This window comes from Emydura macquarii, unplaced genomic scaffold, assembly GCF_026122565.2.
Source record: "Emydura macquarii macquarii isolate MOO-44397 ecotype Brisbane River unplaced genomic scaffold, CSIRO-AGI_Emac_v2 contig_2768, whole genome shotgun sequence".
NCBI classification, from domain to species: Eukaryota; Metazoa; Chordata; order Testudines; family Chelidae; genus Emydura; species Emydura macquarii.
The window spans coordinates 37,915,142-38,059,320 of NW_027132905.1; the positions used below are offsets into that span (position 1 = coordinate 37,915,142).

At 43.3% G+C, this 144,179-nt stretch overlaps 1 protein-coding gene across 1 annotated transcript; it reads right to left on the reverse strand.

Moving 5' to 3' along the window:
- Positions 1–32,797: 32,797 nt before the first annotated feature.
- On the reverse strand, positions 32,798–96,323 carry AJAP1 (adherens junctions associated protein 1). The gene is made up of 4 exons (XM_067567096.1): positions 95,549–96,323; positions 41,075–41,162; positions 34,945–35,187; positions 32,798–32,906 (listed from the first exon to the last, which is right to left on the reverse strand). The coding sequence occupies exons 1-4, from the start codon at positions 96,321–96,323 to the stop codon at positions 32,834–32,836; spliced, it is 1,179 nt and encodes a 392-aa protein (XP_067423197.1). The 3' UTR covers positions 32,798–32,833.
- Positions 96,324–144,179: the final 47,856 nt, after the last annotated feature.

Below are 144,179 nucleotides of genomic sequence, written 5' to 3' on the forward strand. Positions count from 1 at the left end.
CTCGGCCTGCAGTTCACAGAACTGTGTGTGCGCCTTCCCATTCTCTCGGGATTTCACACATAAATCATCAGCTCCACACACCTCGAAATGCAAGATAAGCTCTAATGTCTTTTGACAAAGGTTTGGTTGTGGATAACACAGCAAATTTAAGGCCAAATTACCCTCCTCGTTTGGTTCAGCAGCTCTGTTTGCTGCCACATAGTTGTCATATTCTATACCCAGATATAGCTGGGTCTGTATCGCCTCGATATGTGGAATTAGGAGAAGACATTGCAACACAGACCTGAAGATCAGAGACGGCCATTGCCTAGATACAGTGATACAGTGATTGGCACCCTGCAAATACTTCCCATAAATTGTTTGCTATAAATACATTGGGGTAAACACCAGGAAGGGAGAAGAGCTATTTAAGATAAAGGACAATGTTGCCACAAGAACAAATGGGTATAAATGGGCCATGAAGAAATGCAGGCTGGAAATTAGAAGGTTTCTAACCATCTGAGAGGGGTGAGGTTTCAGAACAGCTTCCCAGTATAAATAATGGGGACAAAAAACCTAACTAATTTTACACAGGAGCTTGATAAGCTTTTGAAGGGGATTATCTGATGGGGCTCCTGTGATAGCAGGGAACTGGAGTTGATGACCCAGGAGGTCTCTTCCAGTCCTATGTTCCTAAATATCCTGGACAGACAGACAGACACCAGTCCAGATGGATTTTGCGTGTAGCCACCGAGAATGATAATGAACTCAACTGAAGAGGCTGCAGGTGGCTTTTTATTATAATTATTATTATTTACCTCCAAAAATTGTCTTTAGCTGATGCTCTTTAAGAATTCTTTCTCCTAAATTAATTTCTTCCATAATTCCACTCTTTGCTGAAAGACTTTGCCGCTTGAAACTGCTTATTACCAGCAGTTGCCTTGAAGTAGTAAAACACTTTCACAATGTTTGCGATTTACTGAGAGTGCATCTTCCCTAATATGAACAATGCACATTGAAAACGGAGCCTTGCCTCTTGAACAAAGTGCTCATGAGAATATTGGGTGCCACAGACGGGAAATATGACATGCATTTATTTCAGATAAACATTCTAAACCTGTGTACGTATTCTCTCACAGCAGGTGTAACTGTGCATTGTTCCATTAGCTCCACTGGACCTAGGCCCAAGTACACCAGCTGAGGATCCATCCCGTAGTCTTCATCAGTTTAAAGTCAATTTTTCAAAGTGGAAGCAGGGAAGGCAGCACAAAAATCTCATTGACATTAGCAGAGGAAATTAAATTGCACATGCAACTCCCTCTCCGGTGCTTCTGAGGTTTATTTCAGTCAATTGTGCTAAGCCTATTAATGGTAGAGTGTCTGGTTTTACTCTTCTCAGCGGGGGTTGTCATAGCCTCTGATATAGGGTACATTCAGTAACAGTCCAATGCAAATGGAGAAGCACTTTCCTTTCCTAGATCAGAGCTTTCACCAGGAGGCTTAGCACTTAGAAGGGTTCCCATGCACCAGCGGCCATGTCTGGTGTGCCTGGTGCCCTTAGGCTATGATAAAACTGCCTTCTAGAGATACACGCAAAATATCATTTTTTTCCTATCACCTTTTTTGGAAGCCTCAGAGTTTGCAGAGTTAGCAATCAAATGTAGCCATATTCAACCCATGCACAGAGTAACATCCAGCAGAGACAACTGCAGCATAGACCCTAAGAGCTCGGCTAGGAGGAACTCACCCAATGCAGCTTCTGCCTGGGGACTCTGTGGGTTGCAACTGAAGTCTCACCTGCCGTAATCTGCAGAACATACAGAGAAGGTGTGGTCAAGGGATGGGGCATCTCCTCTTGGTTGCACTGACTCCAACATCTGGCCACCAGCTGGCTGACATAGCACTACACATAGCTTCCCCAAAAATGTTATTTAGATGGAAGCAAGGCAACAGAGAGTCTATTACATGTAAGATTAGCTGATGTCTTCATGGGACTATATGTTTTCCTACACAACTAATGGCATTTGAAAAAGAATGGGATACATGGAGATCTTGGATCTAAGGCCCATCAGCTCAGATGATGTACTAAAACTTTTAATAAGAAATAACACTCAATTTAGCACATTTCCAGCTTCCATTGAACAGAAGTGCCTTCTGTTGCTTCAGTTCTGACCCCTGACGCCTTTCCTGGATGGTTTAGGAAAGATCCATCTAAAAAATGATGCAGACAATTTGTAACATCCAGCCAGAGAGTCACAGAAACCTCAATAACCAACTTAAATGATTTTAACATTATTAAATCAGCCTGTACCCAGTCAAGCTTCCTCAAATATATTACGAAAGGTACAGAGCAAAAGGGCAGCCAGGTGGACACAGAGTTGCTCTCTCACACAAATTTATCTCCATTCTCCAGCTGTTTGGTGTTTTTTTCTTAAAGCCTCATCATTACAGAGAAAAGCTTGAAACCATGTTATAAATGTACCCTGACATCTCAGTAACCAGTAGGTCCACTAGAAACAGCCCCAATTTTTATTTATTTATCTATTTATTTATTTATTTAAATTCATGATTTTTAAGCCAATCTCATGATTTGGGGAGCTTGACTCTGTATTTTTGAACCCTTGATATAGGCAATACTGGGGAGTTGGAAGGCTCGGAGCATTGTTAAATGGAAAACAATCTTCCAATTCTAGGTTGCTGGTTTGCTGGCCTGATTCGAGCCCAGGTTAGTCACTGTATTTGCCAGACCATCTGATTATTTCCATGCCTAGTTTTTGAACAAACAACTTTATTAACCACAGTTAAAACCTTATTTTAAACATGTAATGTCATTTATTCACCACTAGGTGGCACCCGTACATTAATTGTATCGCTCTCTAACTTGCATAACTTTTGCATTTCGTATCAAGGAAACACAATATTTGAGTTTAAATACAGGTAAGCAAGATTGGAGAGACTTGACGTAGAGACATACAGGCCATTATCTCAGAAACTGTACAAGAAAATAAATTAACTTTTCAGGAAAAAAAAAAGAAATAAGCCAAATTTCAATCAATTTTCCACCGCTTCATATTGATCTCTCGCATTTCTTTAACTGCTGTTTGTTTGTCCAGAATGAAGTGCTTTACTGTCTTTCATTGCGCCAAACAAAACCTGACACCCAGGAGTGAGGAAGACGGCTGCACAAATCAGCTAGCTTAATGGCCTTGGCCCAGAGTGAATGTTGGGTGCTGTCTATTAATGCTGAAGCTCTGTGCTAGTTAACAGCTTGCACTGCTGCCAGTCTCCGTCACTGCTGGGTCTGAACTCAGTGCAGACGGGAACTGGATGACAGCTTACATATGGCACTGAGGGGGTTGTGTGGCGTTTGCAGCTGCAAAAATTCCATTGCTGACATACTTCTTGCTTGACATGGGAGGATAATGGGCCACATAATTGCACATAAATCCGAGCACCCCCTCCACCCCCTGAAATAAAATACTTTTCATGTTTGCTAGAGGCAAAGTGGCCAAATGAGGTGTTTTTTGAAGCGTGTTGTTATGTGTGGGTGGTTAGTACGTGCGCCTGGAAAAATCAGAAACTCCTTTTTTCAAAATAATATGTTGACTGAGGCTTAAAATACCTCTGGTGATTACTTCTCCCTAGTATAATTGCAACAATTAAGCGTGGATAATGGTTAGTGCTGATGTTTAGAAGAATAACGCACCAATACGGTAGTTCGCTCACTCTTTACAGAACTTTACTTCCCACTGTATTCCTATAGTTGTGTGAGCTAGGTCTTGCTTTAATGCCTTTTATGGGAGATGGTGTAGTCTAGTACTTAAAATGGGGGCTACAGGTCAGGACTCCTGCATTCCATGCTTGGCTTTGCCACTAACTCACTGCGTGACCTTGGGTGAGTCACTTAATGACTCTGCCTTGGTTTTCACCCGAACAATGGGGATAATACTGGCCTCAGGAGATTGTTTTGAGATGTAATTAATTAATGCTTGCTAAACGCTTTGAGCTATTTGGATGAAAGACCTGATCTAGGATGGGTTTGAAAAGCACAGCCAGAGAGGCCTGGTCTAAACAAAGAACGTCACAATGGCCTATTAACACTGACCATGCAAAGCAGTCCCACTGTGCGAGACGGAGAATGGAAGTACGTGTTTGCTTTGACTGGAGACGTTTGGCTGGTTGTGCTGTGAGCTGTGTGAACTGAAAACGGGATACCAAAGGAGGGTGTATCCCAAAATGGGCACATGCTCCGGGACTGAAGCCAGCCGAGCTCATTCCTTTGCTCCTCACATTAACTAGAGCTGCATGGCAAAATTTCTGCTGTCACCAGAACAGGAGCAGGTGTTAGGGAAATGTGCTGTGGCAAATGCACTGGGGTAAAGCCAAGGGCCGGTGTGGGAGGAGGCGGTTTCTGGCAAGAGAACTGCCTCTCATTTCTGGGCCTGGACCACTTCTGGGTGAGCAAAGAAGCTGTTGTTCCAGAATAAGTCTCAGGCACACAGGGAAGGGAGGCTGGGAAGGGCTTTGCACAAATTTGGGACATAAAAGCTCTCTGCCCCTTTCCCTCTGAGCAGAGTCAATTCTTGGTGCAGAGTTGCTCTCAGGGAACCAGGCTATAGCACTTGGCTGAGCTGCCTGAACGAAGGGAATGTCTGGGTGTGACGTCTGAGCACCTCTGTCCCGGGGCTCGTCTGCATAATGCACAATAAACACATGACACTAAAAATGTACCCAGCCTCTGCATCCCTCAGTTCTCTGACAACTTTCAAGGCCTGACATCTGCTACCACTCGGCAGATAGGTGCCTGCACGTGTGCATGCTCCTCCTCAGACCTCTAGGCCCGGTACCTGTCGTGTGGAAAGTAAATCCCGGTCCATACCCAGGAAAAGAGGTCCAGCAGCCGGCTTGCCTGTTGCCTCAGCTTCTGTACTAGGGGCTGCTCCAACATCAGTACTGAGGGGGTCACAGTGCAGTCACATGATGGCTTTCAAGGCATATACTCTCCCTTCCCCCTCTCCATGGCAGCTACCACTGCTCTGGCCTTTCTGTCCAAACAGCTTTAAGTTCACACTGGACAATTTCAATAATTTCTCAACATTTTCATGGATTCATATGAAAGGAAAGAGACGTTTGCAGAAAAGCCTGTTCTGTTCCATGTACAGTTCATATTGCAATGGCCTGTAACTAGCTTGCAGGTGGGTGAGCAGGGAAATGAGAGAGATGGGGGACGGCATAAAATCATGAGAGGTTTAAAAAAAAATTGTGTTTTCTTTATTTGCACTTTGGCTCTGGAGCTGGGAGTTGTCATGTTTTCAAAATTTTCTCCACATCCATGAAGGCTAGAAGCATATTGCAGTGAAAGCTGAGAGTCGTATAGCACCCCTTGACTCCAAGAGCCGGTCTTTCAGAAAACCGCCACGACTGGAAAGACTCATGATAAGATTGTGAGAATAAGCAACACTGGAGCCACCCAGAGCTCCAGCTGCATTGCTTGCTGGCAGGGCTACGGTGGAAATGGACCCCCTGGGTGAAGGATGCTGTAGCCTGGGAGGAAGACCTGGTCAGTGTACCTTTAGCCCTCACCTACCTCTCCTGGGGCAGATGGGCACAACGACAGAGCCTGCTGAGCTTTCTCAAGGCAAGCACTTTATTTCCTGATTCTATTCCAGCAGCAGTTATAAGAGGCCTGAAAATCCTCTGCCCTGCACTGAACCAGGGCAGGACCCTGAGCGCTGGGCTGTGCTCGGCCATTCCCCGCCACCCCCAGGGATGTGGCTGTGGACTGGCTTGCAGTTTGCAGGGATAGATGGATGCTTCCTTCCTGCCTGCAGTGCCAGGAGACTCACACCTGTTTGTGCTTTAGGGGCTGGATAGCAGAAAGGGACAGACCTTTCCCAACCCTGTGCTTGCCTGCGTCCTGGCCCGGCGGGGTGTGCCCAGGGGCTGTTTCTACCCCAGATGCAAGAAATTCATCCAGCACAGAACTCTCTCTCCGGGCCAGCAGCACAGATGTTATACGAACAGGTCTGAAGATCCCCCCCAGGCCAGTCACATGGGGATGTGGAGGCTGTGATGCAGTCACTCCTCCTGGACTTCCTTTTCCCCTCAGCTTACAGCTGAGGCCAAGTATCTCAGATTCCGTGACAGTCTTGCAATGGGGCCCTGTCCTGTACGGCAAGCGCAGCTCTCCCCAGCGCGTCCTGCTCTGCGTGCAAACGAAGGGCGGCCGCCTCATTAATCGATGTCTGTTTCTCACGGCTCCCCCTTCCCTTCCTTCTGAACTGCAAAACACCAACTTGTCAAGACAGAAGATGCTTCTTCGATGTGCTACCCACACGCACAACCACGTACGCCGAGTGCTCTGCCAAGCAATGAGCCAGAGCATATGGCCCATAGATATTAAAAACTGCAAGAAGAGGCGGACTGGGTGGTCCAGGCGGACTGGGAATGGGAGAAAGAGCCTCTTCCCTCTTTGGTTCCTCTGCGTCACACCTGGCCAAGGTAGATAACATTTAAATGTCACTGCCCTCTGACGGCAAGTGAGATGGGTCCAGGTCCCCTCTGGCCAGCTGCAGTGGAGAGAGGTGACTCATCGCAACCTAGGCACCATTTCTCTCTTCCATTGGCGGCTTGAGCGTATCAAGGGCTGTGTGATTCTCTGCCCCTCAGAGGCAGGATGCTTCTGAGGCACAGAGATGTCATGCTCCCAGCAGTTTGGCAATAGCCTGGCCCAGGGGAGACCTGGGTTCAAATCCCTCTTCCTCCACAGAAGTCCTGTGTGACGTGGGCACCTCACTTAGGGCTTGTCTATGCAAACAGTTAGCTTGTGGCAAGCTGGGGTCTGACTGTCCCCCACACAAGCCTGCTGCAGCTCACTGTCTGCGGGCCTCGCCTTCATGAACTGTCAATAGGTGTCAGCAGGGTGCACGCCGACTGTTATGCCACGGCAGGCTAGTTTGGGTCAATGAGCCCCCCCCCACTTGCTGTGGTCTAATTGTTTGTGTGGCCAAGCCCTGAGTCTCTCTGTTTCTCAGTTCCCCATTGTACAAGGGGGATAACAGCATTGCTCTGCCTCACAGGGGTGCTGTGACGATACAGACATTAAGGACTGGAAAGTGCTCAGATACTACAGTAATGGGATCTTAGATAAACAGTACTTGAGCTACTCAGGAACGTAGCCGAGAGGCACCAGTTCTCCAAGGGATTCTTAGGGCAGTAACTTAGGCATAGTTCTTTTACGAACTGTGGTGCCTTGAGGGCTGTGATCTTTATTGGGACATAAATATGAGGCAAAAATAAAACTGCTGATGATAAAATTGTGACATGTCTGCTTCTTTTCTCTTGCAGCATTATGGATTGTCTAAGCCCATTAGAGAAGCTGTATTCTGTATGAAACACATTCAAATACAGAAGAGCACAGAACACAATATTGCTCCAGCCATCCATCTCCTACATCAAATTCCATAATATCTGATCTCCTGTATCACAGAGCTTAGAATAATATTTTTCCTTTGCTCTTACAGAAATGACACTCATAACAACTTGAGCTGCTAAATATGTCTCCTGACGTGAATGTGATAAATAGCAAGAAATGGAATAAAATTCCAGCACACTATTTCTTTCCCTGAATCCCACTTGCATATCAATATAGAGTGCTCCCCTGACTGAGAGATATAACTTCATGCTTATTCCCATTCTCTTAGCCTATATACATCTTCACAGTGATTTAAGCTGGCAATTTGGTCCAAAATTGAGCATCTCATTTTGCCCCTCACTTTTTCCCTGTATAATAGGGTATTCTCAGAGGCATTCGGACAAATAGTGCGATGTGTAATATCCAGTTCCACTTTCCACATGCCATTGGGTGTCTTGTTTGGCACAGAAGAGCATAAATATTCATGTTGTTCCAGAAATTATTTTGTTCCAACTAACTTTTTCTTTTTCTTTCTTTTTCTTTCACTGCATATCCCAATCATTCCAACATTTCCTTGCTGACTTGTAGATGGTAAAGAAAGACCCAGTTTTCAAGGGAGAAGCTTTCATGTCTATGAAAATTAAAAACATCTTTTATATCATTGTGAGGGGTAGAAGGTATTCTCTCCTCCACAGCCCTGCTGAATATTGGCTGAAAGTATCAGCAAGGGGTGTCAGCCTCTCTCACTCTTGGAATGAGTGAGATCACCATCCTGTTTCATTGAGGCCAGTTGTGTTCTCCAAACCACGGTCTCCGGGGGGTGTAAAGATATCTTTTCTAAAGTGCACATCAAATGGTCAGTAAAGGGTTCTTCAAACAAACAGAGTCAGATCTTCAGCTAATGTCAATCATTCTAGTTCCAGTGAAATCAGCCTAGCTCTGCTGACTGATTTCCACCAGCTGAGATCTGGCTCATAATTCATTAGACATGTAAAATTAAAGGAAAAAAGGCTTTCAACATGCAGAGTATCTGATATCATGGCATAGAGCATAGGAAGGCTTGCTTTGCCAAGAGTTTGTGATGCTATGGGCATAATGGGAACAGTCATACTGCAGAGCTGCAGTAAAACAAGGTAGTCTGCCTCCAACACATCTTTGCATCATTAATGAAGCAGGAATGCAGCCTAATTAACATGACTGGAGCTTCTCAGAGTCACAGCGTGGATTCCTCCTCTGCTCTGTTAGGGCAGCTTGGCCAGAGCCACAGGCCAAGAGAGTGCAATTATTGTAATATCATCTCCTCACTGCATCCATGCTGCTAAATCATGCTGCTATTCTACTACAGCATTTATCACAGTGCTTCGTGGTGGGCAAGTTTATAGATTGCAACTCAGCAGGCAAATAGGTCACTTCTCAGAGGGAGAACCCCCCAGAGCAGGAAAAAAACCAGATGGAAGGAATTAGTGGGATTGCAGCATTAAGTCAACAAATGCCTCTGTATCATTGGCTGACATTAGCACAGCTCTTCTTGCAGTGAAGCATATAGGAGCTTTCTAGTTTGGTTACTCTGACTGTGTTGCCACAGGCAGCAATGTGTAGAAGGTAGCTATGAAGCAAGGAAAGTTGAGAGGGAAATACAGACACAAAAAAGAGAACCAATCAGAATATAATTTGCAGGTGGTCTTTTTTTTTTTTTTTTTTAAGTGGAAGCTTTTTTCTGAGATGTTACCAGACTGTTCGCTTCACATCCCTGGCGCAAACTGACACCAAGCTCCTGGTGCTGTAGGGAGCCTCTTTATCAGGGCAGACCAAGCCATTCTGTGCTTTGACAGCTGCCATTATCATGGCACAGCTTGGGGAATGAGTGAACCTGGGCAAATAATGAGGAAAATTTTCATTGAAAACATGCTGGTGAAATCCAGTTTGCAACATGATCTGCTGTGCTCCTTTTCCCGTGCTAACAAACATCAGTGGCTGGGAGGATATTTTATTGGTATAAGTATGGGTAGAAATGCATGAACACCTGTGTGGATTAGTGGTTTAGCACCAGAAGTGGTCTAGGCTCAGCTCCCTGCTATGTACTGGCTTTAACCCTGTTCTCCCAAAGCATTAAAGCATGGTTTTAAGTCCCTTTGATTTTAAAATTGAATTTCTGGGGAGACCTGAGTGTTTCTTCAATTCCACTGTGTGTGTTCATTGGCCTGAGGCGGCCGTAGAAATGTAAACTAGTGGGCTGACATACAAACTCTTAGAGGCTCTAATTCTTCGATTAGGTTGTCCTCAGACTCCAAAACTGGATGCAGCAGTTCACCTTTATCTTTATGCCTTGCTAGGGAAAAAAATTAAACAAATGATGAAAAGGAGGGCCTAGGATAACGTCCAGTAAAAATCTTCAGAGCAACTGATCTTGTGATTTGAACCACAGAACTTGCCTTACCACCGTGCATCCTTAGAACAATAAAGCCAAGACTCACACGACGCATTTGTTTGTTTTTACAATACATTAGGGATGCTGTTTGACTGTCTTTAGAATTGCCTTCCAGGATGATGAGTCTCTGAACAGGAGATCCAGATCCAACACACCTTCTGCACATATATGTGCTTAGCAAACCCGTTCTCTGCACATACACATACTGCTCTCTGGCTGGGCTCCACCCTCCAAACATGCTGGGTGTATATATATGACTAGTTTGTCCTCTGAAAGCATGCTGGCTTTGAACAGCTCGTTGCTAATCCCACAGAGATAGCTGTGTTTACAGACATTCAAACTCAAAAGGGAACTTTGTTCCTCACCTAGACATAGCAGGGACCCGAGAAAACATGGGGCTCAGAGAAATTGCTTTCATGTTGCCCCCTCAGCATCTTGCAGTGGGACAGGATCAGGAGAAACCTAGAGTGGTGTACTGAACTGTCCCGGCACCTGCTATCACCTCGGATGCTCCTATTTTGGAAGAATATTTTTTCATGATTGGGCATCTGGATACTCAAATGACCACAGTCTGCCCAGGTGTCTCCCAGATGTGATCCGCAATGATATCCCAGGAGGCAGAAACATGATGGGGAAGGGGCATCTTGCTTGGTCTGCTATGGTTTTAATGATCTGGGAAACACAGATTGCATGAGAGAGTAGAGCGCAGCTGCAAAAACAATCAAAATAGGTTCAGTGTAAAGGCAAGCCATGAAAACCACAAATCTAAATTATTATTGTCCATTTTATCCTCAATTTGCATACAATAAATACAACTTTAACAGTAAAATATGCATCAACTTGCAGCAAATATCCACTTTTATGTATAATATGTATCTAGGTTAAGCAGTTATAGAATAGACGCTTATCTTAATGCATAGCTGTTTATTTAAAACATCCATAATGATGTTTAATTAACTTGATAACTCTCCTATTAAATGTAAATTACTTCCCTGTTTCAGGCACTTTTAACCCTTCCCAAAAGGATTCTCTGAAATGGTGGAGCCCCATGTTACACAAGGGGAAGGAGACCTCGTGGATTGCATAGGCTCATCCATAACAGTAGGAGCTTTGTCTGAACAGCACACGTGCTGAAGAACAACCCCATGAGAATGCTGTGAATGCGCGATGCTTTTAGTGCTGTCCCGTCAGTGGCAGGATGGCTATGTTAATTCAGTGTCCTGCCGACCAGGGACATCTGAAGCACTACAAGTGCATTGCTCAAGCGTTGAGATCTCGTGACACCACAAGAGCTTGCGTGTAACTAAGTAGCACGTTAGGATGTGCTTTAATCTCAAATTCAGAGGGCAGAAAACCACAGGCCAAGAGCAGAGACCTACCCTTGATTCAAGCAGCAGAGCTCAACTATTGGCTGCAAAGTAAAAGCTATCTCCTACCATTAAAAGAGCTAATTTAATTCTGCAGCATGCCTCGTTAATGTGCGGCCAAGGGACGGGAGCAGTAGAGCTCCTCCATGGCACTGCTAAGAGACTTACAAGGAGTAGCCCTTGGATCTGGACTAGCATGGAACAGCTTTGGATTTCCTGGTTATGCTGTCCTCCTGTAGCTTCCTTGAGATCATAGGGACCAGGCCTTGGAATTTACTGGGAAAGGCTGCGCATGGGTCAAAACACTGATCTGGTTAGTGAACCATCTGTGCTCAACTTGAAGGGTGGGTGTGTTTTCCTGGCAAACATTATTGACCCCTGAAGTAATTTGAACCCAAAGTTCTTAGGAGAAGGGTCAGCCTGCCCTCCGCCTCCATGCATTTTATAGGACTGCTCCTTTCATCTTCCTCCTCAATATCTCCTTTAACCTGTCCGGGAACCTCTGTACTGGGGTGCTGTGAGCACTTCCCCATGCTGCTGCCCAGTTGTTTGGACCCTTGAGTTCCCACAGCTGGACTTGTCTCATTGAATTATTTACATGTCCATGAGAAGTGGTTCTCTTCCTTGGTCTTTCATAGAGCCATAATTGGCCCCACTGGATGTCAGGGAGGGGCATGGTGCAAGAAAGCATTTCTAGAGACAATCCTGGATTAGCCCAGTGGGGAAAGGCTAAACGCCTTGGCAGATCTTTTCTGCCTCTAATTGTAACCATTTGAGAACTCTCCCTTTCTGGAAATGTCAGCACCTCACAGACTTCGTTAGGCCTGACATGACTATAAGAACTGGACCGTTTCCCTAAGGTGCATTGCAAAAAGACCAACTTCAGCTCATGCTTGTTAGTGAATGAGTTTATTTTAATTGTGTCCTGGCTTTTTTGTTGCCTTTTTAAAAAAAATGCATTAAAATGCCCAAAATGGCCATACTGTTTCTGCTTGTTGAAGGCAGTGATGAGCCTCATTCATCAATCTGTCTGAGGTCATTATGCCTTTTTGGGATTAATGAGACTCTTTTTTTCCCTTTTGAATGGGAGGTTAATTCTCGGTCATTCATCTGAGGAATGCACAACTCTGAAAGAAAGTAAAAACTGCTGGGAAAACAGGAAAAGACAATTTGTACGGCATTGTGTAAACTGCAGATATTCAGCATGAGCAGAAAGAAACCATTCACGAGGGGAGATGCATAATTTACTGCAGCGCTTAGGCTGCGGCAGGGTGCAGGGCGAGGCAGTAATTGATGAGGCTATTAATAATTCTGCTACAGAATGAAAATGCAGCCTTACCTTTGCCAAGCCTGGCGTTGCCTATTCCACACTTCGGGCTGCTTCCGAGAACAAGACAGTCACAAAGAAAAATAACGCATCATGCGGGCTTATGCCTTTTATGTGTTGTGAGACAGCTTTTCCAGGCAAGCACAAACTGTGTATGCAGCTTGCTATGTTCACCAGTCCCATCTCTTTCTTGCTGATGGTAGTCATGTGTGCAAACAGGCTTTGACATACAGAGCTGTGCTACTGTGCTGGGGAGCAGCTGTCCAATCAGCATGCAGAAGAGCTCCTTTGTCCATGCAAAGAGATGGGGTGTGCACTCACTATGGATGCAAGAGGACGCGGTTTAGTCAATGGAGCTGGTCAAAACACTTGTTTTTTCCCGCTGTGTAAAATTTTGAAAGAAATGTTTTTATTCAAAATTTTACATTTGAAATTTTTTTCAGGAAAATTTTTACATGAAACGAAATGGAATGTTTGGTTCATTTTGTTTCAAATTGAAATTCTCGCTCTCTCTTTTTGTTTTTTTAAAATAAAAAAATATTTTAAATTTCAATTCATTTTCCCCTCCCCCTTTTTTTCGCCATTGACTGCAATAGAAAAAATTGTTTCCAGGGTTTTTATTTTTTTCTCCATTTTCCCTTAACTTCCTTCAACTCCTTTTGAAATTGCCAAATTTTTTCAGTTTGTGAAAACCAAAATGAAACAAAACGTTCAGCTGGACATGAAACAGAATGAAAACAAATCCTTTTATTTCATTTTGAAACTTCCCATTGCAATATAGGAAAAATATTAAAAAAATGACCGTTTCCGATGGGAAAAAACTTATTTGTTGGATGAAACCACATTATTTTTGGTGGGAAAACTTTTTGACTGACAACTCTCAGCCAGTCTGTTGGTCTGCCTCCTGTGACAATCCTGGCCCACAGAACTGCCCCGTATTTGAGACGGGATGATCCTGGACAGGATGAACTGCACTTTTCTTTATTCTTTTTGCTTCTGTTCTGGTGAGAATGATTTAAACCGTAAATACAGAATGAAATCAATGTGGCGCTTCAGGTCTGAGCTCCTTTCCCTCCCTCTCGGCTCTGCCTCTCGCTCCCTCTCGGCTCTTGTCTCTTTCTACATTGCCCGACCCCTTCTTTCTGTCAGCGGTGCCAGCTTCCTCCACCCCTCCGCCTCTCATACCACGCACTAGTAGGACTGGCAGCAGTGGGCCCGGCGTTTTGTGTGGGAAGGTTGCTGACGCCTCAGACCGTGGAGGTTGCAGACCGTCAGAGCCGAGCCAGGTGTACACTGCCGCCCACACAGACGCTTGTGTACATCTGTGTGACAGTGTGTTGCAGAGAGGCGGATCGTGCCATCAATCAGCCTCTTGTTGCCAGCCAACCATGCATCTTACAGAGACGGGTCTTAGCTATCCTGGCTGCAGGGGTGAGTTTCACCTGAAAAGTACCAGATTCACAGCTTGGGAAGCTCAAGTCCTGTTCTGATCCATATGAAGGAGGCATCCTGAGGAAAAGCAGGTCAAACTCCACCCACATCCCCGTCCATATGCTTCACGTCCACGAAGGGTGGCCAGAGAGAAGCTCAGTGTCCTTTCCTATTCAGCCCTGGCAAAAGGGTCTCTGCTGATACTACCAAGGGCGATGCCACGACTGGTGAGATGATAACATGCCTAGCGGGAACGGGGCTGAACATAGTTAGGAACCTTAGCCTTGTATTAGGTAATACCATACAAGATGTCAAAGGAGGTGGATCGATGGTAAACACTAACCCAACGTAGAACTAGATCCTGGAACACATCTGCCGAAGCTCAGAGATATTAGGATGCAGGGTTTGGTGTCAGACCCATCTAGTTTAGAGTTTAAAAAAAAAAAACCAAGTTAATAGGAAGTTTCTGCCTCGGTTGGCAGCTCTCCTGATGGGCTGGGGCATGGTGCTGAAAAAGGTGAATTGTATAGCGTAAGCTCCCAGAAACATACTGTAACTGAGATACAGCCTATAGAGAGAAGTCTAGGAAGACGTTCCAACCCTTAATATTTAGCCAGAGTGAACTCCCAGCTGCTCTCAGCCATTGGTAGAACATCATAGACTGGGATAGTTTTTTTTCTGCCATTCAAATTAAAAATATTGCATCTGTGGGCAGATCGACAAAGGTTCAGGGTCCCTTTCCTTGGCAATCTGGAATCAGATAAGAATCCAAGGATTTAACAGTGGGCTCTGTGCCTGCCTTCTGCCTGTGTAACGTTGGTGATTTCAGTGGCTGTATTGAATGCCCTCTGTCCTTCTCCCCTTGATCTTTGTTAATCCACACGGGAAAAAAGACTATTGAAACATACAGGAGAATATTAAGGGCCTGATGCAAAGCCAACTAAAAGCAATGGGAGTTGTTTCCAGTGGCTGAGGATCAGGCCTTGAGAAATTCTATCTTGCTGCTATTTTTTTTCTGATTTTTGCTTCCTTGAATAAATGTGATTTCCTTTCCTTAAAAATGGTTTGCTATTTTTCTTATACATTAACTTTTGATTACAGGAATAAAATTACCAACACAAGTACAATAAGGCAAACAGTAGCAGCTGCTTCACCATTCATTTCTGTAGGCTCTCAAATTATCTGCAACACCTTTGAAGAGATTTTTTGTTTCTTTAGTGAATATTTAAGGGTTGTGGTCATAGGAACCTAAAGTCAAAACTGCTTGTTTTTCTCATCTTGTTTTTTTAATAGCAACATCAGAGTACTAAATATACACAGGGAAATTAGTATAGGGTCGCATATACAGTGCTTTCCAAGTACATAGCTTTGAAATACAGAAACAAATTAAAAAACACTCTTGGATAAAATAGTTCACCTGTATGGAAACACAGCCTTTCGACTCCTTCTGAAAACCCATTGTCATTTATTATTAGTAATATGGCCATGATATGCCTAGAAAAGGAAAGTACAACATTAAACTGACACAATGGTTTAAACCCGTTAAAGACTGATAAACTCACATACATGTATGTAGTTTATGTGTGTGTGTATGTAGATAGTGTGTGTGTGTGTGTGCATGTGTGTGTCCGCATACAGAATATAATTTTCACAGAAAAATAACAAGAGGTACTCCATTATGTAAAACTGTGGTTACAAAGTAAAAGATTCCTTACATTAGAAAATATTTTGGCAAAAGTGAAAATAAACTGTAAACTTCATTGTACATGTTCTCACAAGCAATAACAATAATAAATAAAAATAAAAAACAAAATCCTCAGAACCTAAAATAATCTTGATCAGAAAACTGTGCCCTAACTGTATGTTTTGTGCAAGATTTATTCTTTCTCAGAGTAACAATTATCTCTACTCATGGCACTCTTAAAAATGTGTCTACAAACGTTGTGAATACAAAAAAGAGTGTGTGGGAAGCATCATGTGACTTCTGCAATAAAAACTGAACCCCAGTTGGGCTTTTAAAATGGGGGAGGGATTTCTTACTAGTCTGCAAATCTCTTACATATTTCATACCTGATTGAATGAAATCTCCAGCTGCATTATTTTTGAAGGGTATGGGTGAATTATATATATAGCATGTAGAATTTTTATTGATTGACAAATCTTTTAACTCCCTTGAACAAGCTGCCAGAGGAAAAGAAGTAAATAGAAATGAATCTTTAAAATAATATTTTGAACTGGTTGAGCCATTTTGCCAGCTGGGCAGAGGTGGCCATTTCTCCCACTACATTTTAAGGTACAAGGAGATGTCTGGATATTGCAAAGATGTTGCTCAATGAAGACAATGCTTTTTCACTTTGGCTGGAGGCCAATAAAACCGCAACAGCATTTATCTACAATCCTGCCATTCCTGAAAGATGCACATCTTTCCGAGGTGTTAACACCACTTGTGCCTTTTGAAAATATTAATCTTGTAATAACAGTAAACTAGGGAATTAAGCGATTTCCTACTAGTAATTGGTGAAGCTCTGCATAAGAAGTCAAAAGACTGGATGCTTGTCTGACTGTCTGCAATGGAAGTAAGGCTGGAAGCACAAGCTTGGATTGCCTTCTATTTTCAGATAACACCAGAAGGTTCAGAAACATGAGTAGATAAGAGGGCCAAGGACCTGACCAAAAATCCTAATCTAAAAATTCCCATTGACTTCAGAGAATTTTAGGACAGGTCTCAAGCCCTGAAGTTCTTCCTCAGTTTTTGCTCAGTTCTTACTTGGGGAAAATCCCTACTGAAGTCAATGGGAGCTTTTTCTGTGCAAGAACTAAGTAAAATGGAAGGCTCTGGTCCTTTAAACTTCTCCTGATGCAATCAGGCCCTGCTCATGTGTTACAGTTGGCAGGATAAGGCCTGGATAGGGGTTTGGCACAAAAAACGAACCAAACTGTTCTGAACCTCAAATAAGTTCATGTTGCAGATTTAGCTTCAAGGCAATAGGATTTCCTGGTGTAAGTAACCCTTTGACTCCTACCCATTACCTTTACTGAGAGAGAGTAGATCTCTACAAGTTTGGGAAGCATATAGCAACTTAATTGTTGTAGTGTATTTGTGTATTCTTCATCAAATAAAATGAACTGAATGGAAACTGAAAGAGGTGAACTGAAATTGTCTGGCATGATAAACAACCTAGTTCTTTGTTTGAATTGCTCTATCTGCAATGCACTGAGATGAAAATAAAATTTATATTTAAGTGTATCATATACACACTCGGGGTATATGATGTAATGAGATACACACATTTCTGGCTTACAACATAGATCTTGTGTCGTACACATATCTGAATATCACTGCAGGCCATGGGTGTCTTATCTCTAACGTTGCTGTGGTCTCTGAGAATTCCTGCAGACCATGTGGCGTTCCCTAGAGCAGTGCTACTGATCGGACATAAGAATACTTAGCACTTATATTGTGCTGAACATGTTCAAAACAGGATACAGACATCAGCTAATTAATCCTCACAATACCCCGGCCAGATAGATTTGGAAAGTATTATTATCCCCAGGAAAAGAGGCAGAGACAGTTTAAGTGAACTGTCCCCCTACAAAGGGGATGCATTGAAAGATGAAGGCATACTGCTGCTATAAGATTCCCATGGAGAAATCTGCCTGTAGGCATAATGTAAATCTAAACAGAAGACGGCACCTGCTGACTCCTATCATCAGATACAGAGTGTGGGGTGAACGTGTTCTCTGCAATATAACAGGAAAAGAATTGATAAGCATCTATCTCACACAATCATATAGTTCTACATTTTTTTTTGGGCTTCCATTAGCTACAAGGAATGAATGAAACACAATTTGTTGTTTTTTAGTTGACCATATAAAAGGCCAGGACATTACAGTTCTGCATGATGAATCATTGTATTTGCAGTTTTGAATTTTCTCTCTCTCCTGCTGGCAGTTTTACAGGTCAGTCCCTTTATTGGTTTGTTTAGCATACAAAGGGGAGCGAATATTCCTTTGATAAAGTGCAAGTGCTGTTGGTCCTTACAAATAAGGGAAGTTTGTGCATGTAGTTTTGCTTTGTTTTGCCACCGTCTGGTCTCATAGTGATCAAAACTGTCCCTGTGCAGAGTGCATGGAAGGTTCGTGAAGTTGTTATCTGAAATTGTACTTGAGTCACCTGAGGTCCGAGGTATTCTCTCTTGTGGATTTCCTATTGGTGCTTATCCCATGGGAGTTTTGGCCACTCCACTCCCTACTATGGCATATTCCTACAGTCTAGTTCAGACTCATAGATGCAAAAATACATAACAATGCTTCAAACATTTTGGAATAAGGGATTTGAAATATATTTTATGATGTCAAATTGCCATTAGGATTACACTGGAATACCGACAAATACTACTCAGGGCAGCCAACAGACAAATAAATAGAAGATCAATGGGTAAAGATACAATACACAATCTTCACAGCTGGAAGAGGGTCAACGTTATATAAGTAAAACAAAGAAGGAAAATTCAAATACTCTGTGATGAAGAGTTTTGATAGTTTTCGAGGGCTGCACTGTTTACACTGGCAAAACACAAAAGCCCCCATATACTGAATCAACAGATTGCACCAAAGTAATCACCCAAAAATCACATTAATCATGCAAGTTTTGGTTTAAATGCTTGCTTTTAAAAAATGGTGTTTCTTATTAGGTATATCGCTAATTGTGACCAATACCTCTTCTAGATGGTGCTAAGTACTGCTTACACTCTGAGGAATACATGCTGGCGTTGGGGGGGGGGGGAGGAGTGAGGATCTCAGTCTCATCTCACTGAAAAGTGCTTTACTGCTGTGTCTCTACTGATGTCAATGGAGTCACTCCTGATTTATGCCAGTGTGAGTAAGAGGAGAATGAGGCCTATATAGCGAGAGAAATAATAATGCTGATTAGTGGAATTATTAATCAAAACAGGCTAGTTGGTTATGCTTGTTAATTAAGCTCTCTGCACTCCTAAAGCAATCTAGTGTATGTTCAAAGCCTCTCTTCTGTGAATGCAGTGCTTTCATCATTACATCTGGGATGTCACACTGGATGAGCACAGCACCTCAGTGAATTTGAATTTAGGAAGTAGAAGTCATGCTGTTATGTGGCCATGGGTTAATACTCCACTGGTGATTGCAGGAAGTCCTGACAGTATCTGCCCCTGACAGCAGTAATGTTTTGGAGAGATGGAGGAAGAGCAGGGAATACACGCACATTGTATTTCCAAGAGAAGTCTGTCGAAGGAGTTTCTGTTCTTAGGTGTGACATTTTCCTCTGTATAGAGACCAGGTAACAAGGACTGTGCACTACTTACATCCTGTTTAGTAGGCCATAGATGGGATTTCAGTGGTGCACTGGCCTCTGCACAGAGTGGATTTCATTCCCTACATACATTGTCTCCTCCCCTTCCTCCACAATAGCACGTTTCAGTCTTTAAACAGTAGCCCTGGGAGAGCCTGGAATTGCAGATCAGTAAACTTCACCCTGCTACAATAAAAGACCACAACAGCAGAATGCTTGGGGAAGAAGTATACGTAATCCAGCATGTCCGTGTACCCTTGGAGCTGTTTGAAATAGTTAGCACGGGAGCACAATTTCTTTGTATTTTCTGAAAGGTTTTGCTAACAGCACCTGCAAAATATTATTAAGGGAAAAATTCTGATCCCCTAACTCATCCTGAACAGCGCCTGACTCTGTGAGCAGTCTTACTGAAGTCAAGTGGTGTTACCCAATTTAAAAGGACCAGAATCTGGCACAAAGGCAATAAATGATCATAGGATTAAGAGAAAAGTTTTGTCGTGGAATAAAAACTGATCTATGAAACGTAATTGTAATGTACAGCTGCAGCACAGTGCAGAGAGGTTAATAATAGGTTACACAGGGGGTTAATATTGGTGGTAAAACGGACGCCAAGCTGATGAAGTTTGCTGATTAGTTGTTTTTATAAAACCTGTGAAGGATAGTGAGAAATTGAAGCAGCATGTAGAGCATTAAATGTTGAGCAGCACAATGGCAGATAAAATTTAACTTGGAAAAATATAACAGCACACATGGGCAAAACTATATTATGCTTCTTATATATGTTACCAGCCTTCAAATTTGCTTGGTCTTATAAGGAAAAGGATTTAGGGCATTAATCAAAGCCCATCAGAGTTACTTTCTAATGTCTTTCTAATGTCTTCTAAGAGCTCTGAATCAGACCCATAAATGTTACGGTGGGGCAGGTCAAGGAAGATTTCTTCTCAGAGCTCAGCAGCAAATTAGCAAAACACAGTTACATTAAAAATGGATAGAAAATAATACAGAAACACAAGAGACTGCATGAGTTATAATTTCTCACAGGTGCAATGTGCACAGTTACCTAGGTATAATGTGGAGTGTTTTCACTTTCTTCTAAAATAATTACATGTTGAATGTCATACAGAAATTGAGTCTAGTACCTAATGTATAAATATAGATGTAGCTCTGCCTAATTCCAACACTCAGAGAACAGTTTGTAAAGAAAACTTAGGGGCTTTGGGTTAAAAAAGCTGCTCTCAGTTACACTGATGTAAAGTAACTCCACTGACTTTTATTTCACTGGTTACACCAGGTTTATGTCAGAATCACTGAGAGCAGAATTTGTTATTTTAGACGTGTCAGGTCACATAAAATATTTGTGGTGGATGCGACAACTGAAATTATTTAGATGCCAGTATCTAAAAAACAATTAGCTATATGACTTGGGAGTTTGATAAGTCATTTGTAAAATGGGGGGTGCCTCTTTCAGGCATGTATGGAGCAGATCTTAGATATATGAAAACTATTGGCTAACGTCTATTTTGAAGACTCACCTACTTATTTGTCAAAATGTGCATGCAACAGGACTCCTTTCAATCTGTAGAAACAGTCGCTGGATAAATATCAGCTGCTGTAAGTGGGTTCTAGTTGTTCCCACACCTCATAATTAAAGACAACAGCCAAACTTAACATTGGGTTTGATCTAGCTATCCAGCACATCAACATCTGCTACACTACCGCCAATCATCAGATCTCCAGTCCCTCAAACAGCAAATTTTAGTGCATAAGTCAACATGTTCCAAATAGTTTACTACTCTTAGCAAAAGAGAACTCCTCAAGATCAGATGCTGAAAGAATCATGTGATATATTATTGGAAAATAAGAGACTGGAGGCTTTTCTGACATAAATAATCACACACAAATCACATGTGAAATTCAGTCTCTATGAGAACTCGCATCTGACTTAGAAATTCACTTTGTGGCAACAAAACTCCATCAGTCAGGAGTTCACAGGAAGCAAACACCAAAGGAGTGTACCCAGAACCACAGTCATGGTGACTGCATTTAAAAATCAGAGTGAATATTTGCAGATATATTTTTGGAAGTACTCAGCAGCTCCATAAAGGAACAAGGAAAGGGATGTAAAATACTATTTCACCCATCATTAATGCAATGGCTTTGTGTAATATGGTGATTCATAATTTGCCATGATAAGATGAGACTGAGGTGTGCGAAATACAACAGTGTCAACAGTGGAACATCTTCCCACAAACTGAGTAATGTTTAAAACTTGTCCCTGGCAGCCCCTAGATATAACACTATAAATATACAAATAGGGGTTAGGGCTCTATAAAACAGAGGGAGCTTACAGCTGTTTCCAGGGTTTCCTTCTATACTCCTTCTCAATATATTAATCCAAAAGACAAAAAAGTTCCCTACTTTTCCCTGGACAACCACTACACCTATACCTGGTTTAAAGTGACAGTAACCCTTGCTGCTGGTTTCAATTGTTCTTTTCCATGACACTTCTTCAGTAGTTATTGTCTAATGAATGGACACGGGTGCTGATACACCATTCAGACTCTGCTTTCGGATTTTCAGCAGTCCAGTCCAGTGTATCCTCTCAGACTCATATATCTTACCATAACCTGGAAAGTGCTATGGAGAGTTGATCACTTTGGTGTCTTTACAGATGCAATTTCTAGTGAATGGGGGTGGGGAATGGAAAGGGGGAGTTTGTATCTGTTGATTTTACCACAAACAAAATATCATGAGATAATTTTGATAACCTTGGCCAGGGCTGAAAGGTTTACACAGAGCAGAAGCCATGCCATTTAAAGAGCATCAACCTGGGTCACTTGGAATGACATGTGGTTTTAAATTTACACCCCAAACACAGAATGCTCTTCTAGCTCATTGCTATTTCATAGCAGTGCTGTTACTTGAGTTCTGGGCTAAGCTCTGAAAGTATCAGAAAAGCCATGTGCATGGACTCTTCTACTGATTCCTTTCCTGTGGCTTAAATTTGGGGATTTTTTTTTTTTTAATTTCACAAAAACTGGAATGCACTTTGTGATTTTAGACCAGATGCATATATACTTTAGTTATATTCAAAACACTTCTCAATTTGGCTTTTTTTTTTCAAAACAGCCTAAAATAATACTAATCATTCTCTTTCTTTTGAGAACTGTCAGAACTTACTGATCATATAAATGAACATTTTCAAGCATTTCTCCGTTAGCTCTAACATGATCCCTTCTGGGTCTTGTTAACACCATGGCAATTCTACAACAGACAAGAGAACTGTCACTTTAACAGCGTTTCAGTACCTTCTCAGGGAATACTCTAAAATCAATGGTTTACTGGGCCTTGTAAATAATTTGTTCATTAGTGGAAATTTATTTCAAATATATATATATGTGTGTGTGTGTGTGTGTGTGTGTATGTTTGAAAAGCAAGCTGCCAAAGTAGAAAACGTCAGTTTATTTCGTTCACACTAAGAATGTTAAAGAAATCAGATTTGTAACCCATGACACAATTTTTTAAAAATGAACATTTAAGATTTTCAAAAATTGCTACAGTACAAAAAGTGTTTGTGTTTGTGTGTGTGTGTGTGTATATATATATATATATTTATATCTATATGTATATATGTATATTAACCAGAAATACTGACTCTATCAGAAGAGATTCCCCACCCCTGTTTTCTGTAATATTTCTACACATAATTCACTTAGCTCCAGCTTCTTGTGAAGTCTTTCAGATCAGTACATGGCACATAATGGTATTATTGGCACAGGTTCAGAATCACAGTCCATATCCCAAACTCCAGATGTTCAGTCCTTTTCCTTTCTTTCTTCTTAACTTTCTCTTTCTTCATAGGGTTCTTTGTTTGCACATTTTTTTCTCTTCTCCAATAAATGCGCTCTTTGAAAATGCAGTTACCTACAGGTGTGTTCATTTTTATAAAAATATATTTGGCCCATAGAGTGCTGCTGTTTGAGTCTCCTACTGGTAAACAGAAATGGTAGGTATAGGTAACCCATTTTTTTTTACAGGTTCACCAATGGAATCCTGTTAAGGATGAAAAGAAAAATAAAGATTAAATTATAACTGGTAAATTCGGCAAGAATATATTGGGGTTTTTTGGTAATGTCTTAGGCACACACATTTTCATGAATACTTGGCTATTCTCTTTTCCCTACATTAAAACCATAATTATTCATATTTATCCTCTTAAGATGCTGGATGTGCCCATCTTTCATGAAACTTAGACCCACATTAAGATTTATGGATGTAAATGAAAATGGTCCCAATGGTAAAAGTTCATGGCCAAAGCACCATGTTAGGGATATATTCAATTGCCCAACCTGGGACATTTAGTCTTACTGCAAAAAGAATCACTGAGCATCACACAGAAATGATATTCTGGGCTCCTGCTTCCATTAATGCTGTTGCATCCAAAATGCATGCCACTCCATTTGTTTGCCTGCTGTAGCTTTCCTGCATTCACGGCAGAGTATTAACTCAGTTTCCAGTTTCCTTCATACTAGACTCCTCCAGTGAAGGACAAAGTAACCTGGCTGCCAGACTCATTACTTCATGAGTAAACGGAATCCATGGCTGGCTGGAAAGCTACAACTGTCCAGAGTTGAAGGACTGCAGGGAAACATGAGGAAGAGGACCTGGTGCTCCTCATTTAGTCAAGCTTGCTGAGCAGAAAAATCCATATTGTAAACACACAGCCACACAGTCAGCCTGATGTCAATGCACAGGCCAAGCCTGCTGGCCAGTGGCAGGCAGATTCTGCTGCTTTCCTGGAGCCTGGGGAGCCAGGGAAGCCCTGATGTTCAACGGAGAGTTACCATGCATCCACAATTATCTGACTATTCAAATACCTTGAGAAAATCTTTTCTGATGATTTTTCTGATCACACCAGAAGCCGTACACATTGAAGGTCTCAGTAGGATGCATATTGCCATGTGCTTTCCAATCCAACTTTACAAAATCAAGAAGTTGGGCTATTTTGGATAATGTTCTTAAAATACCCCCACACTTTGGGGTCAGCTCTCAATTGCAAGTCAGCCCTTTTGTACTTCTCTTGTGGGCCAAGGGATCTGCAAAACAGTGGAATCCCTCTGACAGCCAGCTCCTGCATCACTTAACTCTGCAATTCCTGTCCTGAGGGGCGTGGTGGGAGGGAACAGGGCAAAACGCTACTGCACTGGCTGTTCTCAATTGATGAACAATGCCTTAGGGGCCATAGTCATCTACTTTTGAGGGTACTGTGTACAGGGGCTGGGGAAGAACTGAATCTAGAACCAGGAACCCATATCTAGATTCTCTGTGGCTGAGTATGTACTCAGACTCTCTGTTCTACCCAGTATAATCCTGGATCCTCAAACCTTGTTAATGGTCACACATCACAAGCAGTAGTATTGCATATTTCTGTTATGAGACTGAGATAGCACAACTGTTGTTTTTAAACAAGCATTTCAGATTGGTTTATCCGCTTAAACAGCTCTTGAAAAGGTTTAGATTTGTACAGCTCACCTAAAACTTGAGTGTGTTTTGGGGGAAAAGCCTTTTGCGTTAGGGGGCAGCTTTCTAGAAATTGTGTTGATAGAGATGCTTCTCGTGAACAGTGGAAATGACTAAGAGGCTTAGCTGTTCCTTATTTTACACTTTTATCTCTTCAATATGTTTTCCAAACATAATTTATTTCTGATCATCCTTAAATTCTAGAACTTTTCTTATTCAAGGGAATATGAGAGGAATATGAACACTAACAAGATTTTCTAAAGTTTAAATGCTCTAACAGAATCCATAGAAAACTGGTTAAACATCAACAATAGAGATCCTGTTGAAATTTCTCTTCAGCAGTTTATTTGTCCTCTTCTTAAAGCTCTCTTGCAACATAATAATCTTTAAGTCTTCTATACGGTAATAGTTGCTTCCAATAATGACAGCATGTTTGTGTGGGTGTGTGTGCATGTATGTGCTCCATACATACAGTATGCATGTGTGTTTTTGTGTATATGCGCATACATGTGTTGGCATGAATGTGTGTTGTTATGTATGTCTATGTGTGAATATCTCATTTGAGCACAGTTCTGGGCTTTGTATGTATATGTATATACATATGTATGCATGCATGCGGTGACTGCATGTGGATATGCATGTGTATAGACATGAGTCCCACATACCTCTGCATGTGGGCTGTGATGCATGTACATGTGTAATTTTTGCATATAATTGAGAATGCATATGTATGCAAACATGATCTGTTCTCTTCATTCCCTCTGAACCATCTGGCACTGGCCACTGTCAGAAGACAAGACACTGAGTTAGATGGACCATTCGTCTGACCCAGGATGGCTGGTTTTATGTTCTTATGATGTGTATTGAGTGCATGCGTGTGTGCATGAGTGAAATTTTCATAACACTTTAAATGCTTCAAATATGTATTTAATTTAGATTTAAGAAGACAAGATTGTATGTTAAATAAATACTACATCATAATTAAAATATATTTATAGAGGCTTAACGGCCATGTAAGAGATACATATCTCATTTGGTTATTAAATCTTAATTAAATCTTCACAATTAATTGATATTTATCTAAAAGACAATAACTTTCTTATTAAATCAAAAGGGTCTTTCCTCCGTAATGATTACTTTCACTAAGGTGAATGAATGGAGAGGAAAGAGTCCTCCAACACCTTCCTTCTTACTAATTATTGTAGCATGTCGAGATCTAAGCAGAGATCAAGGCCCCACTGTGCTGGATGTTAAACAAATTCATTGTAAGAGACAGTCCCTACCTTCAAAAAGCTTACCTCCTAAAGAGACAAGACAGACAAAGGCTGCACCATCATGTCCATTTAATACAGGGGAACTGAGGCAAAGAGACTTGGTAAGACCACACTAGGCAGCTGTGAGAGAGCTGGGACTTGAACCCTGGTTTCTAGAGTGCCCGTCCAGTACCTTTACCACAAGACTAGTCTTTCTTTGATTCAACCTTTATGAAACAGACATCTCATGCTAAACACACACTGCAGTACAATTTCTGCCCTCTGTTACACTGGAGCAAATGCATGACAGTTATATCCAAGGGCAAAAATGTGGCTCTTTACAATTACTTTAAGTATTTACTGAGGATTGAGATATTTGTTTGCTTCTCTTCTCTTTGTTTATATCAAAAGAGAGAGAAGGATGATATTCACCTCTCTCCTCTAATGCTAACATCTTACTGATATCATTCAAACTCAATAAAAAAAATGCATGCAACTGTAGTGGAGTTTGGGTCAAAGACAAACAGTTTCTGAAGCTGCTTGTTTGTGAAGCGTCACATCCACAGACCCAAGATGGCTCTAGCAGGTTGTGCCTTTTGCCATCTCATCACTAACATAGATATCTGCATCTCCTCCCATCCTTCATAGCTACATGTATGTCCATCAAGTCCTGGGGATGACTGAACTCTACGGAAATATTCCCACTGATTTCCATAAGCTTTGGATCAGGTTGTCACATCCCAGTTTACAGGGCAAGGCCTTGCCCACACTAGGAAATGTTTAATGTATAGCTATACTATTATAAGTTATATCAGCAAACTCTCCTAGTGTAAATGCAGCTTATACCAACAAAACAGGGCTTTTGCCAGTACTACTTATGCTAGTTCCCTGAGCAAAATAAGCTATACCTGAAAAAGCACTTATATAGTACAGTGGAAAGAGGTAAGTAGCAGAGTCCCCCAGGGATCTGTAATGGGACCAGTGTTTGAACATATTCATAAATGATCTGGAAAAAGGGGTAAACAGTGAGGTGGCAAAGTTTGCAAATGATACAAAATTACTCAAGACAGCGAAGTCCAAAGCTGATTGAGAAAAGTTACAAAGGGATCTCACAAAACTGCATGACTGGGTAACAAAATGGCAGATGAAATTCAATGTTGATAAATGCAAAGTAATGCACACTGGAAAACATAATCCCAAGCATACATACAAAAATGATGGGGACTAAACTAGTTTTTACCACTCATTGAAGAGATCTTGGAATCATCGCTGATAGTTCTCTAAAAACACCTGCTCAATGTGCAGTAGCAGTCAAAAAAGCTAACAGCATGTTGGGAACCCTTAGGAAAGGGATAGGTAAGACAGTAAATATCATAGTGTCACTATATAAATCCCACACCTCGAATACTGCATGCAGTTCTGGTCACCCCCTCTCAAAAAAGATACATTAGAATTGGAAAAAGTACAGAGAAAGGCAACAAAAAATGATTAGCAGTATGGAACAACTTCCATCTGAGGAGAGATTATAATGACTGAAACTGTTCATCTTAGAAAACAGTCAACTACGGTGGGATATGATATAAGTCTATGAAGTCATGAATGGTGTGGAGAAAGTGAATAAGGCAATGTTATTTACCCCTTCACAGAAGAACCAGAGATCACCCAATGAAATTAATAGTCAGTAGTTTTAAGACAAAGATAAGGAAATACTTCTTCACACAATGCACGGTCAACCTGTGGAACTTGATGCCATGGGATGTTGTGAAGGCCAAAAGTATAACTGGGTTCCTATGTGAATTAGATAAGTTCATGGAGGATAGGTCGATCATGTTGAAGGCTTTCTATTAACAGATCAAGGGCAATTAGCCAAGATGGACTCAAGGACTAAACTCCATTCTCTGGGTGTCCCTAAACCTCTGAGTGCCAGAAGCTGGGACTGGATGACGGGATGGATCACTCATTACATTTCTCTGTTCTTTTCATTCCCTCTGAAGTATCTGGGAACAGCCACTGTCGGAAGACAGGATACAGGGCTGGATGGTCCATTGGTCTGACCCAGTATGGCCATTCTTATGTTCTTACACTGATACAACTGTGTCGAACCTAGTGCTTTTCCTGGCATAGCTTATACCGGTTCTGTGAGCAAAATAAGCTATACCAGCAAAAGCACTTTTACTGGTATAACTACGCCTACACTAGCGCTTTTGCTGGTGTCAAACTCTAACCACACATCACTGACAGTGCTGTATTGACAAAAGTGTCTGGTGTAGAACTGACTTAGGTCTCTAATCCCAGTGTTAGGAACAGATTTGTCATGCAGCGGGGATAATGTCCCTGCTGGTGTCTCAATGACCTCTTCTTGGGACTCTAAAGGTGCTATGACTTTGATAGGAAGATGATTCTCTGGGGGTTTTTTTTTTTAAATGCTTCTAATTTAAACTCGCTCACTCTTTAGTTTAAGACCACAAGCTACTGATTGATGTCCTTGGTCAGTATGGGTTTAAACGTGCAAGATGCTGAACATCTTGCCGCAATCCACCAAAGCATTTAAGCATATGTTTAACTTTAAGCACATGAGCCGTGCTGTTGTGTTCAACATAGCCCGAGTGCTCTGCTCCTTGCAGGATTGGAGCATAACGGTACGTTGCTGGCACACTGTATTTGTTTTGGTATGTTTTCTCTGTTCCCTGGTCACCCAAATGAAAAATATTTCCTAAAAGAGAAAGACAAAGACTATCAAGAACTTGTCCCTAGGGAGATGGGAGCCCAATTTAACTTTTGCCCCTTCCCCAATTCTTTATCTGTAACCAGAAAAAACAGGTGGCTTGTAATTGATTTGAGCTTTTTTAATGCAATCTGTTCAATTCTCTTGCTGGAAGATGTCTACAGAAATATTAGCTTTCAACCATGTAAAGCACTGAAGTCTTAATTAACTAGATTCTTTAGAATACTTAGTCTCTTGTAGCAAGTCTGTGTACACAATGCTATTATTTCTCATAAGACAAGCCTGCATATTTTATGATGACTCATTATCTGTTAATATTAATACAAAAAATTGCTGTTGTTAGGCAGAATGAGGGCATCACAGCAGCAGGCTGCAGTTTTCAAAGCAGAGAATTACCGTAAAGTGCTGTGACTTCTACCTACTCTGTTTGAAAGCTGAAGCAATATCAACCCTACTATACTTCTAAACATTTTAGAATCTCAAATAGTCACTTATATAATAATGATGCTTAATACTTACATAACTCTGTACAAATGCTATTTAATTAATGCACTGTAATCTGTGTGTAATATTTATATATTGCATTCTGAAAAGTCCCTGTGTACATATTAAATCAGCAATTGATGAGCCTTATAGAATTTTATATGATCTCATTCCAAGCTCTTTAATCAAACAAAGCAGGAGGCCAGGATTCAGGACAGGAACCATGTGAAACACCAAATTTTGATTCACAAGAGTTTGTGCAAAACCATTCAGTTTCTATCTCTGAGATACTCTCTCTGATTTTCAGCTTTGAACAAAGCTGAAGAGTAACAATAAATTCAATCAAATCAGCCAAGTTTTGTCTGGTTCCAGGTCAAACCCATGTAAAACCTCTGTCGTTCCACTGGAAATCGTAATCTGTTCCAAGTTCCCCAGAAATTCCTCCTAAATTAGCAAACCACAGAGGTTCACAAACTTGGCCTGCTTTCCAAGTTTGTAATTGGAACTAGGTGAACTATTCATCAAATTTCACACTTTTTGGTTTGCAAATATCTTGTGAACAGATCACAATTACTATTCATTGTCCTAACTTATTCACATTCAGCTTATGTTTTATGAGAACATATTTCAACCTCTGAGTTGCTCACAATTTTTTCACTGCTGGTGGTGTTTTGAGTATTCAGTATCTGCTTTTCAACTTTCCATCTGAACTAGCTGTTTCACCTGATTTCAGCTAATTAACAAAAGCTCTGTGCAGACACACATCTCTGTCACCATCTCTCTCTCTAACCACATGTCCTCTCTGTGCCTCAGTTTCCAAATCTGTGTATTGTGATAATAATAGTAACAGCTACCTATCAATCAGGAGTGCTCCAAAGTGTAATTAATTAACACTTGTAAAGTGCTTTGAGCTCCTCAGAGGAAAGGTGCTACAAATGTTCAGTCTGATATAATTTATATTATTCCAGAAATGAAAGTATGATTTAGGGCGACTTTTAGTACTGGATGTCGAACAATGCCCTGCGGATTGCCTGGATCATGCCACATTTGGTCCAGTCCTGCTTTTCTTACACACCCAAAGTCTCAGTGAAAGAGGTTTAAGTGCTCTGGAAAAAAGAATGCAGGATCCAGCCCTTGTAAATGGTTTGGCTCTCTCTAGTAAGTCTTCCCAACTCTACTGAGATGCAGCTGGTTGACGTCAACTCAGTCAACTTCAGGCTGCTTTTCTAGTACTATCAAATTCAGCCAAGAAGATATTCACACCTGCAGCAGATAGCTGCAGACTGAAGTCAGCAAGAATTTTTAAATACATTTTCCACCACATACAGTCCTAGAAATAGGAGGTGGGAAACAGTCTCAAGCTGACTGTTTCTCACTGCACTTTGAAGGGTCTGTCAAGTGACAGCACAGTGGAATAATAATGACAAGTAACAATTCCCAAGTTAAGTATCTCAGTATAGCCAATCAAGCAACTTATTCTAAGAACACGTTGTCCTAGGTAGTGACTTGGGAACCTTAAAGTATTCAGTTTGGTCTATTAAGGTCCCAGTCCTGCAGACCCTTATATCTGTAAGTAGCCCCATAGAGGCTAATGGGGCTATGCATGAGTTAGGATCTCATTTGGGATTAAATCATCATGACACTATTGGAATGTTTAAAAAAAGGATGGAGTCCAGAACTGTAGACTCTACCCCCACTGAATTTGGAGGGCTGGATAATAAGGGGCACGGAACTAAACCACCCCTGCTTTGGGTTTAAACACAGCAAAGTCTGACTTATAGGTCAAACTCATCCTGGTTAATCCAACTGCAGTCCCCAGCGCTCTCTGTGCATCTCCAGAAATATTCTGCAGCATGAGCCAACACCTGCTTTGGAAAATAAAATGTTTGGTGCATCGATGCATCCTGTGCGAAGATTAATGAGTTGGGATTTGGAGTTTTGTAATTTGACTCCCACCCACCTTGTTAGTGAAGCAGGGGCTTGGCCTGTTCAGGTCTACCTTCTGTGCCCCCTGGCAAAGAATTCCTGCTCATGTGGGAAAGAACTTTTTCCCACTACTGACTCAAGGCCCAGACATGTCATGGGGAGGATGTGGGGGGTAGTGATAGCTCACAAGGGATAGCATGTTTATCACATTGTCTTTCTAATGTAATGGAAAAGCCCTGCATCCATCTGGCTCTGATTGGTACAGAGATTTTACCACAACAAAAATGAAACTCCTCCAGCCATAAACCAGGTTCTTGGTCACCCTGTTCATTTCCAACTACAAAAGGAGTGTCATTTGCAGCTTTAATCAGCATGATAATTATAGCATTGCAGACAAAGAGAAAAGACTGAGAGGAGAATCCTCATAAAATATTTGCTGTCTGATATATACTGTCCTAATCAATGTACTTAGACAAGTGCACATTTCACCTTGCCTGTCCAGGCAAAACCACACCAAGCCACAGCAGAGACTATTAACTTTTTATTCTCTTTCCATTCTAATCTAATTACATTTTTGTGTTCAAAAACTGAGCATCGTATTAAAAAGGTTATTTCGAGAAAGTTGCAGTTAGGGAAGGTTGGAAATTTCATTTAGAATGAATATGTGATTCATTACAGCAGGGATTTGGAACTGACCAATTAATTTGCCTGAGCGTATGGCTCAAACTGGAGGCATTGCTGCCCTACAGTAAAATGCCACATAGTTAATCCTAATTGCTTTTCCTCCACTGCTATCTGCAATGCCACCTTCAAAAGAAAGAAAAGGAGGAGGAAATGGCACCAGCTAAAAAAAACCAAAAAAAGAGAGAGGGAGAGAGCTGCAAAAAATGTTTTTATGCTAGTTCGGGTGCATCAACGTCCAAGCGCTATGCTCAGACTCCACAGACAGACTGTGATGGCAGATATGATTTCCTGCAGGGTAGAAAAGGGTTTTGTCACTACCATTGCAGAGGAAGCATGAAAAGGTTGCTCATTCCGAAATCCCAGACAGGTGAGCTCTAGGTTATCAAAGCACCATGCATAGAATATGTGCCGTCTCTGGAGTTCCCAAATGCAACCAAAGGTTAATCACAAAGGGAGGCCATTTAATAGCATGGATGTTCACAACATCTGTTGAAAGCAAACCAGTTCTTGAGGGGTTTCCGCATGGAAACCACACTCTGGACCCAGAGGCGACCTTCATCCAAAGTTTAAGGGTGCTTTCATCAGAGTGTTCTGGTTTGGCCCTCTAAAGAGCGAGAGACCATCCATCATTCCATGAAATCCACGGGTTTCTGGGGTTTCATTTCAGGTCCACCTCTAATTCACCATAATGGAAAAGTAATTTTGGTACCAACTCCCCCTTTTATCTTACAAGACATTTACCATCCCCTGCACAGGGCCCCTAGGTCAAGTCAAATGTTTTGAAAAGAATCAGCTATCTGGTAAGCATCAAACAGGGAAACAATGGAGAAGGACGCCTTGCTATGCACAGAAATGTTCACAGTTATGTGAGGTGGGGTGGTTGGAAAAGAATTTGTAAGAGTGGTACGTACCAGGAAATAGACACATGGCGTCTGCCCTGCCCCCAGGAAGTAAAACAGACTTCGGCCAGTCAGCAGGAGATTTCAAACCATTTCTCAGACACAAAGGCCACAGGAATTAGATGCCGATCAGAAGAAGAGGGTCTGCAGCGAGCAGAAAAATGGGCTTGCGCGTGCTGGTACGTAACACACAACAAGCAAGCCTACTCAGGCCTGCTGCCAAAATTAGCGTTTCTTTTTCTTTTTTTTTCTTTTTTTTTTAAAGAGGAAAAAAATTCTCTAAAATAATGCTTTGAATGGGCTTATTGGCCTTGGCAATTGAGAGTTGTACAAAGAAGAAGATGAATTTTAATGTCATGTGTTTTCACCGGAAATGGAAAATACTGAAATAAAATAACTCTTAAGCCAATTAAGGATGCAAATCTGGGGAGTCTTAGACAGTCCAAAGATGAGTCATAGTATCTCCATGTTTTTAAAAATATTTATTTTCTCTCTCCTTTTCTCCTGAACTACTTTCCTGTTTTTCCCAGCTGCAGTGCATGATTATCGTCCCGATTCTGGAATGACACACAGAGATTGGTCACCTGGAAAAATGCAGTACATAAAGGGGACAGCTGGTTTATTGCTGGGAGAACATATGACTTTCCCATTGTTAGTTACTTATAAAGTGACTGCTCAGACTGAATCAGGCTTCAGAGAAAAGTGTGGAGGCCAATATATTCCAACAAAGCATTACCTTAAGACAAAAAAGCAATGAACCCTTTCCAACCAAAGTTCATATACCAATGGACAGCATTAATAGCAGTGCAAACAATAGACACTGAGAGTGATCAGCACCATGCATAGACAGGACAGGAAAACAGAACAAAAATCTCCCCTTGTGCCCCAGCATTGGTGGCTGGGGTTCATGTGAGAATTAACATATACATACACTCAATGAAATGGTTTGAAAATCCTTGCCAATTCTCTGCCTCCCAAGATTGGAGGAAATCCCAGAATATGAAAGCTAGCAAAATTCCACGCACACACACACAAAGATATTTAAAAAAATGTTTATTATAATTATTTGCTTTTAGACTTCTGCTCTTCATGCACTTAGGATAAAGGACTTTATCGTAACTACCTCTTAGAGTCCATCATGGTTATACATTTGAAGAAGGTTTTTTTTTTCGGGGGGAATTGTTATTATTTTTTTCACTTCCAATAAATAGTTATCTAGGTTTGACAGCAAACATACATTTACTGTGCGGAGCAATTTTGGAAAATCTCTGCACCAATCAACAGTGAAAATCCTCCTCCTAAAAAACACAGACAAAACTAGCAACATACCCAGCGCCCCATGCAATTAACCCTTTGGTTAACTAACATTCTTAGTATTTCTTTGTGGGTAGAGATAACTTACCAAGTTCTCCAATCAGTTTCACTTTCCACACAGACAACAGACATACACAAGGGTGGCTCAAATCCTTAATTCCATATTCTGTCAATTCCTCTTATGCCCCCTTATTAATGTATCATTATTTCATACGAGATAAAATAGATCCATGCAGCCTATTCTTGTGTTAATCACTTCCTCATTTAAATCTGAACATCTTGCCAGGTGCCACTTAAGAAAGCAGCATAGAAATTCTGGAAGACAGATTTGAGGTAAATTTCCTTGCTGGAAGTTGGAGACAGGAGTTGAAAAATGTGTGGTATTACACAACAGCACAGCTTAACAAGATGTGCTCCAGGTGAGCCTAGCTGCTATTGCAAAGGCAATAGCAGTACTTAAAACTGCCATTTTACAGGCATTTGAAAGAATCAATGTCCTATGGCTCTGGATCACATAAGCCATAAGTAATCATTTGTCCTTATTTTGAAGACTGAGAAGTTTGGTATTCCTGGTGCTAACCAAACCAGACTCGTCACTAGGAAACGTAAGTAACTGACTAGTTAAACATGGGAAGGAAAATGCGCATGATGGTTTAAAGAACCATCGGAATCCAACTGTGCCAATTTCCTTCACTACTGGATTTTGTCAATATCTCTTATTAATTGGAATTTCTGCTACGTATCAAAATAATAACTTGAATGTAATAGCTTAAGGAGTTTTTTTTTTAACCACAAATAAATTTGAATCCTCTAAATGTACATATGAATGAGAGACAGTTGGGTAAGAGACTGCTCAATGCCTTCTTACCTGTTTCCATTGAAAGTTGTTTTATAATCAGTGGGTGAGTGTAACATCTCCTCTGTGTACACTGGCATTGGTGTCCTGACACATTCGTGGGAGCACTGTAGTGTTTCGTTGTAGGCTGTGAATATGTCCAGGTTACTGGGCACACGGGCTGGGGTGAAGTCTGTCAAGTTCTGGCAACTCTCTTCCTGCTGATTGATTTTGCGTTGGTGGCTGTTCCGCCGTGTGTTTCCACTTTGCACACAACTAGGTGTTACATTTTTTTAAAAAAAAGAAAGAAAGAAAGAAAAAAAGAGAAGAAAAAAACACAACCCAAAATACAACTGTGACCCTTGAGAGAGGAACTGACATTATCTACCATTAATTATACATCATTTAATATTAGATTATAATTCACAGGCACTTTGGAAAGATCAGCCATAATCAAGCAATCAATTCCCTTTATTTATTTTATTTTTTTATGTTTAAATTTAAATTTTAAATGTGAGTCTTTTATTCTCAGAAGAATTACTGAGATAAGTGATGCATCCGTATTTGCAGGAAGTTAGAGCTTTCTTTGCACAAAGATTTTAAATGAGAACAATCAAGTTAACCCCTTCATTTCCTTGAAGTTATTGTGGCAAATAATGGCAGGAAATTGGTTTGTGAGAGAAGCACTGGGAATCAGAGAACATTTACAGATACATTGAAAATGGCTCAGTCATTGATTCTGAAGCCCAGCGTAATCCTTCCTAACAACTCATTGGTGCATTAGTCTACATGGAAGGTTCTGGATTTCGGCCCCCTCCACTCACTGCAGCTCACAGGATTGAGATGGGATATTATTCCTCTTTCTGGAAACATGCCATATTTCAAGAAATATACAGGCACAAAATAGGCCACCTGCTGCACTGATGTTATATGTCCTAGACAATTTGGAGAACTGTATGTATGGTCACACAATACAAAGATGGCGACCTAGAGAATCGTTATCCAGAACAATAGAGAAAGAAGCCAGATCCATAAGCACGATACTCAGAAGCTTGAACAGGACCAGCAGAAGATCAAAATGAATGGTGGAAACTGGTGGAGGCCCTCTGCACCTGAAGGTGCATGAGGGGAAAGAAAGAAAGAAAACGATGTACAGCCATTTATTATTACAAGTAACAAGGTTGTGAGAAAGGGGAAAAGTGGGGAGAGGGATCCTTAAGACTGATAAAGATTGTGAGATTTACAGTCCTCCTTGGTTTTGGCTGAGTTAGAAATACTGAAAAATTAGCCTCCCTCATGCTAGTTTCAGTATTTTCTATAGGCACAATCATTGGAGGGATCTTCTCTCACCACCACCTTTTTAACTATCCCACCCTATGTGGTTGAAACACTTGTGTATTTTCACTCCTGGAGTGAAATCCTGGTCCCACTGAAGTCGATGGTAAAGCTCAGATTGACTTCATTGGGATCAGGATTTCATCCCTGATTTGTCCCTCCACACTAGTCCAGCCAAGAATAGTTGCACTACTAGTATTTCCAAGTTCCAAAAGAACCCAGGAGTGTTAGAAATATTTCTGAAATTTAAAAAGGACTGGGGGTCATTTGCAGACTTGTGATGAATGATGCCTATGATAGCAACCACTGTGGCTTTCCAAGGTTTAAATATCATTGCCAAAAGATATAACTGAGGCTAAGAACTTAGTAGGATTCAAAAAAAGATTAAGGGCCAAATTCTCTGCTGGCATAACTCCACTTCAATGGATTTACACCAACAGAGAAATTAAGTGTAGGCATTTGTATGGATAATGGGAATACCCATAAATACATTTGATAGAACATTGTTTTTCTTTTGAAAAGGCTATAAACCTTTTTGTTTCAGATCATAAGAAAACAAGCTAGCTGACGGAGGTGAATAAGAAACTTCCGCTCAAGAGCATATTATCTGATAATTGTTCATTATGGGCATTCTTCCAAAGCATCTGCTACTGGGCACTGCTGGAAAAAGGATACTGGACTACATGGACCCCTAGTCTGACGCTGTCTGGCTGTTCTTATGTAGATCTAAAGAAGCCTAAAGTTTCAAACTTGGGTGTTAAAAGTTATTTTCCTCAATCCTGAATAGAAATGACTTATTGTGCAAAATCGCTGAGCGTTGACTACAGTGGCACATAGGATGACGTACGTAGCACTCCTGTAAATAAGGCCACTTTTATTTGGTAAAATGGATTTATTAAGATCCAGACTTTTTCCATGTAGGCTTGAAAATGCTGGCCCTAAGCATCAAGTGGGAATTTCAAAAGTGCCTGAGGAAATTAGGCAATCAACCCCCCACTGAAAGTCAAGGGGAGTTAGAAACCTATGTACATTAGAAGTTTTTGAAAATCACACCCAATAACTTCACAAACTAAATTCACAGCTGGCGTAAGCAGGAGCAATTCCACAAATGCTAATAAAGTTACAACCACTTACACCATTGATGGGTTTGGCCCTGCATGTACATCCAGACGTCCATCACTAATGCCCCTAATGTGTTCTGTACAGTTTGCACTGATTGCCCAAACTGAAACAGACACTGTTCCCCACACAGGGAATTTGCACAGATAATATAAACTTTGCACTGCACAGAGCATCTCAAAGTGTTTACAAAGCGGGTAAGCTGCTAACCTCATTTTATACAACTGAAAGTTGAGTCACAGAGTGGTTATATGACTTGCCCAAAGTCACATAGTCAGTCTCTGGCACCAAGAGGTACGGCAACTACATATCTTATCTCCCTGTCTACCACTCTCATTGCTCCACCACATCGCTTCCCCTTTTTTCTTGGTATATACAAGGACTCAAAATACAATTTGACAAATATTAGAGCTGCATAAATAGATCACAATGCCACAGGGATTTGGGCACTTTTTTCACTTGCACAATATCTCTGAGAGTGAGATTTCTTGATATGTTATTTGAAATTATCCAATTTTTTTTGTTTTGGTAGTTTTTTCCCCCACACTGAACTGATCATAAGCAGTTCTCTCCAAGCCTTGCTATTTGACCTGTGCTAATTAGTTGAGATTGGTCACATAAATCATGTAGTATTGTTTCAGTTTTCTGTTTTGATGAGAGTGTAACACTCTAGTTGGTCAGAAAATAAAGGGAAAAAATCATAAAATGTTTGTTGAACATGTTTTCTTGTTTTTTTTTTTCATTGAAATATTGATGAGTTTTTGAGTTAATTAAAAGAAAATTGGTAAAATAAAAGGGAAAAAATTTCATGGATGCTCCTCCTTGTTCCCAGCTTTGTCTTCAAAATGTGAAATTTTGATAATTTTTTTCATCTGTATTTTGAAATCTATAAAAGTTGGCAAGGTCTAATAAGAACTTCTGTGGTAAATTTCAAATTTGCTTTCTGCAAATGCTTCTACATGAAACTCTGACATGTCCTTTCTGTGAGTATCCATGACAGGAAAACTGAATTCCAGAAAGCAGACAGAAGAAAGACATAAGCATGTCCAAGCAAACTCAGTTATAAATTTGAGTAAATAATCTCTCAAACTATTTTGCAGTATTCATCCAGCTCTAAGAAATACCAATCCCTTCTAGTATGTGAATTATCTCCATAATTCAAATGGCCACTGGAGATGTATAATAATAATGCAAGGTGCACATACACTCGGATTGACCTATAAAAGGCCATCCCACATGAAAGATGCCTTGTAGATATTAAGGATATTTGTTTCCTCGTGTGGCTGTCAACACTATTACAAAGTGGGAGCCATATTTCATGTTGACAACCTTTCACTCTTTCTAACGTTTCTTGAAGAGGCCAGCAGTGGTCCAAACAGAGACGGATGAACTGGTTTGGGTGAAATAAGAGCTATCCAGGACCATCATCAAAACTTCAGCCAAACCCCAAAGATGGGCAGGATTAGTGACCTCATCCAAAGACCACTGAAGTCAATTACTGCATCATAGCATTTCAGTTCTGATACATCTAGGGCCTCATCCAGAGTGCACTGATACCAGTGGATGCCTTTCCTGTCTTTATGGCATATCCAGCCCAACTAGCTAAGTGGAATTCTCCCAGAAAAGCCTGTTCCTGCCCTATTCCATGGCTGTAAGAAGTCTGCAAAACAAGTGGATAATTATTTCAACGAGTCAACTCTACCAAGTTTCTGAAGCTGGTCTCCTGGCCTGAATGTGCTGGAATCATTTTTAATGATTGTGGCTGTTTTACTACCCACTGAATTTAAATTTTCTGTTGTTATACTCCAACCCTAACCCAGCCTCCTCTTTTCCTCCCCCTCTCTCCTCCTCTCTCATCTCCAAGATCTGGAGCTTCCATGACTCATTATAGCTCCCATTCAGCAAAGGCAATAAACATATGCTTGACTTCAAGCACGTGCTTAAGTCCCGTTGACTTCAATTTCATGCTTAAATGTTTTGCTGATTAGGAATGGGTGCATGCATGCACTTAAAGTGATGCCATGTGCTGATTTTCAGAGCATGAGCGCTCAGCCCTTTTGGAAACTTGGTCCCCTTCAAGAGGTCTCAAGTTGGGCACCTAAAAACACAGGCGCCCAAAATCAATAGTGACTTGAGAAATTCTTGCCATATAATATATATTTTTATGGCATGTGAAAGTATATTATCTCCCCTAGTGGGCTGACAAAAATACTTCCTCTAAGAATGCTATAAATATTTTCAACCATTTCATTTTTGTAAGAGATGCACAGCTTTTATGAGAGTCTAACAATATCCAATTGTGATTTGTGTTAAAAAACATCTCAGTGGAGAAGGTGGGTATATTCTTAATACACAGGATATCAGATGAGCCTTCTCAATCCTGTTTAATAAGGGGATTCCTGACAATCCAACTTTTCAATGTATTTCTAGTGTCAATATCTTATTTTATCCAATCACCTGAGGAGAATATTGGGATCACCTGGGGAAAATTACGCTACATGACAGCTAAGCTTTGAAGCTATTAGAGAATATATTTGCTGGGGGGGAAAAGCTGCAGTAGATGAGAGGCCTCAGAACTGTGTAGGAGAGAAACAGAGTTACGCTGCAGTTTTTCAGATTACCCACAGGTGCAATAGCATTATTACATCCAGCAAAACTGACCTCAAAGTAGGACAATTTCTCTGGGAAAATAGGTAAAGGCAGAAATGCCTGAAGCTAAGAGCTAACCTATTTTACTATATGCATAGCTGATGTTAAAGAATAAATGAGAGCAAATTAAGCCAGAGGACCGCATGAGCACACTAGAGGATGTGGTGAATGTAAAACTGGATGCTTTCAAGAGGCTCAGAAGATGCATTCAATCCCTAGAGCTGTAGAAAAGGTCAGAAAATATAATTATTATATGCTGAGCCAGTCTTGTGTTTGAAGGAATAGCTTAGGTTAAGGCAGTAATTCAGTGCACAAGCAATACGTCAGCAATAAAGTCACTCTATTCAGGGCACGACTCATTGCCCTTTTGGGGAAACCCAGAGCAGTAGAGTCAATTACTCTGACCTCACCACAAAATGCCACTGTTGAGACTTTTTGTAGCACCTAAACTAGAAGATGCAATATTATACTGTGACAGAGGAAAGTCCAAGGGATATTACAAAGTGAAGCTGAATCCCTTAGTTCTGGCAATATGCAAAATCCCAGATGTGAGGCCTTAAAATGAGATGCAATTGTGTAATCTGGTATTTTGAGATAAGACTCTAGGGGTGTCAATGTATTGACTAGCAGTAGTCAAACAGTGCCACATCTCTCTCTCTCTCTCACGATGGTACCTAGCTGATATGTAAATGGTGGGGATGTTTTTTCATGTGCCCATATGCTGGCAATGGCTGTTTTGTTTTCCATTCTTGCAAACATGGCCAGATAGTGAATGGTGGGCATGATACCAAATTATAAATTATAAATAATAAGACTGACACTTCAAAGAAAATTGATGACCCTTCTTTGAAAATCTCAATCTAAACAAAGATTATTTTTAATTTCTCTGCAGTTCTCTAGGGCTCATTCCCATGATATCTGAGCATCTATTGATTTTTAATTCTTTGCAATACAAAAAGAATAATTATTCCTGTCCCACCCTCATCCCCAGTCTACCCCGCCACACACTCCAGCTCCAACAACACACACTCAGGCCAAACAGATTTACAGTGGTCCTTACCAATTTTTTAAGACAAGTGTTGTTATCAGAGCAGCTATGACCATGATGAGGGACACTGTGATTGTGATTATCTGATGGACTGCCAGACCTGTGAAGAAAAATCAAAAGAGAGTGGAGATAGGAAACAGAAGGAATCCAGGATAATAACGAGCAAAGACCCAAACTGTATTACTTGGTCAAACTTCAAGCTCTGCTCAAGTCAAGACTTCCATGTTCTGTGAGGCAGATGCACAGCAAGCAACAATTCCACACAGGCTTTATGAAGATGACACAAGAGTGCAAAACCTGAGGCGGGTATTCAGGTTGTGGACCCCAGATGGCCACGTGGCTCTGTAACTCACAGCGTGCCTGTATGCTTGGGCCTGAGTCAGCACTGGCCACCTCCCCCTGGGCAAGCACAGCGGGTTTCCATTGCTCCTTCCACCAGTCATCTTGCTAGGGAAAGTCCCCACAACCCTCCAGCTGCTGCCTCTTCCCTATCTGCCCATTAGACTCCAAGAGCTCCTGGTGCTGTTGCCTCTCCCTCTTTACTAACAGGCTCCCAGGGCAACAAGGCTCCCACTGCCTCTGCTTCACTTTCCTCCACACAAGATTTCAGGATTCTTACTGTTGCGTCTCCAAGACCCTGCCTCTCTCGCCCTGCTCCAGCAGCCAGAGAGATCATGACTCATTCCCTGGTGTATCCTTCTTTGCACCCCAGGCAGCTCAGAACCCTCACTCAGCTGTCCCCTTCTTCCCTCCAGAGTGGCATTGCCTGTCTGCTCCAGCATGGCACAGTGCCACATGCCCTGGGCTTGGCACCATGTTCAGAAATGCACAGGGTGGGATTCTGTAACAAGTGGGGGATGAAAGTTTATTTGAGCCAAGCTGACTGGCTGCGATTCGTACCCTCTAGCACTCCTGAGTCCTGCTCTGGTATGAGCTACATCGCAGGTAAGCTGTAGGGGTGCTCCCTGACACCAGCACAGGGGTATGATGATTTGTAATTCTGTCAGACAGGGAATCTGCATGAAATTTACATGCACCACCAATTGCCGCTGCCTTCCAGAATAAAACCTGCTAACCTGCGGGTGGGTTAACCCTCTGACGGTAAACCCCACTCTGTCCACTGATGTCACCCCATCTCCCAGCTTGCCTGCCTGTATCACCCCTTGGCTGGACAGCGTGCGATATTAATTCTCTCCCTGCTTCTGTCAGTGCCTCTTTCCATTCCTCACAGTCCTTTAGGGCCAGATGAGGATACCTTTATTGCTGTGGAAAGGACATTCCTTAGGAAATGGCGCTACTGAAGTCACGGCATAAGCTGCTACTCAACATCAGAGTATCACAGTCTGGCCCTAAGTATTTTGCATAAATAACAAGTTTTAATAACTTTGTTCAGTGAGGTTGGTTGATCTGAAAAGTGCTGGCCTGACACCCTGGGGTATCAAAGCCCTCCCAAAAGTCTGCTAGCACAAGGACAGTGGCAGCACAAACCTTCCCCACAATATATCTCAGCCTTGGCCAACTCAGGCAGAGCGAGAATGCGGCCCCATTCCCAGGCAGATCGCAGTCTATCTACTGAGGCTGCCCATGAGGCTACCTCTGAGTGCCCACTGCAGGGTTGGCTCCTGGGACCTATCCCCCCAAAATGACAGCCTGGTCACTCACCCTCCCAGATCATTTCACTCAGGGCCAGCGAGCAGCCATCAGATAGTAGCAACTTAATTTTCTGTCTTGCATTATATAAAATAATCTTTAAACCAGGCTTCTCATTTTCTATCCCCTCAACCATGTTCCGTGTCAGCCTGAATTAGGCACGAAGAACTGAAGAAACATAAAGACACATACCCTCTGGAGAAAAGAATGAAACTTCGGTACAGCTTTGTAGCGAGAATGGGATTAACCATAGATAGTAATTACAGAACTAAGTGCTATCACTTAGAAGGTCAGATGGGCTCATTTTCTTCTAATTCACCTTACACGGGGTATAATTTTGGCTCATGCATCATTCCTAATGAGTAGTTTGAAAACAAAAGCATCTCAGTGTACAGTAGGGTTGTGGCTTTGTGCGTCTTACGGTTGGAATTTTGTAATGAAATGATGTTTCTGGCTGCAGCCCAAGAATGCTGTCTTTCGCAAACAGATGTTAGAGATCCATAAATATTACCATGGTACAAGATGCTCGTAATAAATAAATAAATAAATGTCAGTGTGGCATTGCGAGCAGCAATGTGTGTGTGTGTATACATTCCACTGGTTTGACTGTTTTCATGTGTTGAAAGAAATTACTGCATTTCAAGAAAAGACCACCAGGGATTCCTGATCTGCTCCTGAGGGGTAAATGCCACATCCAGAAAGAAGATCTGGCCCAAGGAGCAGATCCTCAGCTGATGTAATTGTCACAGCTTCAGCTGAAGTCAACGGATTGCTACAACCCTTTGCCCCATTTTAGGATCTATGCCAAGGCATCCTCTGTTTGATTGATCAAATACTCTGAAGCAAAATTTCCTGTAGTCTGAGTTTCAAAGAATGTAGTGAAAGAGGCTGGGTGGGGGGGTGACTACTTAATACGGGCTTTTCTACACATGGAAATTGATGGGAATGGTTACTGCAGAATAGGTATGCCAGACTAGCCCTTCATATGAAGCACGTTAATTATACCAGAATAAAGTGACTTTTATTCCAGAACAGTGTGCTATACTTTCTCCCCATACCTATGTTGGCCATGTGTCTGCCTGTTTCTTGTCCCTCTCCAATCATTCTCTACTCCCCTGCTCTAGGAAGGGAATATGCAGGTGCTTAGTTCTGTTTATTCCTGCATGCCTGGACCCAAGGCGTGGGCAGCCCTTGCAGGCATGGAAAAAATACTCTCGTTTCCCCCAGTTCTGTATAGCCCAAGTCACAATGTAGCCTTGTATTTATGGCTTTATTCTTTTATCAAAAACAAAACCTTTGTTCCCTTTGAAATTCACTCCCTCCTGCTTTTCCTTGTTTATCAATGTGTCTCATCAGGATTTATGACTCTCATTACTACCACTGTGACATCGCTAGTATCTTCCCCGGCAAGGGCTGACAGCTCAGCCTGGAAGGGGGGACAGACCCTACACACACAAGCCAGGAGATGTGCCCGTGCTCAAGAAGCTAACTGATAAGCTGAGACCCCCTGAATGATGGCACAGATATACCACCAAGGGAAGTCAGACACAGATACAAGTGTCTGGAGATGTTACCATGTGTTACTGGCTTGCAGCTTCACTCAGAGTTGTTGCCCGCACATGTTCAAAGTACTGCTAATTTTCCAGAAATGTCACTGAAATTTGTTTCCAATCTGAAGAAGAGTGAAAGAAGCTTGGCATGACTGCAGAGATGTAACAACACCTGTCAGCTGAAGTCTATTGTGACATATGTTAACTTCTGAGCAGAGAGGGAAAACGTCCTTCTCACGTCACTCAAGAAGAGAGATGTCATAACAGAGAACAGCCTTTATGTAGCTTCTTTCCTTCCATATTCTGCAACCCTTATTCACACTAATTAATTCTTACCCAGCAGGTCAATGGGATGATTCACTTAGCTCACTACTGTAGATCGACAAATCTTCAAAGGCCCCTCTGATAGATACATTGTTCTCTTTTTCACTGCTTTAGCATGGAGACTCAAGATTACCCATGTTCACTGAAGACTCAGAGACAGAGACACTGAAGTGAATGGAGCAATGCTGATCGACATCTGTTGAGGATCTGGCCCTCCAGGTTCTGTCTATTCATGTGTCTGTCTGCTTCCATATGCATATTTTGCTCATCTGAACAGCTGTGCTCCATGTGCACCATTCACTATTATTACTTATTTTTCATTACTCATGTTTATGCTGCAACAGCCTCATTTTCCATCTGGCAGCCTAATGGAAGAACTGGACCTTTACTCAACATTGCAGTGAAGGGATAAAATATCGAAGCTGCTCACGGCATATAGATAACTTCAGGGAGAGGTGACATCTTTTTTAAGAAGTGGTGCAGTCTTCTCTGCCAAGATGCATTCCACGAATAAATCAAACACTCAGAAATGTGAACTCTGACAGTTTAATATAATAAAGCCAAGGTCACCTTTAACAAGACTGATTCGCCAACACTTTCACTGCCAAGTGCTTGGGGAACAATAGCTTGCAATGAACTGTATACTTGCCTCACCCCAAAAGTTGATTTATTAGTTATGACAGTGAGCAGAAGTACAGCTTAGAGCCATAGGCTGCAGCCAACTCTGGTGAATGCCCTGCTAGGACCAGGCATTAGGAAGGAAGCTGTGACACAGAGGCCCATTGGTGGTTCACTACTGTCAGTAACTCTTGTCAGGCCTGATATACTCACTACCCTTAACACATCTTTGTCATGATATACACCCAAAAGGTGGCCTAATATATCGCTGGAAAACTAGTAACTCACTGGTCATTAATATGATGTACGTATAGGGTGTGCATGAAGAGTTATGGATATGTGCTAGAATTAAGTTCTTAAAATGTGTTTGGCAAGCAATGCATAAGGCCACTCTGCCCTAAACAAAGGAACGGGTATTTGCTTATCTGACCAGCCTGGCTGTCAGGCAGAAATAATAAAGGTCCATTTACCTAACAGTTAAACAAAGCCATCAAGCTAATGAGGGGCAGAGGTAAAAGTTCAACTATTACTGCAGGAGAGGAACCAGCATGAAGTCTTTACCAGACCAAATGGCATCTCTTTCCAGCAGGAGAAAAGGAACTTTATCTAAGAATACATTTCAGAGGTTTAGTGGTCTGTCAAGACAGGGCATCTGAACTCCAAAGAATAAGCAATTGAATCAAATGATTGTATATAACATTACTGAATTATACAAATGTATCAAGTAAAGTCTTTTATGAAAGCTAATGACACATAGGTGCTTACTATCATTGTGAAATGTCTGTACGAACACTATATGAGAATTATGGATATTCACTGATATGCTTTAAAGTCTGTGACCAAACAAAGCGAGAAACAGTTTGTATCCCAGACAGTAGGGAAGGCAGCTATCTACCAGTCTGAAAGCAAGCAAGATGTGACCAAAACCAACAGAAGCCCCATTTACATACAAATCATCGGGAGTGGCTGGGTTGTCCACAGGAAGGGAAGAACAGCCTGAGGTCATCCTGAGTCTGGGGACATGGGATGATATAAGGAGACAGACGAAGCCATCCTGGCATTCATTACTGGACAGTTACTAGTGGTCAGAACTCTTACCAGCTGAAAAAGATGGGTCCTTCAGCCAAGGGTGCTGAAGCCTCTGGAATCTGAATATTTGTGAGAAACCTGCTTAGCCAAAGATATTTCACCTAGGAAGAAAAGGGAAACAAGCATCTTGTACTTCTGAAAGTCAGCCATGGATGGAAAAGAAAAAGATCTTAAGAAATCTACCTTAAACCAAGTCTGTAGCTTGTTGAGTTAAGTCTTAGCTACTACAAACCTTATTTTATTTTTATTTGCTTGAAACCATTTTATATTTATTATTATTATATTTATTATTATTATATTATTATATTATATTACATTATATTATATTTATTCTTTGTACTTGAACTCACTTTCTCTTTTTGATTAAATAAACCAGTTTTATTTTTATGATATAGCAACCCAGTGCTGTGTTTGACTTGAAGTATTAACTCTAGTTAAAGCAACAAGCTATGGTGCTCTTGTCTCTTTAAGGGAGCAACAGACTTGATTATGCCTCAGTGTTCCAGAAGAGGGCTGGCCATTTCAGGGCAGATAGTTTGGAGGACGTTTGGGATTGCTGGGGTCACTGTGAAAATAGTAACCAAAGCACCGGGGTGCGAGTGTTGTGTTGCAGGCAGGCTGCTGGAGTCAGAGCAGTGATCCAGGGCTGCACAGCACACAGACACGTAGGAAGTTGCACACTTGTCTGCTGGCTGTGGGTGTCCAGGTTGTGAGCCACAGCGCAGAGCAATGACAGCATCCAGGGTTACAAGGCAGGTGATGACACAGCTTCTCACCGGTCTGGGCTGAACCCCAAGATATAACAAGAGCATCAGGGAAAAAGAGTGAGTCCAAAAGCCAAGTGAGCAATCATCTGGCAAACAGTGCAGCCTGCTGGGAAGTCTGGAGAGATGATGGAGAGCAGCACCAAGGATTTCTCTGAGACAGATTTCATCCCTCATGCCAATGTGCTGAAGGCAGCTTTGTTCTATCGGGGGGATGGGCCTGAACCCCAGCTTTTAACTCATTTTCCTAGGCTGCCTTTGCCTCCTTGCTCCTCGACCTTTCCACCTTTTCATCCGTTCTACAAACACCTGGACACTGGGGTTCTACTTTTAGATTCCTACCATCTGCTGAACAGACTTGACAGCTGGTAGAAAACGCAAGTTTGACTGGAGCAGCCCCTGGAGTCTTCTGGTTCTCCACAGATCTCCTAAAACAGTACCACTAGCTCTCTCACATTGCTCCCCACCAATATGCCTGCACCGTACCAGATCCGCTCTAGTGCCAGATTTTGTGATGTGGACACTGATCCCACCGAGCTGAAATAAGCCGCAGTATCCATCTTCTCCATTCCATACTCAGCTTTCAACTGCTACCCAGCAAGAATGGCTTTCAAACATTACTGGCAGAGGAGCTTGGGAACCGTTCGTGGGTTTTTTGCATGCCATTTTTTAAATTGTGGGGCTTTTTGGTTTCCCAAATTTTACAAGTTTTTGATGAGAAACCAAAACCCAGGGTGAAAATTTGGGTTTTGATTCCTTTCTCCCATTACATTTGCCCCTGATAAAGGGGATAATAGAGAGAAAGGAGGAGACATGGAAATCCGCCCAAATGTTCAGGGTATTTTTTTTTCACTGAAAAAAACAAAAATAATTCGAACTAAACAAAAATGTTCCATAAATATCTCTGCTTGGGACAATATAACACTCTGTGTCCAAAAATGTTTTTGATAGAAAAAAATTCAATTGACTGATCATACATTCAGTAGAGGAAACTAAAGCTGGTGTGCTGGGGCCCCGCTGCAATTCTTTTATGCCCCACCAGTGGCATGCAGGTGACAAAGCGGCCCCTGGGGGAATTTCCCCAGACAGCAGTCTCCTCCACTGCCCCTGGCACAGGAGATGTGTTATGGAAGGGGTGTAAAGGGAAGGGGCCAGAGCACCCTGCATGCCGGCATTGGTAGGAAGCCTTGTGTACGTCAGGTTGCCCAGAACCATTTAAAACCATCTTTGCCCCCCTGTACACCCCCCCTCCCCAATATTTCTGAGAGCTGCCACACAGAATGTGACCCCTGGATCTGAAAACATATATATCCCTTTCCTGTTCCCTGGAGAAATCAGCAGCTCTATTTACCCCTAGGATTCTTACAGAAGAGTTTCAATTCAACCCTCGCAGTTCTACCTCTTTGTTCTAAAGATACCCAGCCCACTCAGCCTGAAGGACAGCAGACTCATGCTTCCCCTCCTTTGACTCTAAGCTTCAGTCTGGTCACACGGGCATGAATGAAATACGGGGAGTTTCTCAGGAGAAACATCCTGTGGAGTTTGCTGTTAATGTACTGACACTGATCGCAACATCATTGTTTGGGTAAAAGCCAAGCAATGGCGCACAGACAGCTTTAAGCTGGAAGGAGGAACTTAGTGTCCATTAATGCTTCTGGCTGCCATGTCAGAAGAGGAACATATGCTGCAGATGCAGGTTCAGACAACGTCAGTGGGGAGGTTTATTCAGACATAGCACTCTCCCTGGCAAAGAGACTTCCTGCCAGAAGGAACTGTCCACAGTGCTACAGAGCCAGGGAGGGGGGAGACACAGACATCAAGATCTAAACAAGACACCACACCCAGATTCACAATCTTCACCGGGGGGGCTGATGGAGGGCAAGGGCTCACCAGACTTAGTGCACCACCCACCTGTGCCTTACTCTTGGTCTACTCTGATAACCGGAGCTGACGAGATTGCTGTATCGGGGGAAAGTGTCTGTTCACACACTGAGGAGATGCTCTCAAGAAAATCTCAGAAACAGATGGAAAGTCCCTAGGGTATGTCAGAGTAACCCATCCCCTGGTGGGTACGAAGACATTGGACTATCCCTAGGCTATCCTTACTAGATGCAGGGGAAGGTGACTAGGCTGTCCTATTGGTCCAACTGTTCCATTATTACTAGATTAGTGCCTGGGCCCCAATTGAAACATGGGCTTTACTGTGCTAGGTGCTGTACATACACATAGCACGAGTCCATCCTCAGCCTCAAGAACTTACAGTCTACAAAGACAAAGGATGAGAGGGGAACAGACACATAGATGTGAAGTGACTTGTCCACGGGCAGTAATGCAACCAGCAACAGACCCCAGTTGTCCCCGCTGCCTCTCAGCTATTGCTGATCAATATTCCTTATAACAACAACTACACAATTAAACTCCATTTCCAGATTTTAAGATGCCTTGGCTGTCCCAGTGCCTGCACAGCCACTTCTGGTTTCCATCAAACTTTCACTGTCAGGCATTATTATTCCAACATATTTAGTGGTTCTTTGTACTCCTCCGTGATTGCACACTGTGTCTTAATGTGACTGAGAATCAGTTGTCATGCATATAATGAAAAATTATACATGGAATAATGGCTAGGGACAGATGGATCAGCAAGTTATAAATCAATCCATAGGCTTTTTTCCCCCCTTGATGGCTGTATTGTTGTGGTTTGTAATAAAATCACATCCCGCAGACTGATGTGTAACTTGATAATCCCTCTACCTCAAGCCATTGTTTCTTTAATAGTGCAAAATACAATGTAACCGTGTTATGGACAGAAAACACGTTTATATTAAAATTAAAATTACATTAACCTCTATGTATCTGTATCTTGCTTCAGGGAGATATAGTTATCTATATCCACATCTAGATCTCCCTGAAGCAAAAAGAGAAGGGTTAATCTCAGCCCCTGGAATCAGTAATTTTTATTATCTTCCCTCAGGAGGCGGGACGGAGGGGAATGTATTTAAATTATAGAGAAACGGTGCATTAATGGAGACGCATTTTGTTAACTCTAAAAAATATTTCATGGGGATCAAAGACCTGCCACTCCATGGAGCTTGCCACATTCTGGTAATAAAGGTGAACAAAACGAATCACCAGAGGGACTAAGAATCCGCGGCACCCACTCCCTACACGCCATCTCCTCAAATCATGCTCACACCAGGCCCCACTCCTTCCCATTTGAAATCATGCCCAGCTGCCCCAGTGAGACATGCTCAGCTTGCCCTGCTGCTGCTGGCCCTAGCGGGCTCCAGGCTAGCCACACGCCGCACCCAGGCTCTCTGTCCACAAGGATTGAGTCGGTGCAGGGCTGCCTGGACTGCCGGCTCCAGCAACAAGCTCTCTCTGCTTGCGCTTGGCTGAGAGGCACCACCCCAGTCACACATTCAGACACCCCCATCTCGCGCTGCAGGAGCCCTCCAAGAGCATGTTAGCCATGGAGCCAGGCTTGCCTCTGCTCAGGCCTGCTGTCAGTCAAGGACCTGGAGAGCACGGTGGCCCTACTAAGCCTTCTGCTGAGGGTAAGAGAAAATAGGAAGTGTGATATGCTCCTACAGACACCTCCCCATGATCTGCCCCGAGCGTTCAGTGCCTGCTTGTGGTATGATCAACACACACCCCTTTCCTCCTCCCAGCGTTCAGGACAGCATCTCTGCCTACGGGGACCTTTCTCCTCTCCCTTCAGCACATGAGAATCTCCTGGACAATTCTGTCACCTGTGTTTTGGTGCCAGCCCCCCTCTCCCTTTGGTTACAGCTCTCTTCAGGGGCAGGTAGGGGTGATGAGGTCTGCCTCATGGCCCTGTCATCCATAGCAGTCACTGTACACCAACAACCCGCTGCAGTTCCCACCGTGCAGCAGAGGATCTCAGCAGATAGACCACTTATAGAGATGAGCAAACTGGTGGAGTTTGGGCTTTGGTTTCCTCTCCATTACCGACTTCAGGGTGTCTCCTATGCCAGAATGCAGCCAGAGAAGCTTCAATCTACTCAAAGTGCTAATGCTGTGAGACACTCAGCAGGGATTGAGAACTGAAGCTAGGCAGACACCAACCGTGGTGCTGACCTTTTGAAAGTGCTCAGGGATTAGCAGCTTGCTTTCCACATTGCCCCAGTCTTGTCATTTGCACAAATATCAGACATCAGGATTTCAGCCACCAGCTGAGACTTGCCGCGTTAAAAACAATAAAAGCAAAGAGGGAGCTGGTACACAGAAAGAAACACATGCTCGGCATTTACCAGCACGCCTTCAGCATCTTTGGGGCAGGGGAGTGAAAGACTGAAAAGGAGAACTTGAAGCAGGAGTGCAACTTCTGAATGGCTTAGAAAGGGACAGGACACCATTTGGGGGTGGGAAGAGGAGGGGAGGGAAGGTATCACTGGTGATAAAGTCATCACTGGTGAGGTGGGCAGTACATTTTACAGAAGCACAGCAAAGTGAAATTACTTCCTCATGGTCATAAAATGATCGAGTCTCAAAGTCTGGAAGATCCCTAGATTTCCAGTCCTATGCTCTAATCACTAGACCATGCTTCCTCCCTTTATTGCCCCAGTGCTTGGCCACTGGACGATTAAACCCTAAAGGATATATTTTATGTCTAGCTTACGCCTCATGGTTTCTTCCAATGCAAGTCTAGATTGACTAGATATTTTTGGCAGGAAGGTTAGATGCACAGACTCCTTTCAGCAACAAAGACTGTCACAGTCATAAACAAAGCTGAGGGCTAACCACAGTGATTAAAAATGGTCAGTTTTGCTAACAATACCTCCTCACTCTAACCACATGACTGAGAAAGCAGACATCTTCCCCTTCCATCTCGATTGTAAAATGAATCACAGGCTGTTGTGTCCAGCAGCTCAGGGGACTGGCGGTCGGATACAAGGCCTGCCTCTTCGATGTCATTAGTCTAATCAGAAACAGCTGCAAATCGTTGTCTGACTGCAGCTGCTCAATGACCTACATGAATTGTCTCAGTCTAATGTCTTAAAATTTGGGGGAGGGGAATGCTCAAGAATGTACGTATTTCAGATTTCCAATAGCTTTTTCCCCTTCTTAATCATGCTGTGAATTGCCTCCTCTCTCTCCGAACCTCATGGCAGGCACGCCTGCAGGCCAGGGCACCAACAATGTCTTTGTGGTAAGAAATGGAATATATAGAGATGAAACAAGGGTATTTTTCCTCCCCAGGCCCAAACACCAATTTTGCAAATGACCCATTTCCTTCATTTCCTCCCAGTTACATTTCAGTGTTTCAAGCAAGCTATGCCAAGGTTCTGCTTGTGGAGAATGGCTGCCCATCAACTCCAGCAAGAGGGTCAATGGTTCCAAAGGGTGATGCACTCGTGATTTCTATCAAATGATCATGGTTTCTAATGATTGAAAGACGACTTTCACAGTACAAGGGGCATCTCTGCATTGCCAACCAGGCAAAGAGCACTTGGGCATCACAGCACAGCCATTCAGTCTAGAACAATATGAACCATCAGTGGTTTTAATTAATGTGCATATTTATTAACAGAGCATCTTAGTCTTAAGGCCACAGGGCATAAGCTTTATTTCAAATCAGCAGGATCAATCTATACAATATATTATTCTTCACGTACTTGGTTAACTCCTATTGACATTGCTTTCCTTCATGGAGCACTCCTCTGTTCCTACCATCAATTCCCACTGAATTCAATGGGATCTGCAGGTGCTCAAGAGATGTGAAATAAAGCCAAGACAATGCAACCAGTCAGCAGCAGAGCTGTGAATGGGCATTAGGAGCCCTGACTGCTAGATCCCCAGCCTTTGCCACAGGACAAGTCTCCCTCGCTGCATTTTTAACATCAAAAGAGCTGGCTTCTTGTGCTTTGTTATAAAGTGAATGACTCTTTACCCATGCCTTACTTTTACCGATCAGTTAGCCCTGGTGAGTGACAGAGGCAGCAGCTATGTCGAATCATCAGGTCTCATTTACTCATCCAGTGAGACTGGGGGTGGGGAGAAGAAATAGCAAAGCCTCATCTGTGCCTGGTTAAATGCTTTCAAACAAGAGCATCGCTGGGTCCAGCTGACTATTTCCAGTGCCTCCTGAATCGACTGGGGCTTTAATGCAGCCAGGCAGCAGGAGGAAGATGGTTATCTCAGCATTTCATTAAAATCTCCATTGAGCAGGGGAAGTTTGGTGAAATTGCTATGTTACCTTGCAAATGGGGAAAAAATAAGTGCAGAAACTAAATAGCAATCACCTTCCCATGGGGTTGTGGAGGGATTTCTGAAAGGTTTCCTGGTGGGCAATGCCATTAAGTGACATAGCAGCCACTGTGTTTACACTGCCAACTTTCATTTGATTAAAACTGGTTTAAAAAAAAGGGAGGGACACAAAATAAATCCCAAGCAACAGCACATTCGATGTCTTGGCTGCACATTCAGTCAGTTTCTTCAGGTGCTATTCATACAGGGAACCCTTGCTATCTAGCAGGCGTTTTACTAGCAGCAGAAAGCTGCAGAGGGACAGAGAGGGAGCGGATGCTCTTTAGGCAGGAGGTCAAGATGGGCAGTCAGATGTCAGGGTGCTGATTCTGTCCAATTGGCATGGAACTTGATCTTCATCCAGCATCAGAGGAACTCCAGAGGTATTGGCTCAGCCAGGCAAGGGCAGAGGAAGTGAAGGATGGGGACCTAACTGAATATCAACAGAGGTGGTCTCAAGATTGTGAGGTGCCACGATGACCATGGGAACATCCCAAATGGGTTTTGACTCACATACATGCATAGGGTCTATGGTTTTGTGTCTGTAGAGATTAAATAAAATCTCTCTCCTCATTTGTGCTCAGAGAGGTACTGGGGGTGTATGGGGCAGCTCTAAAAGAAAACCTGCCATCTACAGCCATGTCTCTCTTGGCAGGTGGAATCTATGGTCCATTTGGAGGAGGAAATTTGGTCCATTGTGGGTGGTAACTGTCATTGCCTGTACTGGCATTGCTGCCAGCATCCCCTAACCAGAGATTGTCTGCTTCAGGAGAGAAGCTTTTGAGCCAGGCCCTAATGACTGCTCATTTATTGCTCTGTCTCCAACCTTCCTTTTGTGATGGAGGTGCTGGAGCTTTCACTCTTCAACCTCTTCCAATGGGATAAGGTGACTCCGGAAAGTCCAGCGGTAAGTGAATGTTCTTGTGACACCAGGAGCACTGGACACTCCCGTCTGCACCAAAGCCTTTTGCAGTTCCTGAGAGCCTTTCCATTCAATGTATTTGGATCAGGCCCTAGGGGAGGTGGTGGGCTTTTATAGCAATCTGGCCCAATAAATGGCAAGTCACAGTTTTGTGCCAATGGACTGAAGGCAGAGCACAGAATGAAACCCCACCAGCAACGCAATGAGAGGGACTGGCAGGTGCAAAGGGTTCTCCTATACCAATCCTGCCCAGAGTAGGCGCACGACAGGGAATGTGATAGTGCAGATGAGATGACCAAACCGACTGGCTCCCCACACCAAAGAGGCACTGTGTAATATACCTCAGTAAATTTTCATATTGAAGCACCAATGGCACGCACGTCCCAAGGTCAGAAGCAATACAAATCCTAGCAGCCGAAAAGTGCAATCAATCTAACTATCACACAAAAAAACCTGGACCTGCTCCCAGTGGGACACTGCTGCAAAAAGATAAAAAAAAAGAAAGGAATTCTAAAAATATACTAGAACAGGTTAGTGCTGGATCCCTCTGAAAGGCCAGGAGCTCCGGCCACACGGCCAGCTGCAAAGTTGGGAAGTAGGGAAGAAGTGGAGGAAAGACAGGAGAACTTCATGACTCATTTAAACTTTAGATAATCTGAGAAATGCAGGCAGAATAGGTAATAGGTGGCCCAGCACAACGGAGGATCTGCAACTACCTGAGCAGGAGGCACAGAGCCCAGAGATTTGAAGTAGGGCTGGGTAATTTTAGATCGGTAGAATAAGATGAGTTGCCATATGTCCTAGGATTAGAGCTGGGTGAAACTTTTCAGCCAAAATTTGTTCAGTGAACAATGCAGATCTGCTAATACCAAAACATTTTATAAATTTGTGTCTGTTTCATCAAATTGTTTTTGGCTGGAGGGAAAAACAATCAAAACATTTCAATTTTTCAGGTCAAAATGACTTTTTATTTCATAACTTCAGTTAACTTTATAAAAGGCACAAACAAATAATTTAAAAATAGTCAAAATCAAAAGAAAACATTTTGTTTGACACAAAACTAAAGGATTTTTTTTTACTTTTTAGATTCGCTAAAAATTTTGAAAAAAATATTTTGGGTCAACCTGAAATAATTGTTTTTCCTGATTTTTCAGAACTGCCAGTGACCCAGATAATCTGTTATTCTCTCTGCCCAAGATAGGACAAATGGAAATCAAATCTTATGTTTCAGGGTACAAAGTGATCACCACAAGGTTCAGGAAGGATCCTTTTTTCCACTATGTACAGCTCTGCATAGATGGCTGGGTGAATTTCAAGAGGCAGTGTAATCACCTATGCTGGAATCTTGGCCAGGACAACAAGGTCAATACTACAAGACAGTGGAAATGCTGCAGTTTGGTTCTCAGGGGATGGAAGCACCCATCGCTTAGAGTTTTGAATTTGACAAACTTAAACCTACAAGAGGATTTTTCCCTTTCTCCATTTGCCCTCTAAGCTATCCCCATCCTTCCCCATGTCCTGACAACACAAGGTTGTTGTGTTGCTGTAGGTATGTATGGAATTGCTGTAGGCTACCACAGCTCAGTGGTGCAGTGGACCAAACTCACATAACTATCAGTTCATAAATACACAACTAATGCAAAACAGGTGTCAAAAAAACTGCAAAGAAATAAACATATATCAGAGCTGACTGGTATCTGCTTCTCCTTCTGGAAGAAGGCGGGGGCTAATAGGTAAGGTGTACTTGCACTTATTTACTGAATGCAGCATCCTTTCCCCCATACCCTGAAAGTAGGACATGGTACCCAGGAAAAGGAAAAGAAATGTAACATACAAAACCTAATATAAGAGATTGGGGCATTTCTGCACAGCCACAGTGGACATGGTATGTGTGTGAGAGAGAAGACCAAGGAGGGTAAAATAAACATTTTAAATCTAGCTGTAGAATCTGGGTGGAGAAAAGGAATATGGAGTGTAAAATCAATAGCTGATAAAATAAAACCACCCTTATTTCTTTAGTGAAAGACCTAAAATGTTCATTCAATGTTTGCAGCTGCGAGACTGTAACATAAAATAAATAAGAAAACTGCGTGCCCTAAAAATTAAACTCCTGGAACAAAAGAGGGAAAATAATTGAAAAAGGGGATTTACTGTGGGTCAGGTTTATTAGTTAATTTTCTTAGCTTGCTTGTCATTTGGCTTTTCCAACTCTACCGCACATGCCAGTCCAAAGAGTCACATCTCACACTCAGTCCAAAGAGGGAAGCTTGCTAATTTCCTGTGCCCTGCACCATAAGCGGCTCTGGCTGATCAATTAGTTCTAGTGCCAATGGGTCAATCTTATTTTACTCCGCATCGGATGTGTTCACTGGAAAAGAATCTACATGAAGAAATGAGTGTTGAATTAAGGCAAATTATTTCAACTCCCTCTTGACAACCTGAATGCTAACAAGCAAGGCAAAGGAGAGGAGGTAAAATGGGACTTACTGGTTAGAACAGTGTGGGTGAGGGGACAATGACTAGGAATCAGGATTCCTGAATTACATTCTCAGTTCTGGGAGAGCGGTTGTTCTAGTGGCTGGAGCACAGGATTGGGAGTCAGGACTCATGGGTTATAGTCTGGTTTTTAGAGGGAGCATCATCTAGTGTTTAGAGCAAGGATAGAACACCAAAATTCTTGGATTCTATTCCCAGCTCTGCTGCTGACTCCCCAAGTGATTTAATCTCTGTGCCTTATTTTACCCAACTCCAAAATGGGTATAATTATAATTACATTTGTCTGACAAAACTGCTGTGCGGCTTAATTAGATAAAGTTTCTAAAGCACTTTCATATCCTTGAACAAAAAATGCTATGTGCATGCTAAATGTTGTCGGGTCTATCAAAGGAAGCATTTAAATATAATGCATCATTGAAGGTAATCATATACAATTATTGCAAATAGCAATCCAATTCTTCATAGTAACTTTTCAAGAGAAAATGCCCTGATGCATTTTAAGGGGAATATAACAATATGTAAATTCAGTAGGTCTCCATGATGGAGGCTGCCAGGGTAATGTTTCCTTTTCTGCTATTCCAATACATCAGTACTTCTTTATTCAGTAAAAAGTGGTAAGAAATATTATTCTTTTCTAATGCAGAATAATCTTGTTGCAAATTAATCAGCACAAAGACTATCAGACAACTTCCAAAGGTCTATATGCCATGGATAAAGTCAATAGACTTAATAAATGCACATGATGCATCCTTAACTAAGTCACTAGGTGATCTGTGATGTGTGTTGAAGGAGCAGAAGCTGATGTCTATAACAGTTGCATGAGAGTTTCCATTATTTTCCTATCCCTTGTCACTCTGACAGGAGAGTCTGACTGAGCATCAGTCAAAATGATGAAATAAAATAAAGTCCAGAAATTCCTAAATGTAGTACAGCTGCCTTACAACTATTTTCATTAGTAAGGAATCCCAAACAGAGGCCATGAACAAACTGATAAAATGACAGGGGAGAAATCCTGGCCCTACTGAGGTCACTGGGAGTTTTGCCATTGACCTCACTGAGGCCAGGATTTCACCCAAGGTGTTTTCTTCTATATAAAAATCACATTTTCCAAATGCTACTTAAGCTGCTATGAGCTGAGATGAGGCGGAGCTGGCTGGTATATGGCTGGATTGTAACTAAGGACACCATGAAATTCACTTTCCATTTGAATGACAAATGGAAAAAGTCAAATGAAGACACATGAATCCCTAATAGATATCTCAGTACATCAGTGTTTTCCAGGTCCGTGTGTGATTAGCAAGGAGAGTTTTGACTCAAGGTGCACTTAAGAAGAATCTTTCCACTCTTATTATCATTAGTGTTTGTTTCCCAGTGGCACCTACAGCCCAACCAAGACTGGGGTCCCATTGTGCCGGGCACTGTACACATACATAGTGAGAGACAACCCTGCTCTAACTGCTCAATGACTAAACAGACAAGACAGAAACAAGGAGTATGATTACCCAATAACTTGCCTAAGGGAAACTGTGGCAGTCAGAACTTGAACCCAGCTCTCTTGACTCCTAATCCAGGCCCTTAACCATGAGACAATACTTCCCCTCTAGAGCAAGTTAATAATAACAACTCCTGTTATCAGTATATTTCTAATCCTATCAGTAATAATAATAATGGAACATCATTCAATGTGTCATTCTGGCCTTGCATAGCAAGAAGCCATGAATTCCTTTCTCTGGGGGACTCCCGTGCAGGGATAGTATCTTTAAACAAGCTCCCTCATTTACTTCGCCTTTTAGCAAAGACTGACAGTTTGAATCTCTGTGGGCAAAGCCCCACCAGCTGAGCTGGAAATGGCAAGATATTTCTCTGTACATCATCCTGTAGCCTACAGCCAGCTGGGTTCTAAACCTTCATTCATCAAAGAGCATTGTTGCATAAGCAGCTCAGATATTTGCAGTAAGGTACTTCAGACTGGATTAAACTGTTTCACTCTGTGAAACAGTTTTATGTATGTTAGCTTCAGGCACTAAGAAGAGCCATGTGACACAATCAATATTGACTTTGCACATTTTTGCACGTGGAAACTGAAGATTTTTTTGTGAGTTTTACCCAACTTGGTCAAGGTCAAAATTTGGAAATTTCCTCAGCAAGCAAAGCTGTGCACAGCAGAGAATGAATGAATTCCACTCTATAGCAAAAGGCACATTTACACAGGTTGCCTCAAATGCAGATTTGTCATTTTCTAAGCAAAAAGGTTTATTTTGAATGATAGATTTTAGCCTGTCCAAGGCAATTTTCATTTTTTGTTGAAAATGACCAAAAAAAAAAAAATCATTGTGAAACTGTCAAATGGTTTTCTGTTCTGCCAAAATAGCAAAATTAGGATTTTTCCCCACTGCTGCTGCACATTTTTCCAGTAGTTCCAGTATTTAAATCCCACACATTGCCATGTATGTGAACCTCACCAAAACAGAACTTTCCACTAAAAAAATCCTTGCCAGCTGACACCTTCCTAAATTTCAAACTATCAACTGTGATCAACTTGGATTATGCAAACCTCTCCAGAATACTTAGGGTATGGTCCAAAGCCCAGTGAAGTCACGAGGGGTCTTTCCATTGATTTTGATAGGCTTTGGATCAAGCCATTAATTCAATAAGGAAAAAAGTCAGTCGAGAGATGGGAGAGGTATAAAAGAATTAATCATGTGGCCAATTAAGGAATCCCGTGTAAAGAGCACACTTGGGAAACATATGAAAGGCAATATCTTTCTGCATATAATAATAAATAATAATACTTCGCTCTAATATAATGCTTTTCATCCGTAGAGCTCAAAGCGGTTAAAAATTTTCCTCCATTTTACAGATGGGAAAACAGGCACACAGCAGTGAGGTGGTTTGCACAAGGTCACCAGGAGGTCAGTTTCAGAGTTAGGAATATGACTGAAATCTCCTGTGTCCCTGTCCAGTACTCAATCTACTAGACCATATGGTCTCTCAAAGTGAATAACTTATGGAATTCTCTGCCATACTAGATTACTGAGGCAAATAGCTTGGAGAAATTTAAAAAATACATTGGAACTGTATATGAATAAGACTGTCTGCAGTGACCCTAGCTATGAAAATACGACAGGGGATATTTATCCTTATGCTTCACTTTATAAACTGACCAGGAGCTTAACTCTGGACCTTGCTTTTAAAAAAAAAAATTGTCATAAAGCACTAGCACAATTTTGTTTGCCATAAAAATCAAGTCATTATCATCCTCCACAACACCTCCCCCTTCACCCACTTGCAATCCTTCATCTTGGAAGATCAAGCTTTAATGGAAAGGGTTTCACTAATGGATGATTGTAGACAACGGGGATATTGTCATTAATCATGAGAGCTGGTTTAAATTTTTCATTCATAGGGGGCTTTTTTTTCCTGATGAAAAATGGCATTTCATAGAAACAAATTTTTGTGTTGAAAATGTTCATTTTCCTTGGCATTTACTGAGTTTTCATTGTAAACCTTTTTTCTCTCCAGGTGTTTAGGTTTTTCGATGAAACCTCACAAATATTTCAAGGAAAATGAACAGTTTTCCATTTTAATAAAAAAATGTCAAAACCTCCTCCTTTCCCCACAAAACCACAAAGTTTCTGAGCCAGCTCTATTAACCAGGTGTTGTTTATTTCTTTGTAAAGGGTTTGCTGGGAAACAAACCAAGTTTAACTTGACTCCAACTTAATGAGATCAAGTTTTTTTGAATGCAGCTGACTGTTGTGTCTGAGTTGGAGGCCAGTAATTTCTCTAGTTGCTTTCACCACTCTCTCTCTGGAAAGCAGCATAACTGTCTCCGTGTTTAATGGATACTGTTATCGTCTAAAAAGACTGACATGCAAATGGCACTGGAAGGAACTTTGTTTGCATTAGTAATTGGAAGCGTGCAGGTAGCAAGTTTGGAGGAGAGAAAGCCACACGCCTCCTTTCAAGACAATTTGTAGCAAGCATTACATATTATGTGTCTGTATCATTTTAACATATTGTGTTGAAGTCTCTATTACTTAAAAGCTGCTCAGGCATTTGTGTTCCTGTCCCTGTTATACATGAAAGAAAACATCAAATAAGCATTGGCAGGGAAATAAATACCGGTGGAAAGTATCACCATCAAGTCTACGGCAGTTACTGTATGAGGAAATAATAACTCCCACTGTGGAGACATGGGAAGAGATAGTAAATAAGTTTTCCTTCTGTATTTTCTTCTCTATGTATGGAAAAAAATAAAATGAGATTTGAAGAAGCTAAGGGTGGTTAACTGGGTGGTATGCTATACAGGGAGAGAGAGATTGAAGAATTAGTGGTGCTGGTATAATTTTTTGTTTGTTTTGTGTAAATGAATCCTTTATTTGATGCTGGAAGGATAATAGCTAAGGTATTGTGTTCATCCAATGATTTTTAATCATTGTTGTTTATAATAATCCTGCCTAAGCTTGACACTAAAAAGAATTCCTTATTATTGTAGGGTCCTGATACTTTTTGAGATATAGGCACACCCTGCATTATTATGGTTTGGATGCTCGTATATGAGACTAGGTTCTTGTTGTAGGATTACTCCTGAGGACTGGTTTGTTATTATAGGGTTTACTTGAGAATGGTAGGCTGTGCACAAGCTTCTCAGCTACTGTAGCGTTTGCCCAGAAGAGCTGGGTTATGCATGCTCTAAACTGATCATGAGCACTGGGGCTGAACTCACTATGGTTTGGTACTAAAAGTCTGTCCAGCAGCTTATTATGGTAAGGTTGTTCAGGAGCGCTGTGTTAAAACCTATGCAACACTTTGAAAGTCTCTCTCTATCGTTTAAATAAATAAAGCTGGTAATACTTCAACTGCAATGCTACAGCACCACTTAAGTCCTTTTTAACACATTTAATTACGTGTTAACTACTATGTAGTAAATGGGCTCTGATAATGACAGAGCATGAACCATATTATTACTGGATAAATACAGGGATATTTCTTTCTCTAATACAGCAACATAGGTCTCACAGGAAATACCTTGAGCTGTACAAAGTGTAATTACCTAATAATCACAGTGGGACTCCAAATCCTTTACCGCTTCAGGGTATTTACCAGTAAAACTGACTCAGTGACCATGTAACTGAAGGGTAATTACAGGAGAGGTGTGTAATGGAATTGGAAGTGTGGCCAAATAATTGTACTTATGTAGGGGAAGGAGTTTAAAAGTATCAGAAGATTGAAGGGGATGTGAGCTGTTCTTTGAGCCCTATCTCTTAGAGGTTCCTGAGGGTGTGCTGGAGATTTCCACTCTCATATTGCTCTGGTACAGGTCTCACCTGGGACTAATGGTGTTATCCCAATGATGACTTCTTCAGATGGCTGATATAAATGTAGAGTTGACCTTCAGTGGACATGGGGAACAGCTGATCACCATCCCCTTTATAACACCCCTTAACATAACTGTTATCAGGTCCTCCCTCAGTCTTCTTTTCTCAAGACTAAATATGCCCAGCATTTTCCACCTTTCCTTATATGTCAGATTTTCAAAACCAGTGGCTCTCAACCTTTCCAGACTACTGTACCCCTTTCAGAAGTCTGATTTGTCTTGCGTATCCCCAAGTTTCACCTCATTTAAAAGCTGCTTGCTTACAAAATCAGACATGAAAACACAAAGTGTTTCAGCACACTATTACTGAAAAATTGCTTACTTTCTCACTTTTACCATAAAATTATAAAATAAATCAATTGGAATATAAATATTGCACTTAAATTTCAGTATATAGAGCAATATAAACAAATCATTGTCTATATGAAATTTTAGTTTGTACTGACTTTGCTAGTGTTTTTTATGTAGCCTATTGTAAAACTAGACAAATATTAATATGAGTTGATGTATCCCTTGGAAGACCTCTGTGTACTCCCAGTTGAGAACCACTGTTCTAAATCTTTTACCATATTTGTTGCTCTCTTCTGGACTCCCTCCAATTTGTCCACATCTTTCCTAAAGTGTGGCACCCAAAGCTGGACACCGGACCCCAGCTGAAGCCTCTGCAGTGCTGAGTAGAGTGGGATAATTACCTCCTGTGAATTATATTAGCCTTTTTCGCAACTGCCTCACGTTACTGATATGCAATTCGAGATCCACTAGAACCTTCAGATCCTTTTCAGCAGTACTAGTATCTAGCCACTTATTCCCCATTTTGTATTTGTGCATTTGATTTCTCCTTCCATTTGAAATACTTTGCATTTGTCTTTGCTGAATTTCATCCTATTGATTTCAGACCAATTCTCTAATTTGTCACTGTCATTTTGAATTATAATCCTGTCCTGCAAAGTGAGTGCAACTCCTTCCAGCTTGGTATCATCTGCAAATTTTATAGGCATGGTCTCGACTCCATTATCTCCACTCTATTAATGAAAACATTGAATATTATCAGACCCAGGACTGACCCCTGTGTGGCCCCACTACATACGCCCTCCCGGTTTGACAACAAACCAGTGATAACTACTCTCTGAGGATGGTCTTTCCACCATTTGTGCACCCTCCTTATAGTAATTTCATCTAGACCACATTTCCCTAGTTTACTTATGGGAATATCATGTGGGGCTGTGTAAAAAGCCTTACTAAAATTAAGATATACCACATCTACCACTTCCCCTCTACCCACTAAGCTAGTTCACACCTTTCAGTGTGGTGCAGTCTGCAATCCATTATGTATGTCTTTGGGACTGGCCACCAGATAGTGCAGAAACAGTACAATTCATTTCATGAGAAGATTGATTTGGGACTAACGTTCCGCAGAGTTTTGACCATAAAAGCAAGCATGTGCAGTGGCAGTGAGCAGGAAGCAGAAGTCCTTAATTAAAAACAAAGACACCCCCAGGCCTTCTTTCAAAAGCATTGGTTAGGAAAACCATATTTTGCATTTTGCCCAATCAAAACAGCTATGATCTGCAACTCTGTAAATAATTTCATCAATGCCTCTAAGTTTCAAAAACTTCCGAAAAGAAGAGCCTTGTTTTATTTTGGAGGATATGGATTTTGATGTACTGTTGATGGTAGAAAAGTAACAGATGCTATGAATACTTGCTATTTGTCAGCAGTCAGAGCTTTCTTCACATGAAGTACCTAAGTATTCTCCAGAACATATGTTCCAATGACTCCTGTACAGAATGGGCTGTACAGTGAGTGATTCTATTTCCCCCAAAAGCGATTCCAAAAGCAAAGTTAGATTCCAAAAGCGAAGTGTGTTAGTATCCTGCATGCACCAGGGAATAGGGCTGATCGTTCCCTGGGCAGGTGCTATCACAGACTGACTGTTGTTGAGAGTTGTTGCAGGTTCTAAGCAACAGATTTTGGGTTACATCATGAGGTCATAACTATTTAATAAACCCCCCTTGATCTTCACGTCCCAAATCCTCAGTTTACCCTCCCATGCACAACCCACACACCACACATGTTGATTTTCGCATATACACATCATCCCAACCTGCCCTTTGCACAACTCAAGAACCACACACCACCCATCTACCATGCCTGACAACTTTCAACACACTGCATCTACCCTATCCTACCACACACTATCGACCCCCAAATCTACTCCCCATGCCCTTCATCCATCCTTTGTACATACCAGAGCCTTCCTTCTGCCTTCCCAGCTCCCAACCCACCCCACAAATATCCCACACATCAGTACCTCCTCCCACTGACATTGCAACCCTTCTCCCCCTCACAGGCACATACCAGCCCCACACACAGCACTCTTCTCCCATTGGGACCAGCCCAAACCCACCACAGACATCCCTCCATTTCAACCCCAAATCCTGCTCCATATGCACCTGCATACCCTCAGATACTCACACATCTCCTAGCCCCATCCCACTCACAGACATGTGTACACCCCCTGCTATTTCCTCCCATATTTCTCTCCTTCTGGGGCAATAATTTGTAAGAAAACATAAGGAGCTCCGCTTACTGCTCCATATTAAAATTGATGTCTCTAGAACTCCCTTTGTAATACCCCATGCAAAAGCGGCTGTCCTGCCTAATCTTATTATAATTATGTCATCCAATCAGAATCACCATGCAGTTTTATTGAAGCTGAGAAGCCAGTTATTTCTCAATCAATTTTAATAGATGTGTCATGGGTTTTCCTGAGTGGACCCTGCCTGGATGTGGCTGGCCTCACCTGACCCTCGAATAGGAAATCCATCCTGGTGTCACTTGTCTCTCATATCCACTTCATTCCATTTACTGTGGAAAATAAAAACTGGGGAAAGTAATTATGTGTTCATCTGCTGATGAAGCAGACATGGAAGCATAAGGTGAGGGAGATGCACCCAGCATCTAGTACAGATTCATTTGCTTTGTCTGTGGAAAACTACAAGAGTATGGGGTTCTTCCCGTTGACAAAGGTGCTGTCACTTTCATCACAACATGGACAACTGGACGGGCAGGAAGTACTGGAACACAACTGGCATGGGATTTTTAAATGGGCCGGCACATCGTGAAACCTCAGTGTTTCTGATGCATCAACACTACAATATTAATTGGTGCACAGGCTACACAATCCAGCGCAGGAAAAAAGCAGCACTCCAGTCTCTCTTCTCCAGGGCCTTGCGCCTTGTGTTGTCATTTATGCCTTTGCAAAATGAGTGCAAAGAGGCTGTGAAAAGCTACCACCTCTGTGAGGAAACGCGGAATTCTGATCTGGTAGTGTTTGATACCCACTTGGCACAGGGACACTGAGGCCTGGTTCACACTGGGGACTTAGGTCGATTTAAAGTCCCTTAATTCAAATTAATTACTCATGCGTTCACACTGACACCACTGTTAATTCGAATTAAGGTGCCTGTAAAATCTAATTAATAAGACCACCTCTGCAAGTGGCGTAGCGCCTAATTCGAATTTGTTAATTCGAATTAGTGTCAGTGTGAACATAATTGAGCTTAATTCGACTTAATTGCTCTCCAGAATGTATCCCAGTATGCCCCATTTTCACCGCTCTGGCCAATCACGCTGTGGGTGCTCTGTGGTCACACTAGCAAGTAAAGTCCCCTCCCCTCAAGCCCTGGGAAGATTTGAATCTCCATTTCCTGTACTGCCAGCCTGGAGAGAGCTTTGCCACTGTTCTCTGCATGGCTACTGCAAAGCCCAAACGTGCTCCAGCATGAAGTCGACCAGAGGTCTTAGACTTCATTGGACTGTGGGGCGAGGAGTCCATTCTGGCTCAGCTCAGAGCCAGCAAAAGGAATCTGGACATTTATGGGAAGATACCCCAGGGCATGCTGGAGAAGGGACATCTGTTGAGTTTTCTTTCTTCAGTTCCTGTCAGTGTGTGTGTTGAATGCAAACAAAGAAATCCACCTCCCTCTCAACCCTGTTTTTCCTATCTGTTAGGTTTTGGAATGCAAGCTGAGAAATCCAACCCCCCACCCTGATCCTGTCTGTGTGTGTGTTGAATGCAAGCAGACAAATACATCTCCCCCACAACCCCCGTTTTTCCTATCTATGTGGGTTTGGAATGCAAGCTGAGAAATCAACCCCCCCCCCCCCCATCAGTTCCCAATAGCTCTCCATTTTTGTTTGGACTGCAGACAGAGAAATTCCCACCCCCAAATCCCGATCCTGTCTCTGTGGGTTTCTGATGCCAGCCGACTACTTCCCAGCCCTCCATGCGGTCTGCAATAGCTCTCCGTTTTGGTTTGGACTGCAGGCAGAGAAATTCCACCCCTCACCCCCGCACCCACCCCAAAAAACCCTGATCCTGTCTCTGTGGGTTTCTGATGCAAGTTGATTACCCGCCCCCCCCCCCCCGCCCTCCATGTGGTCTGCATTAGAAAGTCACTTGCTACATTGTACAAAAGCATAATTATGGAAACTGAAACATATGTATGTTCTTCCTCTTCAATACACAAACTAGAGGCAACATTGTATCAAACCATCATTGTTGAAATTGATACATAGATATTTTCTTCCTATCTTTAAAAACTGTGGCTATATTGTATCAATGCATGAGTATTTCAAAATGTTACATATGTATACTGTTCTTCACTAATTTGGCTGTGGCTGTCCTGTTATTTTTCTCTCATTCTGTGGACACCTCGCCAGTGGCCTGACCATTAAGCAGTGCTGCACACAGACTGTCTCAGATTAGGAAAAGGAAGAAACTAAACACTCTACCCCTGGAGACAGTGCAGGAACCCTTTCCCCCCTCTCCCCGCCTTCACTCAAGACATGACTGTTCAAAAATAAATTTTTGCATCTTTCCAAAACGTTTCTTTAGTAAAGAAAATCTTGTTCATTTGTTGGGCACAGATCTGGAAGAGCGATGGGGGGAGTGGGTATCATCAAAGGAAAACATACAGGAACCAAAATCAGTCTTGTATCAAAGGCAAGCAACATCCAGGGGGGTGCATGAGAAAAGGCAAGCCACATCCAGGGGGGTGGGTGCTGGATGCATGAGAAAAGACAAGCAACATACAGGAACAGAAATCACTAATGCATCACTCATTGCCTGCAGCAATCGGGAATTGTTCTGCTGGATGTCTTGAAGTAGGGCAGCCTCGGCTGCTTCACCTTGCTCGATTTCTCAAGTACTCCATGTTAAGCCGCGATGTATTTGTCACAATCACAATTATAGTGCAGAGTAGAGCTGGCTCCATGTCTCTAAAGCAATGGCGATCGCAGGGAGCAAAAAAAAAAAAAAAAAAAAGCGCAAAAATCCTTTTCCTGTTTGTTTGGGAGGGGAAAAGGTGGGGGAAGCAGCGATGCATCCTGGGACGATGACACAGCCTCCATGGCTAGTTGCAATGTGGGATAGCTACCCAGATTGCACTGCTTTCTAATTCGAATTAAGGCTGGCCATGTGAACGCAAGAGACCAGCTCAAACAGCATAATGTGGAACAGTCTGCTGCTATTTCTTTAAATTGGCTGCTGAAAGTCGAATTAAGCTCATTCGAATTAGCACTGCAGTGTGAACATAGTCTGAGAGCAGGGTAAGAAGAATCAGGCCCATTGTGTTTGCAGCTTTATCTCTCTTAATCACCTCTTTTCCTTCTCCCAGATAAACTAAATAGATTGAGCTTCTTATGCCTCATGCTGAGAGACTTAAGCTCAAAATCTGTTTAGTTTAACAAAGATATGGTTAAGAGGGGACTTGATCAAAGTCTACAGCTACCTCCATGAGGAAGATATCTCTGATAGCAGACAGCTCTTTAATCTAGCAGAAAGAGGCAGAACAAGATACAACAGCTGAAAGCAGAAGCCAGACAAATTCAGACTAGAAATAAAGTGCAATTTTTTAACAGTGAGGGAAACTGACCACTGGAACAATTTACCAAGGGGAGTGGCGGATTCTCCATCGTTCGGCATCTTTCAATCAAGACTGGATGTCTTTCTAACAGATGGGCTATAGCTCGAACAGAAGTTATGGCTTGATGAGTTTACTGGATGAGGTACTCTGGCCAATGTGATGCAGGAGGTCAGACATAATGGCTCATTCTGGCATTACAATCTATGAATCTTAAAAGACATTATCTGATCCACCCTCTTCTGGTTCAGTCCCCCTCTCTGGACAGACGCTAGTGTGTCATAGAATCATAGAATATTAGAGTTGGAAGGGACCTCAGGAGGTCATCTAGTCCAACACCCTGCTCAAAGCAGGACTAACCTCAGCTATATCATCCCAACCAGGGCTTTGTCGAGCCTCAGCTTAAAAACCTCTAAGGATGGAGATTCCACCACCTCCCTAGGTAACCCATTCCAGTGCTTCACCACCCTCCTAGTAAAAAACTTTTTCCTAATGTCCAACCTAGACCTCCCCCTGCAACTTGAGACCGTTGCTCCTTGTTCTGTCATCTGCCACCACCGAGAACAGCCTAGCCCCATCCTCCCTGGAACCCCCTTTCAGGTAGTTAAAAGCCGCTATCAAATCCCCCCTCACTCTTCTCTTTTGCAGACTAAACAAGCCCAGTTCCCTCAGCCTCTCCTCATAAGTCCTGTGCTCCAGCCCCCTAATCATTTTGGTTGCCCTCCGCTGCACTCTCTCCAAATTGTCCACATCTTTTTTGTAGTGGGGGGCCCAAAACTGGACACAGTATTCTAAATGCGGCCTCACCAATGCCGAATAGAGGGGAATAATCACTTCCCGTGACCTGCTGGCAATGCCCCTCCTAATGCAGCCCAATATTCCATTAGCCTTCTTGACAACCAGGGCACACTGCTGACTCATATCCAGCTTTTTATCCACCGTTACCCCCAGGTCCTTTTCTGCAGAGCTGCTGCCCAGCTCGTCGGTCCCCAGTCTATAGCTGTGCATGGGATTCTTCCTTCCTAAGTGGAGGACTCTGCACTTGTCCTTGTTGAACCTCATTAGATTTCTTTTGGCCCAATCCTCCAGTTTGTTTAGGTCACTCTGTATCCTATCCCTACCCTCCAGGGTATCTACCACTCCCCCCAGCTTAGTGTCGTCCGCAAACTTGCTGAGGGTGCAATCTACCCCATCCTCCAGATCATTAATAAAGATGTTGAACAAAACCGGCCCCAGGACAGACCCCTGGGGAACTCCACTTGTGACCGGTTGCCAGCTAGACATGGAGCCATTGATCACTACACGTTGAGCCCTATGCTCTAGCCAGTTCTCTATCCATTTTATAGTCCATTCATCCAACCCATACTTCTTTAACTTGCTGATAAGAATACTGTGCGAGACAGTATCAAAAGCTTTGCTAAAGTCAAGGTATATCACATCCACCGCCTTCCCTACATCCACAGAGCCAGTCACCTCATCATAGAAAGCAATCAGGTTGGTCAGGCATGACTTTCCCTTGGTGAATCCGTGTTGACTGTTCCTGATCACCTTCCTCTCCTCCAAGTGCCTTAAAATGGATTCCTTAAGGACCTGCTCCATGATTTTTCCAGGGATTGAGGTGAGGCTGACCGGTCTGTAGTTCCCTGGATCCTCTTTCCTCCCTTTTTTGAAGATGGGCACTATATTTGCTTTTTTCCAGTCCTCAGGGACCTCCCCCTGTTGCCACGAGCTTTCAAAGATAATAGCCAATGGCTCTGAAATCACCTCAGCCAACTCCCTCAGCACCCTCGGGTGCATTGCATCCGGCCCCATGGACTTGTGTATGTCCAATCCTTCTAAATAGTCTTGGACCCGTTCCTTCAGCACTGTGGGATGTTTGCCTCCTTCCCATTCTGTGCCACCCAGTACAGCAGTCTGGGAGCTGATCTTGTCTGTGAAGACAGAGGCAAAAAAGGCATTGAGTACCTCAGCTTTCTCCACATCCTCCGTCACTAGGTCGCCCCCTCATTCTTTAAGGGGCCCACTCTTTCCCGAATCTTCCTCTTGTTGGCAACATGCCTGTAGAAACCCTTCTTGTTCCCCTTCACGTCCCTTGCTAGCTGCAACTCCAATTGCGCTTTGGCCTTCCTGATTTCATTCCTGCACGTTCGAGCAGTGTTTATATAATCCTCCCTAGTCATCTGACCAAGCTTCCACTTCTTGTAAGCTTCTTTTTTGCGTTTAAGTTCGCCAAGGACATCTTTGTTAAGCCAAGCTGGACGCCTACCATATTTGCTATTCTTTCCGCACATCGGGATGGTTTGCTCTTGTGCCCTCAATAAGGTCTCTTTAAAAAACAGCCAGCTCTCTTGGGTTCCTTTCCCCCTCATATTAGCCTCCCAGGGAATCCTGCCCATCAGTTCCCTGAGGGAGTCAAAGTCCGCTTTTCTGAAGTCCATGGTCCGTATCCTGCTGCTCTCCTTCCTTCCTTTCGTCAGGATCCTGAACTCGACCATCTCATGGTCACTGCTGCCTAGGTTGCCACCCACTTCTACTTCCCCTACCAAATCTTCCCTGTTTGTGAGCAGTAGGTCAAGAAAAGCACGGCCCCTAGTTGGTTGCTCCAGCACTTGCACCAGGAAATTGTCTGCAACACTCTCCAAAAACTTCCTGGATTGTTTGTGCTCTGCTGTATTGCTCTCCCAGCAGATGTCAGGGTGATTGAAGTCTCCCGTGAGAATCAGGCCCTGTGAACTGGAAACTTTCCCTAGTTGAGCAAAGAAAGCCTCATCCACCTCATCCTCCTGGTCTGGTGGTCTGTAACAGACACCCACCAGGACATCACGCTTATTGTTCTTGCTTCTAAGCTTAACCCAGAGACACTCAACTGACTTATCTCCAGTTTCATACTGGAGCTCAGAGCAGTCATAGTGCTCTCTTACATACAGTGCAACTCCTCCCCCTTTCGCCCCTGCCTGTCCTTCCTGAACAGTTTATACCCATCCATGACAGCGCTCCAATCGTGAGAGTTATTCCACCAAGTCTCAGTTATTCCAATCATGTCGTAGTTTCTTGACTGTGCCAGGACTTCAAGTTCTTCCTGCTTGTTTCCCAGGCTTCTTGCATTTGTGTACAGGCACTTGAGATAAGTAGCCGAGTGGTCTACTTCCACAGTATGAATCGGGAGGCCTCCCCTGCTGCACCGTCCTCCTTCTGCTTTCTTGCGGTGTCCCTCTTCCCCACTAACCTTCGGGCTTAGGTCCCCGTCCCCCGTCGAAACTAGTTTAAAGCCCTCCTCACTAGGTTAGCCAGCCTATCTGCGAAGATACTCTTCCCTGTCTTCGTTAGATGAATCCCGTCCCTTCCTAGTAATCCTTCTTCCTGGAACAGCATTCCATGATCGAAGAATCCAAAGCCCTCCCTTCGACACCACCTGCGTAACCACGCATTTACTTCCCCAATGCGACTGTCCCTACCTGGGCCTTTTCCCTGAACAGGGAGGATGGACGAGAACACCACTTGCGCTTCAAACTCCTTAATCTCTTTTCCCAGAGCCACATAGTCCGCAGTGATCCGCTCAAGATCATTCTTGGCAGTGTCATTGGTGCCCACATGGAGGAGCAGGAAGGGGTAGCGGTCTGAGGACTTGATAAGTTTTGGCAGTCTCTCCGTCACATCCCTAATCCTAGCTCCAGGCAAGCAGCACACTTCTCTAGTTTCCCGGTCCGGACGGCAGATGGATGACTCCGTCCCCCTTAGGAGGGAGTCCCCGACCACCATCACCCTTCTCTTCCTCTTTGGAATGGTGGTCGTGGAACCCCCATCCCTAGGAGAATGCATCTCTTGCCTTCTGATCAAACACATTCCCTCTGAAGGGTCCTCCAAATCATTCTCTGCCGTAGTACTTGTGCAGAGAGGATGAAAACGATTCCTTACTTCTATCTGCATGGTGGGCACATGGGTTCTCTTTCTTCGGGAGGTCACATGCTGCCAATTTCCTTCCCCGTTCTTCATTTTCGCCTGCCCGGCCTTCTCTGAATCTTCCTTACGCTCTGCCTGTGCCTGATGGAGAAAGACATTGTTTTCTGTAATGCACCGCAGGGTTGACATTTGGGTCTCTAGTCCTTTAACCTTCTCTTCCAATAAGGAAACCAGCCTGCACTTGGTACAGATGAAGTCATCTCTATCCTGTGGGAGGAAGACAAACATAGCACACCCAGTGCAGGTGACAACAACAGATCGCTCCATCTCCATATCTCTGCTCTGAGAGCCTCCTCAGCAATGCCTGAAAGGCAAACACCTGCAGTGGGCTCTCTCCGCAGGCGAACTCCCAGGCAAACTCCCTCCTTCTCCTTCTGTTAGCCGCCCCTCTGTTCGCTGCTTCGCAGCTGGCTGCCTTTTATAAGGCTGGGGCAGTTGCCCCCCCCCTGCTCTTACCCCTCAAAGCCCCGCCCCCGCAATTAGCCCCACCTGGATCCAATCAATCACTCAAACAGACAAACCCCCAACTGCCAAAATGGTGCCTGTAACTGCACCAGTCACAAGCACCCACCCACAGTCAGCTGTACTTGCACCAGTCACACACCTGGTCTCCCAGGTACTCCCCACACAGCTGCACTCACTTAGCACTCACCTGAGACATGAGGGAACCCAACTGCTGGATCGCATATACTTCTAAGCCCCCTGGATCTGGGTAGTGACCGGTCACCGTTTCCAGCCCTGGGTCGCTCAGACGCACTCCCAGGTGTAGACCCCATGCTTGACACCCTTCTTGGGCAGTGGGACCTTGCAATCCTGGAACTATGCCCCTGCCCTTCTGAGTCCCCACTGAGTCCTCACACACATTCCTCAGAGTTCCACCTCACTGTGGAATAAGCATTTCAGTAACTGAGTAACCATTTCAGAGACAATTTTGCAGGAAAACAAGAGAGAGATGGTTAGCAAAGGGATTTTTTAGCCACAGGCACTTTACTCTTAACAAAAGTGCAGCTCCATGAAAAACCACAAAATCCTGAACGCATGCTCACCAGTCTGGTCTCCCCCTTCCCGCAAGTCCTGCAGTGGTCAGCTTCGCCTGCCTTAGCCTGGTCTTCTTGCCTTCTGTCACAGTGGCCTGTTTCCCCACCACCACCCCACAGACGGCATTGCCCCTTAAATATAGTCTCTGACCCCACTGGGCCATGTCCCTGAGGAACCTCAGCCATGTCTCTCAGCCAGGTTTCTGTTCTTGTGGATGAGCCAATAGTTGAGAGGCAATCAGAGTTGATGGCCCTAGATTGCTCTGTGCTGGCTTCTCAGACAGTCGTTCACCTAGGCATCAAGCCCCTACTACAAAGTGGATGCTCTAATCCACACTGGAAGTTGCAAGGCCACACTCCAAAATGAAGGTTGCAATACAAAGTGTAGTCCTTGAAACAAAATGGTGTGCACAAAACAAGATGGAATTTGCAGTCTGATACAGACCTTACCACCCTGTCACAGGCAGGTATTACAACGCCCATCTCTCTGATGGGAAAGCAAAGGCACAGAAATAAGGAGCTAGCCCACGAATCCACACTGAGCTAGTGACAGAGCTGGGAGTAGAACTCGGGTTTAGCATTCTGTCATTGGCTTGCTGGGTGACCTTCAGAGAGACAGTTAAAGCTTCCCTCACCTCGTTTTCTCCATCTGCAAAATCAGGAGGATAACACTGCTTGAGGGTGCTATGAAGCTTAATAGGTGCGAAATGCTTTGAGTTCCTCAGATGAAGTCTATATAGGGAAGCAAAGTTTTAATATTACGGTTTGCATCCCAGCCCTTTCTACAGAGCAAACTCTCCTGACAGGACAACTCTCACTCCCTGTTGTATTCCAGTGGCTTCTCTGATGGAAAAAAGTGAAGGCATAAAAAGAAGAGCAAGGCTGGGCTAAGGGACAGATTTTCAAAAGCAGGGCTCAGAGAGTAGAATACCCTGGATGTTGGCCCAGCTAGAGGCTGACTCCAGTCTATTATTAAGGGAAATGTCATGTATGCATAAGAGAATCAGAATGATAATTGGATCTCATTTCTGCACAGAGCCTCTAGCAGTAAAACCCTAATTGCCCTCAGCTTGCAGCCCAGTGAGGTATAATGAGAAAGTGCATTGCTCCTGGGAAGCCAGAGCTGCTGTCTCTGTCACAGTCTTTGGCAGAGTTGGGGCTCTTTTGGTTCCGAGATAAAGGGAAGAATGGCAGCCCTGGCAATCTTTGATTTCCACATGTCTACAAGGGCAGCCCCAGCTCCCAAGCACTCCTTAAGGAGGCGGGGGCAGTCCTCATTCCCAGGAGCATTCAAGAAGAAATACTTTTGACAAGGAGAAAATCTCCAGGGCAGCAGAATAATCTCTCTAATGAGAAGCTCATCAAGAGGTGCTTCCCCCTTTGCTTCCCTTGGAGAGGGGCTCCCAGGAACAAAAAACCTAAGGCGGTCTGAGACTCCGAAGGGAGAGGGTGGCAAGCGGTGAGCCAGTCACTCAGACCCTTGCCAGCAAGTGCTAGTCAATAACAGAGAACACTTGTTTGGCAGCATTAGGTTACCACAGCGAGAGCAGGCCGCACCACCTCATTCTCCTTGGGAAAGAAGCTGTCTAAGCGTCATTTCTGTTCGGTGGGAGGATATGAAAAACACCACCAGCGATCGGTGTCAGACACCAGCTAGTCCAGCCATGCGGGTAAGGGGAGGCAAATGGGATCTCTGCCTCTTCGGAACTGATTTCAGAATCTGTTCCCAACCAAACCGACTTTCTAATTTATTTCCACAGTGAGGCCCCAGGACAGCATTGGACCTGGGGTCAGCACTCCCCACTGAGGGACACAGGGACCTGCTGTTACTGCCCAGCAAGCCCTAACTCTGCCTGACTCTCATCCCACCAATCAGGGATATCAAGCACTTTGTCATGTCCCATTGAAAGCCAGAGAGAGTGCGGTGGCACTGGTGGTTAAATAACCATGCACGTGTCTCTGCTGGCCCGTTTACTGCCACTGGGCATTTAACCTGTTCGTGTCTGCACTGAGGACCTAGCAAACGAATATCCAGCCGGAGGCACGCACCTTAGAGCACAAAGCACTCAAAGATACAATTGCAAATCAGGGGCCAGATGCTCAGCTGGTGCAAATGATAGAGTCAAAGGAGCTATGCTCCCTTACCCTCACTGAAGATATGACTCCAGGTCTCTAGCTGGGAAGGGAAACAGACAACGTGAGACCAATGGGATCAACAGTTAGCAGAGTATATGTTAATTCAGTGGATGCAATTTGCATTTTCCAGCCTGTTCAGTAATAAATGTGTGTAAACACTGCCTAGATTTTGGTGCAGACTGAGCTCAATTAGCAGTCCTCGTCCAGTGACTGGACTCCTTGTTTGTATGTGTCCTACACATTATGCAATGGAATTTGAATCATGCCCCTTCTGGTGGTCAGTAGACAACAGTTCCATTTCCCAGCAACTTTCAACCATGGAGAGAGAGAAAGAGAGAAAATATTCTGACTAGCTCGAGGACCAAATGTGACCAAAGGAACCTCCCTGACTGAGGCACTAGGAGCTATGCTAAGTTTGTCTCAACTCTCTGTCACTCTACATGCCAACCTAAAGATTCATTCTTGGGTTTTCTCTGCCCTCTCCACTTCCTTTAGTGCAGAATGAGGGTCCAATGGTTAGGGCTTTGCGTGTGGGAGACCTAGGTTCAATTCCCTGCTCTGCCATGGACTTCCTGCCTGGCTTTGCAAAAGTCACTTAGCCTCTCTGTACTTCAGTTCCCCATCTGTACAAAGGGGATAATAGCATTGCCCTACCTCACAGGGACATTGTGAGTATAAATGTGTTAAAGGTTATGAAGCGCTTTGAGACGTATTGATGAAAACTGCTATATAAGAAATAGGCATTACAATTATACACTCAGTGTTTTATATCTCCGTTCTCTCCAATGATACAAATGACACGGCGATAATATTAATTTTCTCAAGATGAATGTGAACCCTTTGGGCCTCACCGTATAAATAGAAATGTATTATTGTATTGTTATCTTAGATACTTTCCATCAATTAATGTTTCATGATCCCATAAACTAATGCTTTGATTTAGGGAAAATTATGTAACAGGAGCACAGAAATGAACAAAAATCAGATTAGTTTTGCTACCTAGATAATGAGCCAGCCCAGAAGTTGAAACATTGACAGCTGCTTAAATGAGATTGTGTTCCATGAGCTTTCTTGGAGTAGGTAGCATTCAACACAACATATTGTACCATGTATGGCACATATTCTTTCCCTTCGCTGCATGGCTGCATGTCTCTACAGTATTCATGGGAGATAAACATGCACCTTTCACTTAGCACTAGCAGTAACAGAATACAAGTTTTCACTCTGTAAACAGGCTCTTTCTTACAGATAAATACTGGGAGGAAAACTAAGCACAAGGCAAATAACAGAGCCAAAACTCATATTCTGTTCACATTATTGCTGCCACATCAGATTCAAGTGAACAGCAGTATCTTGGGTTGAGATAACAAATAATATTTTAACATGTATAGAGTGCCTTTCTTCCTGAAGCATCCGTAAGAGTTTACAGACTTTATATACAAGAATCACTTCCCCCAACACTGAAATGCAGCCACTTCTAAGGTGAAGTGCAGCACCTGTTTAACACTGCACAGCAGTAATTTAGGATGGAAACTAAAGAAGAATCCCACAGCCAAATGAAACCACAGGCAGAAAGTTAAGCTGGCAGAATTTGGTTACCCAAGCAGGAGTTTGACCACAACACCAGCACTGTTACCATTCATTTTTAAAAACAGTTTAGGCCTGATTCCCCTCTGTCTTACACTGGTGCAAATCAGGAGTAACTCCACGGACATCAAAAAATTACACCAAGCAGGAAAAACTGTCAAAGATATTTCTGCTGTAAATAGCATATTGTTTCTTGGTTAATTACTTACTGACAATAGACTTGTTTTCCAGGAGAGTAAATGAGCTAAAATATACATCCTCTCATGGCATCCCCAGTTCAAATTCCTTGAGTTCTACACAGTTCATATGCATTATATATTACAACAGGTGTTTGTGTGTGTGTGTATTCAGATACACACACACACACACACACACACACACACAGTATTAATGTTAAATGTCTTTGCAGGGAGCACCTTTTGTAAATCTCATTTTTACAGTGCAAGAGAAAATTCACTACTCAAGAGGCAATTGCCCAATTTGGGTTCCCAAAATTTGTAATTCTGCTCATAGATGGATTATTACATAAGCTGCTGTAAGTGCTTGCTCACTCAGGTCAAGCAGATTTGTGTGTGAATGGTCTGAGGGGGCTGGGCTCAAACCTGAGTCTGAACCCAGGCTTACAATGCAGTGTAGACATATCCTAACTGATTCTGCTACAAAAATGCCAACATCACCTGTGTAATGGCAGCTGAAAAAAAGTGACAGACAGCTCAGGGATCTCCAAGTTTTTCCTTTAACAGATTTACACACTCAGTGACTTTCCATGTCCCACCTCTTCTCCCCTCACGTCGTGCCAATACTCATATCTCAGTCTCCCAACATCCCCTTGCTCTAGACCGAAGAGGCTCTGTGGGCTAGTGCTGAAACATGCTGCCAAAGTGGAGATTTGGGGAGGTAATGGCAGACTGCACAGGACTACCCAGCCCCATAGGCTTGCTGGAAGTGTGAAGTATGGCTCATGTTATCATATGGATCCTTGCAGTGATTTCCCAGAACTGTGTCCCCCTTGCAATTTGTTCCCAGCACTTGGCATCCAGACCCAATCAATGCTGAGTTAATACAAAGCCCAAGAACAAAAACAGGGTCAGGAGCAGAAGAGACTTGTTAGCTGGCAGTTTTTGTTCCTCAGATCACGTCTTTACTGTATTGTTAGCTTGCTGCCCTAGCCCAAACCTCCAGCTTGAGTCAAATGATGCCTTAAATTGGAGCTAGCTGCTGGGGGGGACTGAAGTTCCAGTGCGCTAGTGAATGCAGCGTGGATGCAGCAGCTGATTTTCAACAACTCATCTATGGCTACTTGAATCACTTGGTGTAGCTGGAGTGTTGTTTCGCAGACTTGTTAGCTCTCACTCTACCCAGGGTTGCCAATTTTGGCTGGATGTGTTCCTGGAGGTTTCATCACATGACATAATTTTTAATTAAAGATCAAACTTTAATTCCTGGCAACTCCAGGACCATCCTGGAGGATTGGCAACCCTGACTTGATCTACGCTAGCTAGAGCTAACTGTTGCAGTGATGCCCTTTGCGTCGGGGGAGAGGCAGCAGTGCCTGGGAAACCCTAGAATAGGACAAGGTGAATAACAAGTTTCTGTGCCAGAACTGCCCAGTCCATGATGGCAGCTGGCAGGGACAGCACCAAACATGCTGCAGGGGTGAAGCTGTGAGTGTCTGATTAGGAGTAGGCCTTTTGTATACTTTAGTCTAGGGACTAAAAGTGTGATGTTGGCACGTGCTAGCTAAGTGGTGGAGTTAGATCCTAGGGTGAGCCCAGTCTATGCCAGACCAACAATCTCACCAGTAAATCAGTGTCTCAGGTGGGCACAGAGATTGTGGGCTAGCACGAGGCTGGCAGTTTGATTTGCCTTGACTGAAGGAAAAGCAGACTAAGGAGAATGCAGCAAACTAAAAACAAGGTTCTTGGATGCTTCCTTTTATTGTTGGTTGGAAGGTGAAAGGAGAAAGGATCCGTCTGTTGTTTAGAGAGACTTTTGCCAAGAAAGGAGATGCTGGAGACTTAGCGCAACAATGCTGCGGCTTATTGTCACAGATAGATTATTGTGCTATAGCAAATATCAACAAGGTAGGGATAGGATACAGAGTGACCTAAACAAACTGGAGGATTGGGCTAAAAGAAATCTAATGAGGTTCAACAAAGAAAAGTGCAGAGTCCTCCACTTAGGAAGAAAGAATCCCATGCACAGCTGTAGACTGGGGACCGACGAGCTGGGCAGCAGCTCTGCAGAAAAGGACCTGGGGGTAACGGTGGATAAAAAGCTGGATATGAGTCAGCAGTGTGCCCTGGTTGGCAAGAAGGCCAATGGCATATTGGGCTGCATTAGGAGGGGCATTGCCAGCAGGTCACGGGAAGTGATTATTCCCCTCTATTCGGCATTGGTGAGGCCGCATTTAGAATATTGTGTCCAGTTTTGGGCCCCCCAATACAAAAAGGATGTGGACAAGTTGGAGAGAGTCCAGCGGAGGGCAACAAAAATGATTAGGGGGCTGGAGCACAGGACTTATGAGGAGAGGCTGAGGGAACTGGGCTTGTTTAGTCTGCAAAAGAGAAGAGTGAGGGGGGATTTGATAGCGGCCTTTAACTACCTGAAAGGGGGTTCTAGGGAGGATGGGGCTAGGCTGTTCTCGGTGGTGGCAGATGACAGAACAAGGAGCAACGGTCTCAAGTTGCAGGGAGGGAGGTCTAGGTTGGACATTAGGAAAAAGTTTTTTACTAGGAGGGTGGTGAAGCACTGGAATGGGTTACCTAGGGAGGTGGTGGAATCTCCATCCTTAGAGGTTTTTAAGCTGCGGCTTGACAAAGCCCTGGTTGGGATGATATAGCAGAGGTTAGTCCTGCTTTGAGCAGGGTGTTGGACTAGATGACCTCCTGAGGTCCCTTCCAACTCTAATATTCTATGATTCTATGATTCTATGAGGTGCATCTTCAAATGAAATGGATGAGTTTCCATTTTCTCTTTCTCACATACACACGTGGGTGGGCATGCACACATAACCACTGGCAACCTTGGGAAAAATCTCACTTTTCACATGCCAAAACCAGTTCAGCCCTCAAATTCATTGATTTCACACTGCCCTGAATCCAGATCCAGGTCTTTCCAAATTCCTCAATCTCCGTCCGGGAAAAGCCAGATCAACTGGGGAGGTGACAGACTGCCTCAGAAAGAATTTTTGAGAAACCTCCAGGAGGAATAAAAAAAAAGCCAATTGCATTTCTTATGCCTCACACATACACAAAAGCTCCGTTTCCCCTGGTGTTATAAGGCAGGCCCTCCAGCTGCCTTGCTGTGATAATTAATTGGCATGAGAACCCGAATGTGGCACAGGCTGGTGCGGAAAGATCAGACAGGTCGTCCTAACAAGCCAGCTCTGAGCAAAGTACCATAAATGCACCTCATTTAGGAAGAGCTGGAGCATGTGATAATCTGAGTAGCTCTCATATATATGGGACCTTCCAGCTCTCCTTGTAAATAATGGGGCTTGTTTTACTGCACTGTGAAGTAGCAGCAACTGAAGAAATAGATTCTTTATTTTTCTTTCTTCAGAAAAAATAGGGATAGCTTGTCAATAGCATCTCAAGCTCCTCTCCCACTGGGCAATGGGCATACAGTGCGCATGCTGATGCCAGCTCAAACAGGCAAAGAAATTGAATGTATTAATTATAACAGCCTTCTTTCTCACATACACGCACTTACTCTTTTACTGACACATCTAAGGCCTGTTCAAGTGAACTAATTTCAACTGACTTTTGATCAGGCCCATACCGTTCCCATATACACACCACAGCCCTCCTTTTTCTTGTAAACAGTGCAATGCAAAAAACACCAACCAAACAACACCTCCCCCTACCAGCTACAGGAATGCAAAGCTGCAGCTGAGAGATTATACAGGCAAAATATGTCAAGTTCTGGTTCTGTTGGTGAGTGTAACTATGTCCCCTTGCTGATAATGTCTGTTGTGCTTAGCGCCACAGAATCATAGAACTGCAGATCTTGAGAGGTCATCTAGCCCAGCCCCGTGTTGTGGCAGGATCAAGTAAACCTGGACCATCCCTGACAGGTCCAACCTGTTCTTAAAAACCTACAATGATGGGGATTCTACTACGTCCCATGGAAGCCTGTTCCAGAGCTTAACTACCCTTAGAGTTAGAAAGCTTTTCCTAATGTCTAATCTAAATATCCCATGGTGCACATTAAGCCTGTTATTTCTTGTCCTTTCTTCAGTGGACACAGAGAACAATTGATCACCTTCTTTTTTCATAGCAACCCTTAACATATTTGAAGATTGTAATCTGGTTCCCCCTCAGTCTTCTTTTCTCAAGACCAAACATGCTCAATTTTTGCAACCTTTCTTCATAGGGCCAGGTTTTCTAAACCTTTTTTATCATTTCTGTTGCTCTCCTTTGGGGCTCTCTCCAATTTGTCCACATCCTTCTTAAAACGTGGCACTTGGAACTCAACACAGGACTTCAGCTGAAGCCTCACCACTGCTGAGTGGAGTGGGACAATTACCTCCCGGGTCTTACATATGACATTCCTGTTAATATGCCCCAGAAAATTAGCCTTTTTTGCACCTGCATCACACCACTGACTCACATTTAATTTGTGATACACTATAAACCCACATCCTTTCCAGCATTACCGTTGCCTGTCCAGTTATTGAGTTGATTTTTCTTTCCTAAGTGTGGTGCTTTTCCCTTGTCTTGTCTTTATTGACTTTCATCTAATTAAATTCCATGGAATCCATGGCCATTTGCATGTCATAGTTCAAAAGTGCAGTGGAGTATGCGGAGGGGAGAACAGCTGAGGATGCCCAGAGTGCTGACAATTTTTAGCAGGGAGAGGAAAAGGAGGGAGGATCCCCAGTGGGGCGGAGGGTAACTGGCAGGAATCTGCACTACGGAGGAGAATGGGTGAAGGTCTGTAGCTAAAAGGATGGGACAACATGTCTGCTCAGGCCTGTTTGAACTCTGGGGTCCTGGGGTCAGAGTCAGCCAAGCCAGCATAGCCGTAGGACCACTCCTGTGAGCCTGGGTTTGGAGAGTCAGGCCCCACCTGCCAAACCAGGAAGCATGCAAACACTTCGCACTGGAACAAAAGTGCCCTTAAAAACCTTGCCTGCCTCGAGGTGAATAGGGAAGAAAATGAGCTGACTGACCAGTTAATAAAAGCACAGCTCATTTCCGGTTAACTTGAGCATGTAAGAAGCTATTTTAGGCTTTGGACTGAGGTTTCAATCAGCAGAGAATGCAGCCATTATAAGCCTGCAAAATCAATAGACTTCCCAGTGAGCACTTAAGAGAGTTTGTCTTTCTTTCCTTTTCTTCTGTCTGATGAACTCACCGCTGCAGTATTGATGGACTGTTCAGAGGCAAATGCAAGAAGCTGGAGTAACAAGCTGGTAAGAAGATTAAAAGTGACAAGCACTGCTGCTTGTTGAGCTTGAAGGGCCAGCCCCCAGCGGCAGCCAACTGGCATAGCTCCACTGCAGTGAATGAAGCTGTGCTGATTTACATCAGACAAGGATCTGGGACTTACCACTCATATACCCTGGAGATGCAGTGGGGGACAGGAGTGGCAGAGACTTTCCAGGCTAATCTGACCCAGGTGCGTTTGCGAAGCTGCCTATTCAGTTGCAGCAGTAGGTGGCATTTGTGTGGCAGAGATCACAGATCAGTTTGTCCACATGAGCAGGAACACACACAGTCCCCTTGAGCAGCGTGGGAGGCACGGGACGTGTGTGTTCCTGCATTTAGCCCACAAAACCCCAAATGGAGATAAAACACTTACGTTTAAGGTTTAATGGCCAAAAGGCTGCAAGCTTATAAATGACAGCCACACAGATCTACCCACCTGAGCTGAGACAGCTTCCCCTTTACTGTATATCATTCCATTTATACCCACCTGCTGCAAACTGAGCTCCCTCACCCCCGGGCACAGACACTCCCATCACTACCTGTTTCCAGGGTTCAAACACCACAGCCCAGAAAATATCACCTCTTTACTCTTCTCCTCTGAGGCTAGCTGCTATGACCTAACACCCTAGCTGTCGACCTCCCCCACAAGTATCATCTAGCTGACAGGTTACCAGCACTAGCTGCCTTTACCCCAGCCTGTCAAAGTTGGGATCACACACATGGCGAACAAAACCGGTCACTAAGCAGTTCAGCAGAAACATGGACACCAACCGGCTCTTCTAGCAGCAAGTCCATAGCCAACCGTAAATCCCTTGGTTCTGCCCCCTGCACTCTCAACCCCTGCAGTGTAGTGGGCAGATCAGCCTTCTTCCGTGGCAGCCAGACCAAAAGACCTGGCCCAGCCTGGTTATCTTATATGTTCTGTCCCTCTCTCAGGCCTCCCTACTGTCTGTCCTTGGATCTCTGCCAGTACAAGCCAGAGTTTGGGTTGGCCATATCTCCTAGTTCCATTAGATGGTCCCAGCAAACATGCTACAGCTGACGGAAACTCAAGGCACAGAAACCAGGGCTGAGAAGGATCTATTAGGCCCTCTGGATTTTTGCCCGGTCTAGGGCAGGTTCGAGTACATTCCCCATTTGGTAGACCGTCCCACTTTTCTCCTTCTAGAAGGCATCCTCAAAAGAATGGCCAGCGTCCTCTCCCAGTTCAGCGCCAAACTACTTTGGTAAGGCCATGATAGCAAACTCGCACTGCAGCTTCCCCTCTCCACCTGCACTGCAGCTAAATGCAAAGGGCTGCCAGCCTGTGACTATTCAGCTGCAGCTAATTTACTTTCAAAGGAAGGACTGGCTAAAGGTCAGGGATTTTTGGAACTCTACAGTGAGACTATTGGATCCCCTTAATATGCTTTGTCCCCTTCCCTCCTCGCCATTTGTAACATGTACTCCTACTGAGTCTAAAAGAGGCTGTGTTACATCATCCTACAAGAGATCTGAAAGGCTTAGAAATGATGACTCACCCCTCAAAAGATGAAGCTCACCGTGATGAATAATCAGTCACCCCAAGGTGCCACAGCTTTGTTTACAGTAGAGTGGTAGAACGTGGGTTCCACATCAAAAATTCCCAAAGCATTCGTCTGATGGGGCTTGCTGATATTCACGGCCCACTGCAGCTCTGCCTCAGACCTCACTGACATCTCAGAGGTAGTGGCCCAACCTAGCCTACTTGAGTGAATCACTGCAACCCGGATGGGCTGAATTTCAAACCGATCGGGGATGAGACACGTTGTTGTGGCATAGTGCAGCCACGCCGGCCGTGAATATGGTAAAGGAAATATCACCATTGCCAAAGGAGATTGTCCTCAGGAACCACTGCAGAGATAGTCACGGCATTTCAACAGCTGTAGAGCTATGAGTCTCACTTGCCCCCTGCACAACAGATCGGTGCCCCTTTGCTCTGCATGAGTGTGGCTATGATCCAGCAGTTGCCTCACCGCAGCCTCCAAGGAGCAGAGAATTGCAAGCACTGGTAATTCGCTCTCATTGTAAAATCCATCTGCAATGTTCATACAATTTCAACCAGCCACATCTTGAGGAAAATTTACTGTCTCTCAGTAAATTTTTCCTAACCTCATTTCTTTCACTCCTTTCTGATGCTCCTGGAGCTCCAAGGTCTGCAGCAGATCATGATGTCTTACTAATGCGGATCAAAGAAGCAGTTCCTCTTCCAACTGCTCAGGGTTTCCTTTGAAACATATTTTAACTTTAATTAATTCCTCTGAAGCCTTTTGCATGTGCCATCTGATTGCTCATCCAGCACCTCCCCTCCTGCACCCACTTTTTGAAGATGGGGGTTATTTCTCATTGGGGCAGCAGAATGTTTCTTTGTTCTTACGTATTCATTTTAAATTCCTACTGAATTGAATGTTGGGTGTGTCGGGGTGTGGTTCTGGATTCCATCTGACAGCCCTGGAGACTGGAGCCCTCTGGGCAGCACTAAACAAGGTTCCCTCACGATGTGCCTCCAAAGATGGAGAAAGCCCCTTTGGGGGGGTGATGTATCACGTATCACAGAGACGGGGACAGGCAGACCTGACAGGTGAAGGATGAGGCCAGTCTATCCTTGACCTCTTTCCACACACAGTCAACAAGTGTGCGAATTAGTGCCAGCTGTGATGTGGACACCTGTTTATCACGAGCGGGACTGAGACACTGAACTCATTTCAAATAGCCATTCGGAGCAGCAGACTGCACGTTCTGCCAGGCCGCCTTATGCCTTAGAAAGCACTTACAGGTTTAATTACTTTATTCCAATCATAATAAAAAGAAAGCTTCAGAGAACTCAGAGAGCGCCAGACATGCCCAGACTCAAAAAAAACCCCTCTCTTTTTCTTTTAGCCTCACCATTAATAAAAGAGGATATTCAGCATTTTGCAAAAGACACCAGACTTCGCAGAAACCATCCTTTCTGCCCTAAGTTAAAAGCTCCGTTACAATCTTTGTGTCTGGCAGCGTTATGGAATTTTAATGATTACTTTCTTTATACGCTCCATTGTAAAATGATTATGACAGTCCCCAAAAAAGGGAGGAGTTCGTTTTGAAAAGCATAACGATAAACTATGCCTGGGTGAACACATGCCTGGAATGCCACACAGAAAAAAAGTGGGATTGCACACAGATAAACAGACCTGATTTTATTTGCCTCAATGGGAAAACAAAACTCCAAAAAGCCTGGCACAACTAAATCCACTACGCCCGACTACTTTTCTAGTCATGTATATATTTTTTTATTTTTATACTTTTTTATTTTTATATTTTTCTATCTTTTTCCTACTTACCAGCAGACTATTTTCTATTCCACAAGTTTACTTTAAGAGCTTGCTTTGCAGCTAGCAGCTCACAGATAAATCTTGTTTTCTGGTTTCCCCTATTGAGTCAGGCAGGGAAGGAACAGAATATTTGCCAAAGAGGGTTGGTTTCTAAAGAAAAACAAACCATATATTGAATGCAGTATTTTTACCTGTTCTGTCCCTGGGAATCCAGGCTTCTACACAAATCTTCGAGGTCTCTAAGGTAACGGTATATGGCACAAATGACACTGAGAGGACAAGAGATGCACCTCATTACTACTGATAATGGATGAACATACTGAAGCAGAGGATGGGAGGGGGAGTCTGGTCTGGAAAATGCTGAGAGGCACTGTTCAAAGGGAATGAGCACAGCACTCACCAACCGGTGCACATTCTACATGCACAGTGAGACTCTCCGAGACTTGGACCACATAAAAATTAATACATTAAAATCTCTGGCCCTGATCCTGAAAACACTGATGAATATGAGTAATCCCACAAACGCTCTGAGGCAGGGCCCATCTTTTTGTTCTGTGTCTGTATACTGCCCAACTCAATGGGATGTTGGTCGATGGCTTGGTTGCCTAAGCATTACCACAATATAAACCAGTGGTTCTCAGCCAGGAGTACGTGTACCTCTGGGGGTACACAGAGGTCTTCCAGAGGGTACACCAACTCATCTAGATATTAGCCTAGTTTCACAACAGGCTACATAAAAAGCGCTAGCGAAGTCAGTACAAACTACAATTTCATACAGGCAATGACTTGTTTATACTGCTCTATATACCATACATTGAATGTAAGTACAATATTTATATTCCAATTGATTTATTTTATAATTTTATGGTAACAATTAGAAAGTAAGCTATTTTTCAATAACAGTTTACTGTGACACTTTTGTATTTTTATGTCTGATTTTGTAAGTGAATATTTTTAAAGTGAGGTGAAAACTTGGGTATGCAAGACAAATCAGACTCCTGAAAAGATTACAGTAGTCTGGAAAGTTTGAGAGCACAATAATAATAATAATAGCATTGGATGGCTCAGATGGTTATAGTTGAGTAAGTGTTTGCAGAACTGGTGTCTACGCATATATCAGCCTATCTAACGCAAAGAAAATGAAGTATAACTTCTATAGAATAATTCTTCTTGAAAAGTATGAAAGTCTGCAGATGAACAGGTATGGGTGCAGCCATTTCACTCCTGTCATATATTCTTTCTTCACTTACTATATACCCACTCAAGTAAGTCCCCACCCAATTCTCTGGATTTTGAAACAATGATGTATTGTTAGCGATACACAGACATAATAATATGCTAGGTATTTAATCAGAACTAACCATCTCAAAACTAATTTAGTCCCAGGGTGCATTAATACATGTCACGGCTCCACACAGTTTCCGTTACTGCAGTATGTTCATTGACTAGAAAGACTTTTTTTTTATGAACAAAAGGGGAAACAATTAATATTGGATTACTGGATGTATTCAACATATTGTCCTCAATACCTGGGTCTGGCTGAGTCCTGCTCAGTTCAGGATCAGAAGCGGACAGATGGGCTAAGGTGGCTGGATACCACCTTTTCACTTCCTTGATTCCGAAGGCTGATTTGTCCCTGATGGGTAAATTAGAGCAGCCTCTGGGCTACTGTACCCTATGTCAGCTGGTAACAATCTCTATGGGGTCATTTTGCCAGTCAAGGCTTCTAGGGGTGCAGCAGCACTCTGGCCCCAGACACACCTGGAGGGAAGCAGTGCTACAGAGCTGGCTTTGTCAATGCTAAGGCAGACAGGGCTCCCCGCTCTGCCAGGACAAAGCTTGGCCATTTTTTTAAGGCAATTTACTGCCCTTTATGACACCAAATGTTCCAGAGGGGCTAAAATGGGAGCCAAAATCTGGTCCCCATGATCTTCTATATGCTGATCTTGTGCATTGGCAGGGTTACTGCTAATGTTCAACAAACACCTGCATTGCTTTAAAATAATAATAACACCAAGATGGTTCCCAAGGCCTTTATTGCTAATATACACTGAGCAGGAAAAACATACTATAGGTGTGCAAGTGCTTCTATGGATGATGTAATGTCATCTGGTACATTCAGAGCATTTCTAGAGAATATTAACATTTGATATTCAATAACTTTTTTTAATCAGATCTGTACAGACAAGTCATCTCATAATAAACCTTAAAAGTATGGGAGCCAAATTTTTCTCTCTCTTACACTGGTTAAATCTGGACTGACTCCAATGTATGAGTATGAGTATCTATGTGTGTGTTTGTGTCTGTGTGTATGCTCGGGTGCATGTTTATGTGTGTGACAGAAATAGAGGGAGAAAGAAAGACATTTTCATGGGTAAATAATATTCAAACCATGTGAAACTGGGTAGGATCAGAACACAGATTTTGTTTTAGTGCAGCTGAGTTTGATTATTTGTTTGCAGCTCTGCGATACTATCCACAGCCTTTCACATCCACTCCCTCTATTGCCAAAACTTGGTTATCTTCAGCAGAATCTTTCAGGGAGTGAAAACTATATAAACCTTTACTTTTCGGGTCTGTTGTAGAAAATAAAAGTGTTCCACCCTTAAAAGCAAAATTCTCTTTTCTTATCCATTCCGCTTATTGTAGCACTAATGTAACAGGACTACAAGACAATGATTTGTGTAAATGTTCACTGAACCAGACAAAAAAGTACAGACAAGTCGCATAGTCTTAATTTCTAACCATATGGTACTTCCAGCAAAGTATGAGTATTTCCACTGTCTCAGCCTCATATAGCAGAGAGCAGCAGAATTTGAAAAATCCATGGCCTTACCTTCGTATGTCATTATAAAGATTAAGCCCTGACAAAAGTGCCCTATGACACAGTTGGTTGCTGCCTTTCCAAGCAGAAGTGACGAGGAATGCATGGAGACCCTACTACTACTATAATGTTTCTTCTGATTTAATGCAGCTGCAGCACAGCAATATTTGGTATCTGTCACACACTGTAAGCAGGAAGAGCAGACCACCAAGGCCTGGGCCATAATTTGGTGTCCCAATGGGAAGCTGAACTGGTGAAATTAATAAGTATCTCTGTAGGGTTCTTTTTTCGATTAGATGTTAGAGCAATATTTATTTTGCCTAGGTTTCCTTCCCTGAGGATGCCCCATCACAATTCACATCCCTTAACCATCACTGGAGTTTGGAGGAAGATATGGCCTAGGCTGTGTGTATGTATTTACCTATATCCTCTTATTTATTTCATCCATTTCCCTCAGTATATTAGTTTCCATCAAATATTTACTCTCTACCTCCCTCATTCCCTGCTAAAATTTTAGCCTTTTGTGCGCCACTGTACATCGATCCAACACTCGCTGGCCTGAATCATGAACCATCTTGGGGGAAGTTTTTATTTTATTCTGTGTTTGTACTGGTTTTAAAAAAAACCTAAAATACTGCAAGCCCTTATTAGGATTTAACCTAGGAAGTGAGAAAGAGCTGAGTGGAAAGCTTCCAAAAAAAAAAAGTCTCTGAGGCAGCCAGCATAGTTAAATATGGATAAAGAAAACAAAAGAATATTCCGAGTTTAGACATTATTCAAGTTAGGGTGGACAGGCTAAGATCAGAAAAGTCCTTTAGCCAGTGAAAGTATTTTATTGTATTCACTTATTCAGTGAAAGAGGTCAATTAATTAAAACTCAGACGGTCAGGAAACTCCCTAATGAGAGTTAAAAGCTAAAAAGACTAAAGTCAGCTGGAGAATTTCAACTCCCAGGCGTCTTTGAAACGCTACCTGAATGTAGGCCCTCAGGGGATTGGTATAGGATGGGAGAATTGTGGGAGGCTGGTTTGGGGCTCGATTCTCTCATCACAGGCTATGTGGAGGCAGGTCAGGACGAAGGGCTGTTGACCTTTGCAGATCCCACTAGCGTTCTGTGAATCACTGTCCCCTGCAGAGCCCTCAGGAATAATGTGTCTACAGTAGCCTCAAGCAGCTTTGCAGCTCGATGAAGGGATGCTCAGCTTGGTGAGGGGAACAGGACTCAGCCTGGGTGACTAACCGCAAATGTAAGGCTCAGGATATGCACCTCACCCTTTCATTTTTGATTCTCATTAGAACAACGTTTAGCTCTCACAGCTGAGGTGGATTGTAAAACTGAGATTAGGAAGCTGTTGAAACACCCACAAATGGTAACATCCCAGCAAGAGCCACATCAGTCAGACCACAGCAAAACTTTGTGACTGTCAGTAGGTGAACACGGTAAATGATGTAGAGGCATCATGCTGACAAGGACAAAGCAGCTGGAGGAACATCCTTGAAAACATATAAGCGAATTCCAGTACCAAAATCAAAATTACAAAGCACTTTTCCATCTAGGTCCATGCAGTTTCATCCTTGAGTTTTGATTGATCTGAGCTAGAGAACCAACTATGAATAGCTATGAAGATCAAAGGGTTTTTTTTAATTAGAACATGCTTAGATTTGTCTCCTGATGTGTAGTATGTTGTATGGTCCCACTGTATAACATGCATCATATGCCACTGCCAAACAACTAGAATTCTAGGCCTGCATTTACAGAACTGACTACTGATTTCAGGTGCCTCAAGTTTTGGGAGCCCAGCTTGAGATAACTGAAAAGGGTCTGATATTCAGAAAGTGCTCTGTGTCCACCTGGGATGGGGTGTGCTCCCCGCACAGGCTCTGAGAGAGCTGAATGAGGCCAGGCTGGCCCAATCAACCAGTTAAGCTGCAAAATGGAGGAAGATTTAGGCTGTGAGGAGGGGGTGCTAATTAGAAGGAAGCTCACCTGAGGGTACAGGCAGGGCTCCTTTCAAGCCAGGAGTCTGGCAACCATGCAGAAGTTAGCAGGGAGGAAGCCTGTAGTCTGTCTCCCTGAGATAAGAAGAAAGAAAGGGGTAGGAACCCCTGAAAAAGGGTTTATCTAGAAGGCTTAATAGAGAGAGTCTGACTAGGAAGGCTGGAGAATGAGAAGCATGGTGGGAAGTAGTCCAGGGGCAACAACAGTGATGCTGGAGAAGCTGCAGACCTTAACTTTAGGACCCAAGCCTGGAACTCAGAGTGGATGGCAGGCCTGGGTTCCCCTGCCAGCCATGGGTGGCACTTATAAGAGTCTTGGGGAGTGTCAGGGACTGCTTTGCCCTGGCGTGGGCATCGGGTCACATACACAGGGGAGGAGGGGAAAAGGCCATGGGTTTATGCCTACTCTGTCTGGTCCTCTTTCAGGTCTGCAGCAGGGTGATCCAAGTTGGCAGGGTTGCCCTGTAATCAGGGTCATGTGACCTAATAGCCAGAGTCCGTAAAGAGGCCTCCTCATCGGGCAGCATGGCCTAATGGTTAGCATCTGTAGGGCGACCTCCTTGTCGGGGCAGTGTTCCTAACGGCTAGAGTCAATAACATCCCCCCCGCCCCCTTGTCGGGGCAGTGTGACCTAGAGGCCAGAGTCTATAACGCGGCCCCCTTGTCGGGGTGGCATGGCCAAATGGGCAGGGTCAGTGACGTGGCCTCCTCGCTGGGGCAGCATGGCTGAATGGGTAGTCAGTAACGCAACCCCTTTGTCAGGGCTGTGAATCCTAATGGCCAAAGTCAGTAACGTGACACCCTTGTCGGGGCGGATTGGCCTAATGGCCAGAGTCAATGGAGCAGCCCCGTGTCGGGGCAATGCGGCCTAATGGCCAGAGTCAATGGAGCAGCCCCCTGCGTCGGGACTGTGTGCCTTAACGGCCTGTTGGAGTAGTGGGGCGCCCCGCCACAGCACGGGCCTCTCCTCTTCCCTTCCCAGGGCCGCACAGGAAGAGGCGGAGTAAGGGCAGGGCCTCGGGGGAAGAGATGGGACAGGGCTACAAGAGGTAGATACAACAGGAATGATATCTCTTCCTCTTCCCAAAACGCCAAGCCAATCAAGCTTTTATTGAAATATGGAAAGGTTCTGTTAATTTGGTTATTTATTTTTATGCTTGCACAACTCTGTACTTCCTAATTTGGGCCTGTACTGAGAGTGGGACTCAAGATACCACAAGAAATAAGGATTTCTGACTGGCCAACCCTGGAAGTGCTGAGAATTGCTCAGAACGGCCTGATTTCAATCGATTTCAGGGCAAGGAGATCTGACCAAGTTCTGGATGGTAATATTAGCATTTCTGTAGGGGACTTTGTCCAGTGATCTCACAAGACTGCACTGATGCAGGTATTATTATACCTATTTTGCGGATGGATAAATTGCAGTACATAGAGGTTAAATTATTTCATCAACTTCACAGACCAAGTCAACACCCGAGCCAGGAACAGAATGCAAGAATCCTGCTTCCAGGAGCCTGCTCCAACTACTGTCTAATGGTGGACAACACTTGCAGACTAAACCTCCTGAGGTGAATTACCAATATAAATTTAAGACTTCACTAAAATCACTTTGGGCACTTCTGAGCCAATCCAAGAGTGCAAATTCATTGTCGAGTGGCTCTGCTGAAGTCAGTGTACTGAAGAGAGCAAATCTAAGAAAAGTACAAGGGTGAGAAAAGCAAATAAAAACACCACATCAGTATTCCAGTCCTACATTCTAGGGGATATATTGAGATCATTTCTCTGTCATCTTAGTGAGCAGGAGAGAAATCTGTTGAAGGCCAGTTTCTGCAGTGACAATTATCAGTGGCCATTTGATAGGTCAAGTAGAAACTCATTGCAATGTTTCCCTGGATGGTGACATATATCTGTTAGATATCCTTACCAAACTGCCAATATTATCTTCAAGCTACTCAGTAAACCTTGGGCAAAACAGTAATTCGGAAGCATCATAACATTGGCTACCTGATAGAAAGACCAGAGAAGGCAACAACTCAGATACAAGCTTGTGACTTAGGTAATGTGCCAAGATACCAGAGCTGTGTCCCAGATACAGGACCACTGAGCGGCAACACAGTTCATGAACCCTGACATTGCAGGAATAATAGTACGATGAGTCACATTTTAGACAAAAAGCCTATGTAATCTGTCCAGGATGAGGGAGACTCTCCTCTGACTCATTCCTCTGCTATCCCAGCAGCTGAACAATACCCTGTAATATTTTGACAGCGCTCTACCATTTGTAATTACAATAAGGAGGAATTTACTCAGTACAAATATGTGTGGAAGGCACCCATTTGATTTCAAAAGCATGTGTAGAAATGTAATTAGCTACAGATGTAAGTATTGCTAATAACAATAGGACTTGATGATGCTATCTGCTTTGAAAACAACATGGGTTTGGGGGAATAAATCTTAGCATTTCATCAAATCTCTTCGTGTGAACTGATTAGATTTCTTGACAGAGTGTGTGATTGATATTCTGTCTCTCACTGAGCCAGCTGAGTCTGACATTTCGAATGATGTGTACACAGATACGAATAACTTCTTGAAATTAGGAGTAACTTTTTTTTTCTGAAGAGGGTTTATTAGAGAAATTAATCAGGATTAAGACTGCATTATGAAACCTTGCAACTCTTTCTCAGATAAGCATCTGACTTGTTGGATTACTCATAGTCAATGTAATATGAATTAATTTGCCAAGCTACATATATTGTCCCACAGTTTAACGTTAGTAATAAACAAATATAATTTGAATAGTCGGAAAACTGCTTTCTCATCCATATCCACACAGCAAATGGTGTCGGTGGAAAATATTAAAGTAAATGAGTGCTGCACTAAATATGATTAGGAGGATGGCTTGTGGATTTATAGAGGTAATAGGCAAACTCCTTGGACACGACTAGCAAATGTCTTACATAAAGATGACGGATCAGAGTTCTCATTTGTTTCTCCGGTGTTCGGGTTTTTTTAACCCCAAATTCATCTCAATTTTTGGCAACATTATTACCCGACAGAAGAACCTGCCTGTAACACAACCCCTGAATTATTATTATTAAAATTATTTACTTGTACTGAGAGAGCACCAAGCATCACAGACCAGGACCCCCTTTAGCTAAGTGCTGTGGAAACACAAAAAAAAGTCTCTGCCCCAGTACTGAGTACTATCAATGCTCTATGCACGCAGCCTGCCCCCATTACTAGCTTCCTATGGGGCACTAGATAATCCAAAGTGCTGTGCAGATGGGTTGTTCTATTTTTAATATCATATATTGTACATGATGCTGAGGAGAACAGGAAGCATTTGAGATCTCAGACTAATGTTTACACTGCAGTCTGATCATAAACCAACTTTATCAGTGATATGCTGCAAGCTCACAAGCCTGGCAGAGGCTAGATGGAAGACTTTGTTGGTGAGCCTGAATTACCCTGGACGAACTAGTCACAGTGAACAGTTTAATGAAGGATTTATCCCCTTACTCTAGTAAGAAATTATTCATGGAGTTTTTTGCATATTTGCAGACTTTTTACCCATATGTGAATTAATCAGAATAACTTGAGGAATGTTCTGTGGGTACTCGTTTCAGCCTATGGGTTGCTCAGTGCGACTGTTTCTGCATTCAGAACTCGGTGTGTCTGATCACCTAAGTCAAGGGAAGTTGTTTCTACTCCTGAGGCCAAAAAGAGCTTCTGAGATGGTCATCGCACATTTGTCATCAACACCCATGCAAATATATAACAACATGGATACCTACAGCACGTTCTCTAACTAAGAACATTTTTGCAATCACAAACTCACTCAACAAATATTCTTGGAGAACAAATGAGAGGAATCCTGAATAGAAATGAAAGGAATTGGTCGCTCTCATTGAAACAAAAGTTTTGTGACTTCTTTAGCAGCATTCTCCCAGGTCAAAATGCACCAAATTAACCTTTGTGTCCAGTCTGCATGAGAAATACGTACTACAGTAAGAGAGAAAACAGTTATGAGACTGACTTCAGCAGGCATTGCTGAATACTTCTGTACATCTAAATTAGGGAGGGAATAATGAAAACCAAACTCATTGTTTTCTCGTCAGTCACCAAAGCTGAAATGTTCCAGAGGGGTAGCCGTGTTAGTCTGTATACAGCAAAAACAACGAGAGTTCTGTGGCATTTTAAAGACTAACAAATTTAATATTTTTAGACATAAGCTTTTGAGAGACTTCAGCTCTCTTCTTCCTTTTGAGAGACTTCAGCTCTCTTCTTCAGATGTATTATCATTATCATTATCAGATGTATATATCATGTATAATACATCTGAAGAAGAGAGCTGAAGTCTCTCGAAAGCTTATGTCTAAAAATATTAAATTTGTTAGTCTTTAAAGTGCCACAGAACTCTCGTTGTCAAAGCTGAAATGTAAGTATGTTTGCATACTGGACTGTGTCAATGTGCCACATAAATACATTGTTATATTGTTACTTTTCAGGATTTGTGAAGACTTGCTTGCTGCATATAAAATCTGTGTCTGCAGTTCAGAGCTAGCAACTCTAGTGTGTATATGATTAGTGACATATTGTATGAAGGAGACTAGAAAGAAATATGTGAACAGAAAAATATTTTGTTGGATAAATACCCCAAAGTCTGGATGCTTCATGATTTTGCAAAACCAGGCTGCAAATCTTGTTGGGAGATTTCCCGTTCTTCCTGTTTCTGGTTAGGGCCAAAAATACTGCAATATTTTTTTGGGGGGAACCCAAGAAGGCAGAAGCAGATTGAAATACAATAGAAAGATTATACAAATGTTTTACAAATCACAAAAAAGGTTTGATCTGAATTTCAGATCAAAACTCAGATCAGTATCCATTTTATTCAAAGCTGCTCACCCATACTCCCCTAACTGAAAATTGCTTAACTGTTTTGAAACCTGGACATTATACTATAATGTTCTCTTTAATTATTCCTTAATGATGATTGCAGCCTGGCAGAGCAAACACAATATGAAACCTTCGTCACACACTGCACCTGTTTATATTGTGGCATTGGCCCATACTACAGCCTCCTCATTGGTGCCCATCATATAGGACACATCTCTGCCCTCTGTGATAGGTTCTTTGCTCTTACTTGGCTTGGATCAATAGTTAAAACAAAACCTATAAACAGACAGAAAATACCTGAAGTGTCTCCCGGTATCTTAGGTGCATGGGCTTCTTTTCCATTGTTCTTGTGGCTGGTGTACGGTTCCGTTGTGCTAATCCTGCCAGGGTTGTTCTTGCGTACTTTAATCCCTGGCACGGGTGATGCTGTGAACCCCTTAGATTGTACAGTCGTGGAAGTGGTAGTGGTGGTGGTTGCCACAGTAGTCGTTCTGGTTTGTAAAGTGGAAGTTGTGGTGGTGCCATAATTCCCAGGGAACGTACTGGTTTCTATGGAGTCCTCTTCCCCTGTTGGGCCCCATACAATTACTTCAGGCACCACGGTGGGCCTGCTGTCTCTGTAATCAAAATTTCTTCCTCGGAGGTGCCTTTTTCCCCTTTTCAAATGAGGCTGCTGGTCTGTATTCCTGCTGCTCCCATCTACAACAGAAGGGGCTGATTTTGTAGTAGTGAAGTGCTTGGACTGCACACTTTTATAAAGAAGGCCTGCTAATTGGTCTGTGGCTTTTTGTGGCCTTTTTGAATGATATGTTTGTATTTGCCCACGAGATCGTTCAGGATGAGAAGAAACATGGTTCCAAAACGGGCCAGGAATCCTCAGTCGCTGTCCATTTTTAAAACTCCACAAAGAACTATGGGACAATCTATGCCAGTGAGAAGGCTTTTTCAAGAGCCTAAACTCTTGCCCTTGGGCTACAGATTCACAGATGGTGAAATCCATGGCTAGTTGAAACATGGCTATTAATATCCAAGCATGGCTTCCTACTGGGCAACCTGACCTGCGGACAGACATCGAACTGTATTAGAAAAAGAGAAAGAAAATGATTTATGTAACAGATTAGAATGCAATGTTTGTGTATCTATTAGCGTAGCATGCCAGGCTTACCCATGTTGAGAAGAAAAATCTGATAACCAAACCTGAAGAAACATAATGAAAAGTAACTTTTGTAGCTTCAAAAGAATATACCATCCGCTTTTCTAAGTATTAAGGGCAACATTTTCAGAAGTAACCTCAAGGTGTTTTAGGTTGAAACCCCAAAACCTGGAGCATTCAAAATCAATGTCCATTTTTGAAATGTTCGCCTAAGATTATTTTTAAGTAGGGGTATGAAGCAGAAACCATACATTGTCATGCTCTGAATGATTCAAGAATAGTTTCTACAATGAAAAGTCCTTAATATGTTCAGTGTCTGTGTATTCCTGAACTCAGCATTCTTAGCTAAACTGTATATTATAGATAGAGTATATAACAAATATCTATTCTCCCAACATTCAGTCTCTTTATTCACAAATGTAAAGCTAATTTGAGTGGAGGAGAGGCATTTCCAGTCATGGAAGGCCAGGTTGAGAAGGAGACTCAAATTTAATTAGATTAAATTATAAAATACTAATCCTACCATAAAAGGCTTGACTTCATTAACCCAAATCTACCTCTAAGGCCCAGATTCTGCAACCTATGGTATGCACAGATCTTGGGGCTTGTGTAGAGCCTCAGTGACTTCAAGGATGCTCTACACTGCTTGCATGAAACAAATTTGCAAATTCAGGGCCTGCCTTTGTAGTTCTGATGAATAAACATTTCACTTGATGGTAAGATGTCCCCCTGTGCTATCTGTGTAATTAGTGAGCAAGATACTGATTCACACCAGAAGCCTTCATTAACAGGAGTCATTTTCATTCTCTTGCCCTCCTTTAAATATGTTGTTTATCTTTACATTCATATTTTAAATTTTGTATCTCAAATGCAGGTTTTCTATATAGAATTATTTTTTTCTACTTAAAAAACCATTTCCCTGCATCTCCTTCCTATATATCTATCTGGTCTGGAGTCCATGCCCATTAGGAGTAAGGAGATGAGATAATTAAATTAGAAAGTCAGCAACAAGAGACTTCTGAATTGAGAAACAGAAAATATATCAATGTACCACAAATTAACTTTTTCTGAAACTTTAGGGTTGTACCCAGTAAGATGAAATTCTCTTTCTCTTTCTCTCTTGCTCTCTCTCTCTCACACACACACACACGTGCAAATTGATTGATCCATTTTCCCTGACTATGGTGTTCCCACAATTTCCCACAGTCGACCTGATATTTACACACTAATTAAATCCATTCCAAATCCAGGCCAGTCAAGCCATAAGGAAAGTAGTTCACAGGTAATGAAACCTCATTCTTCTGCTAAGCATCAGTGGTGCTGATCTTCAGGAACTGTGCTCTCAGCAACGATGAAATTGGCATGGGAACAGTCTAGATCTGGGTTTCGTTCTGGTCTGGGTCCATACCAGACTTCATTCAAAATAAAGATACCAATAGCTATGCCAATGCCCATCTAGCTAGAGTACCAAGCTTGAATGCCGAGGCTACAGTGTGCCACTTACACAAGTAAAGTTCCAAGATACAGCTTTAAAGCAACACAACATTATATTAATGATGAGTTTAGCTTCCTTATGGGATTACTATTTATGTCCTTCTATCTCTCTTGTCAACAGCATCTAGGAAACCTGACCTAATGCATCACTTCTCTCCTCTCTGTGATGCCATGATCCTGGAATACGAATCTATTTCATTTTTACACTGCACTTCCACTGGGCTATAAAATATTTTATGAAATGAAACAGAATCAGACAGGACAGAAGAATTGATGAACTACAGCCTGCTGACTGTACGTAACAAATGACCAGATATGGTATGATCGGAGAGATATGCAGAGTGAATACAAAACAGACCAGGGAACTGACAATATGCTAATTGGTTCTATAATTTTCTTAAAGAAGTGCATGGAATGCTGCTCTGTGAATCAGCTACAGGCTAGGAGTGGTGTACTCTTGCTCTGCATGTGCAATCCAATTGTTATTAATCAGATTGCCTGTGCTTCAAACAGAGAAGTTACCTCCGGAGTTCATTTCCCAGCCTGACCTGCTTGGCTAAGCAATGCAATACACTTTCTATTACATCATTAACTAACAGTTTACTTCCCTGAAGCACACTTTGTACTCTAGGATTTTTTTAAGGGGTCTGTTATGTTACAGGCAATAAAGAAAGTGCAGTGGGGTGCATTTTAATTAGTCTTTGTACGTAAAATGAATAGCTGTACATGGCATTGAATTATCATCATAAGTCACTTTTTTATTCTGCTCTGATTTAAAACGCTCAGACCTTTTTTCATACTGAAGCATTGCTTCCTCTCCAATTTTATTCCAGACTGCAAGGTTTTCAGTTTTAACGTTTTCCCCTCTAAAGTTTTCTTAATTAATCTGAAGTACAGTTTGCTAAAATGATAATCAGCACAATGTCTGAGATACACACACACATATCCTTTTCTCTTAAGCATCACTGGGCCAGATCATAAGTTCATAGAGTCCAAGGCCAGAAAGCACCTATGTGATTATCTAGTCTGACCATCTATATAAACACAGGCCATAGAACTTCCCTAGGATAATTCCTAGATCATATCTTTTAGAGAAACATCCAATCTTGATTTATAAATGGCCAGTGATGCAGAATCCACCATGACCCTTGGTAAGCACTCACCATTAAAATCCTTAGTTGGCTTTTAGTCAGCATTTGCCCACGGAAAGCTGGGACTGAAGTCAGTGGGAGTTAATGGGCGTCTTTTTGATGGACTAATTCTTTCCTGCCTGACATCCTGTGCAGTCATTTATGCCAGCGCAAAGCAGAGGCAAATCCCTACCATTCTCTTCTCATAACACTTTTACACCCATTTGGTGCCTGAGTAAATGAAAGTAGAGAAGAAACAGGCCCAGACACTCATAGACCCAGTCCACTGCCAGTTTAAAAAGCTACCTCTAGACCTGGGGCCATATTTTATAAATCACATCCTCCTCTTCTTCTTTAGAAGTCAATGCACCTGCAAACAGAGTGGGTCAAAACTTTTCATTCAAAACTTTTGTCTTCACAAAATGTTCCTATTTTTAACAGAAAAACTGAACTCCCCTAAATGAACAATCTTTGGTTTTTTCAGTTTTCAAGCACACCCCTGCCTTTTTCCCTCCACAGATTTGTTCCATTTTCCCCTTATTTCAGCGAAAGAAAATGCATTTTGGTTTTGTAAAAGGTTTAGCTTTTGATTTTTTCTTCCTTGAAAAATCATGTTAAATTTTTTTGTGTGAATTTTGATCTGCCCCCACGATGGAAACACAAGCAGAAATATGAATACTAGCACTTCCGAGTACCTGATGATGCTCACTATGCTTTTTTATGTCCCCAAAAAGGGAGGCTAGACACTTCCCCCTTCGGACACTTATTATCCATTCTTTCCGTCAACTGAAAATTTGAGAGAGACTCTCCCCTTGAGTTAGAAAATAAAACAGTGTCTGACACAGCACAGCATCATCTGATGGACCAAATCTTTCGGACTCCAACTAAAGGGAAAATTTATGTGAGAACCTTGTAAGAACTTCACTCATGCACTACATATCAAGACATGAGATTCCCTTGGCAATGCAGTCACCATGTAGAAAGACAAGGTCCCTATGCCAGCAAGCTTACAACTCAATTTAAGACTCAGTACATTGAGTGTAACAAACATAAAGAGGGAAATTGTCAAAGGTAACAAACATGAAATCACGAGACTACCATTAGCCATTGCAAAGCCCCAATCATCTGAATATTTATTTGTTTTTAAATAAATAAATAAATCATCTCCCCCTTTCCCCCACCTGAGCCATCACTGGCCAGCTGATTTCTTAAAGGAGTCCTAGCAGAAGCAGGTCTTGAGGAGAGATGTGCTAGAGGAGAAGGTGGTGGCTTTTCAGATTGGCCTAAGAAGGACATTTCATGCATCAGGGCAGCATGGAAGAAAGCCTGGAGCTGCCTATGGGCGTTCAAAGCTGGCACCACCCTAAGTAAAAGCATTGTTAAGCTCTGGAACAGGCTTGGAAGGGAGATTGTAGAATCCCACCCCTGGAGGCTTTTAAGAACAGGTTGGACAAACACCTGTCATGGGTGGTCTAGGTGCAGGGTGCTGGACTAGATGACCTCTCAAGGACCCTTCAGCCCTACGTTTTTCTGATTCTATGAGCACTGGGGAGAGCAGAGGGGAGAGCATGACAACAGCAGACCAGCAAGGACAGACAGAATAATGAAAGGCATTGAGGAGACACAAGAAGCTTGGCTCTGACATGGTTGTGAATGGAAACTCAGAGCAGAGATTCAAAGCAGGAGAAGTGGTGTGGTTATAGCAGCCACTGAAGTATCACTCAGTGCAACAGGAGGAAAGACAAAGGGAGCAGCCAAAGCTTCAAGGCTTCACAGTGGCTCTGCATAACACCAGCCTGCCTCTGAGTGACTGGACCATTCTGCAGACTGGGAATGGCTGATGGAGCCTTTCCCCTTCACGTCCATCTCTAGCCAGCAGCAATCCAAGTGGTTATCCAAGCAGTTATTAACTGAGGGCTGCTTGCAGAGCATGCCAGCTCTGTCCAGCTCCTTGCAGACATGTGTCCAAACCAGATAAAAATCACAGGACAACGGGCACCGGATGCCCCCCTTGCTGGCAATTTCAGTAGAGAAGCCAAGGACGGAATGGGCAGGGGAGACAGAATTCCTGTTTAACGCCTATGCCTGGCTCCTGCTGCTCAGGGGAAGGCCGTCCCATGGAGAAAGGTTCACAGTCTCTAGGGGTGGCACATTTTCCCAAAACATTTTTGTTTGTTTGTTTTTTCTGTTTGTTTTCAATAAAGTAATCTGATTCTTGCAGCTCTGTGAGATTTCAGGACATGACTGAGCACTCACCACCCTTCCTCATGCTCTCTTTACTAGCTGCAAACTGTTTAAGATGGTTGAACTCATGTCCTGATAAGAGTATATATCATGGCACATAATGGGGCTAGTGGCCAGAGTTGTTTTGACTACAAAAGGTCAAAGCTGTTCTTTTATTTGCCATGCATTTTTGTGGGATTTGGCCCAGGGTTTGTTCTCTGGAGTCTCCCCTCCTCGAGTTTCAAAGCCTAGGTTTACTATACCTGTTATGTGAAAGTAATTGTATTCCAGCATAAGGGACATTTCCCATATGCTGCATGTCAGTGGCTCAGTAGGTAACACCCAGTCTCTGCTGATGAGAAGCCATGAGTTCAGTTTTCCAATGAGAACATTAAACACAGATTCACCTTAATAATATTCACAGCCCTGCTGCCATTCTAATGGCATGTCAGACTCAATTTCAGTTTTTGTCTAACTCTTTAATATGATTTGGAATGTCTCCCTGCAAGGAATAAGAGATGCAGTCTGCCCTCCTTGACAATGTATCCATCTTAAGAAGTACATTTGTACAGTGCGTGCACACAAACACACGTACACAGTCACTCACTGTTTGGCTGGTTCTCAAAAAGAAAATAGAATGTGAATGATGCACTTTTATTAGTAGCCTCTAAATGATGAGAGCAAAGCCCAGTCCAGCCGTAATCTGAGTGTGGCCAACCTTCAGCTGTCATGTTTGATCCTCCCAAGGACACATCTAAACCTTCCCTAGTTTTGGATATGCAGCCTACAGAACAATGGCATATGAACACTCTTCATATTTTCCTTGTTCATCTGTGAAACTACCGAGCTAAAATAACAGGCAAAATATTCAGCTAATAGAGATCGACATGGCTCTATTGATGTCCACGGAGTTGTGCCGATTTACAAGAGCTGAGGATCTGGCCCTAATAGCTCCTTGTTGCTCTGTTTCTAGGAACATCATGGAATTGAAAAAATGCTAACTCCAGGCTCATAGTTACTAGTCTGCACACTGCACATGAGCATATTGTTAGCTGACCCTGCTGCATTGCTGAAGTATACACTGCAGAGTGCAATTAGCCAGCTCCCAGCACAGCCAAAATCCCAATAAGAACATTCAGCACACCAGCCACCAGCACGTTGGTGCTAGCGGTAAACCAGCACAGAGCAGTGCCAGCATAGCCAGAGGAGCACACAGGCGGTCCTCGGAAGGATTGCAAATGTGCTTTTGCTGTTTTGAGGATGTCAGCAGAAATTAACATAAGAGCACAGAGGAAACCAACCCTAACCCAGCAAAAATAAGCATTTGGACCACATGCACAGGCTTCCTTGCATCATTCCAAGGCATAATCAAGCCCACGGAATGAAAGCTCATAAGGACAGAGACCAGGTCTTCTTGGGGGTGGTCAGTATCTAGCACACTACATGCACTGCTGGAATACAAAGAACAGGGATGCTAACAATGGCTGGCTAGCTGGCTCACATCTGGCCCTGTTAGCCTCACATTTTACAGGACATTTGAATGGGGTCAGGTCAGGGAGCTTTACTCTAAATGACATTCGGCCATTGCTTATTGGCTCCCCTAGAGGGGGCATTTGGGGCAGGAATCTGAAACCCTGTCATCTTGTAGGAGGGAATCTTATGTGACACCCAGTTGTCATAGGGTTTTGCAACAGCAGATAAGGTAAAATGTCTTTCAGAATAAACAGCATTGTGTAGGAGTTCTGGTTGTCTAGGCAACACACCACTCAACTGTTCAGAACTAGCAGTGGGGACATGGCTGCCTGACAGGAAAGTTTATGGCAGCCACTCCAAGGGAACGAGCGAGGCATGCTTCATTGCCAGTGCCCCTTGGTGCTCTGCAAGAAGGGTCCTCCCTCCAGTCGGCTCTGCGTGTTAAGAGGTTGGAGAAGGAGACCAGGAGTCAGAACTCCTAGGTTCTATGGCAGGTTCTGCTACTGACCCTTTATCTGGCCGTGGGGAAATCATGTCCCCCCCTCTGTGCCTCTGCCGTGCCATCTCTAAGATGGAGATGATAATGTTCACTTGCTGCTCAGGAGGTTTATGAGTTAATTCATGGTTTTAAATTGCTTTGAGATCCTCACTGTTTGGATGCCACAGCGATAGGTGGCTTAGATTTACCTCCATGGTCATCACTGACTATCAGGTGGAAATTATTAATTACCATAAATTAATATTAATTGGTTCTGTTCTGTGGGAATGGTTCTGGGATTGAACGGCATCTCTCTGTCTACTTCAGGTATTTCTAACTACAGACTAGCATTAAACTCTCAGGGGGGACCATAGGAAAAGGTGGAACATGGATCAGAGCTACCTTTGCACCCCATTTGTAAGCCTCCCTTGATCATAAAGCAAGCTAAAGGCAGGGTTAATGCATCCATCAACAACTGCCTCCCTCTTGCTCCTCATCCTCAAAATCACAGGTCAGGATCCATGTTGTGAGTTCTCAAATTGGCCTGGAAGCCCCTTTGTCAGTTGATGGTGCTCAGGATGGTGAAGAATAGACCCACGGGAGTGGCTATTGCCTTTAGAGTTAGGCTATTGGTTAGCAGTTTGTTAGCTACGAGGGCAGCCACAGTGGAAGATCTTGATGCTGCTTTGAGCATTCTCTAGGTGGAATCCTTCAGATAATTCCTCATTCCTTGACCAGCTATACAACTGGCCTGAAGTTTTTGAATTTCTAAGAAAATTTTCATCAAAATTTTGAATTTCAATTTTTTAAAGAAGGGAAACAATGTCAATGACAACTTTTATGATTTTCCCCATCTTTCTAGTGATCTGTGCCTTGGTTTGTTAGTCCTAAATTCACTCACATTATCTAATGCAAGGCCAAGAAAGCCTTATCTTTCCACACTAAGGCCAACATTTACATACATGCTTAACTTTAAGCACAAGAGTAGTAAGCGTTTGCAAGATCAGGGGCTAACACGAAACATTAACTGTAACTGTACTATAGCACTGGCACTGATAAAACTGTAGCTGGAAAATTTTCATACCAAGAAGAGCGTATGTCAGGCTGTCTGTGACAGGCTTCCAGAGTACATTATCTATTGCAATACATCTTTCTGATCAAAAAATAGATTTGCTTTCTTGCTAGTTTATAATTAGTCATGAAATTAAATTATAGTGCGTCAAAGGCACAACGTCTAGGATTAAACACTATGATAATTACAAGTCTGATATTTAGATTTTAATTAGGTTCTTTTTCTTTTAACTTGGTTGTATGAAAGAAGGTAGATTAATGGTGGGAGGGGGAGTGAAGGATTCGTGGAGAAAGTGGAGGTGTGGGGAATGTGGGGTTCATACCCAAGGCCATTTGATGGTGGCGGCTCTGACAGGTTGGCTACATGGCTATGGCAGAATTTGGAGGCAGTGGTAGATAGAAGGGCAGAAGTGGGAGACCGAGGGGAGGGCTCAGCCATTGCTGTTCAGCTCACGGTGCAGAAATGCAACCTAAGGATGAGAACAATGAAGCAAATTGCTGTTCTCTCTGCAGAGGATCACCGCAGAGAACAGCGATTCAATGCCCACATAAGAGGGAGATAAGGGCCAACAACAGTAGACCTGCAGTAACAATGACCTTTCCATGCAAGGCCAGGTGTGCAGTGCCCATCCTCTGGCTACCATCACTGTATCACACACGGCTGCTGCAGAGAAAATCACAGCCAGGGTTCCTCCTGGGTTGCCCAAAGGGAACACAATGCAGCAGCCATTCCATCAGCTGGGACAGGATGGAGCATGTGCTCCCTACCCTATAACCAGCCACTTTACTGCCCCAGGAATAGGGGGAGCAAGACCACACTGTTGTCTCACTCCTGCAATTCCCTGCAGAGGGATGTGTTCCCCTTGCACCTCTGAGCAGGACTCAGAATGGAGCACAAAACAGAACCTCTTTGTCTGAGCAACAAACGTCCAAGTGACTGCGAACAGCCACCCTGTGACTGACTATAAAGGGTGGGGTTATGTCTAAACTAGATTACCTGAAGATACTAAGGGATGGAGTCAGGACGTGGCTATTCTCATTGCGGAGTAATTAATTCTCAGCAGTGAGGAAGTGCTTTAGCTCAGGATAGAGACATTGGAGGAATAGGGTATCCTGAAATATACTCCCTGAGAGAGTAACTTTATCCCAGCATAAAGATCCCAGAGGCCAAACTCTTCCTGGTCCCACAGAAGTGAGTGGAGTTACCCCAGGGATGGATTTGGCTCTGGGGGCAGTAAGTTTGGCAGAGATGTTCTTGCTTGAGAGTGAGACACCCCTGGGAATGTGCCTATCTAGCTACACTGGCTGTAGCCACGGGCCAACCACAGGTGCACTGTTTACTAGAAGCAGCACTGTCACAGCAAGAAAGCCCTACCTTCTGACAGACGTTCATTCCCACTGCTTCATCAGAACAAACATGGAGCCAGAGCCCAACTGACTGAACGCAGATGAAAATGTCACATGGGGGAGAAATGGAGAAAAAGAGATGGGGGGCAGCTTTGCTGGGAAGCTCCCTCTTCTCCTGATGTTCCCAGCTTTTGTCGCACTCTCCTTTACCTGTCCCCAATGTCAGCCAAGGAGGCTCTTCCTCTGCCGTGGCTGTTCCTCTGCCCTGTCTCTCTCCTTCACACTAATCATTTCTGACACACATTTGGCAACCATGAGAATCTGCCTGTAGTGTTCTAGGTCAACCTCACCTGAGAGACAGAGAGGTGAGCATGGTGCCTTTGAATTGGAGATCTGACTCCTGTGAAACAGAACTAACCCCAGGCTCCACTCCTACAGGTGCTAATAACCTGCACCAACAGCTTCTTCAGTGTTTGCCTGGCCTGGCCTCCAGCAGCTAAGGGCCCATTGGCACTACAAGCCCAACAATGGCAGTGCACAGCTGTGGGCCACCGTAGCAGCATCCAGATTCCCACATGGTGTTTGCTGCCAGTGTGGACAGGACATGCCATTTACGGGAGTATGTCAGGTAACGGTTGGAGCTAGGCCACAGTTCCCTGACATGGTTCCGGGTCCCCGCAGTGCTGCGAACAAATCCACAGCAGAGCCACGGGACTTATTTTGGGAATTAAGAATCATGAATACGTTCATCAGAAAACAAAACTCCCGCAGCTCAGTTCCTGGTTCCTGCAAGTGCTGAATGGAGAATCCTGCACTCGGGACTCTAGGGGGGGAAAGAGGGGGTTAAATTTTCAGATTTCAGGGACAGCCAATGATTTGCAGCTCCTCTTTTGAGCCCTGGCAGCCAGCTCGTGACTGGCTCCTAACAGGACACCAGCTTGGGAGCAGAGCGTGAGAGTGTCACCCCAAAGGAGTGGGAAGAGGCAAGGGCACATGCTGCCTCCCTCACACAGTGACAGAGCCGCCGCTACATCTGGCTCTCCCAGAGCCTGATGGCCATGCACCTCATGCAGCCATCTATGCCAGTGCAAAGGGGGGCAGGGGAGTAGCTCAGGACTGGGGAGGGGTCACCCGGTGAAAAGGGAGAGCAAGCGAGAGAGAACAGGGGGAGTGCCCTGCCCATCCAGCTTATTGCCAGAATTGTGACTTGAAGCTGATGCTTGTCTCAGGAGAGAGAGCTGTGCCTGAAGTCCAGCCAGGAACCCAGGGCTGGAAAGGGTTCAGTATGTACTACCCCCCACACACCCTTCAGTCCTGCTGGCTTTGCACCATCTTCAGTGCAGGCCTGAACACCGGAGGGGAAATCTTAAGGCTAGAACATGCCTCTGTTGAGAAAACTTCTTTGGTGCCTAGGCCCCGTAGGAACCCCCTGCACAAGGGAGAACTGCATCCTGGGAGAGTCTGCCTGATCTCTGGACAGCAACACAAAGGGGAATTCTTTTGTGCCTCTCCCCATATTTTACCAGCCTAGACTCAGCCAAGGCTTAGTCCAGCCCAAAGATTTCCCCCTCCGGTATCTCCCTGGCAACTGGCAGTGTCTTGAAATTAGCCTATGTGCATTGGCAGTGTGATGGCAGGATGTCATTCCTGTCATCTTGCTGGCAGACCCAGAATAGATTTCTCTCCATAACCAAGTTTAACAGGACCATTAGCCAGAGTTTAATTTACTGGCAGAAAATAAAAATACATAAATATTTAGTAATTTGTGGGGGGAGGTATAACGCAGGCATCAGCAATAAATATCTGCTAGTGAGAATAAATACCTTGGTCAGAAAGCAATGCGAGCAGGAAGAAGAAAGCAACACATTTGACATTTAAAAGGTACAGCTTACGAAGGCTTGTGCTAATGAATAGCTACGGCTGACACCAGGAGGCTGCATAATGCAATGGAATCTGTGATATACAGGAGTCGGCAGACGCAATATGGAGCCGCAGATCTGACTGTTCGGAGGGGATGGAAGGGTTTCTGGAGCACCATCTATTAGAGCACATTTTAAATATGACTGCAGCTCATCCCACTATATGGATAAAACAGCTTTACCTGCTGAATCTGCTGCCAGCTTAGGAACCGACGGAGGCCCCAATCCTGCCATAGGATCTGCAGGGGCAAACCTTGTTGCCTGCACAGAGCCCTACTACCTCCTCACTGAGGAGGCTTCATCCAGGCATGAAGGTCCATCCATGAGGATTCAAGTGCAGGATCAGGGCCTCGGTTTGCCCAGCGAAGGTGTGGAGGCCTGCTCTCTGTTCCAAGGATCTAGAGAGGGGCTGTCCCGACAGCCAAGGCCAACACGCCCAACGTGGCCGCTTAAAGCTCAGCACCTAAATCTATGTTTAGACACCTGGATCAGAATGGCCTGGTTTCCAGAGAAGCAATCACAGCTTTACTACCTTCAGCAAGAGCTATGGATACTCAGCATCAGTGAAAATCAAGCCATCTAGTTAGATACCCGCATATGAGTTTTGGTGCCTAATTTTAGGCTGGAAAGCTTGAGAGTTATAGCCTCTTTGCTTGGCTGTTTTCTCCCTGCATCACCTTTGCTGTTATCCACTTATCTGTGTGTGGAGGAAAGTTTATTCCTTTGCAGATGGCCCCTTTTTCTGCCAGATTTAACAGTGGAGCCTTGATCTTGCATTTGTGGCATGAGTTTGTTGCTATTTTTGTTGTCCCAACTTCAAATTTATAACCTTGCTGCATGATCCAAGACAGGATGACAGGGAGGGACCCTCTGTTTAAACACAATTGTGTTCCACATTCAGAACATAGAGCAAGTCATTTCTGAAGAACCAAGTGCCAGGCTTTCTGTTTTAAGTCATATGTTTGAAAGTCTTCCCCAGTATGAAAGTCCCTCTTTAAATCCTTCCAAACAGAGAAATTTGCTTTGATGAAGTAGAAAGTTGGCACTTAGGAAACAGTAATTTTGGGCTATGGGCAAACTGCTTTGCTTATCTTGAAAAGTCCAATGCTGTGCTTTCATGTCCAAGCCTCAAGTCTCCTGCTGAGGCAGACAAACTCAGAAATTTGGGGGAGTTTGAAACAAATAACTTCAAATAGCTCCACTCCACACTCGTGCCAGGACAGTATCGTTTCAAAAACTATGCTTTTGTGACAGCAGCTCCAGGCCTACTCTGCTGGCAAAGATTTCACTCCTTGTCCATTCAGTGGCAAGAAGGTATGGTTCCTCCCTCTTCATCCAGGGTCAGGGATGGGAAAAGCATCCCTTAAAACCTGGGCCCATTTTAAGAGCTAAACTCAAACTGATGTGTGCTTGAAGATTCTTAAATGTTCTGATCAATTTTATTCACTTCCAGGCTCTGGCCTAAAGCAGAACCAGAGTTGCCAAATGCTATTTGTGTTGTACGCCCTGCTGGGGTGCTGACGTGCTGGAAAAACTCCTAGGAAAGCCTGGTCAAACTAAGTTCTCAGCCCAGTTTCCAGGCTGAGGTGGTTTAGAAGGTTTGGGTCAGCAGCCAATCCATGTGTAGTGCTGCTCTAAAAAGAAATGACCCATCTAAGGTCTATGCTGTACCTCCCCTGGGCCAGGTTGTGGGAGCCTAGATACCAGATAGGCTTTTTCTCCTGAGCTTACTGCATCTGCAGTGAGAGCATCATTTAGTGATCAATAACCAGGGGAGATTTTGAACAGACCAGTAAAAGGGCCAAGGATCACACAATAGTGTATCATAGTTGTTGCTAACAGCAACCAAAACTGATAGGCCTTTCAGCAGGCCTGTGCAGCCTTGGCATGACTAAGCCAGGAGGGGAGGACAGCCCTTTTATCAACCTTTGCTTGACCTTGCTCTCCCTCCCTGACGCTCTAGTGGACGTGCTGGGATCCGTGTTTCAGGAGAAGACCAATCAGCTTATTTATGCATGCCCTGTGGGAGATGTTTGTCCGGGCCTCAAGATATGCAAATTCTGTCAGAACATACCTTGCTAATTAAGTACTCTGGTAATCTTAGGTCTAGCTTTTGAAGTTTTTTTCTTGTTCCTTGACGTGTTATTGTCTACTAACAAGGATAAATAGGGGAGGATCTCTGTTTGGACCCAGTAGTGAGTGAGTGAGTGTGTTTTTGGGACCCTACAACGACAGCTGGACGATCTGGCCAATCGAAAAACAGCCGCTGTTCCCACTCGAAAGCCGCCCCAGACTTCAATAATTATTGAAGGTTGAGGGTTGGGGTGTTTTACTAACCTGTTGCGGATGTGTGTAAGTGCTTGAGCCTAAGTAAAAGTATACCTTTAAAGTAACAGCATGCTCGTGTTGTGGTTGAGCTTAAGTAAAGCATAGCTTTGTAGTCAAAGCACTGTTGTGTTATACTGTTTCTACCAGTCCATCTATCGGCTGGACGGCTGGGTCTCCATTTGACTTATTTCCTGACACCACCTCGCACAAAGTAAAGTTAACACGAGCTTTGGGTTGACAGAATCCTGGGTAACAAGGGCCTGGGAATTACAAGTTCTGGATTCTAGTCCTGGCTCAGCCTGGCCCTGGACACCCTTAGTCAGGGCACCTCCTTGTAAAAACGGGGATTGTAATGAGTCCTTGTCTCACAGGGGTGCTGTGATGCTCAGCTAGTGTCCTTGAGATCCATGAACATTTCAAGATCTTTGGATGAAAGGTGCTCTTTAAGTGCAAAGCTATTGTTGTTGTTAACTCTATGCTAAGGGCTCCCCTACGCCCTTGACTGTGTGCCATGGGTAAATGTGTGGCATAGTGGACAGCAAATCCAGCCTAAGCCTCTCTCAGCCTGTCTGACAGCATCCCGAGTGAGACGGCGCCTGAATTGCCATTCTGGAAATCTACCTCCTCATGACAGATAGGAGTGCAAAGTTCTTGTATCAGTTTCACAGTCTGGTCCCACACACACACATTCTTTACACATTAGTAGTGGTTATCTATGTTTCCAAGAAGAGAAAGAGGTATGTTTTTTCAAAAGAAGATAATGATGTGATTTATATTTCCTAGTATAATAATATCACCAGGGTTTCTAAGCCTGGAACTGAGGGATACCTCACAAACAGAAAGCTTAAAAAACAATGCCATTCAAAACAATGAAGACGGTTGGAGTAAATTACCTTCTGTCCTGACTTGGAACATTACCTTTCCATTCTGCTTGCACGAGCACACACGATCACAATGACTGCACCCTTGGCTGCTAATTTAGACAATAGGTGCTTTTCATGTAACAAATTAGAAAGTGAACAGGTTGTGATCTGTCTGTGCCTAGGGTAGCTCTCCTGAAAATGCCAAGGTTAGGGCAGGCTGCAAAAGGGAGAGCAGATTCTCCCAGAATTGGCGGCTAACACTGAAGTTAGATTCACCAACAAGTCACAAACAGTGCTTCTCATTTCCCACACTGGTTATCAAGAAGCTACAGCAAGAAATACACAGCCCCCTTATTGCATTTCAGTCTCTGTCTCCCAATCAGTAACCAGGCCCCGTAAAGAGATAAGTTATTTAAACTCTATTCCCTTTACCAAAATGTTTTTCTGATTCCCAAAGGGTCAGCCACATTGCCAGATCAATATAAGTTTGGATCTTACCCAAAATATCACGTTGCCAGACAATCCTTTAGTAACTAAAACTAAATGTTGATTATAAAAGGAAAGAAACAAATAAGAAGAGAGATGTTAAATGGTCAAAGCAATCAGACACATACAAATGATCTCAAAGTCCATATATATCAGATTCTCAGCAGAATTGTGATGTTTGCATGCTTGTACAGTTCCTCTGGTGTACATCCAGTACCTGGGTGGGTCTCGGTCCTTTGTTTCACAGATTCAGTTGTAGATGAGTTGATCCAGAGGAAGGAAGACAAAATGGAGATGGTGCAGCTATATTTTATAGCTTCTGCCTTTGTCCCAAACACATTCACACAACACATGGAATGGAAAAGCCTCAGAGTCCCCCCTGTCCCTTTGCATGTTCTTACATGTCCTAGTGACTCATAAGGTGTAGCCTCTGTGTTCTTTCACTGGATTCATTGTACATTTGAGGTCCCTTGATGGGCCATTAAGCAGGCTTAATGTCACCCAGAAATTCAGCACACATTTGAAATACAAATATACCAGACATATTTAGAACTTATAATACAAAACTGATCCATACATATAAACGTGCTTATCAATCTTAGCGAATTATAACCTTTCCAATGGTACCTCACATAGCATATCTTGTAAGATTCATTGTAATTTTGCAATATCGATATCAATAGTATTATAAATGATCATTTCTATTCCAGACAGCGTCACACATGCAATCAGGCAACTCTTTGGGAAAAGAGCAACAATCTAACTGTTTAATCAGTGGGATTCTTACGGGGCTTGGTGTATTTATTATGTAGCCCAGGCTGCCTTTCAATTTTCCTTTTGAAAAGGAGCATTGTTCTTGCCTTAGCTGAGAGAGGATTTCTTTTTCTTCTTCAAAGGTGGATCCCATTACATACGTTCTTTCCCTCTTTTTGATATGATCCCTGCAATATTCTAGTGGAAATGGCAGGCCTATTGAGACTGTAATAGATCTTCAAGGATAGTCCACCGTTTAAGTAGGCTGGCAGGGAGGAAGCAGGGGTACTCTGAGACTCTGCTGCCTTAGCTGCCTCTGATCTTTGCCATCACTACAGTCTACTCTGACCTGCCATCTGGGGCTGCTCAGCTTTGGCCAACCATCTGCCACAGCAGAAGTCAATCTCCAACTCTCTCTCCTCCCAATCTACCAGCTATTCGTTGCTGCTTCAGAAGTGCATTGAAATCCCATTGCACAGCTACCATTTGGGTGACAACTAGAAATAAACCAAGATCAACTGGCTAAATAGACAAGGATTCTCCAAATTGTAAATAAAATTGACCTGAGCAGCATTTGTAGATAGGACCCAGCAGAGCTCGGCAAACTCTGTGAGTTCAGTCCATATGTGGTACTGATCCCCAAGACAGTATCAGACTTGTCTGATACGTAAATAGTACAATGAGCTACAGCACAGCACAAGGACACAACCTCTGAAAAGTGCAGAATGGACTGGCTTCACTTTGAGCGATGGCTGATGGCTCTGTCCATTTCTTATCCAGACCTCACCTTCTATCTCTAATGTGAACAGCCAACCACAAGCCTTTTGTTCCAGTGCACAGAAGAAGGATGCTCTTGTGGTTGAAGCACTAGACTGGGACTCAGAGATCTGGATTCAGTTCCCTGCTCTGCAGCAGACTTCATGTGACCTTAGGCAAGTCACTTAGCCTCTCTGGGCCTCAGTTTCCCCTCATTAAAAGGGGTATAACAGTCCTTTCCTTTGCCTGTCTTCTCCATTAGGACTGTATGCTCTTCAGGGCAAGAGTGTCACTTGCTATGTGTTTGTACTGCGTTGGGCTCAGTGGGGCCCCAATCTTGGCTGGTGCCTTTGGGCATTACTGTAATACAAGTAATTCATACTAATACTAAACAATTGAATCCCCCCCCTAAGAGGACAAGCTGCTCAGCCTCCAGGGCAGCAAGTGCCCAGCACTGCTCTTCAGTGGCCCAGAGATGTAGTGTTGAGGGCAAATGTCGCACATCCCAGGTAACCCTCCTTGGCTGAAGGGCAAATGCTGAGACGTGAGGCCTTGAGGAAATGGGGATGGCGCCTTTTGAGTCCTTGACTTTACACTACAGTAGCTAATTTCTTTATTCAAGCCATTTGTGCTTCTGTGATTCAGGGAGCCGGAGGTCAAACTGTTTGAAGATGCCATGACAAGGCAAGAAAGAGATCCTTTCAGAAAAGCAGTTATTTTGGTAAAATGTCTGTTTTCTAATTCATTTGGTGCCATGTTTTACGGTCTGTAAAATCCAGCTCTGTTTTGGGAAAGTGACATTGTTTTGGAAATAATTCACTTCAGTGTCACTCAAGGCAGCTTCCAATTTCTGCATGCACAAAGAACGGCTAGTTTGGGTTGGTCCGACTCAGCTGTTCTCATGTGGAATCTCAGGCTGAGCAGGGGCTGTGCGACAGAGGGGCTGCACACAGTCCTACCAGTGAGTGATCAAACATGAGCTGGTTAACTGAGACAACTTTCAATAACCTGCTGCTGGAAACGACCGAAAGTCATTGAAAACCTGTGAATAGGGCTGTGGTGCAAAATCTACTTCAGATCTCAGCCAGCTGTGTCGTTTAGCATTATACCGACCTCCTGGACATGCTGAGCCAAACACAGCCCTGGTGTAAGACACCACAACTTCTCAAAGTGAGCAGAAATACTCAGATATGACAGTGTTTAGCACCATTAGAGTAAATAAATGGAGCTACTAGAGAGATGTGGTCAGTCCACTGTGTCTGTGTCATTTATATCTTCACCCACAGAGCATGGACTTAACTTCCTGCTCCTACACACATTTATCATGGAGTGTGGTTGGTTTTGGTTTTTTTCAGCATAGGATTAATGAGAGCAAATGACACAGCAGAGAGTGGGAGAGTGCTCTGAGATTCGCCAACAGCAAAGAAACTCAGCAAGAGAATTACGTTCAGAAGATGGAATAAACCAAATATAGGTTCAACATGTATGATGAACAGCAGGAGGGAAATGGGGGGAGGGAAAGATATTTCAAATTGGGTTTGGGGTGAAATGTTCTTAGGATTTCAAAGGTCTCTCACTCATACACCCCCTCCATATGCCTCCTGAAATACCTGACTATGCCTAGAGCGACTGAAAAAACAAAGGCATGATTCCCTGCTAGCTTTCTATTAATCATGTGATCATTAGCAGGTCTAGAACCAGACCCTTTTCATTGAGAGAGATGTCTCTCAGACTAATATCCTTTCCTTACAAAGGACTACAATTACCACCAAGAGGAAGGTGGAACACCAGGAGAGCTACTTGCGTCCTACCTGGCAGGGAAGGAGTTTATCCCAGCAGCTGCAAAATTAAGATACTTTCTGTTTGCCCACCTGACTCAAAATCCCTGATTTTGGTAATCTGTCAAAGCAATTAATTAGGATCATAGCCACAGAATGGCTTAGACAAATTGCAACACACAAATTGTCACCAGCTTGCAAGCCATTTGCAAATAACCCATTTCACTGAAGCCTCAAAAGTGTCACTGGAGTGTGGCTCTATAAGGTAGGCAATGGCACTGAAATACTCATTTGCATTCTGTTCATACACTATTTATTTTCCATTCAAGAAGGGACCCCCCACACCCATGGTGGTGGAGACACTGCAAACAGCATTTAAAATGCAGAGATCTGTTGATTTTTAATGCAGAATTATACAAATGGAACTGTTCTTCCATTTCATGATTGTGTTAGGTAATATATTGATATTGCACATAGAATCAAGGTTATGTCCTTGTTTTTGATGATTTATTAACTCAGGGCATTTTACAGTTCCAAATACCAAGCAAAATCAAGATAAAAAATATTCCCCCAAAAGCCAGAAGTACAGCCACTTTCTGTAACAAGGGCTGTAAAATAATATTTAGCTTTTGTTCCAGCAAAATGTGACTTCCTCATAGCAGCTTTACTTTAATAAGGCAAATATTGTTTGTATAATAAAATGAAAGAAGAAGCATCTTTGCCAGTACAGTTTTATTTCCTGCAATGAAGTGCATAAAATGACTTCTTATGAGAGAATTTACAAGAATTTACTATCTTACTCTGAAAAAAATGCCATGTCTCAAAGGATGACTTTCATACTGGAAAGTTGGAGAAGAAAGGTTACTGCAGACAGCAGTTTACTTGGCCTGTATTTGTCTGTGCTCCCTTTGCTGGTACTGCAGTTATCTATGTTTGTGCTGCAGCTTTTCTTTCCCAGCCTAACTTCTCTTTGTGCCAAAAACTGACGTGCATTAGCTGTCCTGTGTTTATGAACCTACAACACATGGCAATTCAGCGCTGTGATTTCACTGCAGGAGTCAATGGCACAGGTAACTGGGCTGGGAGGGAAAAAGGCCAGGAAGATTTTGTTCAACACGAAAAGCAAACCTGGGAAATAAGATTATGGAAAACACAAGAAAGGTACATTAAGGAGCCCCAGAAATTAGCAACAGAACAGAGTTAACAAGTTACATCCCTCAGTCAGGAAAGGATCTCTCCCTATAGTATACGACTGGCCCAGTTTAGTTTTACATATCTCCAGTGATGGAGAATGCTTTTATTTTGATATACAGTTTAGGAAAATTGTACCTCAAAAGAAGGTCACTCTTCAATAGTGAAAGTTGTCCAAGAGTAGCTTAGAGAAACATGCATTATCATGGCCCGACCACACAGAGTTCAGACACATCTATGCAGCGGCTAATAAGAGGAGGAATCTGAATATTTTACTCTTCTCTGCTCGTGTCACATTTTTTATTCCATTTTACTCCTCTTAAAGGTTAATGGGAGCTTTGGTCCCCTGCCCATGTGCATTGAGGAAAGATGGCCCCAAAGATTATGAATAAGGCCAGCCACCTGGGGACATTTCAAAGAAACCCCAAAACAACATGGGATACACAAAAGGTATCCCCCAGGGCAGCCACTCAGATTAGGCATTCATTTCCCTGGGCTTCCTAGTAGCTGGTCATGGCTCAGTACGTTGTAGCCCTAGCACCTCATCCCTAGGGAACTGCCAACAATCTGGAAGCAGCAGCCTGAGCGTTGACAGGATACAGATATCTAAACTCTCTCTGCGAGGCGATTGCTTCTGCAGGCTCTCCAGCTGCTTCTGAAATACAAGCCCAGATCCTCAGTGGGTGTAAATCCTTGTAACTCCACTGACTTCGATTGACCCCAGTTCAGGATCCGGCTTGCAGTGTTTAACCGAGTGCAGGGGGGTTGAGATCCAAAGGCACAAAGATCACATAGGCAGCCATCTCCCACTGACTGGCACAAGCAATTGGGTGCCCAGCTCTGTCTCTGTGTCTCTATCAATCACCTGCCCCTGAGACACTAATTTTACAACCCTTACCCATGTGAGTAACGCTTTACACCCACAAGAGGCCCTCTCAAGTCAACGTGAATAAGGCTGGCAGGAAAGGACTGGTAGGGTTTACAGTCCCTTATGTTATCTGAAGTCAGATACTGTTTCATAATATGGTTACAGTTATTAGAAAACGGGGCCAAAAAACATTTACAACTGTGATCAGCTAGGATGGACCCCCCAAAGCTGACAGAATGTAGTATCCAGGTAAATTAAACATGCCACGTGTTCACATTACAGAACTCAGCTTCAGGATTACCTCCTGATAAAAGCATTATTTAACAAAATAGCTTTAAAGATGTGTAAAGCTGTTCAATTTCTCTCTCTCCTCCCATGAGCTATTAAACTGGCAACATTTGGACAGGATGGAATTTTATATGGAGGAAAATTAACAGACAGTGAAACTGCTGTACTCTGGATGCTTTGTTTGTATATTCAAAGACCAAAAACATTGTCTCCACCTCCTGAAATATTTATAGATGATTTAGAACCAGGTCACCCTACGGTAGAGAGAGGAGGAGTCATTTAACACCAAGCTCCTTCCAGAAGAGAACGGGTGAAAGGAGGGTGTTGGGGCTATTGTGTGTCAGAAAGCTCACAGGGGGCTCAAACCGGCAAAGTGCTGAGCACCCTCTCCTCTCGCTAAAGGAAGTGGAAAGTTGAGCGCTCTCAATACCACACAGGATGGTCCAGCACCTTGGAAGACAGAGACCATGCTGAGAACAGCTGAGCAAAGCACACTAGTTTGAGTTTGCAAAGTGTGTACAAACACTTCCTGTGGTTTGGGTCCAGGAGAATTTTCACACCTCAGCAGTCTCAAGTGGGGGCCCTAAATCTCAGCATTCAAAAGAGCCAAAACTACCCAGCTGAACCTGGTTTCGCATCAAAAACCATCCAAACCCCACAAAGTCCCCATATTGATATGAATCCATCAGTCCTCTGCACTCATCTTCAGCCAGGTTTGCCTGGAAGTTTCATATGCCAGAACAAACCTTTAAAGGAATTTCATGGCTTTAATAAAACCAGAAACCAAGTACATTTCACAAGGTTTTGGGGTTTGTTGAAAACTCTTCACATAGAGCTAATGTACAATTCCGGGTTTTTGGGTGAACCCCAGAAAGTTTAGGCCAGGTCCAAACTAGCCAAACTTCCTGGGTGCATCTACCCTAGGAAAATGAGTAGTTGTTTGCCAGGTGCATTGCAGCACCTCATTGCTACCAATAGTCTAAGAATTAGTCTAGAGAGGGCCAAGGGATTTTTACCACCAAGTTATACAAGGTTACGCTTTTGACAGCTATTCGTGCAACTGTACTGCTGCTGGAAAACAGGTTCTGATTTCCAGGCACAGACAAGACCCTGCAGCCTGCTAAGCAGGGCTGAAAATCTTAGGGTGACAAGGAAGATAACAAGCGCTGCCAGTTATAGATGGAAACACCATGAGAACAGTTCCAGAGGGGTAGCCGTGTGAGTCTGTATACGGCAAAAACAACTTGAGTTCTGTAGCATTTTAAAGACTAACAATTTGAATTTCAGTAGACATAAGCTTTCTACCAACTGCATCTGAGGAAGTGAGCTGAGGCTCACGAAAGCTTATGTCTACTGAAATTCAAATTGTTAGTCTTTAAAGTGCTACAGAACTCAAGTTGCTTTTACCATGAGAACAGCTTTTCTCAGAGTAGTTTGGCACTTGCGGTCCCAGTTTTGGCAGAAACAAAACATGAGAGAGAGCCACATTCAGAGATTTCAGATCATAACCAATGGTTCAGCCAGAGCTCCGTTTCTAAAAGGTTTTGGACATTGCAGATGATGAGTCTGGGAGCATATGGGTGTGAATGGGGTTGGGATGAGAGCTGGGAATGTAGCCACTTTTCCTAAACTAGTCCACTTTTCCTGGTGCCTAATACAAAAGCCAGCAGGATATCAAGAGCATAATCCAGACATAAAGAAAACATTTATGTTCCCAGTGGCACTTGGGTATTCAGACCAGAATTCGCTGAATAAACAAGAACAATCCCAGCTCAATCAAACAGAGTAAACAGCAAAAAACAACCATTCCCATTAGGTTCATTTAGTCACATCTGTTCATTTAAATGGGTGCATTAGCTCAGTTATGCTCTCCCAGCTGGAGCCTAGCGACATCCCACCCACACAGGTTCCCTCTGGAGTATGGTGTTCCACCAGCAGCTTTCCCTTGAGCTCAGAGAACAGCATTCACTGTCTCCCTACATGGACTCAGAGGGAAGAGACTTTTTACAGCCTGTTCTCCCAGTACCAGCACCATGCAAGAGGAGCTACAATCTATCCCGAAGGCCATGCTTCAGTGAGAGTGCATAAGTGGTTGCAAGAGTAGGTCATAACCTGGCAGCGAGTCAGGTTCTGGGTCTCCTGTTCATACAACAATCAGTTTCATGCTTCATGTTGCCTGTTGCCATTTTTCCCTATCAAGTTCTTTAAGGCTTGGAATTTTCAAAGGAGGCAAAGAGAGTTAGGCACCCAACTGCCACTGAATTTCAGTGGGATGTAGCCATCCAATTCCCTTAGGTTTCTTTGAAAACCCCGGCCTAAAACGTTACATGTATTTCCTCCACTTCAGGCACATTATGCTGTCCCAGACAGCTTGAGCGTAAGCATATAGAAAGAGGAAGGTGCAGATGTGAGAGGTGGAGAGATGCAGTGATATAGTATTTCTGCAACAATCTTGAGTTCATTCAACTGCAAATAATTATATAAATAAATGATCCTGCTTTGCTCTTCAATGTACTCCAGGTCTAGCAGACACATTATATGTGAATGTGGGGGGAACACTAGGGAATTAGGAGTTTAGCTCACAAGGCCAGCTGCTTAATCTCTATTCATGCCATGGGCCAAATTTTTAAAGCTGGAGGCCTAAAATCAGATTCCTAAATACATATTTTCAGAGTTACTGAGTACTTGCATTGATGTCAATGGGATATGCAGGTGCTCAGCGCTTCTTGAAAATCAGGTATACATCAGACCTAAAATTAGGCACTTAAAGATCAACTTAAGTGCCTAACTTCAGGCACCCAGATCTGAAAATTTTGGCCAGGGCCTTGTTATTCACAAATTCATTTACAAGACATAGGGAAAGAAATATAGACTGACACACACAGGGCTAAATTCTCTGCTGCGGTCTGTACCCAGCATCACTGTACCACACTGTACCGTTAGCCTGGCTACTGACCCCCCATTTGCATGCATGGGAGTGAGTGGAGAGTGAATGAGAGGCCACCAAGTAATAGCTGTGCACTGGCATTGGTATCATGTACGTAAGAACATCCACACTGGGTCAGAGCAAAGGCCCATCTAGCCCAGCATCCTGTCTTCTGAGAGTGGCCAATGCCAGGCGCTTCAGAGGGAATGAACAGAACAGGGAATCATCAAGTGATCCATCCCGTCAGCCCTTCCCAGCCTCTGGTAAACAGCAATCTCTGCCTATCCTGGCTAATAGCCATTGATGGACCTATCCTCCATGAACTTAGCAAGTTCTTTTTTCAACCTTGTTATAGTCTTGGCCTTCACAACATCCTCTGGCAAAGAGTTCCACAGGTTCATTGTGCCTTGTGTGAAGAAAAACTTCCTTTTGTTCGTTTTAAACCTGCTGCCAGTTAATTCCATTGGGTGACTCCTAGTTCTTGAGTTATGAAAAGGAGTAATTAACACTGCCTTATTTACTTTCTCCACACCAGTCATGATTTTATAGATGTCTATCATATCCCCCCCTTAGTCATCTCTTTTCCAACCTGAAAAGTCCCAGTCTTATTAATCTCTCCTCAGATAGAAGCTGTTCCATACTCCTAATAATTTTTGTTGCCCTTTTCTGTACCTTTGCAGTCAACATCCTGAGTAATTTTGAATTGACTGCAAGCTTTGCTACCTCACTGTTTACCCCTTTTTCCATATCATTTGTGAATATGTTGAACAGTACTGGGCCCAGTACAGACTGCTGGGGGACACCACTATTTACCTCTCTCCATTCTGAAAAATGACCATTTATTCCTACCCTTTGTTTCCTATCAGTTACCGCTTCAAAAGAAGATCCTCCCTCTTATCCCATGACCGCTTACTTTGCTAAACAGCCTTTAGTGAGGGACCATGTCAAAGCTTTCTGAAAATCTAAGTATACAATTTAGATTGATACTTGGTTGATCATCTTAGTTGCTTATCATCTATGTGCCTGCTGACCAATTTGCCTGGTACTGAAGTTAGGCTTACTGGTCTGTAGTTGCTGGGATCGCCTCTAGAGTCTTTTTTTAAAATTGTAGCACCAGATAATTAAAATTAAGATCATTTAAGAAAAATATATTACCTTGGATTTGCTGTAACCAACATAAAGAAAATGTTGGATAAATCCCTAGGTGTTTCCACAGCTCTCATAGGATTATTTCAGGCTATGGGGTGAAAGGGAGGGGTGGGGTAAGAAAGGAAGAACCCCTGAAATCTACATCTGAATTCTGAGGGACAACATTTCAGCACAAACACCTCTTTATAAAATCCAAGCTTGGTTATTCACAGGTTGCTCTGACATGCTGCTGCTGCTCTAAGTAGTCTATGCCCCGCCATCAGAAAGTGCTTGATGTACAATCCAGGTCCCCCAGGAAGGTTCTTTGGGTTACAATTTCATCCTTCAGAAATCACAAGGCAGTACTGGGAAAGCTATAGGACTCATAGCATCAGCTTTTCTCTTTTCTGTGTGATAGGCTTTTCTATGTGAAAGGGGCAGAGGAAGGTAATTAAAGATGCTACCAGCCGGGCCTGAAAAATAGAAATTCTGAGGAAAGGTTACAGGAGCAGGATTTTCTTCTTGGAAAAGCTGTGAGCAATTTAAAAGAAAGATGGGCCTCGAGTGGAACCCCAGATCTGTCACTCGGACCTTCACACTAAGGGAAAGTTCACATTCTGTTCTGCACAGTTTCTTACACAGTGCTCAGCCCCGTAGTTTTTGAGCAGCTTCCAGCAGTGCATTAAGCAATATGACTAACATCGGTCACGTGTCACTTTTTCTCATCCTCTCCACAGGGGGGAAATATATGCGGTGGAGTGTCTGGACCTGAGCTTTGTGGCTCAGGTCCCATCTCCAAAACACTAAAAAGCCCCCAGTATTGGTGGAAGAGTGGATCCACTTCCAAACCTAGATCCAGAATTGATGTGCACAGCAAGAGCCTGTATCTGATTAAAGATGCCTTCTCTCACTGGTGAAACTGTCTAGAATTAAAGCATGCCACCAAAAATTAAGGAAACTTGAAGAGAAGTTGTGCAAAAGTGTTCCATGCAGAGGGTAAAGGATGGTGTTACTAAGATGATGATGGAGGTAAAGAGAACATGAAGAGTATATCTGAAGGAAATGGCTGATGTCTGGAGAAGGAAAACAGGCTGGAGGATATCAGTGGCTGGTGAAATAGCAAAGTGGGAATAAGATAGATTTTAAAAAGAGCCAGTAAGTTAGCTCAGAGCACCTCTTTCTGTTCTTAAAATCCCTAGGACTTGTAGTAAGAGCTCAATCTCTTCAATCCTACGACAAAGCAGCAGGGAATTCAGGGGCACGGATCAGACAGTCCATGGCCCAGCACTCAGTATAACCACTCACTCTAGTCCAAAGTGAGTGCAGAATAGATGTAAAATGCTAACCATTCTGGTCTGGCAGCATTACATACCCCATTGCACAGATGCAAACGACTGTTCATGGAGCAGGGCTGTGGAGAATCAGGCCCCCTGTGCAAAGTGATCAGGAAAAAACTCGCTTTCCAGTGATTATCTAGCAAATACAAGAAAAAATAAAAAGGATAAACTGGCACATGTGAGGGTCAGAATTTCACAACCAGAGTCTCCAGAAACAGGCTGCATTCTCAGAGATTCAAGAAAGAAAGAAAAGTGAGCCCACTTTCCATTTTTGCTCTTCAGAGCAGTGCCCTCTACTGCAGATTGTGCTTAGCACATCTCTCCTCCCTCGTTAACGTTCATTCTCTTTAAGACAGGGACCATTTAAAGAAATCACTGACAGCTGCTCTCCTCTGACTCTGTTCTCTGTTGCGGTCTGCAACAATTTTGCACTCTGTCAGTGCTTCTGAAAATGCAGGCTTCCAAAGGAGCTTTCCAAACACTGCATGTATTTAGTGTGCTCAAGATGGACAGTAGGGCATTTCATCCAACTGTCTGAAATAACACTCGGTATTTATCCAATCTTGACAAAGGGTTTTTGTATGAGTTGGCTGTTTAAACTAAAAACTGCACCTGTCTCTTTGATTTATTTAACTCTTCCCCCCTAAGATTCTGAACCAGTAACGGCTACTAGGGAAAATCACAGAGTGAGCTGTAATTCAAACAGAACATTCTTGGAAATTTGTCTTGGTAATGTGTCCAAATCCACCAGAAAGCTTCTAGAAAAGTTGTACTCCTTAACTCAGATTTTCAGGTTATAAAGCTCCAAAAACATAAACCAAAGGTAAACACAACTTCTTGGTTCTCCCTCCACTTGAAGCCATTGTATTTATTAGCAAGCACCAAGCCCAGGCTGGGTGCAAATATAAGTATCTAATTAGTAGTAGCAGTGTATCTGCCTCTTGGTAGAACAGACATGCATGTGTTCAAAATATCAATATGTTGAAAAGATAAAGCAGGGATCCACAACACAGAGAAAAGATACAATTCAATATACAGCTGTGTAACTGCAAAAGCAACAGCTAAACTTCAATTACGAACTTGACCCACACGTTTATAATGAACTATCCATGTTATGTTCCTGGATAGGCTAAGGATATACTCTCTATTCACTTTATACTTTGTAATTAGTAAGCACCTAATTGAATCCATTTCAATCCCAAGACATACAGCATATATGGATGTCCTCACAGGAGCTCCCATAGGAATGTGACTAGATCTTACTCCTTCTTGCTGCAGCACTGAATGGCAAGTGCCTATGCCCAAAAGTAGAGCCCTGCAAATCCACGGATATCTGATTTATATCCGCGGACCATTTTTGCGGATCAGATGTGGATACAAATTTTGTACCCACACAGGGCTCTGTCCAGAAGGCCTAGCATGCATCCAGAGAACAAAAACACTAGAGCTACTTTGATAGCCAGGCATTGGAGGGTTTCACCATTGTATACACTTATTGGCTTTTAAAGAGTACAAGGCAAATCAGAGCTGCTCAAGAACCCTCCCAATAAAATGTGCAACTAAGGAAAGGCAGAGAAATTAAAACAAATAGAAAGGTCTGGTGGTTGCTGAGCTTTTTAGAGGCTTTTTTTTTTTTAATTACATAAACCCAGGAAATAGATTTGTAAAGAGCTGAAATCATCCTGTCTTTGGAATTAGAAATGACACACGACATGAATCACCTCAGTGTCAACCCAGTTCAATAGCAATGTAACCCTATTTAAAGCAGTGGGCACAAAACCCAAGTAACGCCCTGGTGACACAGGAGCACAGTCTCAGTCCAAGTGACTGACAGGAGTTAATCCTGACGAAGTGTTAAGTAACAGGCACATTTTATCTACCTGCCACAAAGAACTTTCCTGCCTTTGCTGGGACCGCAAGGGAGCGGTCTATCCATTTGCAGCCACCTCAAGCAGTTACAAAAACTGTTCCAGAGACAGAGCAGATTTACTCAGATTTCTTTGGTTCCCATGGGCAGGAAAGGAATACCCACCAACCCACACGGATTCTAACAGCTACATTCTAATTCAACCAGAAGTTATTAGGCTTGATGTCCCCCTCTGCTTTCTTTCTCTGACTCTGCTGTTGAATCCCTCCATTCCTGACTTCTTTGCATCTCTGTCCCACTAACCTCCAATCCTGGTTCATTCCCAGTATCCACCCCCCTGCTTCGGCTTCAAGCTATTGAGCATCTCTGGAGGGAGTCCCATTGACCATGCAGAGTCCTCTTGCATTACCAATGCACTCTCTTCTCTCTTTTCGATCTTTTATAGTCATTGTCAAACAGCACTTCTCCCTCTCCTCAACTGTTCATCTGTCTCTTTAGGCATGTCTACACTGGAGCTGGAGGTACAATTTCCAGCTCAAACAGACACCTGTGCTAGCTTTCATCAAGCTAGTGCACTACAAATATCAGGGAAGCCACGGTAGCGCAGGCAGCAGGATAGACTAGCTGCGCCCCAACTACAGTCCCATCACTGCTATTTTTAGCATGCTCACTCCATCAAAACTGGAACATATACATCTACCCAAGCTGGAAATTACATTACCCGCTCCCGTGTGGACACACCCTTAGATTGTAAGCTCTTTGGAGCAGGGCCCTTGTCTTCTTATGTGTTTGTTCAGCACCAAGCACATTTTGGGCAGTATAAAATAATAATATAATAAAAGTGTGATACAAGTCATACTATAGTTTCAGGGACTTATTTTATTATATACTCTTTGTAACAAATGCTATCAAATAGGCTGTCATTGCTCCAAAGCTGAGCAATGCAATATTCATTTTTTCATCAAGAAGTTGAAAAGTAAAGTTGCCAGATTTAGTTTATTGGCATCCTTGATGCAGACACTGATCGATGTGGCCTGTATGAGGAATCTGTGTTTTCCCTGTAGCCACAAATGAAAAATGAGTTATTTTTCTGACAGGATTCTCTGCCTTACTCTTGAATTCTCAGCCGTTTTCACGTTTATCTCCTATCTAATCAATTTACAAACCAACCAGATTTTCTGCAGAATGAGCAAGTTTTTTTTACGTGACAAAATAAACAAATCAACATTTAAAAGCTGGATATAAATTCAAAGAGCCCTTGGAAAGATGACAGTTTGGGGTTTGTTTTTCATAAAAGAACGGGCTAGCAGAAGAAAGACTTTTGTAACTTCTATGGACAAAACACTTATAAAATATATGCTAGGAAACAATCCTTCATTGGCTCCTGCAGTTGGACTGGATGTTCTAAAAAGGCTGTTCTATCTCAAACATTTGTATCCCTGAGACCACTGCGATTTTCAGAGCTACTGACCATTTCAGTGTAACATGCATTCTTGAATGGCACCTTCATAAATAAAAATATGATTATTGTACTGATAGCAATTGTGTAGCACTATTAATCTATGAAGTACTTTACAAGCATTAAATATTTAATCCTCACAACCCCATGCAAAGTAGCTGACAAAAGTATTATCCCCCTTTTACAGATGGGAAAACTGAGGCACAGAAACTCTGTGCCAAGCCCCTAAGGAATCAATGTCAGAGCCAGGATTAGAACTCAAGAATTCCTCATTCCAAGGCTTGAACTCAAACCACTAAAACATGCATATTACTGTATTAAAATACAATTATGTTCCCAGACCCCTATGGTCCTACTGCCTCTTTCATTCATCTAGTCCTGGTGAGGGACGATGGCCCATGGCCCTGATTAAGTAATTTACTTGAGCATATGCCTAACTTTAAGCATGTGAACAGAACCATTGACTCCAACGGGACTGCTCACATGCTTAAAGTTAGGCATGTGCTTAAGATAGTTGCTGAATCAAGGCCTAAGGGTATATCTACACAGCAAAAACTCTGGACAAGCTAGCCTGCCTGAGCTAGCTTGAACCCAGCTACTGCCGGAAACAACAGCAGTGAAGACAGAACAGCATGGGCAGTACAAGTGCCTGGCACAGACAATAGTTACAATATGTCTTTGCTGTTATTATTACCAGCACAAGCTGGATTCAAGCTTGCTCTGGTAGGTTAATCCATACACAGCCCTTGCTGTGTAGACGTACAATAAATCAATTGTGTAGTCACTTTTTCACAATGACTTTACACAGTCATGCACGCGCATGAGTTACTGAGGCTTAGGTGGATGCTGACAATAACTGGCCCTGATTCTGATCTGCTACAGGGTGCAAATCCACTGAAGTCAATGGAGTTACTCCAGATTGACATTGCTGTAACTGAACTCCAGATTTACACTGCTGGCCCTCTGATTTTAAAGTAGTAGATACTTTTGCAAGTTAGCGCATAATGCATAGTGCATCAAGAATTCTGAATGTCACTGTAAAGAAATGAATGATGGACAAAAGGGTGGTGGAGAAAAAAAGACCCAATGGCAGTTGAAGAAGTAAGAGAGAAATGGAACCTCTAAAAATATTTACAGAACAAAAAAGGAACAAGAAAAGCAAGAAAATCTTGAAACTTTAAAATATCAAGATGAGAAACTAGAAGAAATGAAGGCATGATATCTGGTGCAAAAATAAAGGAGATGCACCACAGAGAGCTAACAAGCCAGCCCAGCAACCTGCAGTGCAGTTGTTATTCGGTAATGTCAGTCCCACAAGCTCTGTTGCAAATATTAGCTTCTTTGATCATTGCTTTCCTGCAGCTGCTCATTACATGTCAGATGATTCTGTTCAATGCCTATGTGATCAGTGAGAACACAAGTCTCCACACAGCTTCCGTAGCCTCTCTGCTCAGTCAACAGTCAAGAAGAGGGGAAAAGTTTGCCTTGTTCTTCTTAATGAATCTTACATCTCACTGCACATCTCCTGTGATACCTGGTAATTTAGCCAGTCATGAAAATCTGCATCAGCAAGAAAAGAGTCAAGTTGAATTGTTACTACATTATATGTCATTGTAAGCTGCCACAGCTGGTGATGTCCATGTCTGAGTGAGACACTATTCAATCCTGCAAATACTTAGTACTGAGGGTAGTGTTTACCACAATGATCACTCCTATTGTGGTCAGTTACTCACAGAAGTAAGCACTATACTCAGTTGTGTTTGCAGGGGTGGGTCTTAAAATACCTGGGTCTTCGGTTTTTCTCTTACCTTCAGTGTAAATCAAGAGTAATTCCATTGAAATCAGTGGAGTTACATGGGTACAAAACCAGTTCAAGTGGGAGGAGACACGACCCCTACAACTTTGTCTACAGGAAGTCAAAGAACTTTCCCCTTTAAATGAAACCAAACAGGAACTGTGCATGAAAATGATGTAATGAAAAATTTTAGCAAACCCTGTGGAGCACATCTCTTGCCTTCAAAAATCCATGGACTCTCAACTCCAGTTGCTCATCTTCATCCTAGTCATTTTTTTCTCATTAAAGAGACTTGCCTCATTTCCTGAACACTTCTCTCATTAAAAGGACAAATTAACCACGCACCATAGAAATTAGGCAGGCTATTTGAGCTGGAACAAGCAAGGTTCGGTTTAGGCGCTGAAAAAGAGTGAGCCACCCCCACTGGCTTCCAGCCCATCTGCCCTGGTGCAATAAGGTTATGGTTACAAAGATATGGATACAAAACCAAGAGCAGAATATAATAATTACTATGCTTATATTGCAGTAGTGCCTAGTCATAGATAAATGCCCCATTGTGGTGGGCGCTGTTCAAGTAAGTGACAAAGACAGTCCCTACTGAGTTTGTATCTAGCAAAAGAAACATGGCTCATTTACTTTGAGTAGAAGAACAAGAAGCAGTAGGAACCAGGACACTCTACACAGTACAGTAGTTGAACTGTTTACTTATTATTTATTATTTATACGGTCATATGGGTGGGCATGGGGCTTTCAAAACAAAACTAGACAGCTATAACAACAAAAGTTGAGAACCCTGGAAACTCTCAACTCAATTCATTCTGCTGTGTCAGGGAGTCCTCTTCTGTCCCATTTTCTGCTCCAGTGTCACTCTCATCCCTAAAAGCACAACTTTCAATTAAAAAAAAAACCCATCTCTGAAGGCTGCTGAAACTGCTGATTGTGGCTTACTTCTGGAGTTTTAAAGCTCAATTCTATTTAATGGAAAATGAAAACAAGCTAAAAAGATAGAGAAAAATGAAAAACTTCAGACACCAAGAACAATCCCCAGGGGAATGGCCCTGACCTCTTCACAGGTCCAAAACATCCCTTTAGTGTCAAGCAAGTTCTTTTTCTTCTTATTTTTCTTCTTTTATTTTCTTTTTGTGGAGAACAGAAATTCTTTTTGCCACTGCCATCTTATTACATCTTGGCAGCATGCAGACTTGTAACTAAAGCAATAATGGTTACAACAACAGCAGGGGTGAACTTCTGCAGGATAAAGGTGAACATGAATGACCAGAGGCATTCTTTTTTGTAAAGAGCCTAGAAAATATTGTGGTGTTTGTGAGCACAGACGCTCTCAAGTCTAATTGCTAGTCAGATATTAGACTGATCTGCACTTTGTTAGAAGAAAAAAAAAAGACTTTTGCAAGAAATATAAAGCATTTCAAATAATTCTCTGCAAAGGAAAGTCCAGGGTTTCAACCTGGCAGACTGGCAATGATGATGAGGGGTTTCTCCTTTCTCATTGCTTTATTTAATGCTTTACAGTTTATTCAGTCTTGGTATTGCTTTATCTCCTCAAGTCACAGATGCAGCCTGGCCTGTCTCTTTCAGGCGTTCCTGCAGGAGAGGGCAGGCTCGCAGGCCACCATTGCTTGCCTTCCATTGCTTCACACTCCTGTGCCTGAAACACCTTTGCATTGACTCTCCTACACAGAGACACACTGCACACATGGCACTGCTGCATACATCACACCACGGGGACACATTACACCACGGGGACACACTGCACACATCACATCCTGAGGACACACTGCTAACATGCACACATTAGCTCTAGGCACACACACTTGTGTCACTGTGACTTTAACAGCCAGCTGACTCTCGATTTCAGAAAGTTAAGACATTTTTCTTCAGGGCTCACCCTTCTCACCATAGGCTTGTGCATGCACAACAAGTTGTGTCCTGACCGTAGGGTGTTCTTCCCCCAAGAATACCCCAAGTGCATCCATCCTACACTACTTTAAATCCACTGACTTCAACAGAGTCACTCCTAATTTACCATGATGTGAGGAGAGAGAGAATTAAGCCACTTGGCTGGGCTCTGGAGACAGACTTCTTAGCAGGAGCCTCAGATATCCTCCCCATACATGCACTTTTATATATATATGTTTGGGGCAGGTTTTACAGGGCAATGCACCCTTTGCAATATTAGGCCAGAAGGGGCTATCCCCACTTGTTTAGTAACACATACAGACTCCCTGGGTTCAGTAAAAATGGGTGGGTGAGCCTTCTCAACCCAGTTTTACCCACATGGACACATCCTATGCTATCATTATGGGAGAATGGACTAAATAATCTAATAGGCCCTCTCCATCTCTAAACCTTTAATCTATATCACACTACAGTTCCAGATACCTGAAAAGCTATGGCCTCATCTTGCGATATGGCCATCACCTCTGACATTCCCTGGGAAAAAGGAAATAGGGACACTGGAGCCTCCCAAGCTAATGTGAAACTGGTATTGAGCCGGTCCCAGGCCCCTCTAAAATATAAGTCCTGCTAAAGAACCCTCGGTCCGATCTTCTGTATTTCACCATCACCATAAGATGTTTTAAAAAAGAACAGGGGAAACTCAGCTACTAATGACAACAGAACTGATCTTTGCAAAAGACACAATATACATACACCTGGGAGCAACCTTGTCCCCACAATTGCTGGCACCTGCAAAAATGAAGGTCCAGCCGGGAGCACCAGGGCATGTGTGATCTGAGAGATCAGTGCCATGTCCACGTGTCAGCAGATTTGCAATGCTTAGAGCCCTGGACCTTTTCAGTTCAAAGGATGAAAGGGAAGTATAATGAATGTAATCCCTTCCTGTTAAAAGCTGCTTGCACTGCTTAGCCTCAAGGTAAAACCCATAACAAATGTTTCCATTCTGTTCCACCAAAATTATCAAAATTAATTCTGGCAGAGAATGTGCCATTTTGACTGGAACCCAGAATAAGTTCTGAATCTTTCACTTCATTGAACTTCAATGCTAAAGAGAAATACAGAGCCTCTTATAAAATCAAGGAACAATAAGGCATGTAAAACATCCCCCATTCATTGATGAGAAAACCTATTAAAAGGCAACTAACTGCTGGTAGCTAAATGATCTTATTCCTTCTAGAGATGCTGCTTTAAAAAAAAAAGTATTCCAGCATCTGAAGTTCCAAGTAGAGAAAAAAAGTGTATTAAAATGCAGGAGGTTTAGCAAGGAATAAGTGGCACCTGCTCTTTAGAGATTTAGAATGTGACAATCATCCCTAGGCACCCCAACTGGTCAAGTGAAAGTGATTCCAGAGGGGCAGAGGCAGAAGTCTGATAACACTGATGAAGAAACATAAAATGATTATTCATTTGCTGTTTGTTTCCATGGTATTAATCATTGCAGTTTCATAGGGTACTGAAATGGATGCTCTAATCTAATCCATGTCAATTTAGCATTAATAAACACTACATTATTTAAAGCCTTGCTTGAGGGAGAGGATGCGGTGACATCATAACACAAACTCTTGTGTCATTTTGGGGAACTAATTATACGGAGGCAAAGGTTACACCTGGAAAAGTTGACATTGCCAATACCTAAACACATGATGTGACAATCCTCCTACAGTAGGCAGGGTTTAGTTTAGTGGCCTGAGTACATGGCTAAGACTCACTAGTTGTGGGTTCTAATCCAAACTCTGCCACTTAAGCTAAATCATAGATGGTAAAATGGCAAAACATATGCAGTCTGACTATTTGCTCTTAACCAATCTAGGCATGTCTTGCTTCCTGAATGGTGATCAATCAGTCCTTGTAACCCTCTAGTGTAACAGTTACTTAGCTAAGTTGCCGTTTACAGAGCTATAAACCAACGTTTGGGAGTTTATCATAGCAATATGCTTCTTAAAACCTACTGCTGCTGTAGAAATGTATGTTTTGCTAAAGTGCCCTCTTGATGGAAGTGACTGATTGTTGAGAGATTGTGGTTAAATTCTGTAAAACTGTGTTTTTATTAGAGTTACAATAAAAAGTCTAGAAACTGGCTACATTTAGGTTCTGTGACATACGTCTTGAATGTTATACCATTAAAGCTTTATACATACAAATACTCACTTGAGGCCTAAAACTGCCCCTTCTAGTCAATGGATGCTTTGCCACTGACTTCAATGTGTGGAATCAAGCCCTCAGTCCCTCTCATACATACCGTGTCTAGAACGTATCCAGCCCTTTTCTCTCTCACACACATACACAAACCCCCTTCCTTCCTTTCTCTTTCTCACTCCATGCATTCCCTCCATCACACACACACAGCTACATCAGCACAAACTCCCTTGCACACTCATTTCTCCCTGACTGGGGAACACTCACTCACACATGTTCACTCTCTCCTTCACCTGACAAACACATGCTCATGCACACCTTGCCACCACAAACCTCGTTCCTTTTAAAAGCTCAGACTCTGGCCCCGTCTGTCAGTAGTGAAGAGTCTCTTGCAAATCAATTTTTACTGACTCATTACTCAGGCAAAACTCCCTGGGCATTTAATAGGGATTTCACTAGGATAAAGGCTGAGAAAAATTTCAATATGTGGCCCTGTTGCCCAGCTTGGACATATACACTGCACTGACAGCATTTTGTGCTGTGGGCAGTTAAAAATATGCCCAGAGGTAAATTCAGTCCATACCCCTTTTCTGCCTGTGAACCCTACTTCAAGAGGAAATACTAAGAAATGGCATTTATATCCTAAAGCAGCAAGCACAAATTGACAAGCTGTATCATATGAAAAGAGCATTGTATTTATAATTGTTGGTGGTATTACTCATCAGAATTTATTAGGTACCAGCAGCTATTATAAGAAAGAATACAATGCAATTGCCGATGCAATAACATTTCCATAAAATTACAGCTTGTGAAAAAGACCTTCAGAGCATGGTTTTAAAAAACATCACACGTTAGCTGACTTGAAAATTCCTCCCTTTGTTATTTATAAGTCACAATTCTTCAGAGATGGCACTTTTCAGATTGAAATTGAAAACGAACATTTCTATAAACAGTGTCAAACGCTTTATGCATGGGGACGGTTGGGGCATGGCATTCTTTTAACTACATTTAATTTCTTCAGGATAACTAGCAAAGAGGGGTGAGTGCTGCATTGCTTTGGGAGATCAGCAAAAGGACAGCGGAGCCTTTCACCTCTAACTTCAATTCAGCACAGGTCAGCAGCTACTGAAAATTATTAGAAAGGAAAGATGGTCTAGTGATTAGGGGCATACTCTGGGACTTCAGAGACCTGGATACAATTTCCTGCTGTACTAATTTCCTATGTGACCTTGAGCAAGTCATTTAGGCCCAGATCCTCAAAGATATTTAGATGTCTAACCTCCATGATTTCAGTAGAAGTTAGAAGCCTAAATACCTTTGAGGATCAAGGCCTTAATCTCTTTGTGCCTCAGTTCCCCATCTGTAACATGGGGATAAGGGCACTGCCCTGCTTCCCACTGGTGTTATGAGAATAAATACATTAAAGACTGTGAGGGACTCGGATAGCGCAGTGATGGAAGCCAGCTAAACACGAGACCAACAGATGTGCAGGAGTCCATGAAAAATGAGTCTGCAGGCCCCCATGCAGCGTAGCTGTAGGTGTGTCAGTCCCAGGATATTAAAGAGGCAAGGTGGGGGAGGTAATGTCTTTTATTGAATCAGCTTCTCCCAAACTTGTCTCTCTCACCAATAAAAGGCATTACCTCCACTGCCTTGTCTCTCTGCTGAGTCCCTACAGACACAGCGCAAAAAACAGAATGAAAGTTGGGAACCCCGTTGCCATTCTCAGCAGGGAGGCCAAGGGCAGATTGCACTCCATTCTCACCCAGAAAAGGGGGCTCTCCAGGCACGGTAAGAAGCACACCAGGGCAGTGAGTATAGTCTTGCACTGCCACCATTCTGTGGTTAAATACCAGCCGCCTGTACCCAGGTGACCCCACACCTCCCACCAGAATTAGAATTCACAAAACATTTTACAATAAAAAAAAATAATATAACTGCCATGGGCAATGGAAGGAGAGGGAGTAACAGGGACCAGATTCTGCTCTGATACACCCGTGTAAATCTAGAGAAATCAATGAAGTTGCATTTTAAATCTCTGTAGATGAGAGCGGGATGTGGCACCTGGTGTATAGACCCCTCTGTGGCTAGCCTGTAAAGGGTTAACTGCTGCCCTGAACAGCTGGCCTAACTGTTATTTGCCCTCTCTTTGCTGATTGTCAGAGAGCCCAGCAAGGGTGGGGAGGGGCTTAGCTGGAGCGGAACAGACTATCAGTAGAGACGATAAGAGAAGCAAGCTGAGAAGCATTTCTCTTTGGCTATATGCTGGGCTAGGACTAGACCCTGCATTTCTCTGTGGCTATATGCTGGGCTGGGAAGGTGACCCTGTGCTAAGACTAGATGCTGGGTACACTGAACCCTGCTCTCACAGACTGTCTTTCCCCCGTCTCACCATTCGAGCTGTTATAGGCAGCGATAACATTTGAGGTGTCACTCTGGCAGAGGCCACTATCTCTATGCTAGCAGACTCGATTCCTTTTAAATGTCCCTACTGCCTGGGATTGTGCTTATTTCAGGCACAATTGGGCATCCAACTCCAACATGCCTTGTATTGCTGTTGCTTGGCATCAGAAATGGTGCATGACTGAGCGCTGATGGGAGGAAACGCTACAGAAATTAATCTCCAATTTATCCTAATTCCCCTGCATTTGGGGTTCTCATTTGATGTCTTCATCCCACCTTTGGACTTCAGGAGGCTGAAAGGGCTGGCTGAGCAAGGAACTTAAACTCCCTTTGCCATATGCTCTCTGCTCCTTATTGTTATTCACACACCCTGAAACTTTTAACTTGCATTACAAATTCACCAATTAATTAGCCTGAGCCAACACCTGAGACCATTAAAATCCACAGGGAAATCTCAGTCAAACTAACCACTATCTACTGATCCATCCCATCAGCTCTGAAATGTTCTCATTAAAAACAGGCTTCCAGATGAAATATTAGTCTTAAAAGCCTTGAAAAAAAGATTTTTCTTACTGCTTGGTTCAGGTGACTTCCTAGAGCTTCAGGCACCACTACTCAGATGAACTTTAATGTACACGACACACTGTAACAACAAATCATGCTCTCTCTAGGTACCAAAGTTTTTCTTAAATAATCTTTGAAAGAGAAAAATGCAGAGGCTGGGGCTCTCCTGAAATTGTCCATTATTTGTGGTCTTAAGGGATGTTGCTAGGCATATTTTCTAGGGACCTGGGCCCTGGAGTTAAAAGGGGGTTAAGCCAGAACATTGAGGCAGGGTAGCACATGTCCGTGCTGGACCCAGCTGACTGCTGTTGGGAGGATCTGGAAAGTTTAATTTAGGAATAAAATTAAGAAGTGGAGGGGAAGGTATAGGATTGGATCAGATCTCTGGTCCATCTCGTCCTGTCTCTGACAGTGGCCTCTACCGTATGCTTCAGAATACGGTGCAAGAAACACCATAGAAGGCAGATGTGTGATGATCTCCCCACCTCCTCCCCATGGAGGTCTCATACTAATCCTTAATAGCTATAGGCTGATGTAAACCCTTCAGCATGAGGTGACAAGAGTCCATGTAAAGAATAACAGAAGAAGGAGTGGAAGGCCCCAAAGTTTTGCTGGCAGGGCCTGAGACTTTATGCTCCTAGGCCCCCTCCGTCCCTACTCCTTGCTCAGTGCTCAAGGAAAAGCTGAAAAAGACTTCAAGGTCCTCACAATATGAGCTGAGGGAAAAATTCTTTCCTACTTTGTATTTAGCAAGTTAAACCCTGTGTCATGTGAGCCCCTGTGCCCAAATACCATGGTGACTCGGCACATTAGAAACATCTTGATAGAGAGAGGAGATTAAATTAAATAGCATGATTCATCACTGCTTAATATTCAATCCCATTTTATACTCTGATACACCAACTGATATCTGCATTCCCTGTTTTCTTGATTCCCAGTAATGTGAAACCTGTTAGGCCAGAGAAGCTCTAAGCTAAGGAATTCCAAATGCTAATTACCTTCAGGAGAAAAAAGCCCCAAGCATTTATATGCTCTCTTGTGTAAGTGCAACCAACACTGCAAATATAAGTTGTATTTTTTCCCTATTACTCATTTTCACACATTTACTTAGTAAGCCGCATCAAAAAGGATTTGCTTCCTAATACTCTAGTTCACCTTAGAGAAACTGAGATGTTTATGTTGTTGGTCAGAGCTGAACGACGAAAGGTCTGCTTGAAAACAGTTCATTCCTAGAGGGCCTTTAATCCTAAAAGCTCAAAGCTCTTTCCCTGTATTATTTAATTAAAATTAAAATACTTCCCCAAATTATGGAATACATGTTGCAGGAAGAAGAATTTCTATTATTTTCCAATTAATGATTAGCTATCTATAATTAGCTAATCAATGATATAGCTATCTATTTTAGGGTTTTATAGTGTCACCCATCGCCACAGTTTCTGAGCACGTATCTATTAATAGATATGTACTAACCAGTTTAAAGGCATTCCAAGAAAATGCTAGGAGACAGGTATTAATGCAAAATTGACTAGTGCAGATGCTGAGACCAGAGAAGAAATTGATAAAAACTGGAAAGCAGTAGAGATTCAATGCCAGGCAAAACATCAATTCAGAAGGAATCCCCATAAAACTAAAATTAATGCTGAAGGATAAAGCTAGGTAAACCTCCCACAGTTAAGTTCAGGCAACAGAGATTGAGTTTAAACCTCTCAGCAGTCCAAATTCAATCAACATCTTTCAGAGCGAAATTAAATGAAGTGCATCTCTATCGTAAGAAATGATGTAGGTTGTAACCATCAAGCTCCATAGCAGTGGTTGAAATAAAATGAGAGTCAAAAGAAATATGCATTGCTGTTCTGTCTGACTCATTCTTTAAAAGGACAGTTGGGTTCAGAGGTGTGTCTTACAGCTATTTTCAAAATACTATTTGTTCAATACGTGTTCTATTTCAAAGTGAATTGAGTGCACTAGCCAAGTGCTCAGCACTTTCAAACAAATCCGGCCTCTTTACAGTGTCTCAGGTTGGGCACCCAAAACTCCTACTCCCTTTTGAAAATCGTGTCCATGATCTCTCTGTGCCTCAGTGTCACCACCTATAAAATGGGAGATATTCATTCTCTGAGGCTGTGTAGCGTGCAGTGCTGGATGTTTAGGGCCCAGTCCCAGCTTTGGCAAGTCCAAAGGAAAAACAAGAAAAGACCTTCCACTCTCATCCCCGCTTCATTTTCTCTGGGCTTCTTTGAGCATCGCTGAAAAGTGGTAGCACCCAGACTGAAAAGGACCAAAGAGGTGCTTGCTAAGCTAGGACTGGAGATTTTGAGGGTCTGGATTCCACCACCTATATGAGATTGTGGACCCATTCCCTGGGTTTATCCTAATGTTAAATACGGTTTGTTTTGAGGGAGAAGGGAACCAGGAGCGGTTCTTTCTATAGTACCCAAACTGGACTGGTCTTGATTTACTGTGACCCATTTAACATCACTCCTAACTAAACAGAGTAATGTATTCCTCAGTTCTGTATAGTATCTGCACACTAGAACCATGTCTTCTATTTTTCCAGGCTGTGTATATTTAATTCCCTTAATCTTTCCTCCCAGTCAGTCTCCTATTCGCTATATTTAAAGGTGTAATTATGCATATATTTTCATAATGAATCTCAGACATGCCCAGCGTGGCATAGATTACATACACCCTATAAAGCTCCTGAGTGAAGCAGCTATGCTCATGTCTCTCCACTGCTTGTATACATACATAAATGGCATTGGGTAACAATGAGGCCTCTTGGGCCAGACTTCAAACAGAAAAATTGAGATCAGGGATACAGTCGGCTTTCAGAGCTAATCTTTCTGGTAGTTTAGATTCCGTTTGCATGTTACCCTTTGAAGAAAATTTTGCAATTACTTATTTTAAACGTATGACTGTTATATAAGGCAAACTGAAGCAATACTGTTCAAAAGCCCAGAGCACATGGACAGCCAGTTGATAGTTCTAGCATTGTATTTATCCATACAACAATCCAAGGTATCACTTTTATTGATACAGATAAGCTACAGTTCACTGTTCCAAATTACTGCTTTGCGAAATCTAGGAATCAGTGGGTTACAGTGCAAGCAAATGTTGGGCTGGCAAGTAGCCTTCCTAAGGCCAGCAGAGGCATTTTAGGACAGCACTCGGGCACGTCTAATGCAGACATCATTGCTGCTCTATGATTGGAGCCCCGGAGAGAAATGCAAGCTGGATCCCTCTCTGGAGAACACAAGGCACAATCTCTACGAAGCTCCTAGGCGCTCTCAGCCTGGGGAAACAGGCGCTCCAGAATAAAAGCTTCCAAAGCAGCTGCAGGATGAGGAGCCTGCTCCATGACTCAGTCAGCTTCCCAGCTATCACTCTGTTGAATACACACAATAAAAGGCAATACGGTGATGATTCCAATATTATCACAACAATTATTCATACCGTAGGGAAGAGGGGTGCTAATATCAGCACATCTCCCTTTTTCTCATCTGTGAAATTGCTGCCTGTTACGAGGTATGAACAGCTGCATAAAAGTGCAGTTTATTCAAGTATTATTGTAGCTGATAACTATCATAGTCGCTGACACTAGATGAATTTCTGTGACAATCAATTCATCCAGCAACAGCTTGCTTGGGACTCAGGCATGGTATGGATTTACTAGAAGTGAAAACCTCTTTAGTGCAAACCATTCACTCCCACTATTTGGTATTAACACTAATACTTAGAATGCAAAGTTCATATCTTTGATGGCTGGCTCATTCTGTGTGAATTTGATGAGAAAAATGGACATTAACTTTTTGTTTTAGCACTGACTATAGTGCCCATAAAGTTATCTCAATGCAAATATGCCAGGTTATATGCTTTTAATTACTTGTTTTACCTAACCAAAGGGAGACTGCAAGCAGTATGTTTATTTATACCACCAATAGGTTTTGAGCTAAATGCTGTAAAGTCTACACCATATTGTTAAAAATGTCAAATTTCCACCTATACAAGGAAGGTACTCAACTATAGCTAAAAGAAAAAAGAGCTAATATGAGGAACTCCAATTGTATTGCACTTATATATATATAGGTGCAGTCCAATTTACCATAGGAGAATCACATTTCTGGGTGTGGTGCTATAGCTCATTTTTCTTGGATGGGGTGGATAAGGTAGTTGCAACTTGCAGTGCTGGTCAGGATAACAACTATTAATGGAAGCTCTCAGTGGCTGTGGGGGAGAATTAGAAAATTATAAAAAGAGGATTGGTCCCTTGAGGATCGCTCACTCTCTCTGCCCAGAAGAACTGTAGAAGTGGAAAGTTCCTATTTAAAAAAATGGAGAAGCTAGAACTGTAGATAAACTGGAGTTAAAAGTCTAGAAGTCTTGCTCCTACTTGCTTTAGGAACACAACTGGTCTCCAAGCTGACAAATGCTGCTGAAGACCCTGCAGCTTTGCCCTTGTAGGAGGAGGTATCAGTTTCATCGGGGGAATCAGAGAAACATCCCTCTCAGCCACCAAGGCCTAGAGGGAGAGAAGGTGCAGTGGTGAGCTGGGAGCTGGAAGGGTCTTTTGCTTTTTTTTTTTTTTTTTTTTATGTTGCTTCCCTAGTGGCTCTTCAAGGAAAATGAGAAAAAATTACAGGGGAAAGGTCAGAAATAAAGCCAGAAAGTAATTAGAGTTGAAGCAGAAGCCGGCAAGAAAGGCTACAGCAGCAGAAAAGGTTAGGAGTAAAGTTACTTGTTATCTCTTATTAAAAATAAAACAGAGGCAGAGAGAGAGCTGATGAGGCCAAGCAGAGAACACAGTTCCGAGGAGATGGAATTGTATGTGGGACTCCGGAGGACTAGCAAACAAACCAAAGGAATCTTTAAAGTGATCAGGAGAGGAAAGTGACAACCATGGCTTTTGTGTTTATAGTTTAAGCACTGAAAGAGCGGAGGTTTTCACTCTTTCCATGACTATTGTCTTCTGCAAGTTTCAGCCTGAAACCACAATCCTACCTACTTCACTGCTGCCCTCACCTGCCAGTCAATACAAGTTGGGATAAGCAATGAAAAACATCTTTCATACTTGACCTAGCAGTAATTTCACAGGGTTATTGTATTATCGTGGGCACTATTTTCATACCACAGACACATTAAAGACCTCATCCTTGCACTTAAACAGCATCTCCCTGGCAGCTTTTTTTTTTTTTTTTTTAATTGTGACCGTTTGAAGATCGTTGAGGGGCTGGAATGTTACCATAAGGTGCAGGGAGACAGACTGGTGGGTAGAGGGCAGAGCAGGGGATGCCATCAAAGGCGCATGATACATTTATTGGGCACCTGGCTCTTGAATTAATCACGGGGCTGTCACCTCCCAAGATGTGGTGGATGGCTGTGTATATATTAGTCTCACAATAAGAGCTCAGGGAAAATAATTTAAAATATATAAAAATAAACAAATAATTAAATCTCTCCATACTCCAGAGTTTAGGCAAGAGCTTCATTAAAAGTCAATGGACAGTTGCCTCTCTTAAGAGTCTGATCCAAAACCCAGTGAGGTCAGTGGGAAAGCCCCCATTAGCTTCAAAGGGCTTAGGATCAGGCCCTTAAGGTCTCTGACATCCTAAACACAGCTCCCTTGAAAGTCAATCCACTCTGCTCACGGCTCACCACCAAAAGCCCCATCTTGAATGAGACCAGGTCTGTGCTGCAGACGCACAGCGACTAAGGGATGGAAAAGACTTTGTCTCATGTCGTCAATGCTCCTGCTAGGGTAGGACTGTTCAGTGCCTTTGTCTCAATCCAGCCATTTCAGCAGCCTCGCAAACCCTCTCCCTACCCCAAGGTTTTTGATCACAGGGTGGTAGCTGCGTAGCACAATTTTATGAGCAGTTTTTCCTGGTGCTAGACAGCAAAGCACCATCATGCAAAGGGGCAGTGAGCTGGCATGAGCAGAGAAGTCTGTCCAGCAGACACTTGGACCCACAGCTCCCTGAAGCAAGAGACTAGAAGAGGCTATATGCCTGTCCCACCAGGAAAATAAAAACATACACATTAATAACATTCTTCCAAATAGCAAACACCGGTTATTTTTGTGACTTAAACTCTATCTTACCCATTTGACCAAAATCATAGAAGTGAAATCTTTAATGTTTCTTAGGCATATAACTATGGGAGGAGAACAGGGTTTTGCTGTGAATCATAGAGCAACATATTCTTCACTGGTCATTTTTTCTATATTGCCATTTTAAATTTAACCCCACTAAAATACAATGAACGTAAGAAAAATAACTAGCATTTTAACTAGTCGAACCTCGGCAGAAAGAATTAGTATGTTTTTCCTTCCTATGTGCAGCATCACAGTAAGAACAAAACTTCAGCCAGATGACTTTGCAGCAGTAATAGAAATGTGTTACATAACACTTAGGTTCTGTTCCCCTTGAGCTATAGTTCTTGATTAATCTACAACTTGCATCCATCTGTCTGTCTGTCTGTCTGTCTACTTACCTACTTTCCTACCCTGAATACTCAAATGATCCCCTTAACTGTAGTAAAGGAACACCTGGAAGCACAGGGAGTTTTCTGATTACTGCTTTGGGAGTTGATAGAAAACAAGAAGCAGAAGGTAAAGCATTGAGCAAATTAGACACTAAATTTGACAGGGGATCAGTGAGATTGAAAGAGCATTTCCATTTTTTTCTGAAACAAAGACTAGCTATCTGTATGAGTACTTCTCTGAAAGTAGGCAAGCAGTATGGATTCACACTCAACTCAATACCCAGCCTCAGCAAGTTCATCATTTAACTCTTTACAATATCCATCAGAGTTGCTTTTTTCCCCTTTGTGAAAGCACAGTCTTTGTGGAAAGGCATTTATTTATAGTTCAGTGAAAGAGACTTGCTAAATGCTACCAAATATGCTCATTGGAGTGTTCACTGCCACACCACCTTCTATCCTTCCAGTGACAAGAACGCCTACATAATCCTACAACAGGTTGATATTATCTTGATACAATAAACCAATTGATGTCTACCCATACAGAGAAACTTCCTGGAGTATTTTGCAAGATCAGTATTTTACTTCTGCATTAATAAAGAGTGTGCTATTAAGCATTCATTACTCATTACTCTCAGACTTATACATATATTAGTCTGAGAGTAATGGTTAATGCACACACACACACATACACCCCCCATAACAGACTATTGAGTCACACAGCTTTGCAATGAATCTCCATCATCATTCACTGGATTTGGAAGGGTTTTAGCACAGGTGGGAGTTTGCTCATAAAATCTGGTTCCTTTTCCTCACTCTCTCTTTCACTCTCTCCAAAGCAGGAGTCTAGTGCATCCCAGTGGAGAGACATAAGAAAAACACATTTGCTTTCACAGTTTCCCCCCATCGCTCTACAGAGAGCATCAAAACGTTCAATCTCCAAGGAACACAAATACTTGCACACAGGAGTTAAGCCTTTAGTACAGCTGGTAGCTCTTATCTTTAGCATGCCTGATGTTCATCGGCACTTGTAATTTATATATATATAAATGTAAAAATGCATTCCCATGTGCAGAAATCCTTTTATCCGATTAATAGCTGAATCCCAATGATTTATTTCAACGTATCACTTTAGAGGTAAGAGGGAGAATTGTTTTCTTCTTCCTATCTTAGAAGAGGATGAGTGGGAGATACATGTGAAGAGTTATTTTATGACAAAGATCTATTCAACCACTGTTTCCTTCTAGTTAAACATACAAACACAAAAATAGAACAAACAAAGATGTCTGTGTATATGCTTCCATGCGTACATACAGACTGTTGCATACCCATGTATACAGCCTATGCAGTGCATTCACATGTGTGTATATATATGGTTATTTACAAACAGCTATTTATATAGACACACGCATTACCACGCGCCGTTTCTCAGTCAGCATCACCGCCGCCTGATCAGCATGTTGATAAAACCTTTATGCAACATATTTATCTAGCTAGGTGTATGTATACTTTTGTAAAGACATCCTAAATCCATTTGGAGAAGGTGTTGTCTGGGTTCGCGCCCTGTGCCTCGAGAGAACTATCTACCTGCATGGACTGAAAGCCAGGGATTTCACCTCCCGTTGCCCTGTTCAGACCCCCTAGTCCAAGACGGGAAGCTGGCCATGCTAAAGTTGCAAGGCGAGGGCGAACCGGCTCAACGCTTGCCGGCTGAAAAGTAACTAAGTGAGGCGGGCTGGCAGCGGCGGGTCTGACCCTCCACTAAATACACTGCACTGACGAGCAGGCTGCCCGCGAAAGTGGCCCGCCGGGAGATGTTCGCCTGGAGAAAAGTCACCAGCGAGCGGACGCCAAAGGTCATTTCGCCGGGCGCGATCCGTGCCCCACTCGGGGCGGGGGGGAAGGTCTGACCCCCCCCACCACCACCGGGACCCAGCCGCACCCACCCGTCGGAGCCCCAAATCGACGGGCAGGGGCTGCCCCCGCGCCGCTTACCTGGTGGCGAAGAGCTGTTTAATCCACATGGTCACGTACAGGCGGGGGGTCGCGGCTCAGAGCTCGCCCCGGCCCCTCGGCGCCGCCGCTCCCCGTCCGCGGCTCACCAAGGGCGGCCGCCCCGCGCGGGGCTCGCTCCTCCCCGCGGGCTGGAGGCGGCGGGCAGCCGAGACATCCCGGCGCGGGCGCGGGGAAGCTCGCCCCAGGCTCGGGCGCAGCTGGGCGGGCTGAGTCTCGGGGGGGGGGGGCTCGGCGCTGGACACGAACCGCTCAGGATGGGGGCGGGGGAGGCCGAGCTCTCCTGCCCGCCTCAGGTCGCCTTCCCGAGCGCTGGAGCCCGCCGGCGGGCGCCACCAGCCCGCCCCATGCGCAGCGCGGCGGAGGCTCGCGGACAGGCTCGGCAGCTGCCTAGCCCATCGGCGGCGGCGGGGAGCGGGAGGGGCGCGGCGCGGCTCGCCTCAGCCCAGCAGCCTGCGAAGCTCCGGTGGTGGCGGCGGAGGCGGCGGCGGCATCGGTGCCGCCCGCGCGCTCCCCCCGCCTCTCTGCACCGCCCGCCTCCCGGGCAGCGGGTCCCCACCCGCGTGGGCCGGCCCCGGCTGACGTCACTCGCCCCCCCCCCAAGGATGCTGAACCCCGTTAGCAGCAGGACACCCCCGGCCACCCCCCCTCCACGCACCCCGCCGGCGTGCGGGACAGGCCAGCTCAGGCTCCGCCGGGGTCTGCGCTGCTCCGCTTCTGGCCGGGGGGAGAGGGGGGCTGTGCCAAGGGGGTTTGCTTTGGGGTGAACCCCGAATGCGAGGGGGAAGGTGGGGGGGACCGTGGGGACTGGCATGGACACTTCGCGCGGGGCGGGCACCGAGGGATTGCAGCGTCGCGCGTGGCTGTGCATGCAGTGGGTAGCCGGTCGCGTAGGGCACTCCTGTGCATGGAGGGTGGCGGTGCATGGGGTTGCGTAGGGCACTGCAGTGAAACGGGGGGGATTGCATGGCGAGGTTACATTGCATGGGCTGCAGGGGGGATTGCAGTGAACGGGGCTTGCACGACACAGGGCTGCGTGGGGAGTTGCAGTGCGTGGGGGTTGCACGACATAGGGCTGCATGGGGGACTACAGTGCCTGGGGGTTGCACTACACAGGGATGTGTGGGGGATTGCAGTGGTTGGGGGGTTGTACGACACAGGGATGCGCAGGGGTTGCAGTGCGTCGGAGTTGTACGACATAGGGATGCATGGGGGATTGCAGTGGGGGGGATTACATGACAGCGATG

Excerpts from the sequence above, each read along its gene's own strand:
- AJAP1 (XM_067567096.1), bottom strand. The coding sequence starts at position 96,323 with ATGTCTGTCCGCAGGTCAGGTTGCCCAGTAGGAAGCCATGCTTGGATA. Across the intron at positions 41,163-95,548 it reads GATACCGGGAGACACTTCAG|GTCTGGCAGTCCATCAGATA; the intron begins GTATTTTCTGTC and ends TTTTCTTCACAG. Across the intron at positions 35,188-41,074 it reads ACACTTGTCTTAAAAAATTG|TTGTGTGCAAAGTGGAAACA; the intron begins GTAAGGACCACT and ends TGTAACACCTAG.